The 113,440-nt window shown below is 38.6% G+C and overlaps 3 protein-coding genes and 1 pseudogene across 16 annotated transcripts; all 4 read right to left on the reverse strand.

Moving 5' to 3' along the window:
- Window positions 1–6,901: 6,901 nt before the first annotated feature.
- Gprasp2 (G protein-coupled receptor associated sorting protein 2) lies at window positions 6,902–69,195 on the reverse strand. 12 transcript variants are annotated; one of them, XM_074063295.1, is made up of 6 exons: window positions 11,964–12,104; window positions 11,839–11,894; window positions 11,321–11,410; window positions 10,714–10,784; window positions 10,294–10,370; window positions 6,902–10,056 (listed from the first exon to the last, which is right to left on the reverse strand). In XM_074063295.1, exon 6 carries the CDS (start codon window positions 9,727–9,729, stop codon window positions 7,240–7,242), a length of 2,490 nt encoding a protein of 829 aa, XP_073919396.1. In that variant the 5' UTR covers window positions 9,730–10,056; window positions 10,294–10,370; window positions 10,714–10,784; window positions 11,321–11,410; window positions 11,839–11,894; window positions 11,964–12,104; the 3' UTR covers window positions 6,902–7,239. The 12 variants fall into 12 exon arrangements, with proteins under 12 accessions (XP_073919396.1, XP_073919394.1, XP_020041148.1 ...); XM_074063293.1 differs by having other exon boundaries at window positions 11,321–11,446; XM_020185559.2 differs by lacking the exons at window positions 11,321–11,410; window positions 11,839–11,894; window positions 11,964–12,104 and adding exons at window positions 68,737–68,813; window positions 69,157–69,195.
- Window positions 63,630–69,217, reverse strand: Gprasp1 (G protein-coupled receptor associated sorting protein 1). The gene is made up of 3 exons (XM_020185556.2): window positions 69,157–69,217; window positions 68,737–68,813; window positions 63,630–68,456 (listed from the first exon to the last, which is right to left on the reverse strand). The coding sequence occupies exon 3, from the start codon at window positions 68,131–68,133 to the stop codon at window positions 63,979–63,981; it is 4,155 nt and encodes a 1,384-aa protein (XP_020041145.1). The 5' UTR covers window positions 68,134–68,456; window positions 68,737–68,813; window positions 69,157–69,217; the 3' UTR covers window positions 63,630–63,978.
- An 8,306-nt stretch (window positions 69,218–77,523) lies between these two features.
- Armcx5 (armadillo repeat containing X-linked 5) lies at window positions 77,524–96,754 on the reverse strand. 3 transcript variants are annotated; one of them, XM_074063301.1, is made up of 5 exons: window positions 96,636–96,754; window positions 96,372–96,506; window positions 92,568–94,500; window positions 90,414–90,580; window positions 77,524–78,756 (listed from the first exon to the last, which is right to left on the reverse strand). In XM_074063301.1, the coding sequence occupies exons 3-4, from the start codon at window positions 94,236–94,238 to the stop codon at window positions 90,422–90,424; spliced, it is 1,830 nt and encodes a 609-aa protein (XP_073919402.1). In that variant the 5' UTR covers window positions 94,239–94,500; window positions 96,372–96,506; window positions 96,636–96,754; the 3' UTR covers window positions 77,524–78,756; window positions 90,414–90,421. The 3 variants fall into 3 exon arrangements, with proteins under 3 accessions (XP_073919402.1, XP_073919403.1, XP_073919404.1); XM_074063302.1 differs by lacking the exon at window positions 77,524–78,756 and adding an exon at window positions 86,777–87,863; XM_074063303.1 differs by lacking the exons at window positions 77,524–78,756; window positions 90,414–90,580 and having other exon boundaries at window positions 92,188–94,500.
- Window positions 96,755–102,160: 5,406 nt separating this feature from the next.
- LOC109681003 (THAP domain-containing protein 6 pseudogene) lies at window positions 102,161–107,899 on the reverse strand (annotated as a pseudogene).
- Between the last annotated feature and the right edge of the window lie 5,541 nt (window positions 107,900–113,440).

Consider the following 113,440-nt stretch of genomic DNA (forward strand, 5'->3'; position numbering starts at 1 on the left):
GAGGATCATGGTTCGAAGCCAGCCCGGAGAAATAGTTCCATGAGACCCTATCTCAAAAAAATCTTCACAAAAAGGGCTGGTGGAGTGGCTCAAGGTGAAGGTTCTGAATTCAAGACCCAGTACCTCAAACAAAACAAAAAAATTACCATTCAGGTGTTTTTACCTTAACAATGAAAAATGAAGTCTCCAGCAACTTCTGTTGTATGTAAAAAGAGATAGTATGTGACTCCCTGGACTTGCTCTTTCTCTAGAGTTTGGGGTGTTTATTTGCAATATGACTTCAGTTGTCTGATGGGTCTAAGAAAAGCTGTTAATTCTTAGTTTACTTTGATTTTTGTTGATTGTAGGTATATGAGCAATGACTTCCAAGATCTTTACATGTCAGAGCTGACACTGGGAATCTGGCTATGGGTCTTAACAGGGCAGCTAAAGACCAGTGGGTAGAGCTGTTGCCTTTGTCTTTTGAGCTGAATGTCAGATTTAGATATAAAGTTGCCCTTGAAAATACAGCTGCTCCAAAAATTTTAGCTTTTTTCCATCCCAGGTACAGGAAAATATACAGGAGCATCATGGTTCAAAGCCAGCCCAGGGAAATAGTTCCTCGAAAAACCCTTCACAAAAATAGGGCTGATATCTCCCTGAACCTGACATCTTGACTGAATTCTTAACTTGGAATACAAATTAGAATTTAGACCTCCAAAATAAAAAATCCTGATGATTAGATCTGAGCAACTATGACTTAATCCTAGGAGAAAAAATCATCTCTGTCACCACCAACACCAGTTGGTAGTACATATTAAGTCATCTATATTAGTTCCCTAATGATTTCTAAGCACTTATTTAGACTAGAATGAATGACCAGTTTCTGATAAGTTCCTTGTTATATAAAAATAGAACAATCCTAAATGGCATGTGTGCTCAGGTGCAAAATAGCTCTCCAGTGAGTAATAATTGTGGATTTACCTGTCAATGAGCACCTACTTCTACAGTAGCAGAACTTATGTTTCCACAAAAAGGAAAACTGCAGATTTGAACACTTTGCCTAATAATTGTTAGAGATCTGACAACTTCTGTTCCAGGTTGAAAAGGAAAGCTTCACGTAGAACTCAAATTCTTACAATATAAAAGGGGCAGAGGTTCAGAGGTACATTAAATACGTGAGTTCATAGATATGCTCAGTTTCAATTCAGAGAATCACTGTACACCATCGTGAAACATCCAGAATGTAAATATCGTAGAGGTTATCTGATTCTGACTCAGGGGACTGGACTGAGATTGAGAATGATAGATTCATAGTGTAAACAGTCGTAAAGGCTTGATTAACTTTCCCTGGGAGTGCTAAACATCACAGACATAGAAAGAGGTGAATAACTTGGATTTATTGAAAATTGGGTTTTTGACATGACAATGGAGACAGGTCTAGAGGATGAGGTAGGATATTAGTAAAAATGATGTACTGTGATGGGTCATTATGTTCAGAAGGAAGGAAAGATTGGAGTAGCTGATACATAGTAAAAAAAAAAGGAAAAAGGCATGGGAGACCTAACATTACTCAAATTTAAGGATTTTTAATGAAGAATAAAGTGCTTCACTATAAATTCTAAGGAACAGGAAATCTGATGAATAAGATAGTGACAATGAAGCTTTCAGTGATAACTATCAGGAGAGGAATACAGACATAACATAGTGATAATGCACAAGATATTCAGATTAGACTGTCAAAAAAGACTGAATATCAGATCCTCTGCTAACCAACTCACTGAGCTTGACTATGCTACTTAATCAACCTGCACCTCAGCTCCCTCATATATAGAATGTGGGCAACAACAGCACCTACCCCATAACTTTGTTTTGAATATTAAATTAGTATATTTACAGCCCTTAGAAGAGTTCCAGGCACATAGAAAGCACTCAATAACAACAAAAGAGAAAATTACACACTAATATCCTTTCATCCATTGTTGGAACTTGCATTGCTTCCATATCTTGGCTATTGTAAATAATGCTTATAAATAAACATGGGAGTGTAGTTACCACTTTGACATACTGATTTCATTTCTTTTGGATGCATATCTAGGAACTGGAATCCTGGATCATATGATACTTCTCTAATTTTTTTGAGGAATACTGTGGAAAATACTGTTTTCCATAATGTCTGTCTAATTTACATTTCCACCAATAGCATGCAAAGATTCCATTTTCCCTACATCCTCCTGACACTTGTTATCTTCCGTCTTTTTGGTAATAGCCATTCTGAGTAGAGTGAGGTGGTATCTCATTGTGATTTTGTTTTGTACTTCCTTGGTGATTAATGGTATCAGACATTTTTTTCATATACGTGTAAGCCATTTGTCTTTGTTGGGGGGAGATTGCTGGGGATCAAACCCAGGGCCTTGCACATGCTAGGCCAGTGCTGTACCACTGAAATACATCCTCAGCTCCATATGTCTTCTTTTCATGACTATTGCCCAATTTAAATCATTGGTTTGCTGTTGTATTGCTTATGTTCCTTACATATTTTGGATATTAACTTTTTCTCAGATATATAGTTTGCAAATATTTTCTCCCATGTTGTAGGTTGTCTTCATCCTGTTGTTTCCCTTGCTATGCTGAAGCCATTTAACTTAATATACTCTGTTCATCTATTTTTGCTTTTGTTGCCTCTGCTTTTATGGGAATTATCCAAAAAATTGCCTGTATTAATTTATTGAAGTGTTTCCTTTATGCTTTCTTCTGGCAGTTCCATGTATTACACTTAGGTCTTCAATTGATTTTGAATCAATTTTTTTTATATGGAGAGAAATGGGGGGCTCTAGATTCAATTTTCTGTCCTCTTTTTAAAAAATTGACAGATAAGTTGTGTGCATTTATCATGTACAATGTTTTGAAGTGTATATACATGGTGGAATGGCTTGATCTAGCTAATTAACAAATGTATTACCTCCTCATATAGTTGTTATTTTTGTGATGAGGACATTTAATATTCACTCCACTTTGTGTTTTTCAAGAATAAAATATATTAGGGCTGGTGGAGTGGCTCAAGTGGCAGAGTGCTTCCTAGCAAGTGCAAGGCTCTGAGTTCAAACCAGTACTGCCAACAAAAAGAATACAATATACTATACTATAGTAACTGTAATCACCAAGCTGTACAATAAATGTCTTGGACTTATTTCTACTATATCCTTTATAATAAACCATCAAGTAAAGCATTTCCTTGACTTCTGTGAGCCTTTGTAGCAAACTATTGAACATGAGGAGGGTTGAGGGAACTTTGATTAGAAGGCAAATCAGATCTATGTCAGTCATCTGAATATTCCCTACTTGTGATTGTCATCTAAAGTGCATGTGTGTGTGTGCGGGGGAGGGGGGCCTATCATGGGAAACTGAGTCCCTTACCTGTAGGGTCTGCACTAACTCTAGGTAGTGTCAAAATTGAATTAAATTGTAGGGAGAATTTCTTGGTGTGAAAAAAAAACCTCACACATTTTGTGTCAGAAGTTTTGTTAACAGAAAAGCAGTTTTCTTTTATTTGGTACCCAGTGGATGCATAAGGGCGAATATTCAGAAAGAGGACAAGGTAGCAGCTGATACCTAGGATGGGACCAGAGGAACAAGTCCTAAGAAGTGAGAAGAAAACAAAACATAGGAAGGGAACAAAGGATAAGTATACAGGAACCCATGAGATTATCCATGAAGTAGTTTCTATAGATGGATCCAGAAAGACCACCCTTTCAGACCCAGGAGAGCAGGGAAAGGAAGCCTCAGATGAATCAGCAATTTTGTGTTCCTAAATGGGAGAGTTGCTGCATGGGACTGATATTCAAGCAATTTCTTGAATATCAAGAGGAGGTGAAAAACTTGGAACATGCCAATAAGAAATCCTATATGAAAAGCCCAAAGCATCCAGATTTCTTCCTTTTGAGTCTATGTCACCTATCCTCTTCCCTAGATACTGCTGGTTGAGATTCATTCCCTCCTTGCTTCCCTAGTCTGCTGAAACCCTGGAGCAAAAGGCAGATGTGTACCCCGACCCTCTTCCAATTGAGCTGATCTCAGCCATCTCCACTGCCTGGATACTGTCATTAAGGAAGACAGACAGACAGTAGAAAGTAAGTGCTGACATGGTGGGAGGAAGAGTGGTAGCTTAGCCCATGGTTCACATTCTCACCCCTGGCCTTTCCTGATCCAGCTCCACAGGTGTTCACAAATTGTCACTTCACTGTTTCCTTTCTCTAGGCTCCTGAGAACCAACTCAGTTCATATGCTCACATTTCCCACCCACACAGGGAAACAGCATTGGGTGGAAGCCTAGGGATGGAGACAGAGGGTGTTCAGAGGCAGGAGGGAGAAGTGTCTGAGGCACTGTCAAGCACCAGTATCTAGTCTCAGCCACCACCTCTCATGGATGCCATTTCCAGGCACCCACCTCCTTCAATAGCAACTTTTGCTTCTCTGCAAGAATGCTTCTTTCGGGAAGACTCCCAGCTTTTTGAGCTCCTGGACAAAACACAGACCTGGCTAAGATGGTTATCATTGGCTGAGGGATTGTTTCCTCTACCAACCAATGCTGTAACTATGGTTACCTGAAAAACTGAATTTTAAGCAAATGCAGCATGCAGAGATACCCCCACCCATCTACCCACTTTAATGTTCAGGCACTTGTCCCACCTGTCTCAATTACCAGGGCTTATCTTTCCTGTCTCTTTTCCATGCAAGTAAATGTGCCTTTCTGCCAGCCCAAGACAGTCTGGTCACATGACCCACCATCAGCAGCCCAACATGATCCCACAGTGAGCTTGTCTGTGGCAACTCTGCAGCTGCTTGCTAGAACCTGACACTCCCAACCCTGGTGAAGACAGAGAGCTGGAAGGCAAGCTAGATTAGGAATCAAAGCTTCCAGCCCTAGGCTTGGGCCTTGTTCTGTAGGAGCACTCAGCTGCCAAGGAACTGACCTGAGGATTTTGGACATGAACTGATTTTTAGTATTTTGTATAATGTTTGGGATACATATGAAAACACACAGACACATGCATTCCCCCCTCAGAGTTCTATCTTGGAAAGTATCAATAAACAAAACCAACATTCAAACTCCATTTTCTACCAGGATGATGATCCCTGTTAACATCTGTGGCTTGTAAAGAGAAGTTAAACTGCCACCTCATCCTACTTTCATTAACCTTTACATAGTAGAATCGAGAGGGAAAAATCATGCTGTATTATTGGATATTATTTTTGTGCAGCACCTAACTTAACTTTATGTTGATTGAGCTATTTTTCAGTTTTTGAAGAGGCTACTAGATATTTTGTTAAATATACAAAAGGCTTACCGTTTAGCTATATAAAAGGTTTGTCCAGTGGTAGATATTAGATGCTATGACTTACTGCACTCTAAGTTATTACTAGCTTTTATTTAAGTCATCAATGTTATTCTAATACTTATGAATTTCCAATGTGTATATGAAATTTGACATATATTGTTTATATTTTTATATTATGCATATTTTATACACACATTTCCTTCACAAGAAAATGAACCATTTTCTTCATCTCAGCAGTTCTTGAAATCCTTCAGGTTCATTTTAATGAACAAGTCATAATTTTATCTTTTTGAAAATTTATAGTAATCTCAGATCAAAAAAACATTTCAGCATGTCTAAAAACAAAACATTCGATGTTTCCCACAAGTATGGATTACACTTCAAACCAACTATAGTCCTGACTTTTAAAATTCACCCACCTGAAGGTAAAATGTGATGTTTGTTTTTTATTGTGGCAAAAAACACATAAAACGTACCATTTCAACCATTTTAAAGTGCACAATTTAGTGACATTGAGTACATTCTCAATGTTGTACAACCACCATCACTGCCTAGTTCCAGAACTTTGTTGTCACCTAAAAAGGAAATGTTGTGATTGTTTAAACGTAATAATCATGTGAAAGTTGACATTTTTATACCTCAACAGCCTGATAAAGAATTAGCATTTTTTTCTTTAAAAATTGGTCATTTTTTTCCTTAAAACATTTTAAGCTAGCTAAAATCTTATCTACTTACTTTCTGAATGATTTCTAAAAATCATTTTTAACTATATATATTTTTAGCATAGCTACATATAATTCACACTAGATGTAAGTATATTAATTTGTTTTATTAACTTTTCTATTTCCCCAATGCTTAAGATTTAACATGGTATATTTTATTCCAAACTGTGAAATATATGAAATTGCTTAGGTCAAATTGAAGTTGCATAGAAATTTTATTTGTACACACATTTTAAAAATAGGACCTACTTTTCCATAGATGACTCCATTCTTTTCTATTTCACAGAAAATCATTGTCATTTCTTATCAATAAATCAATCCACACATAATTATTTCAATGGTTCCATAATTCCCTAACACTTCTCTGGACTAGGATCATAAAGGAAATACTATCCCTGAGCCCATTTCATTGGAGTCTTTTGCTTTTACCTTTTAGATGGTATTGAAGCAACAACTGTACTTTGAATTGTAAATGTGCGGATTTGGCTTACTTAATTTCCCCAAACTGACTTCATCCCATTTTTCTAAATGCATCACTCACTAAACTCCTCTCATCTACTTCAGGCATGCTGAGTATATTCAAGCTGCTGGAACATATTTTCCATTTACACACTTTTCTTCATACAACCATGGCTCACTCTCAAAAGTGACTTGTCTTACCCTATCCTTCCAATTTAAGTGAGTTCCTCTTCTCTGAAGCACTTATTAAGTACTGTGACCCACAATAATCTCCCCCTTCTTAAAATCCAAGAATGGGATTTTTCTAATAAGCATGTGTTTGTACTACTAAATTACCTATGCTTATAAGTGTGCACAATGTATTTGCACCTGGTTTTTAAAGTGAAGAAGGGTCGTTTATGCTAATTTTAACATAGAACTTTATTGAAAACACAGATTCAAGTAGAGAACCACATGTTTGAACAACAAATAGCAGGGTAGCTTACTCATGTGACTCAATTCATTAGAAGCTCAACACTAAAAAATATTGCAATCTGGACAGCAAGACAAATATTAACAAACGTGTTTTCAGTTCTAATATTCATTTGGCATCCACAAAATGATCCAGCCCAAAACAAGAGTTTTACAAGTTAACATCAGCATTAAAAATGTTATGACATAAAACCAGACTGTGAACACCAAAGCACAACTTGGGGCTCTTTGGGAACATAAGGCTGATCAGCGGCAGGTGGTTAACCATACTAACTTTGTTCTCCCACCTGAGGATCATTCTGATTGTCTATTTGGATTTGCAGTTGCTTAGCTAACTCCTCAAATTCATGGAATGCAGAAATAAGCGGCTCAAGGCTGAAATCTTCATCAATTAAAGATATTGTTCCACTTTTTACAATATTACTGATATTTTGAAACATTTTAATAATAATCTGAATGTTATCATTTGTCTCTTCTATGTTAAAGAGACCCACAAATATTGACAGAGCTTTGGCACTGAATAGTTTTTTTGCCACCATAGGATTTTCAGACAAATTCAACAGCATTTTCAGTACATGGAACTTTGTTCTTGCGTTGCCCGTGGTTAACAAGGAGAGAAACCCAGACATGTAATTGGCAATCAGTATGTGATAGTCAGTAGTCATGGTGAGATGTCGAAGCATCCTTATTCCAGTCAGCTGCTCAAGGGAATCCACACCATGAGCAAGGGTTTCCTCACACACTTGGCATATGAATGTTTCAATCATGTTTAGATTTGGATAAGGTGGAGCTATGTGAATCATATTTTCCAAAAAACTTGTCCTAACTCGGGAGGATGGATAATTCAACAGGGTTTCAATAAGTGAGACAACACCAGAATCACGAATGAAATCTCGGGTAAATTGAGAAGCACTTCTCATACCCATTGCAATTTTAGATATTTCATGAATAAAGGGATCCCGAATTTTGTCCATTAATAAAAGGAGTTCTTCGAACTCTTCAGAACCAATTTTAAGCTCACACTGAATGCAGCTGCAAGACCAGTTCTCAGGCTCTGCACTCTCTCTGGCCCTAAGATGCTCTCGAATTTCCCGGACTGACCGGTAGGAGGGATCATACTGAAATGGGAACTCAGGTTCAGGCTGATCAGGCTGCAGCAAAGACTCCTGCTCTTCCCCTTCTGGGTTAAGCTCCACATTCTTGGGCTTTGCCACAATATTTTCAGAAGACCCTTCAGGAATTCTAAAGGGGTTTGTGGATGGAAAGCCAACCCCATGACAAGGACCAGGTTTGAATTCAACAGTGACCTCTTCCCATGTTTGGGGCCTGGATGATTCATTAACTTCCTCCTCAGCTGAATCTCTGAACCTGCAATTTGCCTTGTACACAGGACTAGGATTTAGGTCAAAGCAGGCCTCATCTCTATCCCAGAACCAGGAACCAAATATGGCCTCTTCTTCAGATTCAGGCCTGGCTTCTTCTCTGGCCACAGCCCCCAAACTGGACTTATCCTCAGTCCAGAACAAGGATCCACCAATGGCCCCCTCCTCAGCCCCTGGCTCAGATTCACAGATTGCTGAAGCCCCAGCCTCCAAACCGGCTTCTTTTTCTGCCCAGAACCAGGACCCAATAATGACTTCTTCCTCAAACCTGGGCTCTTGTTTGGCCCTGTCACCATTTTTAACATCTTTCCGGGCCCTGGGTTTCAAGATGTTATTAGACTCTTCCTTGTTTTTGCACCTGAATCTACTATTGGCCTCTTCTCCAGGCAAAAACCATGACTCCTTATAAAACTCGTCTTCAGACTCAGATTCAAAATAGTCATCTCTCTTTGTCCTGAGTTTAGATCTAATATTTGTCTCTTCTCTAACTCTGGGCCTGAACAAGTTATTGGTATTTTCTCCAGTCCAAAAGCAGAATGGGTTGCCAGCCTCATCCTCAGACCCAGACCAGGAATCAATATAGGGCTCTTGTTTGGATCTGGGCCTGGACCTGGTATTAGTCTGATGTTTAGCCCTGTGCCTGGACCTAGTATTGGCCTCTTCCCTAGGCCATGATCTGATACTGGTCTCCTCTCCAGTCCAGAAAGAAGACACAGTAGAGGTCTCATCTGCTGACCAAAATCCAGACTCATTAGAGGCCTCCTCTCTAGCTCTGGGTCTGGGATAGCACCAAGACCCTGTATTTGTCTCCTCCCCTGGTCCAAACCAAGGTTGGATTACAGTTTGGCTCTGCGTGCTAGGAAAGGTTTCAGTGTCCACACTGACCAATTCTCTATCCACACAGAGGCCCTTAGATTTTGTAACTGACCCAGACTCACCACTGACCAGAGGCCAGGTGACAGCATTAGTCTGGGATGCTCCCTCAGCTGATATTGCCTCAGCTCCAAACTCACTCTGGGCCCATGCTTGGGCATCATCCTTAGGCCGTGCCCCAGGGATTGGCTTGGCCTCAGTCTTAGGACGTGCACCACCTACAGCCCTGGCATCAGTTTTGGGCCTTGCCCCAGTCACTGCCTGGGCCTCAGTTTTGGGCCTTGCCCCAGCCATTGCCTGGGTCTCAGATTTGAGCCTTGTCCCAGACACAGACTTGGTCTCAGTTTTGGGCCTTGCCCCCGTTGTTACCTGAGCCTGGGTCCTAACCTTGGGTCTGACCACCAGAGGGACTTCATGTTCTCGCTCAGCCCCACCCACAATCTCTTCTCTAGGCTTCTTTTCAGGCTTAGCCTGCGCACCTGGTTCAATCTCAGCCCCAGTCATGGTACAAGTTAGAAAAAGATTCAATTAAGTACGCCTACCACAGTTTCTTCCTCAACAAAAGCTATGGCACAGATTAGTATCTTCACACTTTGATCTTTCGATGATCCAGGAGATAAAGTAGGAAATAAAGCATTAGAGTAAATCACCAATCCAGCAATCAATGATGCTTCACCCCAAGCACAGTCTCAGTCAATAATACAGATAAAGTGCAGAAGAAGCACAACCAGGCTGGGGAAGGATGGATGGTTCCTGGGTGGGTGCAGACCAGATGAGAGTGGTTATTTAGCAGCAACTCCAATACCACAGGACCTGACACTGCACGTGGATCTAAGGAGAGATAATTAAATGAGGAATTCAGGCTCATCAAATTGTGTTGCCTTTTGTCATGCAGAAACATACACAGAGACTAGTATTGAATGAAAGGTAGGGCAGCTGGGCTGTGAGAAAACATAGGCAATGGAGAAGCAGAGGAATACCCAGCCTGGACCCTAATCACCCCTGGACTCCTACAGCAGTGATTGGTCTCTACCACCCCCACAAAAGTGAAACCACAACCATACAAACCTTCACTGATGCGCTGCAATTTCTTCCTCCTCTCTGTGTTCAAGTGATGTTAAGCCCCACAGCAGACTTCAGGGGTCCTACAGACACACATACAGGAGAGAATGCAGTCCAAGTGCTTGGTAGATAGGCACACACACAGGTCCTAAAGGCAAGTATAGCAGCTATCTCACACATAAAGGGTGCAATCTGTTTAGTTTCCTGTCACCTGGTCCTTGCTCTTGGATCTTTTCCTGATCACAGCACAACCTATACCTATCTCAATAGTCCTAGTATCTCTGACAGGAAACAGACAAGGAATGCTGTGGCAGTGAGCAAATTACTGGAGAGGAGGAGAAGTGGTCCTGTACTCCAATAGATCAAAACCACTTGCCATGCTTTTCCTCAGTAGTTGTGCCCTACATTGCCCCCTTTCTCACTAACCTCCAGAGATTTGAGACAGTCTCCTCCTCGGCTTTTCCTTTCATGCAGAACTGACGAGCCTTAAAGCAGACCTATGGACAGATGAAAACATGAGGCAGTCAGGAAATGATGGTAGCAGCTAAGCTTGGAGGACAGACCGACACCAATATGGAGATAAGAGTCCCCATGCTATCTGTCTCTCAATATTTTGGCTCCTGCTGGTGGGATATGCTTGTTTTCTTCAGGCCCTGTTGCAGGGATCCAGAAGTAACAACACCTCTTGACGTCACACTCTTCCCATTGCTTCCTTCTCCAATTCTGAGGATTCACCACTAGGTGCGCCACATCCCCTTGTCCTTCCCAGCATAAAATGGGGGAAGGGCACCGTATATTCTAGAAAACAGGTTATGAAGTGGTCCCTGTACTTAACACTCCGTCATCACCCCCTCCCCACAACTCATCTTTTCAGCTCCTAGATTTGGGAAGACGGGGAAGGAAGGTACGGAAAGTACCTAGAATGCAGTTAGATTAGAAGGCACTACCAGAAGCCTGACCTGGTCTGATCAGTCACTCCATCCCTTTCGTGTCTCCAGACATTGCCTGATGCCCACCCTCCATCTCCACACACCTCCAGAAATCCAGGACACTTTCCTGCTCCTTTTTCCCAAGCCTCTGCTCTAGAGATGGCCCACTCTGGGCTGTCAGAATACGTCAGATACTGCGCAGACAGAAGACTTAGACATCAAGCAGGAGCCTGTGGGAAAGGACAGCACCCAGGACACCGGGCCCCAACAGACCCCTTTTCAGAACTAGGGCCCGAGTAGGGAAGGCGACCACTCTTCACCAGTTGAGCTCAGATGCCCGCCTCTGTCCCAGACCTAGCGGCCTCCCACAGCGCCCCCCTACCCGCTCCAGCTCCCGTGCCGCCATTTCTTCCGCAGCAGCCTCCCCCACAACCCTCTCAGGGCACAGACACGATCGAGGGCGGGGCGCGGGCAGCTGGGAAGCGGGCTGGAAGGCGGTCGGCGCGGCTGGCCTCCATACCATCTGAAGGAGCCGCTCTGCCCACCCCGCTCCGCCCTTGGCCCGGCCAGACCCGCGCCGCTCACAGCCTCCTCGTCGCCAGGGGTCCCCGGCACTGCGCACCTCTCTGGCGGATCCGTTCCGACCCGCTCGCCTCCTCCGCGTGGAGCTGTTGGAGTCTGGGGGACAGGCGGTCAGCCGGCCGGCAGTGGGAGACCACCCCGCGCCCCCCGCACGCCCCCACTTGCCTTTTCAGGCTCAAGGCCCAGGGAGACGGGCTCCCCCTGCTCTCCTGCGCTCTCCTCTCCTCCCGCCGCTCCTTGCTCAGACTCCCACCGCTTTCCGCGCGATCGGAATGGCAACGAGGCGCCCCGCCCCCACGCCTCTGCACCAAAGCCGGCAGGGGCTGCGCAGGATGCGGCAAGAACCGCTCGCCTCGAGGGTGTCGGGAAGGGGGGCGGAGGGATACGGCGCGAATGGGCTCGACGCCCCCTCCCATGCCCACCATAGTTCCGACCCGGAGTGGGCGGGGCCGGGACGAGCCCCAGTCTGAGGGGCGGGCTCCTGCCGGTTTGCCTCAGTAAGACCCCCGACCGCCTGCCCTAACTTGGCGACCACCCCCACCTTTCTGCCACCGCTATGGTGCGTGGCCAGGAGGGGACTCAGGGCCAGCGGCTGAGCTGTGGGGGAGGGGAGGGGGGAACCGATATCGGGAGGTCTGGAATTGCTGCGCTGGAGGGAGCAGCGGATGGATACCTACTCGCCCCTTGATGCGGTGCACCCCACACTGCGCACTGCCTGTCCCCTCCCCTCTATTACCCCGCCTGCTCCCGCTCCTTCCCGGATGCTACCGGGAGAAACGGTGTCAGCACTGCAGGCTGAGAGGGCCAGGTGACCTCACAACACAGCAACAAGGGGTCTCTAGGGGCTTCTCCCATGTTTTTCTTCCATTGCTTCATGGAGCCATGAAGGGGAGGAAGGCACTTAAGGGGACTGAGGTGGGGGCCCCCATTACAGGCCTCACCTCTGCTCCTCTTCCAAAGGAAGGCTGGCCTGCACCTGTAGTCTCAGGAAACCAACCATTGGTCTGTGCCAAGTGTCATTCCTTCTGCCATGCTGAGCTTTTCTCATTCCCAGTGGGAACTCATTTGGTCATTGCGCTGTCCCCACTCTTGCCCAGAAAAGAGGGCTTTTCTCTGTCAGGACACACAGGGGCTCATACAGTCATCTATCTCTGCTGATACATAGCCTAGTGTCAGGTGTCAGGTAGGGCCTGTTCTGGCTTCCTGGCCACTGTCTTTCCTCGCCATCATGTCCAGGCCCCTAATGATATTTGCCAGTGTAGAAATGTGGCAGAGTGTGGAAATGTGGCAGGGTTTGGATCAGAGTGAATCTCAGTCCTAACCACCTGCCTACATTCACTTGTCATTCTCAAGGAAGGACCCACTTCATCAAGACAGAAACCAGGCTGTCTTTGAATCCTCTCCCATCAACTCTGCTTACACCCTTCCTCTGCTCTTGATTCCCTCCTTTCCATGTGTGGCACATGGGACAAACACAGCAATGGGGTTAAGCACAAACTTGATGCTGTTACTGCTGTCTATTTTAAAACTCATTTTAACACCTTTTCGTGTTTCAGATTATGCTCTCCAATATTATGTTAACTGGCTAAGTGGAACTGAGGTTGCAGATGGAATACTTTGCTAATCGTTTGGATTTAACGTAAAATCATGCTGATTTATCTTGGCCAATGTAATTGCAAGTGTAGTTTAGATGTGGCTGAGGGAAGCAGAAGAGCCATCAGTGTCCAAGGGAAGCACCATGACAAAGCCTAGACAGACCCTTAATTGCTTTGAAGATGTAGGAATGCTAGGAGTCAAGGAATGTATGCTTGTCTCCAGAAGCTGGAAAAGGCAAAGAAACAGCTTTACTCCCTAGCTACCCCAAAAGTAAAGCAGCTCTCACAACTCCTTGGTTTTTGTGTAGTGAGACCTTTTCTGAATTCACATCTTCCTTGACTGCAGGTAGGATAATAATTGTGTTATTTTAAGCCACTACATTTGAAATACAGTTGGCCTTGTATCCACAAGTTCCACATCTGTGAATTCAATGTAATTTGGATGAAAAGATTTGATTAAAATGCTTCTGTACTGAGAATACTTTTTCCTTATTATTAATCACTAAAATTACCGTGTAATGATTTGCAGAGCATCTACATTGTATTAGCTATTATAAGTAAGTTACACACGATTTAATATGTGTAGGTCAAATGGAAATTTTATGCTCTTTTGTATAAGGGACTTGAAGATCCATAGAGTGTCATCCAAGGAGTTTTTGGAACCAATCTCTTGTGGATATTGAGGGAAGATTGTGATTTGTTATAGTGTAGTAGGAAACAAATATGTTCATATCCTGGTAAGGTCTATTCCCTTACCTGTTTTTTACCTGTGCTTCGGGAGGATCTATTTTGGAACCATCTCTCACTTCTACAACCATTCCCTTTTGTAATCCTCTATCTTTTAGCTAAAGAAAGGCTCATCTTGGAGAATGTCCCTTTTGCCAAAAACCGCTTATATTTCCCTGGATGTAAGGGGAGCCTTATTCTCATCATGAATTTTTATATATTTCCACATTAACCTTTATCAGGTATTTACTTTTAACTGCACAGTATTTAGATGATAGGAAGAAAACATCTAAGAATGATTTTATATGATATCTAGAGATGTTGTCTATCAGAGGAAGACCACTTTTACTCAGCTGTTTCAATGGTTTTAACTGAATGGTGTTTTTTTTTTTCTTCTTTGTTCAACAGTATAGTCTCTTAAGTGAATATCTGGTTTGGGAAATGGAATCTGTGCTATGATGGGATCTGTGCAAGTGTGTGAATATTTTTGCCTTCCCTTAAGGTTCCTCATCTTTCGTAAAGTTGCTGGTGTCTTTCACTTATTCAAGAAGTGCATATTGAGTATCTACTTTGTCCAGGCAGGGGATATAGTAGAAGTGAAACAGAAAAAAATACTTATTCTCATGAAGTTTATATCCGCTTATAGTTTTTTAATTAAAAAACTGCAAAAATGTCTTTAGAGACATTTGAATGTTTAGAGATATTTGAAAATGATGCCTGCACAAGTTTCTCTGGTAATTCTGAAGTTGTTGGCACCTTGCTCTCATGATGTTTGCCTACACAGGAGTGATTCCCCCCAAAACTCACAGGTTTTACTGTGAGACTAAAATATCTGTTGGGCAATTTGTTTCTAAATTCATTTAGAAAACATGGACTATGTGTGATGAATATCTACTGAATTGAGAAAGGCCTTATTCTAAGTTCTTTCTGTATTTTAGCTCATGGTTACAAAGTATGGACTAATATCAGAATGTACTATTGCTTTTATGTAACGCATGAGAAAACCAGCTCAGATAAGTTTTGATCTCGGAATTTAAAGATGATATTTAACTCATCAGGATTCTAGGCGGGTGCTTTTGGCTTTAATACCTTAAATGCTTCACTCCACAATATTTTTGCTTGCATGGTTTCTGAAACTGAATCAGTATAATTCTTATCCCTTTTCCTCTGTACATAATGTGAATATTTTCTCTGGTATCTTTTAGCATTTTCTGTCTTTGATTTTTGCAATTGGAATGTAATATGCCTAGGTATAGATTTTCTAGTTTTTATCATGCTTCATGTTCTCTGTTTCCCAGATCAGTAGTTTGGTTTTGCCATTAATTTTCAAAAATACTCAGTCTTTATTACTTCAAATATATCATCTGTTCCTTTTCTTCTTTCTAGTATTTCCTTTAATGCATGTTATGTCTTTTGTAATTTCCTCACAGATCTTGGATATTCTATTTAATCTTGCTCTTTTGTTTACCTTTTTGCATTGTTTTGGAAGTTTTTATTGACATTTCTTCAAGATTATTGATTCTATATTCTGCTGTGTCCAGTCTACTGAGGAACCCATCAAAGGAATTCTTCATTTCTATTGCAGTATTTTTTTATTTCTAGCATTTCATTTTGATTCTTAGAATTTCCCATCTCTATGCTTATATTACTTATCTGTTCTTGCATGTTGTTCACTTTTTCCATGAGATCACTTAGTATATTAAGTATAGTTGTTTTAAATTACCAATCAGATAATTCCAAAATCTCTGTCATCTATGTTGACCTTTGCCTATCTCTTGATACTGTTTTCTTGTCTCTTAGTATGCCTTATGTACATTTTTTTGGTGAAAGACCAGTCTGATGTAGTGATTAAAGAAACTGAGTTATATAAATATTTATTCTGATTAGTTGTTAAACTGTGTTTATTGTTTGCTATAGCTAAATTTTCTTCTTATGTCCTTGTTTTTGTCTACTCTGTTATCATCAGGTTTTTAAATAAGGTCTGATATTTGCAGTTCTTTCAGTTTAAATATCATGCTGTTGACACAGGAGTCTTATTGCTGTGGTAGAAAGGGAGAGGGGGAAGAAAAAGCATTCCATGGTCCTATTTTAGGTGTTAATGTTTTAGTGAGTGTTTGTCCTGGTTTGTGACACCCACAAGTGCTTCTCAGTTATTGGTGTTTACCCTCTTAGGTGAGGTAGGAAGAATAGATTACTGTACACTTGGATATTTCCTAGAATTGGATATTTTCCTCTGGTCTGTGACCTCACAAGTATTTCTTATTTTATTCCCTCCCAAGGTGAATCGGGAATGCTAGATGGGATTGAATTGAAGAAATGCCACGCCCCAGGTGGAATAAGACTCTGGTAGTCTGTCTCCATTAAAAGTAGTCAGTTGTTATGGAGGATTCTCTGGGTGTACATAAAAATGGTTGCACTTTCCTTTCTTCTGCCACATCCAGAAGGGATACTTCTTCGCTCTTCACCTTGAAAACTGAGTGGGTTTCCTAAAGGACAAAAGTTCTTGTAGGACTTTGACTCCCTGAATTTCTTACTGTCCTGCTGGTTCTCACTCAGCTTCAAACAATTAATCAAAATTAATCGTAAGTGTCCTTGCCTGTTCATTACTGCAATGATTGTGTTCCAAGTAAGTAGCTACCAACTTTAACTCTGAATTTAACCATTTCTCCAGATTTTGTGGTAGAAGTTTGTCCTATGGCCTTAATGTCCAAGAAAAGCTATTTATTCATCTTGTTCTTATTATAAGTTTGAGAATGTTGATTTCCATGTTCTTTATATATTGCAGCTAAAACTAAAGTTTCTCACTTTTTAAAATCTATGCTAAGGAGGGATAAAGGAGAATGATGGAGGGTATGAATTTAACTAAGATATATTTTAAGCACTTTTGTAAATGTCACAATGTAGCACCAGTACAACAATAATATAATAAATATATAAAAATAAAAATAAAATCTATACTATATGAAGATGTTTGGACAGCTGTTTTTCTCAAGTCTTTGAAGGTCCCTTTAATTATTCTTCTTCAATATTTATGTACTTGAATTAATCACTAGGTATTACTGTGCCACCATAAAGAAAGTGAGAGGTGAGTAGAATTTTTTTTTTTTACAACTACGAGTTGTTTAAAACATATCATATGAACCAGGAGTTCTACTTCTAAACATTTACCCAAAGGAAATAGCTAAGGATGTACACATGTACAAATGAATTTAGCTTCAAGGATATTATTGCTCTGATTTTCTTTCATCTGTGGGCTGAGTTTAGAGAAGAAAACACCAATGGATGGAATGCCATGAAAGTGTAAATGGAAATGGCATCAAGAGAACTGATCTAGGCCACAGCAAAAATCAACACCCACACAATTCACAGATTTTCAAGGTCTGTTCTCAATTTTCTGGCATTCACTCAGGTGATTTTGTCAGGGGAAAGAAGACAGAAACTCTAAAACTGGGCTGACACAAAGAAAACTAAACAGACGAAATGTACCATTTAGTTCCAGAAATGTCCTACAGCAATGTTCATCACAGAATTGTTTATAATAGGAAAAAAATCGATATAACCTAAATCTATGAGGACAGGGGATTTGTTAATTCATGATAAACTCATGGCATGGAATGGATGTTAATTACCTGGATTTAGATATTCCACAGTGATACATATATAAAAACATCATGTTGTGCACTGTAAAAACAATTTCTACTTTCCATTAAAAAAGAATACAACAGTTAAAAAGTGAAAGTATCTGCTTCCGGAACATCTTGTCAGCACTGGGAATTATCCAAGATTTTTTTTGTCAATATGACATGTAAAAATGCATTAGTATAATTTTAATTTTTTCTGCAATTTTGAATGAGCTTATCAGTCAGGATAAGCTCATTACATTGCATTGATTCCCAAAATCTCAGAAGCTTAAAATAATAAAATATATATCTTGTCCACATTACATATCCATCACATGTCCACTGAAAGCGTTGGTGGCTAGTATTAAAATGATGGAATACTAACTATCTAGATTATTGCTGGCTACTATGTAATAAGAAAATATAGTGACTTTTAAATTTTTCCTCCCAGAGCTGACAAAAACCTCTCTACTCCATTTCATTAACTGTAGCAAGTTACATGGACGTGAATATATTCAAAAAGTGAGAGGAAGTATATGCCTAAAGTGCCTGAAAATTGAACAGCAGGAATTCTAGGTGAACCACACTAACAAAGGTGCCAGATCTTTTCTTCAGTAACATAAACTATTTCATTTCCTGTAAACTGACTGTTATCTTTCCATTGGATTATTCACTCCATTAATTTAAACTATTTGTAAATTCAGAAAACTAACTCATAGTTGCCATATGTTGTTATAATAGTGCTTCCAGTACATGTGTTTTATCTTTTTTTTTATAAAAATAGCTTTCTTATGATACAGTTCACCAATTTAATGTATACAACTAATGGCTTGAAATGTATTCACAGAGTTGTGCATTCATCAATTAAAATCAATTTTGGAACATTTTCACTAGTCCAAGGAGATGCTTTACTATACTGCCCCCAACTCCAAACCAGAGGCAGCAAGTGATCTACTTTCTTTCTCTATAAATTGGCCTATTCTTTACATTTCATATAAATGGAATCATTAAATATGCAGTTTTTGTGATTTTTATTATTTGGTCTTGAGATCTCTCTCTGGAGAATGGCTATTCTCCCCCAGCTGGGCTTAAGGGGAGGTGGTCATAGATGTTTATAGTATGGTTTTCATGAGATACTTCTTTATCCTGGTGGGAAGTCTGACGCCTAAGTGTCTAATCTGTGATTAGATGTCTCTCTCACAGGGAACTGGTTTATACTATCAGATGTCTCATGACTCTTGTCTGACTTGTATAAGTTTATCTGTACCAAGATAGTTACTTTTAAGGGCAGCTCTGTTCAAGAGAAACATTAGGTTTGGGTATGTTGTTCAAGTGAAACATAGAGAAGGACACAACAAAATACATAAAACAAAAGAAGCATTTTATCACTCGCATCCAAAAGAAAAGAACGGTGCCTATGAGGATCCATAGAACAATAGGATACTCAACCATAGGGTGCAGAGTGAGAGAGATAGACCTGTGGGCTTAGGTCTTTCTTGGAATCAAGGCTACTATCCTTGAAGTTTCCCATGGGGAGTTCTAATTAAGGAACTTAAAGTAAGTAGGCATGAGTTTCGGGAATTTGGGGGTGATCACTGTGGCAGACTGGGAAGTCTACACAGGGTATGGAGGTCAGTGGGACAAGTCAGAAGGTGAAGGTTACCAGGGGGTGTTTGTGTAAGGCAGATATCTGGTCCAACTATATTGAGGAACTGGAAGAAAGCAGAGAACTCAGTGACTAAGGCCCTGCTTCTGGTATCAGAAAATTAACGTTTATCTAAAATGGATGCCAGGTCAATATACATTTATAGGAATTTACTACACTGGTTCTATGTAAATTTCTTCTTTCACTTAGAACAATGTTTTCAAGGTCCATCCATGTTGCAAGATTTATTAGTACTTCATTGTTTTTTATTGCTGAAAATTATTCTATTATATGAATATACCACATTTTATTTATTCATTTATCAGTTGATGGATAACTGGATTGTTTTTACTTATTGTCTATCATGAATAATCCTGCTATGAAAATGTGCATACCACATTTTGTATAGACATATGTTTTCATTTCTTTTGGCTATATGCCTAGGAGTAGAGTTGCTGGGACATATGGTTACCTTTTTAAGAACTGCCAGACTGTTTGCCAAAAGATGGCACCATTTTATATTCCTATCAGCAGTGTATAAGGATTGCAATATCTCCATATACTTACCAATACATTTTATTATCTGTCTCCTCTGTTTTAGTCATGCTAGTGGGTGTGAAGAGGTATTTAATTGTGGCTTTGAATTGCATTTCCTTGCTAGCTAATTATGCTGACCATCTTTTCTTCTGCTTATTCATAATTTTTACATTTTCTTTGGGGAAATATCTTTCGAGGCCCTTAGAATATTTTATAATCAAGTTGTTTGCTCTTTTATTACTGAATGGTAATTTTATTAATAAGTTGAAATAATTTTCATACATTTTAGATGCAAATCTTTACCAAATATATGATTTGCAAAAATGTTCTCTCATTTTCTGTGTTGGCTTTTCATTTACTTGTTTTCGCTGAAGCACATGTTTTCAGTTTCAATGAGGTCCAGTTTGTCTATTTCCCCTTTGTTCCCATTTGTTGCTTGTATTTTGTAAGAAACTATTGCCTTGCCCAATGCTACAAAATTTATACCTATGCTTCCTTTTAAGAGTTTTACAGACTTAGGTCCTATATTTAGGACTTTTGATCAATTTCAAATTAATTTTTACCTGTGGTATAAGGTAAGGATTCAAATTTATTCTTTTGCATGTGTCTGTACATTTATCCCAACACTATTTGGCCCTTACCTCCTTATCAAAATGCAGTAAGGGTGAGGGTTTATTTCTAGACTCTCAATTACATTTCATTCATATTGATGCGTCCCTTATGTCAAAACTTATGTCCCTTATGTCAACACAGTCTGGGTTACTGTAGTGTCATAGTAAGTATTGAATCTAAAATGGATACCATCCATTTTAATGGATCCAATTGAACTGGATAATGTGAGTACTCTGACTTTTGTATTATTATTTTGGATAATGTGAATCTCTTGAATTTCCATAAAAATTTAAGAGCATCTTGTGAATTTCTGTAAAAATGCAGCTGAAATTTGGTAAGAATTGTACTGAATCAGTGAATTAATTTGGTTGGTATTAATAGTTTGATAATATTAATTCTTCTAATTCATGAACACAGGATGTATTTCCATTTATTTAAGTGTTCTTTTTTTGGCATTGCTGGGATTTGAACTCAAGGGCCTCATGCTTAGTAGGCAGGCACTCTACCACTTGAGCCACTCCGCCAGCTTAAGTGTTCTTAAATATCTTTCAACAATGTTTTGTAGCTTTTGGTTTACAAATATTACACTTTTTTTGGTAAAACATATTCCTCAATTTTCAGAACTCTCTTTGATGCTACTGTAGTTACTTTAAAATTTTCATTATTGGTGATCATTACTACTGTATAGAATTAAACTGCTTTTCTATACTAATATTTTATATAATTTTACTGAACTTATTTATTAGTTTTAATACTTTTTGTGGATATCTTAGAATCCTCTATATAAGATCAATTCATCTGAAAATATTTATAGTATTATGAACTAACTTTATTATTTTAAAAAATGTATCATTGCCTTCTATCTAACCTAGAATGTCATTTTCTCTCAGGAAGAATATAAATAAAAATGAATCTCTAGGACTGGATGCATAGCTCAAATGGCAGAGTGCTTGCATAGCAAGTGTGAGATCCACAGTTCAAACCCCAGTACTGCAAAAACAAAATATTTTCTTAGTGTTTTTTATTTCAAGATTGATATATATGTATTTGAGCCAAATGGAGTTTATTATGGTGGAATATATGCTAAGATTTTTTTTTTTTGGTACTAGAGATTGAACTCAGGGCCTCACGTGTGCTAGGCAAATGCTCAATCACTGAGTTTCATCCCCAGTACTTGGGTGTTTTTATCTTCAAGGCCATTTTAAAACCTGTGGTAATATGTACATGATATAATTTTTTTTATCTTACCCATTTGTAAATGTATAATTCAGTGGCTTGGATAAATTCACAATGCTATATAATTATCACTGCTATTTATATTCAAAACATTTAAAGCATTCTGTGAAAAAAATTATGTACCCATTAAACAATAACTCCCTTATCCCTTGTCCTCCAGCTCCTGATAACTACTAGTCTACCTTATGACTATAAATTAAAATATTCTAGGTGTCTCATAAGTGGAATCATAATATTTATTCTTCTGCATCTTCCTTATTTCACTAAACATAATGTCTTCTAGATATAACCCATGTTGTAGCATACATCAAAATTTCATTCACTTTTTGGCTAAATAATATTCCATTGTATGTATTACCAAGTTTTGTTTACCCGTTTATCCACCAGTGGATCCTCTTTAGGTGATTGTGAACATTAAATAATGGCGTTATGAACAGTGGTGTAAAAATATCTGTTCAAGTTCCTACTTTGATTCCTTTGGTGTGGAATTTCTGAGTCAATGAGTAGCTGCCAAACTGTTTTCCATGGTGGTTACATCATTACATTCCTACCAGCAATGCACAAGGGTTCCAATTTTTCCACATCTATACTTTAAAGTTTTTAAAACTATAGCTATTCTAGTAGGTGTGAACTGGTATTTCTTTTAGAAAAATGTCTATTCAAGTACTTTATTCATTGTTAAATTGCTTTTATGTTGTTGCATTTTAAGAACTGTTAGTATATTCTGAATATTAATCACTTATCAGATATATCATTTCCAAATATTTTATCCCGTTTAGTGCATTGCCTGTTTGCATTCATGGTAGTATTCTTAAGTGCACAAAAGTTCTTAATTTTAATGAGATCTAATTTATCTATGTATTTTGTTGTAGCCTATGCTTTCTGGAGTCATATCCATGAAATCATTGCCAAACCCGATGTCCGTAATGTATTCATCAGTGTTTTATAGTTTATCTTTTAAGTTTAGGTCATTGATCTGTTTGAGTTATTTTTTGAACATGATGTAAGACAAGAGACCAACCTCATTTTTTGCGTATTAATAGCCAGTTTCTCCAATATCATTTGTTGAAAGAAGTGCCATTTTCCATTATGTTTCTTAGCATCCTTCTTGAAATCAGTTGACCACTAAATATTATGTTATTTCTGGACTATCTATTCTATTCTATTACTCTAAGCAACTAATTATTCTTTCCTTTTTTAGGTGGCACTGAGGTTTGAACTCAAGGCCTCATGTTTGCTAGGCAGGCACTTTGCCATTTTTTTTTTTGTGAAGGGTTTTTTTTGAGATAGGCTCTCACGAAATATTTGCTGGGGCTGGTTTCTAATGGCTCACTATCCTCCTGATTTCTACCCCCTGAGTAGCTAGAATTACAGGCATGAGCCACCAGCGCCTAGCTAAAGCAACTATTCTTAAGCAAGTACCACATTTTCCTCTACTGTAGGTTTTAGTAAGTTTAAAAGTTTGGAAGTGTTAGTCTTCCAAAGTTATTCTTTTTGAAGATTGTACTAGCTATTCAGGACCCTTCTAATTATATATAAATTTGACAATTTACTTTCTCTTATCTGTAATATGAGAAATTTTGGAATATTGGTATGGATTCAATGAGTCTGTAGATAACTTTGGATAACATTGTCATCTTAATAATGTTAAGTCTTGCTATTCATAAACACAGGATGCATTTCCATTTATTTAGGGCTTTAAAATATATTTTTAAAAGAAAACATTAAATCATTTTGGTTGACCCAATGGAGAATAGTTTCTATTTTTTTGCAACAAATCATAAAAGAGCATTTTGACTGGTATTATTGGCTGTAGCTTTGAGAAACTTACTTTATTAATGAGGTTGATTAGTATACTCTTCATCTAGTTTTCATTTGGTAAATTTTAATTAAATCTAAGAGTTACTGTAAGAAGAAGAGCTATAGTAAAATAGAGAAACATTAAAAATAAAATTTTAGGAATGTTTTATAGCGTTCAGCCTTAAAGCCTTTCACCTCCTTGGTTATACTTATTCTTGTACATTTAATAGTTTTAGATGTTGTAGTGGAGTTGCTTACTTAGTTTCTGTTAAAGGTAGTTTAAACTGCTGTGTAAAAACACAAGTGATCTTGAGTGCTATTTCATGCCATACCATTCTAGAATTCATTAGCTCTAGTAGCTTTCTTGTGGATTATGGTTTTCTGCATATAGGATTTATCAATAGCAAATAGAGATCATTTTACATTTTTCTGTTCTAATAGGCACACTTTTTCTTTTTCTTGTATAAAAGTTCTGGATAGAATTTCCACTGGAATGTTAGATAGCAGTAATGAAAATGCTTGTTTTATTCTCAATCTTAGGGGTAAAGGTTTGAGTGTTTTATCACTGAAAGTGGTATCACCTTTGAATTTTAATAAATAACAGTTAACATATTGGGTATTTCTTCTGCATTCCTAGTTTTATTAAGGTGTTTATAATGGAAGAGTGTTTTTCCAAATAATTTTTCTCTCAGTTGAGAAATCACAACAGATGATTTCTTTCTGTGAATCAATTACATTGATTTCCTTATGTTGAACCATGCTTATGTTCCTGTGATAAATCTCACTTTGTCATGCTGAATAATATTTTTACTATTTCATTGAATTAAATTTAATAAATATTTTATTAAGGATATTTGCATCAATATTTATAAAGGGTGCTGGTTTGTAATATTATTTTCTAGTGAAGTCTTTTTGAATATATTATTTATTTTTAATTGACAATTGTATTTTATTATGGGGTACAATGTGATGTTTTGATATATGTATGCTGCTATAGTTTGGATCTTAGGTGCCTCCCAAAAGTACAAGTGTTAAAGTCTTTGTCCTAAGCTTGGCACTGTTGGCGGGGAGGTGGAATTGTTTAGGTCACGGTGGGGCCTAAAGGTGGGGCAGGAGGTCTTCAAGTCATTGAAAGTGTTGCCTTGAAAGGCATATGAGACCCCAGCCCCTTCCTCTTCTCTCTTTCATTTCTTGGCCTTGGAAGTAAGCAGTGTGCTTCACTACACACTTCCTGCCTTGAAGTGTTGCCTTGGCAAAGACCAAAGGGAATGGGGACTATTCAGTCATAGACCGGAACCTCCAAAACTGTGACCTGAAATAAAACTTTTCTGTATATATGTTGAATGTTACATTAACAGAACCTAATATACATATAAGTTGTGGAGTACCAAGCTAATTAATGCTCAAACTAATTAACATAACCATCAACTCACGTATTTGTTAATCTTTTAATGGGAATAGTTGAGATTTATTCTTTTAGCAAATTGAATAGGGTCGAAATATTATGTACACATGTATGTAAATGAAAAACAGAGACCCATTGAAACTATTCCAGGAATGGGGGAAGGGCATATAAAGGAGAATGATGGAGGGGATGAATTCAATTATGATATATTCTAAGAACTTTTGTAAATGTCACAGTGTACCCCCAGTACAATAATAAAAAATGTACAATACGTAATTTCTAACTACAGTAACCATGCTATACAATGAATCTCAAAAAAAGTTATTTACCCTGTATAACTGAAACTTTAATATCCTTTGAGTAACATCTCTTCATTCCCCTCCCCATGCATAGCCTCTAATAATGACCATTCTACTCTACTTCCATGAGTCACCTCTTTTCACTGAGCATAGTGTTCTCCAGGATCAACCATGTTGTCACAAATAATAGAATTTCTTTTTTTTCTTTAAAGTCTTAGCATTCATAGTATTCCATCGTGTACATCAACTATGATTTCACTGTTTATTCATTCCTTGATTGACACTTAGATTGGCTACATATTTTGACTATTGTGAAAAATTCTGCAATGGACATATGAAGTGCAGATATTTCTTTGACATTCTGATTTCAATTTCTTTGACTATACACCCAAAAGTGAGATTGCTGGATCACATGGTAACTCTATATTTAGTTTTTTGTGGAATACCCTTTCAGTTTTCCATAATGACTGTACCAATTTACATATTTACCAACAATGTTGGAAGATGTCTTTTCTCCACATTCTCACTAACACTTGTTATCTCTTATCTTTTAGATAATGGGCATTCTAACAGGTGTGGTCATAACTCATTGTGTCTTTAATTGCATTCTACGAATGATTAAGGATATTGAGCATTTTCCATATGCCTAATGACAAATGACTAATCATTTGTATGTCTTTTTTGACAAAAATATATTTAGATCCTTTGCTCATTTTAAAAATCAAGTTATCGGTTTTCTTGCTATTGAGTTGTTTGAATTTTTTACATATTTGGGATGTTAACCTCTCATCACATGTACAGTTTGCAAATATTTTCTCCCAATTTGTACGTTGCCTCTTCATTCTGTTGTTTCCTTTGCAGTGCAGATTTTTAGTTTGATGCAATCCCATTTGCCTATTTTTGCTTTTGTTCTCTGTGCTTTGGGGGTCAAATCAAAAAAAGAAAACAGTGCCCAGACTGACATAATGGAGATTTTCCCATTATGTTTTCTTCTAGTAGCTTTATAGTCTCAGCCTTTATGTTCACATCAACTTAATATCTTCTTCCTCAAGATTGTTTTGGCTATTTGGAGTATTTTGTGATTTAATAAAAAATTTAGGATTTTTTTTCTATTTCTGTGAAAAATTACCTTGGAATTTTGATAGAACTACATTGAATCTGTAGATCACTTTAGATAGTATGTTTTTTTACTATATTAATTATTCTAATCATAAACATGGAATATATTTCCATTTATTTGTGCATTGTTAAGTTTATTTTGTCAGGGTTTTATACTTTTTTATTGTACATATCTTTTACCTCCTTGGCTAAATTTATTCCTGAGCATTTTATTATTTTTTGTGGCTATTAAGAATAAGATTATTTCCTTGATTTTTTTCAGCTATTTAATTTTTAGTATATAGAAATACAACTAATTTCATATGTTAATTTTGTGTCTTGCAATAATACAGAATTTGTCTATTCAATTTTTTGTGTGTGAAATCTTTAGGATTTATTAAGTATAGGATTATGTCATCAACAACCAGGGACGTTTTCACTATTTTCTTTCCTATTTGGTTGCCATTTATTAGTTTTATTACCTTAATGCTCTAGGTAGGACTTGCAGTACTATGTTGAGTAAAAACGGTGAGAGTAGGCTTTCTTTTATTCCTGATCTTAGAGAAAAAGCTTTCAAGTTTTGCACTATTGGGCATGATGTTAGCTGTAGGATTTTCATTTATGACCTTTATTGTGTTGAGGTACTTTCTTCATATGCCTAATTTGTTAAGAGTTTTTAATCATGAGAAGATGACATTTTCTTCTTTTTTAGTACTGGGGATTGACTTCAGGACCTTGTGCTTGCTAAGCAGGTGCTCTACCACTAAAGCCACACTTCCAGTCCTTTTATGCCTTCATTATTTTCAGGTAGGGACTCCTATTTTTCCCTAGGCTCAGCCTCATACTAGATCCTCCTACATATGACCTCCCATAGCCCAGATTGCAGATGCATGCCACCATGCCCAGCTTATTGATTGAGATGGTGCCTCGATAACTTTTTGCCTGTGCTGGCTTTCAACCTCCATCCTCCTGATCTCTGCCTCCAGAGTAGCTGGAATTACAGGCATGAGCCACCTTTCCCAGCAGATGTTGAATTTTGTCAAATGATTTTTGAGTATCTAATGAGATGATCATATGATTTTTATCCTTCATTATTTTAATGTGATATGCCACTTGTTGATTTGCATAAATTGAACTGTCCTTGAATCCTAGGATAAATCCCACTTGATCTTGGTGAATAATCCTTTTAATTTGCTGTTGAATTCAGTATGCTAGTGTTTTGTTAAGGATTTCTGCATGTATGCTCATCAGGGATAATGGCCCCTAATTTTCTTTTACTGTGTATCTTTGCCTAACTTTCGTATTATGATAGTGCTGGTATTATAAAATGAATTTGTAAATGCTCCCTCCCCTTTAATTTCTTAGAAGAGTTTGACAAGGATTGGCATTACTTCTTTAAATGTTTGTTAGAATTTACTAGTAAAAAGTCAGTGGGTTCTGAGCTTTTCTTTGATGAGAGAATTCTTATTATTAACTAAATCTTCTTTTTATTATTCTGTTCAAATTTCCTATTTTTAATGATTCAATCATTAAAGATTGTATAATTCTTGGAATTTATCCATATCTTCTAGGTTACCAATTTGTTGGCATATAATCTCTCCATATTACTCTATTATGATCTTTTGTATTTCTGTGGCTTAAGTTAAAGTGCTTCCTTTTCATTTTTATTTTACTTATCTGAGTCTTCTTTTCTTCACAGCCTAGCTAGTAGTCACTAAACAACTCTTAGTTTTATTGATCTTTTCTATTGTTTTTGTAATCTTTTTCATTTATTTCTGCTCTTATTTTTATTATTTTTTGTTATTTTTACTAACATTGGGCTTTGTTCTTCTCTTCCTAGTTTCTTGAGGTGTGATGGGTAGGTTGTTTTTTTGAGATCTTCTTTCTTGCTGCAGGTGTTTGTTGCTATAAAATTTCTCTTAGAAATGCTTTTAGCTGGGGCAGTGGCTCATGCTTGCAATCCCAGCTACTCCAGTGGGAGAGATCGGGAGGATCAGAGTTCAAAGCCAGTCCAAGTGAAAGTTAGTGAGATTCCATCTCAACAAAACAAGCTGAGTATGGTAGCACCTGCCTTCATCCCAGCTAGGTGAGAGGTCATAGGTAAGAGGATGACAATCCAAGGCTGGCCTGGACAAAAACCAAGACCCTATCTGAAAAATACCCTGAAAGCAAAAACGGGTTGAAGGTGTGGCTGAAGTGATAGAGTGCTTGTCTAGCAAGCAGCAAGCCCAAGCCCCAGTACTGCCAAAAAAAACCCCCAAAAAACAAAAAACCTCCTGTATGTTGTGGTATGCTGTGTTTCCGCTTTTGTCTCGAGATACTTTTAAATTTCCCTTTTCATTCTTTTTTTCCTATTATTTGCTAAATGGTGTTTTGTTTAATTTCCACATGTGTGATTTTCCCAAGGTTTCTCTGTTTATTGACTTCTAGTTTCATGCCACTGTGGATAGAAAAATTACTTCATATGATTTCAATTTACTTAAATTTGTTTTGTGCCCCAACACTTGATGTATCCTGAAGAATGTTTCATATATGCTTGAGAAAAAAAAAATATATTCTACTACTGTTGGGTGGAATATTCTATATATGTATGTGAGGTCAATTTTGTCTAAGGTATAATTCAAGGCCAATGTTTCCTTACTCATTTTCTGTGTGCAAAATCTGTCCACTGTTGAAAGGGGGATATAGAAGTCCTCTACTAATATTATGCTGTCTCTCCCTCCTGATCTATTAACATTTGCCTTATATATTTAGGTGTTCTGATGTTGGATGCATATAGATAAACATACATATCTATCTACCTATCTTTCTAACTTTATATCCTCTTTATAACTTGATCATTTTATCATCATAAAATGATACTCTTTGTTATTGTTGTAGGTTTTGTCTTAAACTGTTTCATATAAGTATAGCTATCCCTGCTGTCTTTGGTTTTCATTTTCATGGAATATCTTTTTCTTTTTGTTCAGTTTAAGTGTATGTATATCTTTAAAGGTAAAGTCTTTCATAAGAGGCATTTAGTTGGATCTTGGCTTTTAATTCATTCAGCCACTCTGTCTTTTCATTGGAGTATTTAATCAATTTATATTCAAGACAATCATTGATAGGTAAGGACTCATTATTGCCATTTTGGTAACTGTCTTCTGGTTGTTTTGTAGATATTTTGTTCTTGTCTTGTTCTCTTTTGTGGTTTTTTAATATGTTTTGATTCTTTTTTATCTTTTGTGTAAATACTATGGTTTTATATTTGCAATTAATACAAGGCTTATGTAAAACACCTTATAATCAGACCCAAAACCTTGCAGTTAGTACACAAACGAGCAGGGAATACCCTGGAAACAATAAGTATAGTCAAGGACTTCCTCAATAGAACTCCAGCAGCTCAGCAACTGCTGGAGAAAGGATGGACAAATGGGACTACATGAAATTAAAAAGCTTCTGCACAACAAAAGAAGTGGTCTCTAAATTGAAGAGACCACCCACAGAGTGGGAGAAAATATTTGCTAGCTATACATCAGACAAAGGACTGATAACCAGAATATACAGAGAGCTCAAAAAACTAAACTCCCCCCAAATCAATGAACCAATGAAGAAAGAGGCAACTGAACTAAACAGAACTTTTTCTAAGGAGGAAATCCAAATGGCCAAAAACCACATGGAAAAATGCTCACCATCCCTGGCTATAAAGGAAATACAAATCAAAACCACACTAAGATTCCACCTCACCACTGTTAGAATGACCATCATCCCTTATCTCAATTAGCAAAAACGCTCTTTCTTACTATTGCTTATGTCTTCTCTTCAACAAAATTAGAGATAAGGGCAGAACAGGTTCTGCCTGGAAGCGAAGGGGGGGTGGGAGGGAGAGGGAGGGGGCGGGGAACAGGGGGGAGAAATAGCCCAAACAATGTATGCAAATGTGAATAAATGAATAAAAAATAAATAAAAAAAAGAACACCACCAACAAATGCTGGTGGGGATGTGGGGGGAAAAGGAATGCTCATATATTGCTGGTGGGAATGTAAGCTAGTACAACCACTTTGGAAAACAATATGGAGGCTCCTTAAAAACTAAACATAGATCTGCCATAAACATAGATCATCCATTCTGATGCCTGGTATCTGCTTCATTGGCATCTGCATGGTACTCGGTGGCAAAAGTTGTAGAAGGTTTGCAGAAGCTCTGAGGGCTGTTGGGTTTCTCTGTGTCTAGCAACTAGGGCTCATGACTGGCATTGCTGGATGCTAGAGCCAACAGTAGAGCCAGCTCTGCTATGGAGACTGGCTGCAGGCATTTCCATGGCTGTAGAGGCTAACTGTGTGCCTACTAACAGTGGCAAGGGCTCAGTTCACAGTCAGGGTATGGGTTGACTATGACCCTGACTATGACAGTCAGGATATGGACACACATTTGGTGGTTGGGGCTGGCACCTTGCATGTTCATAATTTTAGGGGCCAGCTGTGGACTACAAGCAGAGACTAGGCTGTTCTCATGTGTGTGGGAAGAACTGGGGACAAACTGGACATGTGTATGCATGTGCAGCTGCAGGGGCCAGGTGTGGGTGCAACCTTAGGTGGTGAGGAAAGGGCCAGATACTTATGAATGTGCAGCTGTGAGAGCCAAGGCTGGCAGTGAATAGTAGGTTGGCTGAAGAGGTCAGCATCAGGTACATGTGGCAGTAGAGTCAGTCTGTTGGAGGGGGTCTTGGAGCTGTAGTCAGGTGTCCAGTAGCTTCACTGGATCCCTGGGTCAAAATACCCATGGAGGAAGCAGCGGGTGAGACTGGAGAGTTGGGGTATTGGCTTAGGTACCTGGGCTGGGGCAACTACAAAAGGAGCAGTTCATGCAGCAACAGAAAGGAATGGAGAGGATTAGTACGTTGAGTACCTAGAAGCTTCCAAAGCTCCTGGGCTGGATATCCTGGATGGGGATGCATGTAGTAGCAGCAGTCTTATAGCTCCATGTGGCTCTTAGGAGCAGGGAAGTAGGTGGATTTGCTTAGGCATCTGGAGACTGGGAAGGTGAAGAAAACTTGCAGGACCCATGGAGATAAAAGTTGCAGAGTATGCAGCGGCTACCCTGGCAGTTGGTTTGCTCAGTGGCAAAAGCTGGTGATTTCTCTGCAGAACAAGTTTCTAGGGTTCATGACCAATCACCACCAGTGAGAGGTCCTTGGCATTGGAGGTTTCAGGTTGTCCATCTGCCTGAAGGGTTGTTGAGATCCTCAGCAGAGAAGCCTACTTGGAGTCCTGTGCTGAGCAGGCCACTCCTGTATTTCTTCATCACTGATACTGAGAGTCCATCCGTCCTCTTTATTCTTCAACATCTCCAGACATCTTCACTATGCTCCCTCCAGAGATTTAAGTAGAGAGAAATTGAAGCTGCTCATTTAAGCAGTTTTCTGAAATGGAGAGAAAGCTTGTTGTACACTCTGCTCTCCTTTTCTCTGCAAGGAGGATGTGTGAGCCAGGGAGCTTCCTCTGTAGGCTGAGTAGCCTGCTTGGGTGATAAGGTGATGTAGGTAAAATGAAACTGTTCTTCCTGCCCTAATTTGTATGGTTCTTCTTGAGTGTTTTTCTTCTTGCTTTTCTGTAGTTCCTGAAGTGGATACTTTTATTTTCCTGAGTTTTTTTTTCTCATGGGTAGATGGAAATTTGTCTTTCTTCATGCGCGAGAGAAAGGCTAACTACTCTGTTATGCTGATGTCACTTCTCTTCATGGCTTTTAGCATTGTCTGGCTTCAGTATCAGGGTAACATTGGCCTCATCACATGAGTTAGAAAGTCTTCATCCTCTTCATTTTTAGAATATTTTGAGAATGATTAATATTAATTCTCCTTTAAATGATAGAATACACCAGTGAAGTTGTATGGCCCAGGACTTTTCTTTTTTAGGCAGTGGTGATGAAAAAAGGCACAACACAAAATTTACCATCTCAACCATTTTAAAGCATACAGTTCAGTAGTGTTAAATATAGTCACAATGTTTTGAAATACATCTCAGGAAATACCTCTTTTGACAAATTTGAAAATCTGTACCTATTAAAAAACTTTCCCTTTCCTGCTCTCCCTAGTCTCTGACATCCACCATTCAACTTTGGAACTGAGTACTTTATAAAATTGGAATAATTCAGTAGTATTTATCTTCATGTGACTAGTTTATTTCACTTAATATCCTCAATATTACTTCCATGTGAAAGCAGCAAGTCACAGAATTTCCTACATTTTTAAGGCTCAATAATATCACCTTGGTATGAATATACCCCATTTTGTTTTCCCATTCATCCATCAATAGACATTTTGGTTGCTTCCATGTCTTGGCTACTGTAAACAGAGCTACTTTGAACATGGTTGTACACATTTTTCAAGATCATGCTTTCAATTCACTTAGATATATACTCAGAAGCAGGATAGCTAGTTATATAGTATTTCTATATTTAGTATTCTTTAGGAAAATCAATACTGTTTTCCATAGAGGTTGAACCACTTTACAGTCCCACTGACAATGTACAAGGGTTCCAATTTCTACATGTCCTTAGCAAAACTTATTTTCTGAGTGTTTTTTTTCTTGGTATCATTTTGATAGCCATCCAAATGGGTGTGAGGTGATTTTGACTTGCATTTCTAAAAATGCACATTTTTATATGCTTTTAGCTATTTATATATTATCTTTTGAGAAATGTTTATTCAAGTCATTTGCCTATTTTGAAATTAGGCTATTTGGTTTTTTTGTTATTGTTGTTGAGTTGTAGGAGTCCTTTTGATATTCTGAATATTAACTTTTGGTGTCACATCCAAGAACTCATTGCCAATCCCAATGCCATGAATCTTTCATTCTATGTTTGTTTTCTAGAGGTTTTATAATTTTGGTTCTCATGCTTATATCACTAATCCATTTTAAGATACATTTTTCTCTTTTTCAAAATTGTTTTGGTTATTTGAGTCTCTTAATATTCCATATGGATTTTAGGAAGAATTTTTCCATTTATGTAAAAAATGTAAGGGCAAAATAGTTTCTGTGGGGTATTGAGGGGGGGAGCGGGAGGGGGTGGAGTGGGTGGTAAGGGAGGGGGTGGGGGCAAGGGGGAGAAATGAACCAAGCCTTGTATGCACATATGAATAATAAAAGAAAAATGAAAAAAAAAAATAAAACAATATGGGCAAACATGCCAAATATATAAAAAAAAATGTTGGGATTTTGATGGAGATTATATAGAATCTTTAGATCACTTGGAGTTAGTATGGTCATCATAACAATAACAAGCCTTCAAATCAATCTCACCATTTATGTCTTCTATACTTGCATTCAGCAATGTTTTGTCATTTTCAGTTCAGAAGTCTTTACTTCCTTGCTTAGGTTTATGGTTTATTCCTATGTACTGTATTAATTTTGATGCTATTGTAAACAGAATTATTTTTTCCTATTTGCCCTTTTGGATTGTTCATTGTCACTGTCTAGAAATGAACCAATTTTGAGTGTTGATTTTGTATCCTGCAAGTTTGATGAATTTGCTTAATAATTATAAAAGATTTTGGTCTTGGTATGGAATCTTTAGGGTTTTAAACATATAAGCTTTTATAACTACATACATGATCATGTCATCTGTGAACAAAGACAATTTTACTTTTTCTCTTTTCAATTTGGATGTCTTTCCATCCATCCCCCCTGCCCCTGCATTTTTTTTTTGGACTAACTGTCTGGCTAGGACTTTCAATACTATGTTGAATAGAAATGGCAAGAAAAAATGCTTGTTCCTGATCTTGAAGAAAGCTTTACATCTTTACCACTGATTTATGATTATAAACTATAGGATTTCATATGGCCTTTATTACACTGAGGAAGTTTCTTTTTATTCCTAACTTGTTTTAGGCAACAAGAGGCGTTGAATCTTGTAAAATTCTTTTTCTGCATCAATTGAGATAACACATAGTTTTTTTAATCCTTGATTGTATTAATGTGGTATAATGCATAGACTGATTTTTAGATGTTGAAATATTCTTGAATTCCAGGAAAAACTCCACTTGATAATGATACATAATCCTTTTAGCACACTAGTATTTTGCTGAGAATTTTTGTTTATTTTATAGATATTGTTTTTGCTGGTGGAGTGGCTCAAGTAGCACCTATCTAGCAAGCACGAGGTTCTGAGTTCAAACTCAAGTTTCACCAAAATAAAATGTTTTCACTATAGATTTTATTCTTTGGTTCCGATCATAATCCTAAAAGACACAATCCTGAATGCCATAATCTTGAATGCTGAAATCTCAAAAGATCAAAATCCCTCACGTCTAAAATCCCCCAAATCACAAACCTGAAAGATTGAAATCCTCAATGTTGAAATCCAAATCATAATTCCAACTGGGAAAAAAAGATTACATAGAAAGGTATATGCTTGGCATGGTGGGATGTGCTTGTATTCCTAGCACTTGGGAGACAGAGGCAGGAGGGTCCACAGATCTAGAGCAGGCTGAGCTACATAGCAAGGCCCTGTCTCAAAAAACCAAAAAGAAAAAAAAAAGAGGTAGAAAACTGAATTCTAAGGAAAAGATTAGTGCATTTTTGGTTGTATGGAGGATAGTTTCACCATGTTAGTCATAACTAGAAAGCTATTAAGTTCTATTTGGGGTGTGTCTGTGAAGTTATTTCCAGAGAAGATTGGTGTGTGAATCTGAGTGGGCCTGGTGGGGAAGATCCACCTTCAAGGTTGGTGGACACAATCCAATCAGCCTGGGGCCCAGAAGGAACAAATACAGAAAGCAAACAGAGTTTTCTTTTGCAGCATTGAACATCAGAACTCCAGGATTTACACCAATAGCTCCCTGGTTCCTTAGGGTTTGGGCTAGGACTGAGAGTTATACCATCTGCTTTCCTGGTTCTGAGGCTTTTGGAATTGGACTATGTAAGCCACACTACTGATATCCAAGGGTCTAAAGCTTGGCTTCTCAAGGATCTAATGCATCGGCATTCCTTCTATCTAATGAAAATTCCAGGAGTTTTTAATGATATAAAGTTTCATTTTTCTGAAGAAGACAGTGAAGTTACTGATTTGAAAATAATATGTGCATGGTAGGATAAGAAAACATGCAATGGTGTAACTGTTCTATCACTAGTATTATTTCTACCATATTTGTGGTCTGTATTATGAGGGCATGTGGAATGGATTTCCACGTACTGAAAACAACATAGCAGCATGGCACAGAAAATTTTAATAGGTTTCTCACATTGGTATATATCAAATCATAGAAGAATTTCAAAAATAGTAACCCCACATAGAAAATGAATGGCAATGTATTCTCTGAGGAGAGCCATAAAAGGGGAAAAAAGCACCTAGGTAATGATCGTGAAAGTTGGCTAGCTCTTCTAGATTATCTTTTTGCAACTGCCCATAATCTATTCCTGTAATCCTTTTCTTTATGTTGAATTTTCATTTGGTTCTTTTCTTTTTAAAAAGGTTTTCTCCCATTTTAAATTGCCAGCATACTATTTTTACAATTTATTATACTGTGTATTTCATCTTCCTATAATTTCCCAAACTGGAAGTATAAATTGTGTAAAGACATTTAGAGAGTTCTAAATTTTATGCATTATTTGCAAATTTGACCCCACAGAAATGCATTACCACAACATTGACTTTTTGTATAAGCATTCTGCATGGACATAAAATGTTGAAACTTCCTTTTAAATGAAGAGATGTCTTTTTCTAAATCTTCATTTGTGAAAGATAAAGTTTTCATGATCTCATTTGTTTGGGCAATCTGTGATGGTGAAACATTGATTTTTGGTTGATCTTATCAAAGGACTTAGATTGTCATAGTATTTGGGGACAGGGCCTGGAAAGGTCAGTGGCCCTCCTGCAGAGCAGCTGGGAGTTCCATTGCCATCTGTGCAATGGCACTAGCTTCCCAACTTCAGCCTCTCCAAGATTCAGTTCTTCCTCCTCACTGCCGCCAGAGTAATCTCTCTTGAGTTTCCAGGCTGTTTTCTCCACTTGGACCTCAGGTGACTGGTTTTGGAGCTACAGGGTATTTTGCAAACTTTTTAATTGAATTCTTTGTATATTTCAGATAATAGTCCTTGATCAGATGTCTTTTGCAAATAGTTTCTTCTAGTCTTTGGCTTGACTTCTCAGTTCATTGACATTGTCTTTTCTATAAGAGAAGCTCTTAATTTTAATGAAGTTCTGTTAATCAATTTTTTTTCATCATGGATCATGTTTGGTATTGTACCTATAATTTATGGCCATATCCAAGGCCATCTAGGTTTTTTTGTATTATCTTTTCGGAGTTTCATTATTTTGTTTTTACAACTATGTTTATGATAAATTTTAAGTTCATTTTTGTTAAGAGCCTGTGTGTAGACTCATTATGCATGTGTGTGTCCTGTTGTGCCAGCACCATTTGTTGAATAGATTATCTTTGTTTCATTATTCTACTTTCATTCCTTTGTCTAAGATGAGCTGATGATATTTATGTGGATATGTTTCATTATTTCATCAAATGAGCAACCTATTTCTCTTTCTCCTCCTTTGTAAGATCCCCATGATGCATATATCTATTTGCTTGATAGTGCCCCATAAATCCCTAATGTTTTTTTCATTTTCTTTTCACCTGACTTCATGCTCTCAAATGGCCTGTCTTCAAATTTGCAGATTCTGTTTTCTGCCTGTTAAACTTCCTATTGAATTCCACTAGTAAAAGTTTCAGTTCAAGAATTGTATTTATTAGCTCCAGAATATCTGGTTCTTTTCTTTTTGAAAATATTTGTTAATGTATTTAGTGGCAGCAGTGTGGTATCAATTTAGTACCTCTAGGTAGGCACTCTAGCACTTGGGACATACCCTGAGCCCTGGTTCTTTTATATATTTTCTAGGTCTTTGCTGATATTCTCATATTGTTCATGCTTCATTTTTGTGACTTAGTTTACTTCTGTGTTCTCTCTTAGCTCACTGAATTGCTTTATGACAGTTATTTAAAATTCTTCACTAGATAGTGTAGATTATTTTGGCAGTCCTGAGGTTTGAGCTCAGGGCCTTGTGCTTGCTAGCTGGATGCTGTACAATTTGAGTCATGCTTACAGCCTCATGTTGCTTTAGTAAATTTTCAGATAGGTCTTGCAATTTTTCCTGGGGCTGGCACCTAACTGTGCCTCCTCTGTAGGTGGAACATAAGCATGGGTCACCACACCTGGCTCATTGGTTGAGATGGGATCTTGCTAACTTTTTGCCCAGGCTGACCTTGAATATGATCCTCCTGATGTTCACCTCTTGAGTAGCTTGTATTACAGGTATGTATCAACACACTCAGCCCTAAATCCATTTTTTTTTATGGCTGGTTTCTGAAGTTTTATTTTGCCCTTTGATTGGGCTTCCCCACCAACACCATTTCATCATATGCCTTATAATCTTTTCCTGGGTTTGGGGGATTTATTAAAAAAAAAAAACAGCTTCCTCAGTCTTTGTGTTATGGCTTTGTGTAACAAATCAGCCTTGTTAGATGTTTTAGGGCCTCCCAAACATTTTCTATCTTTTGCTTCCCACTGGTGTCTGTCTGCAGAACTGCAGCTTTAATATGCAGTGGTACTTTTTCTGTTTTCTGCAGCTTTCAAATTTTGCCTCCTATCTACTCAGTGCTTCAAGTCAGATAAGAGAGAAACCATTCCCCAGGCAGCCCCCAGATTTTCTACTTTTTTCTTTTTATCCTGAGAGTGGAGCCTCTTATGGTAGTTGTGCTATGGTATGCTGTACAGGGAGAGGGCCACAATGGACATGAAAAACACCATGAATTTTCCTACTTCTTTTGCTGAAACACTTTTTCTTTTATTCAGCAGTTGATGCCAATTTTTATTAGCATAAATTAATTGTAAAAAGGCATTTTATTGTAATATTTCCATATATACATATAATACATTTTTATCAAATTCACCCCCTCTATTACTCTCTCTTATCCCCTTTCCCTTCTCCCCTGCATTTTAAACAGTTTTCATTGGGTTTAATTATGCTATTTTATATATATATATATATAATATGTATATTTTATATATATATATAAAATGTACTTTATTTTAAATTCTGCTAAATTATTTAGAAAATAAGCTCATTTATGTTTTTTAAATTATTATTATTATTCTTTGTTAGTCATTCAGGAGTGTTTCCTTGTGACATTTCTGTATATGCTTACGTTGTACCTTGGTTAGGTTTGCCCCCACCTCTCTCTCTCTCACCCCCCTTGCTTAAAATCATTGCAAAAGGTTTCATTGTTCTATTTCATATAAGTATATAAAGTAGATCAATCATATTGACCCTCCTTTATCCCCTCCATTCACTCTCCCCCTACCTACCCTCTCACAGGACCTATTTTACAAACATGTCTTTCATTTTAAATTTCATATTCAACAAATACCAGCAATATTATATATACATAGAAAAATATACAGAGCATGTATCCAAAAGTGGGACTGGTAGAGGAGACCAAGGAAGGAGGAAAAGAAGGAAAAGAAAAATAGTGAATAATAATGAAATACATCATATCTGTGTAGGAATAAGAGAAATGAAACACACTAAAAATGGTTAAACAATGCAGGAGAGGGGGAAACAGATGAGGAAGTGCAGTGGAGGGATTAGATTGACTTAAGCACAGGGATGTACAGGGATAATTCCAAAGCAAAAATCCCATTGACCAATGAACAGATACGTAAACAATGAAGGTCACACTGAGGGGAGGCACTAACAGGAGGAGAAGGGTAAAAGAAGGAAGTAAAGAAGGTCTGTACTTTCTAGAAAAGAATGAATATACAATTTTTAAACCTGTTGAAATCACGAAAAGAAGAGGACTAAGGTAGAAAGGAGAAAAATGGAGGGGATTAAGCAATTTAGGATATAATACATACATACATGGAAATGTCATAATGAAGCCCTCTGTATAGATATCTTAAACAGAAAAAAATGTCTTTTTTTCTCAAAAAACAGAGGACGGGAAAGTAAAACAGGTCCTGTCTGGGTGGTTGGTACCAGTGAGAGGGGAAAGGATATAAGGAAAGGGTGTAGGGCAGTGAATATGGTAGAAATATTATGTACTAATGTATGAAAACGGAGCATGAGACTTGTTGAAACTATTCCATGAATGGGGGAAGGGGGGTAAAGGAGAATGATGGAGGGGGTGAACTGAACCCCCTTGTATAAGCACTGTTATAAATGTCATAATGTACTCCCAGAACAACAATACTATGATATAAATAATTTAAAGAAAAATTCCATATTCATTGATCAATGGGGTTTCTCATAGTATCTCAGCTGTGAATATACTGTACTTTGATCAAATTAACCCCCTTTATTACTCTCCTTACCCTTTCCCTCTACCCTCTATTATTCAACAGCTTTCAGTACTTTTTGTTATGTCATCTACCTACAAAGATGCAATGTATTTCGATATTGTTGACTATTATTCTCTTTTCCTCCTTCTTCCCCAAAGTCCCATCACATTGGTCAACTATTAAAAACATGTTCTATATAAAAATGTGTATATGATCATGTTTGGTTTCGTGTATACATTTATCTTTTGGCTCTATCGTCCATATATGAAGAAAACATGTGACCTTTGTCTTTCTGAACCTGGCTTAACCAGAATCTACAGGGAGCACAAAAAAATAAACTCCCAAAGAATCAACAGCCTAATGAAGAAATGGGCACATGAATTGAATAGACAATTTTCAAAGGAAGAGGTACAAATAACCAACAAATACATGAAGTGCTCAAATTCCCTGGCTATAAAAAAATGCAAATCAAAACTACATTAAGATTTCAAATCACCCCAGTTAGAGTGGCTATCTTCAAGAACACAAACAACAAATGTTGGTGAGGATGCGGCAAAACAGAAACACTTATACACAATTGGTGGTAATTGTTGAATAATATACATGTGTGCCCCAAAGTTTAGGTTGATTGCCTTTTCATGCTTTTCATGATCATGTAACAGTAAAAAGTGGAGTTACAATACTAAACTCCAATAATAATAACTTTTATCATTACTCCTGCATTTACTTTTTTTTTTAGTGGGACCGGGGTTTTGTACTTAAGGTTTTGTGCTTGCAAAGCAGGTTCACAATTTGAGCCACATCTCCAGTCCATTTTGCTCTTGTTATTTTGGAGATGGGGTCTTGTGAATTATTATTTGCTAGTACTGTCCTTGAACTGAGATTCTCATGATATCAATCTCCCAGGTAGGTAGGATTACAGGCATATTTCCCCTCACAACTTTAGTTTCTTTTCATTTCAGTCTAATGACTCCTTTTTTTTTTTGGCAGTACTAGGGTTTGAACTCAGGGCCTCATGCTTGCTAGGCAGGCACTCTACCACTTGAGCCACTCTGCTAGCCCTTTTTTGGTTGGGTATTTTTCGAGATCTCAGCCTCCTGAGTGGCTAGGATTACAACCAGTACTCAGTTACATGGCCCCTTTTAAATATTTCTTGCATGGCATATGTAGTGAAAATAAACTCCCTCAGTTTTTATCAGGGAATAACTTAATTCTTCCTGATTTTTGAAAGACAGTTTTGCCACATATAGAATTCTTACTTGACATTTTTTTTCTTTCATTTTGATTCTATATTCTGATCTCCAGGTTCCTGATGAGAAATTGGTCAATTTGGTCAATCCTATTGAGGATCCCTTATATGAATCACTTCTTTTTGCTTTTAAGATTTTCTATTTGTCTTTCAATAATTTAACTATAATGCTTGTTGGTTTATATTACTCTGTTTTTTCTCTTTGGAGTTCATTGAACTTCTTGGAGTTTTACATTCATAGCTTCAAGTCTGGGATGTTTTCAGCCACCATTTCTTTAAAATAATCTGTCTGTATCTTTCTCTTTTCTCCTTCTAAGGTTCCCATAATGAATCTGTTTATCTCTTGATTGGCTTGATGGTGTCCCACAGGTCCCTTCTGTTCACTTTTCTTCATTTTTTCTCTTTCTGTTCCTCAGACTTAATAATTTCAATGGTCCTATCTGTAAGTTCCCTAACTTTCTTCTCCTTTCTCAAATATGTTTTTGGAGACCTCTAGTGTATTTTTCCTTTAAGGTACTAGATTTCTCAGCTTTAGAATTTCTTCTTGGTTTCTTTTTATATTTTCTATGTGTTTACTGATATTTTCATTTTGTACATACATCATTTTCCTGTCTTTAATCCATGTCTTCCTTTGGCTTTTAAAAATATATTTAAAAGCACCTTTTAAACATCTTTATCTAGTAAATCTGACATCTGTGCTATTACTGAGAGATATCGTCTATTGATTTATTTTGTTCCTTTTAATAGGATAATTATTTTTTGTTTCTTTGCATGCCTTATGATCTTTTATTGAAAAGCAAACCTTTGAACTTTATAGTGTGGTAATTCTTGGAAATCAAATTCCAGACCCCTTTCTCTAAAGTTTGCCATATCTATTGTTGCAACATATCTCTATGCTAGAAATCAACTTTAGACAAAGCCTTAGGCCTTCTCAGATTATGCACATCGTTCTTTTCTTGGCATGCACAGTGCCTTTCTAAATTGTCCTGTGTATGCAACTGTTTTTGAATATGTGTCCTCCTCCCACACACTGAGGAATGAAAAATAAGCACATTTGACTCCATTAAATCCTTTGGAAGTCATTTAACTGGTGAAGGTTCAACAATGGTGGGCAGCTTTTGTGCCTGCACATCAATGATCAAAAGTAGCCGTCACCAATCAGAAGAAAAATCCCTGATATTTGGAAAACAGTGTCCTTAACATCACCCTGACTACAGCAAGCCATGCCAGAAACACAGGTTGTTGAACTCACACTATGGCCCTAGGAGTAGGGGTGGGAGATGAGTAGTTCCTTCTGCATGGAAGACTAAAATGAACTGATATCAACCAAAATTTACCAATTTTCCTCTTAAAAGATGAGTTTAAATAGAATCTAAATTTCCAAAATAATCACCAGACAATTTCTAGATGTACAATTGTTGTCTAGATGGATACATGGATTCCTGAGACTTCCTATTCTATTTACTCCTGACATCACTCACCAAGTAACATATTTCAACCAATCTATCTTTTGCCCACAGAGCTGCCATGCCATCATTGCCCCACATATTTGATCTCTTTGTTTTGGTCAGTTTCTATATCCTAGTATAATCTATTGTTAATTCATAACCAAATTATGTAATTATTGTAGCTTTGTGATAAACAATTGTGACTTAAAATCCAATGTCATATTTTGGTCTCTTTAATATAGTGCTATCCTAAAAGGATGCAATAATAAGACACTAGCGAAATCCTAAGTATCTTTTAGTTTTCATGGTGATTATCATATTATGTGTATTTCACCACTTTAACCCAGTGTGTAGCACTATGCTGATCACATAGTTAGTACTCAATAAACCATAATGATTTATGGCCGTTGTCTTTTAGTAGCAGCTAGCTTCATGCAAACAGTAGAAGTCCTGGCCTCAGTGACTGGAAGGCTATAGGCTCTGAGAAATCTTCCTTGTTGATTTCTTTGTCCTCCTCTTCAGATTCAAGAGCCAAAATCCTATGGGAAAACTAATCTCTTGCCTTCTTGGTGTGATGCAATCCTAGGTTTAGAGAATGTGAGGCGGTTTTTGTGATGCCTGTAAAATTACTTGCCGAGGAGAAAAGCCACTGATTATTCAATATTTGAGTATGAGCCTCATTAGGTGGACACACTGTTCTTTTCATTGATATGTGGATTCTCTTTAGGCACTTTTAGAGGTTCAGATCACCAGTGGTTATGATGCTATCTATAATACTTATGAGTACTACCAAATAGATAAACTTTCCCTCATTTTTTGCTATTAATATAAAAAACAAAGGCTCTCTAAATGTCATAAGCTGTGAAAAACATCCTCATGTGCACATTTTGCTTTGTTCTACTTTTCTGCTTAATTTTCTAATGAGGTATTTCTAAAGGTGAAAGTATATACCCAATTGTATGGACATGTTATGTTCAATTATAATTGCCTTAAAATTATTCATGCATAAAATTCATACTACATTATTTATAATCCTTACAGAAGTTATTGGCACACATGTTTACTAAATTCTACTAATTTCTGCAAATAGTTAAAATGAGAAACCTCACCAATATCATTTTTTAAAATTTTCTGTACAGTTTTTTTTATTCATATGTGCATACAAGGCTTGGTTCATTTCTCCCCCCTGCCCCCACCCCCTCCCTTACCACCCACTCCGCCCCCTCCCTCTCCCCCCCACCCCCTCAATACCCAGCAGAAACTATTTTGCCCTTATTTCTAATTTTGTTGTAGAGAGAGTATAAGCAATAATAGGAAGGAACAAGGGTTTTTGCTGGTTGAGATAAGGATAGCTATACAGGGCATTGACTCACATTGATTTCCCGTGCGTGGGTGTTACCTTCTAGGTTAATTCTTTTTGATCTAACTTTTTCTCTAGTTCCTGTTCCCCTTTTCCTATTGGCCTCAGTTGCTTTTAAGGTATCTGCTTTAGTTTCTCTGCGTTAAGGGCAACAAATGCTAGCTAACTTTTTAGGTGTCTTACCTATCCTCACCCCTCCCTTGTGTGCTCTTGCTTTTATCATGTGCTCAAAGTCCAATCCCATTGTTGTGTTTGCCCTTGATCTAATGTCCACATATGAAGGAGAACATACGATTTTTGTTCTTTTGGGCCAGGCTAACCTCACTCAGAATGATGTTCTCCAATTCCATCCATTTACCAGCGAATGATAACATTTCGTTCTTCTTCATGGCTGCATAAAATTCCATTGTGTATAGATACCACATTTTCTTAATCCATTCGTCAGTGGTGGGGCATCTTGGCTGTTTCCATAACTTGGCTATTGTGAATAGTGCTGCAATAAACATGGGTGTGCAGGTGCCTCTGGAGTAACCTGTGTCACAGTCTTTTGGGTATATCCCCAAGAGCCTCACCAATATCATAGATGAAAACCAGATAGCTTTTTTCAATGTCTTATTACATAAGACATTTTAATATTTTAGTTCATCAGTTCTTATTTCTTATTTTATTACAAATATCTCCATAGCCTCTATTCAGTTAGCTTTGTCCTCATATGTTCATTAAAATTTGTGTTTCTCCCACCATGAATACAGATGTACACACCCAGTCCTGTGCATACTCTTATTATAAATAGTAATTTTGAAGGGGGCAAGAAGACAAATGCACTCCTTGTCAGAATGAGTCAAATGGTACAAATGAAACATAAACTTTAATAAGTGAAAATAGGTGTTTATATTAATTTCCTATTGATGATGTAACAACTGCTGCACATCAGAAGCCTTAAAGCAACAGAAATTTATTTTCTCACAGTTTTGGGTGCAGGAAACCCAAAACCAGTATTTGCTCAGCCAAAATGAAGATGTTGGCAGGGCTGCACTATTTTCACACGTTGTTAGGAAACATACCTTTGTCACCTCTTCCAGCCTCTGGTAGCTGCCAGCATTAATTGGCTTGTGGCATTCCCCTCCCCTGCCTTTTATAAGGGCACTTGTGATTCTATTTAAAGCCCTCTCTAATAATCCAGGATAATCTCCCCATCTCAAGCACCTTAATTTAATCATATTTGCAAAGACCCTTTTTTAACATAAAAGGTAACATTCATAGGTTCCAAGAATTAGGTAGACAACTTTTCAGTGTACCACAATGTTCATCATTGTACTGTTTATCATAAGGAAAAATGATACTCTTCTTAAATGACGAATGATAAGAGTTGGTTCAATCATGTGGCAGTCAGGATGGAATGCTATGCCACCATAGAAGTGATTTTTAAAAATAAATTATATAAAATTAAGAATATAAAGGATAGCTACTGTTTCAAAAGGTGTAGGGAACTAGACAATGCAATAAATTTTTGCAGGAGTATTAATTAGTACCAACATTTGAAAGAATAATTTGAAATATATATTAAAATATACAATGTTCAGATCTGGTAAAATTGTTATGTCTATGATTTTTCATGTAGACATAATATATGAGAAGATTTTCATAAGCACAAGTTGCATAGAGAGAAGGGTTACTACTGTATCTAGTTTGCAGCAGTGAAAATAGGAAAGAAGTACAATGTCCGTTATTTTGGAATGGTCCAATAAACGTCCCATAAAAATGGAAAAATAGTCCTTAAAAAGATTTTATATTTGTACAAGAAATAATAGGCAAGATGCATTGTAAAATGAAAAAGCATGGAGAGAGAGAATAGACATAGGGTTAACATAAAAATCAAGGCACACAATATTTTCTATACAATAGAAAAGGAGAAGGACATAGAGGAAATACATGTTTGTGTTGTTGGATTTAACTTACAACCATTTATTGTTTCTGTAGCCAGAAAACAACTGAGTTGCTGAAAAACATGAAAAATACTGTGAGGCATACAGATAAGTTTCATTCTCATCCACCTAAAAACACAGTTTCTTTGTCTATAAAATGGGAAACTTTGTAAGCATTGCCTTGAATATATAAAGACATAGTATTTTTTTTTAAAACAAAGCCTAATATGTATTTAGCTAAAGATAGTGATGAAGTTGTGGGATCCAAGAGCAGATGTGAGCAGCAAGAAGAAAAGCATCAGCACAGACGATGATAGGTCAATTGTGGTTACCCATTCTGAGGGGTAGAAAGAAAAAAAAGAATGAAGAAAAATGTATATAGCCTATAGCATCTGTGTGACACCATCAAACACACTAACATATACATAATGGGAATTCAAGGGAGAAGATAAAAAGACTGGAATAGAGCTGAGCACTGGTGGCTTGTGCCTGTGATACTAGCTACTTGAGAGGCTAAGATGGGGAGGATGGAGGGACAAATAGTTTGCAAGACCCCATCTCCAAATAACCAAAGCAAAATGGACTGGAGGTGTGGCTCAAGCAGTAGAGTGCCTGCTTTGCAAGCATGAAGCCATGTGTTCAAACCCCAGTTCCATAGATAGATAGATAAGACTGGAATAGAAATCATATATAAAGGAGTAATGTCCCTAAACTTCCCAAATTTGATGAATGATATGAATCTACACACTCAAGAAGCTCAATGAAATCCAAGTAGAAAAAACTAAAAATAATCCACAGCTAGATACATTTTAGCTGAACTGTCAAAAACAAAGGGAACAAAGGGAATCTTGAAATATTTAAAGTAGCAGGACAAAGGCAACTCATCAAAGAAAGGGATTCTCAATGTTCTAAATAACCAACTTCTCATATGAAAGAGGAGGGCCAGAGGTAGTTGAGAGATATATACAAAGTGCTGAATGCAAAAAAACAAAAACAAACAAACAAAAAACCCCCAAAAACCTGTCATATAAGAATTCTGTATCTGGCAAAATTTTACTTTAATGGTGGAGAAAATAAGATATTCTCTGATAAACAAAAACTTTGACTTTGTCATGAGTAGATCTGCCCTACAAAAGGGCAAAAGATAATACTTAAAGGCTGATGAAATGATATTAGAGAGTAACTTAAAGCCATGTGGGGAAATAAAGAACAATACAAGTCAATAGAAAGACCTGTAAAAGACAGATTGCCAAGATGGCCAAATGGAAGTACCTAGCATTTACCTACTCCTCTGAAAAAAAAAAAAGAACCAGAACAACAAATAATTAGTTGCATTTTGAGGTGAGTGGCACTGGAACCCAGAAAGGGAGCAATGGGGAACTTGTAAGATAAGGAGATGTGGGATGGAACATAGAGAGTGGAGTAAAGTACACTGATAACTGTGACAACAGTACCTCAGCCAAATAAGACAAGCCATTGCAGGGGAAAAGATAACAGGGGAGTCCCCATGGTTCCCATTACATGGAGGCTGGCAAGCTTAGCTAAAGGAGAGTCCCATAGTCATCACAGGATGGTAGCTGATTTAAGGGAGCTGGCTAGAGTTTTCCCCAGAGCTTTGCTTCAGAGAAAGAACTCCCCTCCAATCCCCAAAGCTGAGGTTCTCTGCAGCAGGGTACAATATTGGGGGTGGAGCCATTCTACCAGATTGCTATGCACCTCTGTGCTGTCAATAGTCTTGAGATCATGTGTTTTATACTAAAATGACCCTACCTAGGATAGCTTAAGCCACAGCTGGGCCCAATGGTGTGTATACCACACTTGACCCCTCCTCACCTCCACCACCCCTGGCCTTCCCACAGCACATGCCTCCATTCTGCTCAAGCATACGTGCATCTTGCCCCACACTGCCATTCCAACTGCACTCCACATCTCAAGTGCCACCACTCATTGATGGAGAGGTTACAGAGTGGGTATCCTACAAACCTATCTAGGCCACTAAAATACCCTTTTCTTCTCATGGATCCCAGAAACAGAAGGACACTCCAACTCTGCAGGCACATGCACCATACCCAAAGCCATTAATTAAGCTGAAGAAGCTACAGAAGGATTACACTACAGCACCAAGCTGGAAGAAAAGCCAATGTAGCCTTCCCTAAGACATATCTTCAGAAGGAATCCATTTACTATGAAAGTCATCTTATAAAAGTGGTAGAAACAACTGATCTACAAGATGTGCAAATCTCAATAAAGGCACAAAAGAAATACAAAAAAGGTAATATGCCTCCAAAGTAACAATAATTCTCTAAAAACAGACCCAAAAGAAAAGGATGCTGATAAAATACCTGAAAAGAATTCAAAAGATTTCTTCTAAGGAAAGAGAGTAAGATTCCAGGAAACAAAGACAACGAAAATAATTCAGGATATCAATGATAAATTCGTTAAGGAGAAAGATATAATGAAAAAGAAACCAAATAAGCCTTTGACAAAAATCAACATTTCTTCAATGCTAAAAGCCCTAAAGAATGTAGGAATAAAAGGAACATACTTCAATATAATAAAGCCTATATATGACAAACCTATAGCCAACATCATACTTAATGGGTAAAATCTGAAACCATTTCCTATAAAATCAGGAATGATACAAGGGTGCCCACTCTCTCCACTCCTATTCAATATAGTGCTAGAATTCTGAGCCAGACCAATAAGACAAGAGAAAGAAATAAAAGGGATACAAGTAGGAAAGGAATAAGCCAAATTATTCCTATTTCCAAAGGATATGATCCTATATTTAAAAGACCTTAATGACCCCACCAAAAAATCTCTTAGATCTGATAACACTTTTCATAAAGCAGCAGGATACAAAATCAACATACAAAAATCAGTAGCTACTCTATATACCAATAATGTAAAGGTAGAGAAAGAAAGTAGGAAAACTATCTCAATAGCCTCAATAAAATAAAATACCTAGGAATAAACATAACTAAGGATGTAAAAGACCTCTACAATGAAACTATACAATATTAAAGAAGGAAATGGAAGATGTTAGAAGAGGGAAAGATAGTCCACATTCATGGAATGGCAGAATTAATATTGTGAAAATGGTTCTACTACTGATAACAATCTACAGATTCAATGTAATTCTCATTAAAACCCCAATGTCATACTTCCCAGATATAGGAAAATAAATCCACAAATTCATATGGAAGCATAAAAGACCCTAAATAGCCAAAGCAATCCTGAACAAAAAGAGCAATGTATCACAATACTTGACCTCAAATTATACTACAGAACCATAGTAACAAAAAGAGCATGCTACTGGCACAAAAACAGACATGTAGACCAATGGAATAGAATAGAATATCCAGAAATAACCCTACATAGCTGATTTTTGACAAAAGAGTCAAAAACATATGTTGGAAAAAGACAGTCTCTTCAACAAATGGTGTTGGGAAAACTGGTTATCTACATATAAAAGATTGAAAATATATCTCTCTCTTTCACCCTGTACAAAAATCTTTTCACCTTGTAAGAAGTGGTTCAAGGATCTTAATGTGAGACTTGAAACTTTGAAACTACTTCAGGAAATGTAGGGAAAATATTTGACGATATAGGTATAGAAAATAATTTCTAAATAAGACTCTGATTACTCGGGGTATAAGAGCAAGAACTGATAAATGGGATTGTATCAAATTACAAAGCTTCTACACATCAAAGAAAACAATTTCCAAAAACAAGAGACAACGACCAAATGAAAGAAATGCTCTGCAAGCTATTCATCAGACCAAGGATTAATAACCAGAATGTATAAAGAGTTCAAAAAATGAAACACGAAAAAACCCAAACAATTTGATTAAGAAATGGGAAAAATGAATTTTTTTCTTCTTAAACGAAGTACAAATGCCTAATTCATATATGAAGAAATGTTCAGCCTCCTTGGTCATAAGGGAAATGTAAATCAAAATGACACAGACTCCATCTCATCCCAGTCAGAATGGCTGTCATCAAGAAAACAAACAACAGATGCTGGTGAGGATGCGGAGTGCCAGGGGAAGGGAACCCTTATATGTTGTTCCTGGGAATGTAAATTATTCCAGCCAACTATGGAAATCAGTATGGAGGTACCTCAAAATCTGAAAATAGAACTGCCATATGATTCTGCTATACCATTTTGGGCATATATAAGAAGGAATGTAAATCATTATACAACATAGATGTGTACTCATGTTTACAGCAGCATGATTTACAATAGCCAAGCTATGTAACCAGTGTATATGTCCAACAAACAATGTTTGGTACATATACAATAGAGTATTCTTTAGTTATAAAGAAGAATAAAATTATATCATTTGCAGGAAAATGGATGGAACTTTTTGATGTGCTGTTGAATTTGGTTTGCTAGTATTTTGTTGAGAATTTTTGTATAAATGTTCACTGGGGATATGTATATATACTTTTTTTCTGTGTGTGTGTCCTTGATAGAGTTTGGTACCAAGATAATTAACACTGGCCTTGTAGAATAAGTTAGGAAAAGTTCCCTCCATTTCAGTATTTTGCAATAGTTTGTGAAGAATTTTTGTTAATTCTTCTGTAAAAGTTTGGTAGAATTCAGCAGTGAAGCCATCTAGTCCTGGGCTTTTACTGATTCACTTTCGTTTCTCATTATTGCTTTGTTCAGGTTTTCTATGTATTCATGGATCAATTTTGGTAAGTGTCCAGGAATTTACCCATTCTGTCTACATTTTCCAATTTGATGGCACTCAGTCATTCATAATGGCCTCTAATAATTCTTTGTATTTGTGTCTTATCAGTTGTAGTGTCTTCTGTCTCTGATTTTATTTATTTGGATCTTCCAAACAACAAAAGAGAAGGAATATTTTAAAACTCATTTTGTGAGACCAGTATTACCATGTCGCCAGATATGATAGATATGTACAATATAAGAAAATTACAGACCAATATCCCTGATGAACACATATATGCAAAAATTCTCAACAAAATACTAGCAAATCAAGTTCAACTGGACACTAAAAGGATCATTTATCATGATCAAGTGAGATTTATCCCAAGGATATAAGGATGGTTCAACATAGAAAAATCAAAAAATGTGATGTGCCACATTAACCAAATGGAATATAAAAATCATATGCTGTCTAAATAGATGGAGAAAAAGCATGACACAGTTCATCATCCTTTCATAATTAAAACCCTCATCAAATTAGGTATAGATGGAAACTATCCCAATCCATTAGAAGCCATATATGACAAGCCCACAGATAATATCACACCTAGTGCCTCTTGTAAGATTTAGAATGAGGATGCCCACTCTCACTACCACTATTCAACATAGTACTAGAAGTTCTACCAAGAGAAATTAGGCCAGAAAAATAAATAAAAGTCTTCCAAATAGGAAAGGAAACAGTAAAATTGTCTTTTTTCACTTATGAAATGATCTTATATAAAGAAAATCTTAAAAATTATACCAAAAACTGTTAGAACCAGTAAGTTAAGTCAATATGGTTACAGAACACAAAATCAACATAAAATAAATTGCATGTATATACACTAATGATGATTATCTTAAAAAGAAATTAATATAGCAATAACAATAATCTGAAGAAAAATAAAATATTAGGAACAAATTTGATCATGGAAGTGAAAGATCTACATGTTAAAGTATAATGCATTATACAAAATATTAAAGATGACACAACTAAATGGTAAGATATCCCATGCTCATGGATTGGGAGAATTAATACTGTTAAAATACCCTTATTACCAAAGTGAAATATCAATTCAAAACAATCCCTATCAAAATCCCACTGTTATTTTTCACAGGAACAGAAAAAACAATCCTAAAATTCATATGGAACAACAAAAGACCTTAAATAGCAAAATAATCAAGAAAGAGAAAAGCTAGGGGAATCATACAACCTGACCTCAGAATATACTACACAGCTAAAGTAACCAAAACAGCACAATACAGACAGACACAAAGACCAATGGAATAGATTAAAGAGAACAGAAATCAACTCAAGTATATTCAGTCAACTAATCTCTGACTAAGGTGCCAAGACATAATGGAAAGATCATGTCTCTTTGGAAAATAATGTTGGGAAAAATGGGAATTCACATGCAAAAGAATTAATTTGGACCCATATGATGTACTATACACAAAAGTAAACTCAAAATAGGCTAGGGACAAAAGTAAGAGCTGAAACTATGAAACTCATTGACAAAAACATGAAAAAATGCCTGACATTAGTCTTGGCCATAATTGTTTTGGAATTGACACCAAATGTACAGCAACAAAAACAAAAATAAACAAGTGGAATTACATCAAACCAAAAAGCTTCTGCATAGCAAAGGACACAATAAAAAAATGAAAAAAAAAACTATGGGATGAGAAAAATATCTGCAAACTATATATCTGATAAAATATATAAGGAACTCCTACAACTCAAAGGCAAAACACAAACAAAACATCAAATAACCTAGTTAAACATATGCAAAGTACTTGAGTAGGTATTTCTCCAAAGAACATATACAAAAGCAAAAAGATATATGAAAATGTACTCAATAGCAGTAATCACCAGTGAAGTACAAACTAAAACCACAATGAGATACAGCCTCACAACTGTTAGAATGGCTATTATTTAAAAAAAAGATAAGAATGATTTGTCAGGAAGCGGAGAAAAGGGAACCCTGTATACTATTGATGGTAATGTACATTGACATATCAGTTATAGAAAACAGTACGGATATTCCTCAAAAAATTAAAAATAGAACTACAATATGATCCAGCAATCCCACATCTGGATATTTTCCCAAGGGAATTGAAATCAGGATCTTGAAGCAATTCCTCCCCTCCCATGTTCACCATAGCACTATTCACGATAACCAAGATACAGAAACAACTTAATTGTCCATTGATGGATGGATAAATGCATAAGAAAATGTGGCATGCATATATATATCTATATGTAATTAATTATATATATAACATAATATATAATTATATATATATAGACATATATATCAGTCAGTTTTTAAAAAAAGAAGAAAATCTTTTCATTTGTAACAACATGGATTGACCTGTAGGACATTACACTAAGTGAAACAAATCAGACATAGAAAGAGAAATACTGCATGATCTCACTTATATGTGGAATCTAAAATAGTCAAACTCATGGAAGTGGAGAGTACAGTGGTGGTTGTCAGGGTCTTGTGGGAGACCAATAACTAAATAGACTGAGAAAGAACTTTGACATTGCAAGGCCGTGTCAAAGACCTTTGTGCTGAGAATGCAAAGCCCTGGCACAAAGGAGGTGAGCAAGGTTCAGCAAGGCTGCCTTGCAAGTAGGGAGACTGAGGCAGTGGAGACAGACCTTGGCATGAACATGGCTCTGTCAAAGGGCCCCTTGGCTGATAGGCAAGAACTCAGCCAAGGGGAGACAAGGTTCAGCAAGGCTGTCTTGCAGGGAAAACAGGGCATGTTGATGTAGTCAGGATAGTCTGCAGTAAATAACAACATACCACAGCTGCAGTTTCTGCCGCCTAGGCGACTAGACCCATGAGAACTCGACCTGCACTTCACCCAGCTTTCCCACACCTGCTGTATGAATAAATACACTTGTAGGTGGAGGGGGTCGCTGGCATCTCATCAGGAGTGCTGGACCCACCCGGTCCTAAGTTTTTCTATATGTCTTTGTGTCTTTTTTCTCTATCCCTAGTCACTCCCAGTCAGGTCAAGGGACCTGCTCACACTGGCCGTGAGAGGTCTGAGAGAGGGGGAAATGAGGGGGTGATGTTCAAAGGGTACAAGTTTCAGTTATGCAGTATAAATATGTCCAGATACCTATTAATAACATTGATATATACTACGTACTATGTATTTGGACTTTGCCCAAAAATCCTGGGACAGAGCTCTCAGGGTTATAATTTATTATTATAATTGCTGTTATAATTTCCTGAACAGTAGGAATGCTTTTATTCCTTTAATATTTGGTGTTTGTCCTTAGTTCTTGACATGGATCTCCTAATCCCTTGGAATTTTCTGGGTGACAAGTATATTATTTGTTCTAATGTTTCTTGTTGGACTCCTGTATTGAGGCCAAGAAAGACTAGTCTATGAATAGAAGCTTAGAACTTTCAGGTCTACTCTTCATCCTCCAGGAAGGAAAGTGGGGCCTATGTGGTAGGCCCTCCATAAGAAATCTCTGAACTCCAGGCTTTGGAGAGTTTCCAGGTTAGTGAATACTGGAATGTGTCACATCCAATTTCACATGGGACAGAAGCTCCTGTACTTGGGACCCTTCCAGACCTTACCTTATATCTCATCATCTGACTGTTTGTACATTATCATTTATCATTTTATTAATATAATAAACCAGTAAATATAGATGAGTATTTCCTTGAGTTTTGTGAGTCACTCTAGCAAATTAATCTCAGGAAAGGGTCATAGGATCCCTATTTGATATTTAGTGGGTCAGAAGCACAAGTAAAACAATCTGAGGCTTGTGACTAGCATCAAAACAAGGGAGAAGTATTAAGGGACTGAACCTTTAACCTGTGGGATATGACTCCTAATCTATGGAGAGAATGTCAGAATTGAATTATAGAGTACCCTGCTGATGTCCTCTGGAGAAATGCTTGATGTGTAGGGGGAAATTCCAAACATTTTACCCACAAAATTTCAGTGTTGTGTTGAGTGGAGTATCTAAGAAAGGAAAAAGACTTTGATATTTTCCTATCTAACTGGGCTACTGTACAACAGAATACCTAAAATTTGCTAAGATGGTAAATCTTATGTTAAGTACTCTTTACAAAAAATAGTAAGATATGGGAGAAAACTTTGGGAGGTGATAGATATGTTTATGACCTTAATGCATAGTATATAGATTAAATATGTAGAGCTTTTTACACATAAATCACCTCAGTAAGGTAGCTCACAAAATTGAATGAAATTTGGGGTGTGACCCAAATTAGCAACTTTACATAAACAGAAAGCAGTATAAAAGAATACTATGGGCAATTGTACAACACAAGTAAGATGACCTAGATGAAACACATAACTTCCTAGAAACACATAAATTAACTACACTGACTCAAGAAGAAACAAAATCTAATGAGATACATAACAGGTAAAGAGAATCAATCAGTAACCAAAAGTCTTCCAAGGGAAAAAATCCAAGGTCAGATGGCTTTACTGCTTTTACTAAACATCTAAAAAAGAATTAATACAAAGACATATGAAAGCATTACAAAAATTAGAAGAGGATGGAACACTTCCTAATCAATTCCCTGACAGCAGCTGTAGTCTGATACTGGTGCCAAACAAAAGTCAAAGGGGCTAAAGTGGTAGAGTGCCTTGCCTAACAAGTGTGAGGTCCTAAGTATCAAACCCTAAGTATCACAAAACAAACAAACAAAAACATCACAAGAAAACTAAATATCAGTATTAATTAGATGCAAAAATTCTCAAAAAAACCTGTCAAATTGAATCCAATAGGATATTAAAATATGTTAAATATGCTAAGTTAAAATCCCATAACCAATTGAGATTTATCTCAGAAATACAAATCGAGTTCAATATATGAAAAACAATCGATGTAATATATCACATTAACAGAATGCAAGAAAAAAATCACATGATCTTATGTGACACAGAAAATAAAACTTAGAAAAATCCCAATACTCTACTATAATAAAAACACTCAACAAACTAGCAACAGAAGAGATATAATGCATTATTAAACATGATATAATACATTATTAAAAACCTATAGCTAACATCAACTAAAGCATGAAAGATTTCCCCATTAGATCAGAAACGAGACAAGCATGTCACTCTCATCACATCAATTCAAAATTGAACAGATAATTAAGCAAGATAATTTGGAAAGAAGTGAAACTATCTCTATTCATGGATAACATGATCCTATATTTTAAAAAATCCCCAAAATTCACAAGAAAGTTACTAGAGCTAATAAACTCAGCCAAATTACAGGACATTAAGAAAGAAATCCTAATTATAATAGCATCTAAACAACAACAAAGCATTTAGAAATTGATTCCAGCAAAGAGATGCAAGACTTATGGTAGAAACTATTGCAAAAAGAAATCTAAGACCTAAATAAATGGAGATATCCTGTGTTTATGATTGGAAGAGTTAATATTTTTAATATGGCAATTTCTCCCAGATTCAATGCTAGCCCTATGAAAGTCACAGTGGGTTTTTTTGTTTATTTGTTTTTTAAGACAGGGCTTCGCTGTGTAGCCAAGGCTGGCCTTGAATTTGTGATCCTCCTTCCTCAGCTTCCAGAGTGATGGGATTATAGACGTGTTCCACCAGGCCCTTTAAAAGAGTCATTTGTGATATGGAAAAGTTAGTACTCAAATTTATACAAAACTTTTTGAGACAGAGTCTCCCTATATAGCCCAGGCTGGCTTTAAAATTGTGAACTTCCTGCCTTAGCATCCCAAATGCTGGGATTAAAGGTGTGTATCAACAAGCCTGCTTTATATGCAACTCTAAGTGTCCCAAATAGCCAAAACAACATTGGAGGCCTTAGACTTCTCAAAACTTATTACAAAGCTATAGCAATCAAAACATAGTGTTACTGGCATATAGACATACAGACTAATGGAAAAGAATTGAGAGTCCATAAACAAACCCACATTATAGAAAATTCATTTTCAAAAATGGTGCCAAAACCATTCAACAGGAAAACAATAGTCTTCAAAAATGTCTCTGGTTGGTATAATAAATATACATATGCAAAAGGTTAAATTTAGACTCTCACCTTATATAATACACAAAATTAACTCAAAAGGCATCAGTGATCTAACTACAGAACTAAAACTAAAACTTATAGAAGAAACCACAGAGATAAAGCTTCATGATCTTGGATTTGACTTGGATTCTTAGATATGATATGAAAAGCACACAGTTCAGAGAAACAAACTGGACTTAATCAAAATTTAATACTCATTCATCATGAAATGGAAATGACAATCCATGGAAGGGGAGAAAATATTTGCAAGTCCTTTGATAAAGATTCAGTATTTAAATATATAATGAAAATTTACAACTCAAAGGAAAAAGCCTAATGAAAATGAGCAAAACATTTGAAAAGACACTTAACCACAAAACATATATTTCTCAAAAAGTACAAATGGAAAAACAAGCACATAAAAAGATGTTCAACACCATTAGTCGCTACGAAAATGAGAATCAAAATCACAATGAGGTATCACTTCCCATCCACTATGGTGCCAATAGTAATAATAACAATAACAATAACAGAATATAACAGAGCTCAAACCCCAGTCCTACCAAGAAACGGTATCAAAGGATGTAACAAATCTTGGTGAGAATTTGGAGAAACTGTAACACTGCTGGTGGGAATGTAAAATGGTGCAGCCTCTGTATAAAGTAGTTTGGCTGTTCCTCGATGAGTTAATATAGAATTACTGTATGACCTAACCTCAACGTACCTTAGACATTAACATTTTATGGGGGGAGCTGTTGATTAAAGAAAAATGTCTGAAAAGCTTTAGAAGGGTGAGAAATACCAGGTGTAATTTCAACATGTCATTCTCAATTGAACCAGTAAACAATGAATGATGTTTTCCCATAAATTCAGATATTCATTGGTCATTACTATCTTTTTGCATGGTGTGACATATATGGCTTTTCTTTTGGTGGCACAGGATTTGAACTCAAGGCTTGGTGCTTGCAAAGCAGGCGCTCTACCACTTGAGCGCCTTTTTATATGGCTTTTAAAACATCTTATAAAAATTTTAAAGGTACTGGTGTTGATTTACAAGAGATATTTTATAATATGTTAAGTGTATTAACAATTTTATTATACATATTATGCAGCCAAATCTCTTAATCTTGCTTGTTTGCCTTTTATTGGAGGGAGGGCTTTACTATGCTAATATTATGTAACTTTTTAATATAAGAAATACAATATTACTTTTTTGACAAAGGAAAAGGGGAATTTTTAAAAAAGTTTATCCCATGGGATTTTACTAGGGGTATGTTTTGGGAAATCTGAGTTTATTTTCTCTAAATAGTTATCCTGTTGTCACAGTATTTCTGGACTGCTTCATCCCATTCTCCTCTAATTTAAAATGTCACCTTCTTTACTGTTTCTGCAATAAGCTTGTATTTCCATAACTTTCGCATTAAAAATTTTCACTTTATTCCAAATATGTGTAAAATTTTCTCTAATTAATTGAGAATGTCATCAGAACGGTGTATTTATTTTTGTTTTTCTTTCAATTTTTTTAAGAGCTGGTGGGTTTCTAAATGAAGTTTCTTGCTTTCCTCTGAAGGGTTCATATTTTTGTCTAAATACCTCATTAAGCAATGCCCCTTCTCAAGTGATTGTACGGACTCTTTTGTCACAAGTGGCAAACTATTACCAGTCAATTAAGACATATAAGAAGCTTGCTTCATCATCTAAATGTGTTCAATACTACTTTCATCAAGAAAAACCTGCCATGAAAATGTGCAATTTGATGCAGATGATTTAGGTTTGGGCATAAATTCCTTTTTCAAAATTTCAGATTAGTACTTTTTTTTTTTGGCAGTACTGGGGTTTGAACTCAGGGCTTCATGCTTGCTAGGCAGGCACTCCACCACTTGAGCCAAACTTCTAGCCTCAGACTAGTACCTTGAGCAGCATCATTCAAGAGTGATCATATATTCCAGTGTTGTAACTAAATTTTACACACTCAAATTAGTATAAAAATTATGTATTAATCCAAATTAATTATTTGGCCTTCTGACTTTAATTTTAACTTCCTCCAAGTTTGTATGCAGTAAGACAATCTACTGGATGCTAGTATATTAGTTCCTTTGATGTTATTATTTCTCTTTACAAATCAATAAACTGACATTCTGGATTCTGTAAGTCTTGTGACCTTATTAAATATGAACCTCTCACGATACAACTGTGGATACTATTTTATGAGGAATCAGAGCTTGTGAACCAGTATGACTAATAGCTGGATATTGTGTACTTTTCTAAAGCCATCAAAGTTTTGAGTACTTATGGAAATCTTCTTGAGAACATCCAGCAGACCTGGCAACACAGATACATATTTTGGCCAAGTCAATAGCCTTTTCCATTTTGAAACTCCAAGAGAGTTTCAAGGGAGTTATGTAGTGATATTGTTGTTTCACACCATCAATCGATCTGATGGGTGGAATATTAAGGATAAGGTAAAGTGATAAAATTAAATAGAGAGCCCAGCCATACTTATCAATTACTGATAGAACATCTCAGAAAACCCATAATGCTATTATAAACTGCAATAAGCAAAATGGTCTGTATCTAACACTAGGCAGCAATTATCTCAGAAATGCATATGAAGATGACATCATACATTACAAAGGACACATGGAAAATTGATGGAGGGCCAGATTATTTAATATGATACTTGTATATTGTAGAAAGATCCATTTCCATTTTTCCTACATGCCACAAGCCTAAACTCATTCTAGACAAATGAGTGTTTCTTTCTCTTTCTTCTATCCTTTAAAAATATTTCTTAAGACACCTACTCTTCCAGGAATTTGTTCATGTGTACTGTGATCTAACTTGTTTTCTCAAATGACTAGTTAAGTATCCCAACACCATTAACTGAATGTGCAAGAATAAGTTAACATAGCAAGTCTGAGATTATTTTCCTTACTACTTGCTAGATTGGTTGTTGGATTAAAGGAGAATTCCCATCATTTCTACAATGGATCGTTGAACTTAAATTTTTTGTGATAGCTATGCTGAATACTTTCATTCTTTCTGAGATTCTGGAATTTGGGTCTGTGCTAGGCAGGAGGTGCCTACCTGAAAAGCTCCCAGTAAAAATCTTGGGCAGTGTAGTCTACAGTAATGTTCCTTAGTAGACCACATTTCATACGTTGTTACAATTTCTTGTTGGAAGAATTAAGTTTGTCCGGTGGGACTTTACATTGAAAAAGGACTCTTGGAAGCTTGGGCCTAGTTTCTTCTGGAATTGATGTGTTTCTCACTTTACTAACTTGGCGTCCATTATAATAAATCACAGCTTTGAGTATAAAACGTGCTGAGTCCTGTAAATCCTGTTACTGAACCAATACCCATGACCCTGTGGGTGGTCTTAGGGACAACTGACACACTATTTCACTTTTCTTAAGGAATCTGAATTATCATAATGTAAATGTGTACGTATGGGTTTCCTATTTGCTTTTTATTTATCTCTTTCTGAGTTGATTATACAGATGTTGTTGTTTGAGACATGGTCTTGTTATGTAGCCCAAACTGACCTTGAGCTCCTAGCTCACCTTCCCAAGTACTAGAATGATGGTCACACTTAGCCTCTTTCCTTCTGTTTTAATAAACATAGGATCACAAAAAAATTAAAATTCTGTTCAACCTGTAAATTATTTTTCTTTCAAAAAAATTTGATTATTTATAGGCTCATGTGCACACAGAAATTCATGAGGATTTCCTTCCTTCCTTCCTTCTTCCTCCCCTTCTCACCCCTCTTCTCTCTCTTGGCAAATTTCTTTTTTCTTGGGGAGGGGTACTGGGGTTTGAACTCAGGGCCTACACTTTGAGCCACTCCACCAGCCTTTTTTGTGATGGATATTTTTGAGATAGAGTCTCTCAACCTATTTGCCCAGGCTGGCTTCGAACTGTGATCCTTCTGATCTCTGCCTCCTAAGTAGCTAGGATTACAGGCGTGAGCCATTGGCATCCACCTCTTGGCAAATTTCTTGAACCTCTAATAACTTATAAACCAAGAACCTCTACAAGGTAAACAGAAAGAACATACAAATACTCCATTCATAAGAAAGAAACTTCAGGCTGGCGGAGTGGCTCAAGTTATAAGAGCACCTGCCTAGCAAGTGTGAGCCCCTGAGTTCAAACCCCAGTTCTGCCAAAAAAGAAGAAAGGAAATTCAACTAGCTATAAGTACCAATACCTAAAACATATTTAACATCATCAAATATAAAAGTAATATCACATTTGGTAACTGAGTAAATCACTTAAGAATATGTGTTGATATGTCACAGACACATTCAAAACAGTACCTATACCAAGCTCACTATCCTTTCTAAGACAAACTTTCCAGCCCACAGCACCATCTGAAGAAAAAATGAACCCAATGAACCGAACTAGCATTAGACACCTGGCTCAAGTATACACAAAAATAAATCCAAAAGAATAAAGATTGGGGGTGTAATGACAGAATATGAAGTTTTCTATATGACTTTCTAATGATATATCACAGTTCATCCAGTGGTCAGGAGGTGGGGTCAAAAGGTGAGGATTCATGAAGTTGGTGAGAGGGATCAGGAGTGTCACCATGAAGGGAGTGCATGGTCTTCTAGAAACTATGTGAAGGATGATGTTATAATTGGAATGGGAAGTGTCCTCCAAAATCTCACATGAGTGTTAAAAACGTGGTCATCATCTTGTGGTACTATTAGTAGGCAGTGGAACTTTCAGGATTCAAGGCCTGGTGGAAAGAATTCAGGTAAAGGGGGGGAGGGGAGGTCCCTGGGAGGGGATATTGGAACCCTGGCTTTTCTTTCTGTCATTCTCAGCCACCATAAGGTGAGCAGCTTTGCTCCACCATGATATTCTGCCTCATCACAGGCCCAAAAGGAATGAGACAAAGCAACCAAGGACAAACAGACAGTAGAGAGCAGAAAGTAAGTGCTGACATGGTGGGAGGAAGAGTGGTAGCTTAGCCCATGGTTCACATTCTCACCCCTGGCCTTTCCTGATCCAGCTCCACAGGTGTTCACAAATTGTCACTTCACTGTTTCCTTTCTCTAGGCTCCTGAGAACCAACTCAGTTCATATGCTCACATTTCCCACCCACACAGGGAAACAGCATTGGGTGGAAGCCTAGGGATGGAGACAGAGGGTGTTCAGAGGCAGGAGGGAGAAGTGTCTGAGGCACTGTCAAGCACCAGTATCTAGTCTCAGCCACCACCTCTCATGGATGCCATTTCCAGGCACCCACCTCCTTCAATAGCAACTTTTGCTTCCCTGCAGGAATCCTTCTCTCAGGATGAGGTCTAGCTTCTTGAGCTTCTGGACAAAAGATGGACCTGGCTATGATGCTGGTGAATGGCTGAGGGATTGTTTCTTCTATCAAACAATGCTGTAATTATAGTCACTTGAGAAATTGATTTTCAAGCTAATACAGCATGCAGACACCTGCCCACCCACCTACCCACCTTAACATCCAGCCAGTTGTCCCATTTCAGTCTCAATTGTCAGGTGTCATGTCCTTCTTGTTCCTCTTCCATGCAAGTAAACAGCTTTCTGCCAGCCCAAGCCAGAGTCTGTTCACATGACCCACCATCAGCCCACATGAACATGCAATCAGCTTGTGGGAGCCCTACAGCCTGGATGGCAGAATCTTCTGTCTCTGGGATTGAGCTGCTTGCTACAAGAACCTAAAGCTTCTGACCTTGATGAAGACAGCAATTTGAAGAAAAGGTGGATTAGGAGCCAAAATGTCCAGTCCTAGGTCTGGGTCTTGCTCTGTAGGAGCACTCAGCTGGTAAGCAATGCTCCCTGAGGACTGAGTTTTAGTATTTTGTATAATGTTCAGGATATACACATGAAAACACACACACAGACACAGAGGATCTATCTTGAAAAATATTGATATTCAAATTCCAATTTCCACCATGAGGATGATCTCTGTTAACATCTGTGGTTTGTATAAGGAGGCCAAAATGCTAGTTTGTCTTGTATCTATTAACCTTCATGTACTAGAATCAGGTGGAAAAATCACTTTGTGCCCTGAAACAAAACAAAATAACAAGGTGAATGTGTTTGGTTCATATTTCCCATTTCTTGGACTCTAAAGCAAATCTGTTTCACTTTTACATCTGTCCAAACATGTTTCACTTTTCAAGACTGTAAAAAACATTGTATGGAGTGAAATAATAAACTTTGGTAATTTTACATTTTATTCTTTCTAGATAATTTTGTATCTGTTTGCAAGCCAGTTCTGAAATTGTAGCTTTTCATAACTCGTCATTCCTTTTACGTTTTATTTTGTAGAATTTTCCATGATCAAATAACATATGCTGGCTGGGCACCAATGGCTCATGCCTGTAATCCTAGCTACTGAGGAGGCAAGAAATCAAGTGGATCACAGTTTGCAAACAGCCCAGGCAAATAGTTCTCGGGACCCTATCTCAAAAAAACCCTGGTAGTTTTTCAGAAAAGGGCTAGTGGAGTGGTCCAAGATGCAGACCCTGAGTTCACACCCCAGTACTGCCAAATTTTTTTTAAACGAGAAGGCAAATAACATATGCTCGCCTAAATTTATCACACCTACATTTTACTTTTTAAAATGGGATCTTTTTTTCCATGTATGATAGCATAGCAGTGTCTTCTACAAATTATGGAAAGCATCAGGGCTTATCCTAGTTCATTTGAAAACACATGTGTATACATATATATATATCATCACTTGTAATGGCTGTATGACAGTGCCTTAGCATTTACCAAAGGCACTGTAGTAACAATCATCTTCCTGAGTGAATTAAATTTATGTGCTTTTCTCTTTCATTCTTAAGACAGCACTGAAGAAACAGCTGTACTCTGAACAGCAAAATCCAGCTTCTCAGCCATGTGTAACTTACCTCATCTTTCATATATTCCTCAATATACGGTTCCCACCCAATCTAGGAAGATGTACGTATCATGCATACAAGGACATTTTTCCTAACTACATGGTTTTCTTTACATCATGCTTTCCTACACTCAGTGTCCAACTTAAGCAGTTCCTTTTTCTTTGAAGCATACCCTGTGTTGCAGGCCATTGTAACCTTTGAGATTAAAGCTGAGAAAAATCCTTTGTATTTAGCATATCACTAATATATTATCAGTATTCATGTGTCATTTTTGCACTTGTATTTTAAAGTTCAAGGAAAAGAGTGATTTCTGCTAACTTTACAATAGAAGTTTATTGAAACACAAACAAGACTCAAATAGATATCTTCACATTACAACATTCAAAAGGGTAGCTTATTTATGATGGCTCAGTTCACTATAAGCTCACTTACTAAATATCACAATTTGGACAAGACAAGTATCAACGAACATGTTTTCAGTACTAATAGTCATTTGGCATCTGAAAAATGATCCCCAGAGTTGGGTAAAGTTAGTATCAGCAATAAAGACATACACTGCAACACAGAACCAACAGTAAATACTGAAAAAGAAAGCATTACTCAAGGAGCACAACTGAGGGAACGTAAGGACAACCAGAGATAAGTGGTTAACCATACTAATTTTCTTGATCTGCTTCAGGTTGATTTTGATTGCCGGTTTTGCTTTTCAGTTCCTTAGCAAATTTCTCAACTTCATGGAATGTAGAAATAAGTGGCTCAAGCCCAAAGTCATCATCAGTGAACACTGCTTCTTTTTTTATATTGTTACCAATATTCTCAAATATTGCAAGAACAATTTGAATATTGTCATTTGTCTCTTCCTTGTTAAAGAGGCCCATAAATTCTGACATTGCTTCAGTACTGAGTAGCTCTTTTGTCACCACAAGATTTTCAGACAAATTCAGTAGCATTTTCAGAATATGAAACCTTGTTTTAGCATTCCCCGTGGCTAGTAAGGAGAGAAACCCAGACATATAATTGGTAACCAGTGTGTGATAGTCAGTAGTAGTAGTGAGATGTCTAATCATCATTAATCCAGACAGTTGCTCAGGGGAATCCAAGCTACAAGCAAGGGTTTCCTCACACACTTGACATACATATGTCTGAACCATGTTTAGATTTGGATAAGGTGGAGCCATGCGAATCATGTTCTCCAAAAAACTTGTCCTAACTCGGGAGGATGGATAATTGAGTAAGGTTTCAATAAGTGAGACAATGCCTGCATCTCGAATGAAATCTCGGATAAACTGAGAAGCACTTCTCATACCCATTGCAATTTTAGATATTTCATGAATAAAGGGATCCCGAATTTTGTCCATTAATAAAAGGAGTTCTTCGAACTCTTCAGAACCAATTTTAAGCTCACACTGAATGCAGCTGCAAGACCAGTTCTCAGGCTCTGCACTCTCCCTGGCCCTAAGATGCTCTCGAATTTCCCGGACTGACCGGTAGGAGGGATCATACTGAAATGGGAACTCAGGTTCAGACTCATGCAAAGATTCCTGCTCTTCCCCCTCTGGGAAAAGTTCCACATGCTTGGGCTTTCCCCCAAACATTTCAGAGAACAGAGATGCTGCTTCTTTTGGAAATCTGAATGGGCTTATAGATGGGAAGCCAACCCTACCCCATGGACCAGGCTTGAACTGAACAGTGACCTCTTCCCAGCTCTGGGGTCTGTGAGAAGGATCAGGTTCTTGCTCAAATGAACACCTAGAATCACATATGGCCCTGAACACAGGGCTAGGATTTGATTCAAAATGGGCCTCATCTCCTGCCCAGAACCAGGACCCCACTATGGCCTCATTTTCATCAGCTACTGTCCTGGGCTCATAGTTGGTTCCATTGCCAATCTTGTTAGTCACCTCATCTTTAGCTCTAGACCCAAACTCAACAACTGCCCCTTCCTCATTTTCTGGCTTAGACTCACAGGTAGCCATAGTTTCAGTTTCCTCAAGGGCAGACCAGAACCAAGACTCAACAATCATCTCTTTGTCATCCTCTGGCTCAGATACATAGCATATTCCTGCTTCTATACTGTCTTCTTTTCCAGCCCAGAACCAGGATCCAAAAATGGCCTCTTCTTCAGTCTTTGACCTTGTTTCCTCTACTATTTGAGACCCATCCTCTGTATTGGCCTCTTCAGTCCAGAACCAGGACCCAACAATGATTTCGTCTTCCTCAGCCCTAGGCTTGGACTCAAAGCTGTCCCCTATCACTGCCTTCAGACTGGTCTCTTCTTCCCAGAACCAGGGCCCAACAATGACTTCCTCTTCATCAGTTTTGGGACTATATTTTCTGTAAAATCCAGCCTCTCTAATGGCTTCTTCATTGGCCCAGAACCAGGACCCAACAGTAGCTTTCTTCTCAGCTGCTACCCTGTTTTCTTCTCCAGCCTTGTCTGGCTCCTGAAGCCTGTCCTCTTCCCCAGCCCAGAACCAAGAACCAATGATGCCCTCCTCCTCAGCTTCTGGCCTTAACTCTTCTCTGTCAGTTGCTTCTATAATGGCTTCCTCATCTTCTTTCCAGAACCAGGACTTAATTATGTTCTCCTCTTCAGTTGGTAGCTTGACCTCTTCTCCAGTCTCATCATCTATACTGCCCTCTTTTGCAGACCATAACCAGCACCCTACAATGGTCTCTGGCCTTGTGTATTTTTTTGACCAGAACCATGAATCAACAGTGTTCTCTTCCTCCTCTGGTCGAGACTTCCAGCTTCCTCTACTGGTAGGATACATACAAGGTTCTTCTTCTGCCCAAAAGCAAGACCTATTATCAGTATCCTCAGCCTCTGCTGTAAGTTTGCATCTGGCACCAGCTCCATACTTTATACTGGCCTCTTCTCTAGCCCCAAACCACGGTGATATGGCTTCTTCCTCAGCTTTCAGTCCACACTTACTATTAACTTCAGCCTCCACACATGCATCTACTCTGGCCCAGAACCAGGACCCAATTATGGGCTCCTCCTCATCAGCTTCTGTCATAATGTCACAGCTTGCTTCAGCTCCTGAATCCATATGGGTCTGCTTGTCAGACCAAAACCAAGACACACACATTTTCTCTTCTTCAGATCCTGGCTTGGACTCTTCTTCAACCCCAGTCTCTAAATTGACTCCTCCAGCCCAGAACCATGGATCAATTATTTCTTTTTCCTCAGATCTTGGCATGGACTCACAGCTGACTCCAACAGCAGATTCTTCCCTGGTCTCATCAATGCCCCAGAACCAAGACCCAAAAATGGGCTCTTCTTCAGCCTCTGGGTTGACTTCTTCACCAGCCCAGAACCAAGATCCAACAATGAGCTCTTCATCATTAGTTGCTAGCATAGATTCAGAGGTGGCCTCGGTCCCAATTTCCATACTAGTCTTTCTCCCAGTCCCAAAACAAGAATCACCAATAGGCTTCTCCTCAGCCCTTGGTCTAGATTTACTGCTTGCCCTAGTCCCCATACTGGTCTCTTCTTCAGTCCAGAACCAACTACCAACAATGGGCTCATCCTCCACGTGTGGACTAGACTTCATTCTGGCCCCATCTACTATACTGGACTCTTCTGTGACCCAGAACCAGGTCCCAATGAAGACCTCCTCTTCTGACCTGGCTTCTTGCTTGGCCCTGGCTCTGTACTTGGTTTTGGATTCTTCCTTTGTCATTGCTTTTTTCTTCGACTTGGACCTTGAAAACATATTTGTCTTTTCTCTAGGTGAGAACCAGGACTCTTTTTTAGTATCTATAGACTCAGGAATGACATCACCACAATCTTCTCGCTTGGCCCTGTGCCTGGCCCTAGTATTGAACTCTTTTCTAGTTCTGGGTTTAGATCTGGATTTGGCCTCTTCTCCAGCCCAGAACCAGGACTTCATATGGTTTTCACATTCAGACCCAGAACTGGATTCAACACAGACTTCATTCTTCGACATAAACCAGGACTTACTATTGGCCTCTTCCCTGCACCTAGACCAGCAGCTAGTTTTTCCTTTGTCCCAGAACCAAGATGTCTTAAGAGACTCATCCTCAGAACCAGAACTAGATACAAGATAGAGCTCCTGTTTGTTTCTGTGCCTAGACATGGAATATACCTCTTGTTTAGCCATGTGCCTGGACCTGATACTGGCCTTTACCCTGTTCCGAGAACGAAATCTTGTGCTGACTTCATCTCCACTCCAGAACCAGGAACTCCCAAAGGATTTGTCTACCCATTTAAAATCAGAATTCTGATAGGCCTCTTCTTTGGGTGTAGGCCTGGGACAGCACCAGGACCCAGCATTGGTTACCTCTTTGGACTCAAATGAAGTCTGGAATCCTGTTTGAGAATGGGCCTTCTTTCTAGGAAAGCTCTCAGTGTTCATATTAACCAGTTTTCTATCTGTAGATAGGCAGTTAGCTTTAGCAACCAACCCAGAATCAGTACTGCCTAATGGAGAGTTTATGGGATTGGTTTGTGATTCTTCCCCTGTCTTTGACATTGACTCTGCCCCAAACTTACTCTGAGCCCAGGCCTGGGCATCATTCTTACATCTTGACCTACGAACTGACTTGGATTTACTCTTAGTACGTGTCCCACCACCTATATTGGCTTCAGTTTTGGGCCTTACTCCAGACATAACCTTGGTCTTCATTTTGGGCCTTGCTCCAGTCATTATCTGGGCCTGGGTCCTAACCTTGGGTCTGACCACCATGGGGACTTCATTCTCTATCTCAGCCACACTCACAACCTCTTCTCCAGCCTTCTTCACAGGCCCCACCTCAGCACCAGGTTCAATCTCTGCCCCGGTCATGGTACAAGTTAGAGAAAACCCAGTTTATACCCCTCTCCAAGAGTAAGTCTTAACCACAGATATGTCACAGAATTGTATCTTCACACTCTGATCTCTGATGACTTAGAATATAAAGCTGGAAACAAGAATTACAGTGGGTTCTTACTCCAGGAATCAGGGATGGTTCTACCCAAGCACAGTCTCAGTCAATAATACAGATAAAGTGCAGAAGAGGCACAACCAGGCTGGGGAAGGATGGATGGTTCCTGGGTGGGTGCAGACCAGATGAGAGTGGTTATTTAGCAGCAACTCCAACACCACAGGACCTGCCACTGCAGGTGGATCTAGGGAGAAAGAATTAAGTAAGGATTGCAGGGTCATCAAATTGTGTAGACTCAGGCAGAGATTTAAAAGAGAGACTGGTGCTGGATGGCAGGTGAGTCAGCTGGGCTACTAAGAATGTCTGTCCCTCTTGCCTGCTAGAGAATCAATATGGAGATGTTGAGAAAGTGTTGGGAATCAAGAGGCAAAAGTTCCCAGCCTGGACCCTAATCACCCCTGGACTCCTACAGCAGTGATTAGTCTCTACCACCCCCACAAAAGTGAAACCACAACCATACAAACCTTCACTGATGCGCTGCAATTTCTTCCTCCTGTCTGTGTTCAAGTGATGTTAAGCCCCACAGCAGACTTCAGGGGTCCTACAGATACACATACAGGAGAGAATGCAGTCCAAGTGCTTGGTAGATAGGCACACACACAGGTCCTAAAGGCAAGTATAGCAGCTATCTCACACATAAAGGGTGCAATCTGTTTAGTTTCCTGTCACCTGGTCCTTGCTCTCAGATCTTTTCCTGATCACAGCACAACCTATACCTACCTCAATAGTCCTAGTATCTCTGACAGGAAACAGACAAGGAATGCTGTGGCAGTGAGCAAATTACTGGAGAGGAGGAGAAGTGGTCCTGTACTCCAATAGATCAAAACCACTTGCCATGCTTTTCCTCAGTAGTTGTGCCCTACATTGCCCCCTTTCTCACTAACCTCCAGAGATTTGAGACAGTCTCCTCCTCGGCTTTTCCTTTCATGCAGAACTGACGAGCCTTAAAGCAGACCTATGGACAGATGAAAACATGAGGCAGTCAGGAAATGATAGTAGCAGCTAAGCTTGGAGGACAGACCGACACCAATATGGAGATAAGAGTCCCCATGCTATCTGTCTCTCAATATTTTGGCTCCTGCTGGTGGGATATGCTTGTTTTCTTCAGGCCCTATTGCAGGGATCCAGAAGTAAGAACACCTCTTGACGTCACACTCTTCCCATTGCTTCCTTCTCCAATTCTGAGGATTCACCACTAGGTGCGCCACATCCCCTTGTCCTTCGCAGCATAAAATGGGGGAAGGGCACCGTATATTCTAGAAAACAGGCTGTGAAGTGGTCCCTGTACTTAACACTCCGTCATCACCCCCTCCCCACAACTCATCTTTTCAGCTCCTAGATTTGGGAAGACGGGGAAGGAAGGTATGGAAAGTACCTAGAATGCAGTTAGATTAGAAGGCACTACCAGAAGCCTGACCTGGTCTGATCAGTCACTCCATCCCTTTCGTGTCTCCAGACATTGCCTGATGCCCACCCTCCATCTCCACACACCTCCAGAAATCCAGGACACTTTCCTGCTCCTTTTTCCCAAGCCTCTGGTCTACATCTGTAGATATGGGCTGTCAGAACACGCCAGGCCTATTGTGCACAGGAGACTTAGACATCAAGCAGGAGCCTGTGGGAAAGGACAGCACCCAGGACAAACAGGCCTCTTTTAGGTACTAGGGCCCGAGTGTCTAAGGCTAAGCTGGATTCAGAGATCAGAGGCCTGCCTAAGTCCTCATCCAGGCAGCCTCAAGGGGCACACCCCTGTTTATTCCCCCACAACCCTCTCAGGGCACAGACACGATCGAGGGCGGGGCGCGGGCAGCTGGGAAGCGGGCTGGAAGGCGGTCGGCGCGGCTGGCCTCCATACCATCTGAAGGAGCCGCTCTGCCCACCCCGCTCCGCCCTTGGCCCGGCCAGACCCGCGCCGCTCACAGCCTCCTCGTCGCCAGGGGTCCCCGGCACTGCGCACCTCTCTGGCGGATCCGTTCCGACCCGCTCGCCTCCTCCGCGTGGAGCTGTTGGAGTCTGGGGGACAGGCGGTCAGCCGGCCGGCAGTGGGAGACCACCCCGCGCCCCCCGCACGCCCCCACTTGCCTTTTCAGGCTCAAGGCCCAGGGAGACGGGCTCCCCCTGCTCTCCTGCGCTCTCCTCTCCTCCCGCCGCTCCTTGCTCAGACTCCCACCGCTTTCCGCGCGATCGGAATGGCAACGAGGCGCCCCGCCCCCACGCCTCTGCACCAAAGCCGGCAGGGGCTGCGCAGGATGCGGCAAGAACCGCTCGCCTCGAGGGTGTCGGGAAGGGGGGCGGAGGGATACGGCGCGAATGGGCTCGACGCCCCCTCCCATGCCCACCATAGTTCCGACCCGGAGTGGGCGGGGCCGGGACGAGCCCCAGTCTGAGGGGCGGGCTCCTGCCGGTTTGCCTCAGTAAGACCCCCGACCGCCTGCCCTAACTTGGCGACCACCCCCACCTTTCTGCCACCGCTATGGTGCGTGGCCAGGAGGGGACTCAGGGCCAGCGGCTGAGCTGTGGGGGAGGGGAGGGGGGAACCGATATCGGGAGGTCTGGAATTGCTGCGCTGGAGGGAGCAGCGGATGGATACCTACTCGCCCCTTGATGCGGTGCACCCCACACTGCGCACTGCCTGTCCCCTCCCCTCTATTACCCCGCCTGCTCCCGCTCCTTCCCGGATGCTACCGGGAGAAACGGTGTCAGCACTGCAGGCTGAGAGGGCCAGGTGACCTCACAACACAGCAACAAGGGGTCTCTAGGGGCTTCTCCCATGTTTTTCTTCCATTGCTTCATGGAGCCATGAAGGGGAGGAAGGCACTTAAGGGGACTGAGGTGGGGGCCCCCATTACAGGCCTCACCTCTGCTCCTCTTCCAAAGGAAGGCTGGCCTGCACCTGTAGTCTCAGGAAACCAACCATTGGTCTGTGCCAAGTGTCATTCCTTCTGCCATGCTGAGCTTTTCTCATTCCCAGTGGGAACTCATTTGGTCATTGCGCTGTCCCCACTCTTGCCCAGAAAAGAGGGCTTTTCTCTGTCAGGACACACAGGGGCTCATACAGTCATCTATCTCTGCTGATACATAGCCTAGTGTCAGGTGTCAGGTAGGGCCTGTTCTGGCTTCCTGGCCACTGTCTTTCCTCGCCATCATGTCCAGGCCCCTAATGATATTTGCCAGTGTAGAAATGTGGCAGAGTGTGGAAATGTGGCAGGGTTTGGATCAGAGTGAATCTCAGTCCTAACCACCTGCCTACATTCACTTGTCATTCTCAAGGAAGGACCCACTTCATCAAGACAGAAACCAGGCTGTCTTTGAATCCTCTCCCATCAACTCTGCTTACACCCTTCCTCTGCTCTTGATTCCCTCCTTTCCATGTGTGGCACATGGGACAAACACAGCAATGGGGTTAAGCACAAACTTGATGCTGTTACTGCTGTCTATTTTAAAACTCATTTTAACACCTTTTCGTGTTTCAGATTATGCTCTCCAATATTATGTTAACTGGCTAAGTGGAACTGAGGTTGCAGATGGAATACTTTGCTAATCGTTTGGATTTAACGTAAAATCATGCTGATTTATCTTGGCCAATGTAATTGCAAGTGTAGTTTAGATGTGGCTGAGGGAAGCAGAAGAGCCATCAGTGTCCAAGGGAAGCACCATGACAAAGCCTAGACAGACCCTTAATTGCTTTGAAGATGTAGGAATGCTAGGAGTCAAGGAATGTATGCTTGTCTCCAGAAGCCGGAAAAGGCAAAGAAACAGCTTTACTCCCTAGCTACCCCAAAAGTAAAGCAGCTCTCACAACTCCTTGGTTTTTGTGTGGTGAAACCTTTTTGGATTTCCAATCTCCAGGACCATATAATAACAATTCTGTGTTATTTGAAGCCATCAAGTTTGTAATAATTTGTTATACTAATAGTAAAAATAAAATATACTCATTATCCTCAGAAAGTCTATTCCCCTTGAGTCTCTGTTCCTGTATGTCAGTGTCTGGGAGGATTTTTGGGGTCTCATCACTCACCAGTGTAGACATCAATTCCTTTTTTCTGTTTTACAGGTAATACCACCATAAACTTTGCTAATAATTGTGAAGGTGCTAGTACAATTTTTCTTTGTTTTTGCAGTACTGAGGGCTGCAAACAGGGTTTCAAGTATGCTAGGCAAGAATTCTACCACTAAGCTACATTCCCAGCCCCCTTTTAAAGATTTTATTTTATGAAAGGGTTTGACTACTTTCCTCAGGCTGGCCTAAACTTGCTATGTAGCCCAGGCTGTCCTAGAACTTGGGATCTTCCTGCCTTGGTCTACGCAGTAGCAAGGATTACCATACCCAGCAGTGTTAGTGTCTTTATACCAAGGAATTTACTGACAGAGGAGCAATTCTACCAACAGATGGCAGTTTTTTTTTGGTATAAGACTTTGAAATAGCTATTGGATAATGTTTTCAATTCATTTAGAAAACATGATTTTTTAAGTAGCTAAAATTTATTGAACTGACATAGGGCCTGTTTTAAGCTTTTTGTGCACTTTATTTGTATTGGTCAGTTAGAATAAGTTTAAATAAGAACAAATACAAGACTGAAGGTATTGGCTAACCTTTATCCTGACTGCTAAGCACCATTTACTTCCTGGTAAAATGCACTCCAGTCCAGAAGCCTGTAGTGACCATGGTTCTACTCCCCAGTGTTTTCTCTACCGCCTGTGAAAGCCTGTATTGCCCTGAAATCTAAATTTCAGAAACAGCCCACAAGCATTAAGCCTGGGATACAGAGGCAGCTGTGCTCATTCACTCATTGTACCCTACCTACCTTTCTCTTCCTAATCCCACCCCACATCCAATATCTACTCATGAACTTGCACAGTAGCATATCATTTGTCTGTAAAGATCATATAATCTCCTCTAATCCTTCTCAGTCACCACATTCAAGGACCTGTTTTGGTCCATTGTGCTTAACTTGCCTTATCTATGGTTCTTTATGTACCTCAGGCAAAACTGCCTTCTAAGACCTCTCTCTACTCTAGGTTGAGCCAAACCTTTTGCATTCTTAATAGGTATCTCTTCTCCTCTACCTAAATTTCAGGAGCTGTATGCTATTGTTTAGATCTTCACTGTCCCCCAAAGGCCCATGTTGCTCTTCCCCTTGCTCTCTTTTGCTATGTGGCCATGAGGTGAGCAGTTTTCCTCCACCAAGTATTTGCCATGATCTGCTGCCTTGTCACAGGCTCAAAAGCAGTGGTCTGGAACCTCCAACACTGTAAGCCAAAAGAATCCTTTCTTCTTTAGAAGTTGATTGTCTCAGATATTTTGTTATCGTGATGAAACGCTAACACACTGTACATAGGGATTAAAATCACCTACAGCCAGGACCAACTAAGCTGGGGTAGGTCTTGTGAACTAAATGGTGAGACATGCCCAATAAATATATACTTTTAGTGCAGGTTGGAGATGCTCTGAGAAATACCTCAGCCTGTGTTTACTATTTGAGACAGGGGACATTTGCAGAACTGGTAGAGAGGCTTGACCCAAGAATATTTTCAGGTCATATCAAGAGATATGCTTCAAGATAATTCATATTGAGGGAAAAAAGTCAGCCCAATAACCTTAATCCATGAATAATGCCTTGTCTTTAGGGAAGTACAGCTGTTTTAATGACAGTGCTGCAATTTAGAATGTTGTGTATGCCATTTCCAACACAAATCCTCAAGTATAAGTCTGTCATAGTATAGTCACATTTATAAGTGTTCCCAGAAAGAAATATTTCTTTAAAAATCCTCTCTAACACTCTAAGTGCAGATCCTGTTAATAAAGTGTAACCTAAAGACAGGAAAATATCCTTTTCAACATGGTGTTAATGTTTTGACTTTTACTTATCTCTGATATCATAAGCACTCTGTGTATATGTGGTAGTTGGAAAAATAAGAGGGAACAGACAGAGGGGCTGTCATTAAGTACCTGGTAATAAAGTTCAGAACAGAAGCAGCAACTGCAAAAACCATGGGAAATTCACTGAAATTCAGGACATAGGAAATATTACTTGAACATTCTTAGAATTATGGGAACTTGGGAGGGGATTAGCTTGGCAGGGAGAAGAAATTCTAAGTTTCCACAATTCCAGAAAATAATGCAAATTAATGGAATGTCAAATTACTTTTCAAAGTAGAAAAAATAATGAAACTTTTGTTAGTGCTTCCTATTACTCAACCATCACATTCTGCTGCTTCATGAGATGGCCTCTATGTGGCCAGCAACCAGCTAGCAAAATGGGAAAATGGAGAGTAGAGGTAGATCCCCTCCTTAAAGTCCTTGGTCAGGAAATGCTCACATCATTTCCATTCACATTTCACTGACTGGATTTGTTCCCCATTTGTTGAAAATCCTGTCCTTTTTCTTCAAGTGGTATTGAGACAATGGGATATATACATGCAAAATAATAAAGTTATTGCAATAAACTAAGAATACAGGGGAAAATCTTCAATTTGATAAAGGACATCTGCAAAATCCCTACAGCTAACATCATACTGAATGTTGAGAAACTGGAATCTTTCCACTAAGGAACAAAGCAGGGATGTCACCTCTCACTACTGCTTTTTAACATTGCACTGGAAGTCCTAGCTAATGCAATAAGTTAAGAAAATAAAATAAAAGGTATACTGATGAAGAAGAAGAAATAAAACTGTTTTTACTTGTGGATGGCATAATTATCTATAAAGAAAATCTGAAAGAATTGACAAAAGAATTCCTAGAACTTATAATAGCAAGGTTGCAAGATACAAAGTTAATATACAAACAAATGACTTCTCTAAATACCGGCAATGAACACGTGGAATTTTTAATTCTAAAAAAGTAACATTAATACTAACATCTAAAAATGAAATACTTAGGTATAAAGCCAAAAACTATGTACATGTCTGAATGAGGAAAACTACAAAACACTTAGGAAAAAAATAATAGCTAAATAAATGGAGAAATATTTCATATGCATGGATAGGAAGACTCAATATTGACAAGATGTCAGGTTTTCCAACCTTATCTATACATTTAATGCAACTCTAATAAAAATACTAGCAAGTTATTTTCTGAATACCAACATACTAATTATAAAGTTTATATGGAGAGGCAAAAGACCCAGAATAGCCAACACAATATTGAAGAAGAACAAAGTTGATGTGCTAATACAACCTAACTTAAAGACATTGTAGTATAGCAAAAAGGCAAGTAGGCAAATGTAACTGAATAGAGAATGCAGAAATATAACCAACTTATCTTTGATAAAGGCACAAAGGCAATATAATGAAGAAAAATGTATATCTAAACAACTGGATATTCCCACATGCAAAAAATTAATCTAGATTCAGGTATTACACATTTTAAAAAAATTAACTGAAAATGGATCATAAATCTAACTCTATAATGCAAAATTATAACTCCTAGATGATAACATAAAAGAAAACCTGGAAATTTTGGCAACAATTTTCTAAATATAACACCAAGGGATGTTCCATGAAAGTAAGTATTAAAAATTAGATTTCATTATTATTTTGAAAAACCTATACTCTGTGAAAGACACTGTCAAGATAATGAGAAGACAAGCCATGAGTAAGAGCAAGTATTTGCAGAATGTATATTTGATAAAGTACCAAAACATACAAAGAACTCTCAAAACTCAGCAATAAGAAAACAATATGATTAAAAACATGAACCAAAGATCTTAACAGACACCTCACTGAAGAAGATGAATAGATGGAAAGAATATGAACAGATACTCCACATCATATACCATCAGGGAAATGCAAATTAAAATAATGATGGCTTTTTACTGGAGATGTGGCTCAAGTGGTAAAACACCTGCCTAGCAAGCATGAAGCCCTGAGTTCAAACCCCAATACCACCAAAAAAAAAGTTTACATGAGAGGCTGAGATCAGGAGGACCATGGCTCTAGGCCAGACCAGGCCAAAAGTTTGCAAGAACCCATCTTAATGGAAAAAAGCTGGGCATGGTGGCATACAATGATCATCCCAGTGATGGTGGGAATCCTAAAATAGAGAATCATGATCCAGGCTGGCCTGGGCTCTTAAAAAAGTGAGACTTTGTCTCCAAAATAACCAGAACAAAAAGGGCTGTAGGTGTGGCTCAAGCAGTAGAGTACTAGCCTAGCAAGCACAGAGCTCTGAGTTCAAACCCCAGTACTGCCAAAACAAACAAAAAGACAATGATGAGATATCTATTAAACAATGGTCAAAATCCAGAACACTGACAACACTAAATACTTGCAAGCATGTGGAGTGAAAGCAACTCTCATTTACTGTTGGTAAAAATGCAAAATGCTGCAACTACATTGTAAAGCAGTTTGGCTGACTTTTAGCACAAAATCCTGCAAGAGTACTCCCTGGTAATCTCCCAAACAAGTTGAAAACTTACATCTGCCCCAAAACCTGTACATGGATGTGTCTAGCAGTTTTATTTATAATCAACAAATTCTTGGAAGGAACCCAGATGTCCTTCAGTAGGTGAATGGATAAATAAACTGTGACATATCCAGGCAACGGAATAGTATTCAACACTAAAACTAAATGAACTATAGAGCCATGAACAGCTTCTGGAGGAAGCTTAAATGTATAGTACTAAGTGAAAGAATCCAATTTGAAAAGACTGCATACTACTTGATTCTAATTATATGATAGTGTAGTTCTATTTTATTTATTTGAGGAGTCTCCATACTGTTTTCCATAATGGCCATACTAATCTACGTTCCCACCAACAGTGTGCAAGGGCTCCCTTTCCTCCAGATCCTCACCAGTACTTGTTATGAATGAACAGGCATAGTTTGGAGGTTTTGTATGATAGTGAGGAACTTAGGAACAAAGTCCTTACAGAGGAATAAGCATAAGAACAGAAGCCCAAAAAATATGCAATCAAGAAGAGGAAACAGAGTAAAAAAAAAATGAGCGTTAAAGGAAGAAAACACATCAACACCAATAATAGAAACACGTGTAAAAAATCCCCAAATATTTGGAAGCTAAAAAATATACTTCTAAATAATAAATGGATCAAAGAACAACTTTCAAGGTAAATTTAAAATATATTTTAGATAAATGAAAATAAAAATAAAACTTATCAAAATTTGTGGTGTGTAAATAAAACTGTATCTAAAGGAAATTTACACAAATGAATATGTATATTAAAAGAGAAGAAAGATCTAACATTGCTACTGAGCTAACATTCTATCTTAGAAAATTAGAAAAAGAAGAGCACGTTAAATATAAATTGAACAGACCAAAATAATAAAATTAAAGCAGAATTTAGTGAACTTGAAGAAGATGTTAGTTTAAAAAGATTTCAAATCAATAAATAAACTACAAACCTTAGAGAATCAAGAAAAGAACCAGAAACAGGCTAGGCTTGGGAGCCTGTAATCCAAGCTACTTGAGGCAGAGATCAAGAGGATGGCAATTCAAGGTCAGCATGGGCAAAAAGTAAGTACGATCCCATCTCAACAAACAAGCTCGGTGTGGTGGGGCATGTCTGTACTGTAATCCTAGCTGTATGGGAGGCTACATCACTGTTCAAGGCTGGCCCTGGAGCGAAAACATAAGACCCTAATCTAAAGCCAAAAAAGGCTTGGGGTATGGCTCATGTGTTAAGAACACCTGCCTAGCAAGTACAAGGCCTTGAGTTCTAACCTTATTACCACCACCAAAAAAAAAAAAAAGAACTGGGCAGGTGTGGCAGTTCATGCCTGTAATCCCAGCTACTCAGGAGGTCCATAAAAGGATCTTAAGTTCCAGGCCAGCTGGGAGGTGAGGGAAGGTGACAAGACTTTATCTCAAAAACAAAAATAAATGAACAAAGGGTGGGAGGAATAGCTCAAATGGTAGAGTGTTTGCTTAGCATGCACAAGGCACTGGCTTCAGTCCCCAGCACCACCACAAAATAACAATAGTAATAATAACAACAAACAACTCACAGTTAGCAGAAGTAAGAAGATAATAAATGTTACAGTGGAAACAGCAGAAAACCCATAGAACAACAAAGTCAATGAAAAGTAGGTTCTTGAAAAGAAAATGACAAATCTTTAGCTAGATTGACTAAAAAATATAAAAAGGACTTAAATTAACAAAGTCGTATATAAAATTAAAAACTACCTCTTTCACATAAGTAAAAATGATTACAAGAGAGTACTATATGCAACTTTACACCAATAAATTAGCTAACCTAGATGAAATTGACACATTCTTATAAACATACTACCAACCAAGACTAAATAATAAAGTAACAGAAAATCTGAATAGACCTGTACCTAGCAAGGATATCAAATTAGTAACGACAAAACCCTCAAGAAAAGTAAACACTGGGGCAGACAGCTTCATTGGTAAACTACATTAAACTTTTAGAGAATAGCAATCCTTCTCAAACTCTTCAAAAGATGCAAGAGGGGGAAATACTTAACTCACCTCATAAGCATGATATCAAAGTCAGACAAAGGCACTACAAGAAAAGAAAACTACAGATCATTATCTCTTATGAATACTAAAGAAAAGCTCTTCAATAAAATAGTAGCAAGCTTAAATTCAGCAGCATGAAGAATTATACTCCATATCCAATTGGAATTTATTCCTGGAATGTAAAAGTGATTCAAAATACAAAAATCAAACAATGTAACATGTATCCCATTAACAAAATGAAGAAGCCTGGTGCTAGTGGCTCACACCTATAACCCTACTCATTTTGGGGGCTATGATAGGGAGGATTGCTGTTCAAGGCCAGTTGGGACAGGGAGTTCATGAGACCCCATGTCAACCAAAAGCTGGGTGTGGTGGCATGTGCCTGTCTTCCCAGCTTCCTGAGAGGCTGAGATCAGGAGGATCACTGTTCCAGGCTATATAGGGCAAAGAAATTTCCCAGATCCTATCTTAATGGAAAAGAAACCTGGATGTGGTGGCATGTGCCTGTTAACCCAGTTATGGCACAAAACATAAAACAGGAGGATTGTGGTCTAGGACAGCCTGAACAAGAAAGGAGACTATCTCAAAAATAACCAAAGAAGGAAAGTGGTGGAGGTGTAGCTCAAGCTGTAGAGCACCTGCCTCACAGTGTGAAGCCTTGAGTTCAAACTCCAGTACCAGTAAAAAAATGTTTTTGAAGGAACAAAACCACATATCACCTCAATTCATGTAGAAATTGTATTGTACAAAATTCAACAGTTTCTTAAAGGAAAAAAAAGACTCAACAATCTAGGAATAGAAGGAAATTTCCTCAATGTAATAAAGATCACAGGTGAAGTGCCCACAGCAAACATCAGACATGATGATGAAAGACTAAAAATGTTTCCTTAAGTAAAATCAGGAACGACATAAAGATGCCACCTTTTCCCACTTCTTTTCAACATAGTATTCCAAAGCTAAGACACAGCAATTAGGCAAGAAAAAGAAATAAAAGCCATCTGATCGGAATGGAAGAAATAAAATAATCTGTTTGCAGATGACATGATTTACAAATGTAAAAAAACTCAGATTCCACAGAAAGTCTGCTGGGGCTAATAAACAATTTTGCCAAAGTTGCAGCATACAAAATCAGCATACAAAAATGTGTTGTGCACATTCTGATGAGGAAAATTTAAAATTAATTTGCAATAATATCAAAAGAATAAAATCCTTACAGATATGCTTAAGAAAGGAGGCAAAAGGAGTTGTACACTGAAAAGTAGGAAGTACTGCTAAAAAATGAAAGAAGACATAAATAAGTGGAAACTTATAATTAATTGGAAACGTAATACTGTTAAGGTGTCAATACTATCCAAGGCAATCTACAAAATTCAGTATAATCCCTATTGAATCCCGATTATATTTTTTTACAGAAATAGAAAAACCTAAGCTAAAATTCATTTGGAATCTCAAAGGATCCCAAATAAACAAAGCACTCTTGGAAAAGAACAATAGGAGGATTTACATTTCCTAATTTCAAGGCTAAGTACAATAATCTAAACAGTATGGTATCAGCATAAAAACAGACATATAAACCAATGACATTTTTGATAAAAGTTTCAAGATCATTTAATGGGGGAAGGGCAGTCTTGTCTTTTTTTTTGTGTTATGAATACTGGATACCCACATGCAAAGAAATAAATTTGGACCTTTACCTTATTCCATACATAAAAATTAATTCAAAATAAATCAAAGACTTAAAATCTGTGAAAACATGGGGAAAACTTCATGACATTGGATTTGGCAATGCTTCCTAAAATATGACACAAAAAACCATAGAAATCATAGGAAAAATAGATAAACTGGACTTCATCAAAATATATAGCTTTTGCTTCCTGGCTGCCAAGGAGGTGAGAGGCTGCCTCCTCCACCACACTTTTCCGCTATGATGTGCTGTGCTGTCATTGGCCCAAAGCAACAGGAAACTGAGAGCCCAGAGAAACCATCCTTCCTTGAAGTTGTTCATCAGGCCAAACTGTCATGTGGCTTTCCCAGTTCCTGCCTGCCAACATGGGCAGTTTTGCTAGCCAGTCTCCAGAGTACTTTGACTTCTTTGAGTCCAATGAATCAGAAATAACAGGACCTCAAGAGGCAGCCATCACAGGGTGGTGGCGGGGGCAGTCTGCCCATCCCTTGATCCCCATAGGTTCCCTTCTTAAAATTCAAATCATGGCACTAAGCAAGCTTGGCCCACAAGGGGCATGGAGAGCAGCTTCATGCTTGTAGCCAACTGCCTTGTCACAAGGCTGCATTTGATATTTCTTCCCCAACTTCAGTGATATCTCAAGCAGGTGTCACAGCCTTTCTGATGCCCTCCCCTCAACAAAAAAGAATAGTCTAATACTTTCCTACAGCCAAACTCTAGACTCTTATGTAATTTGAAACCTTTTCCTTCTGCTCTTGTCTGTAGGAGGCCTTAGGTGAGGGAAAGGAAAGGTAGATACTTTATCCCCTTCCTCTCCCCTCCTGTGCATGGTCAGTCCTGGGGCTCCAAAGGCCACCTTAGTTGAGAATGGTGTCAGGCAGGAGGTGGGACCTTCCATGTTCACGAAGTTGCCAAGGCAGCCTGTATGCCCCATGACCATGTCTCCTGTGGACTGAATGCTTGTGTGTCCCCCCTCCCAAATTCATATGCTGAAACTCTGGCCCCCAGTATGATGGTATTAGGTGGGGCTTTAGGGGGCGTTTTAAGATCACAAAGGTAGAGCCCCTAGGAATGGCATTAGTGCTCTTACAAAACAGGCCCCAGAGACTCCTCCAGCCCCTTTTCTGCCATGTGAGGACACAGGGAGGGCAAGAAGTGTGGAAGGGGGCAATGTGCAATCCAAAGGTGGAACTCAGCAGAATCTGGCCATGATGGACCCCCAACTCAGACTTCTAAGCCTCCAAGAGCTGTGAGAAATACATTCCTGCTGTTGAGAAGCTCCTAGACTCTAGAGTTCTGTGATAGCGGCCAGGATGCCCTAAGACACTGGCTCTTCTGCAGCTGCTTCAAGCTCAGCAGGCAGCTTCCTGGCACCAGTAAGTCTGTCTGTGGTGCTGCTGCCTCCCTGGGCTTCTTCCTGTGCTAGCCATCCACCTCTTCTGCAGGGGTCCCCTGGGCAGAATCTCTCTCACAGCTGCCCAGTCCATTATCTTCCTACAAAATTGTCGCTGGGCCTACAAGACACCTGATGGTGAGGGGGAAATGGCCCATCCCTAATTGCTGAGAAGCCACACTCTGCCTCAGGAGACAGTTGGCCCACCCTGGCTCTCTCCTGGAGAAAGCTAGGTGTCAGTCAGGTCAGTCTTGGTGTCTCCTGAAGTTTGGGAAGGGAAGTTTGCCAATCCCTGAGTTAGGGATGGGGGGTGCATCCCAACAGCCCTCCCCTCTCCAACCTCCCATTCCACCATCAGGCCTCAGCCCAGCTGTCAGTTCAGCATGGAGTTCACATTTCTAAGGAATCCTGCTCAGCTGAATTTGTAGAGTCCCCAAACAGTGGCATGAGAACAGTATAAGGGATTTTCTTCTTACCTACATGGAACCTGAACTTGGGACTTCTGGGCTGGCATGGTGCCCAGAGGTGCCCATGCTGACTTTTGAGGGTCCCACATACATCCCAGGTCCCCAGGATGGTAGCCAGGACTCTGGCTTTTGCAGGAAAAGGGGAAGAGCAGACAATGAATCAGTCCTCCTTTCTCTCCTGGTGTGTGGTAGTGTATCACATGAGCATGCCAAAAAAGATGGGGCGTGTGGCCTTAGAGCTGGTCACAGTGCCCTGCACATGAGAGGGAAGAACAAAGAAGCAGCCTTTGCCACAGAGGAGTTGGCACCAGGCCTTGGGAGGTAGTCACAGGTACTGTTGTCCCTGGCTCCTCAGGGCAGTCACTATATCACGCCCTGTTTGACTACCATGCTGGATATTGCAGGGACTAATCCTAGACCACTCTCTGAAAGGGGGATTCTTCAAAGACTTGAGCTCATCACCTCACCTGGGCAAGAAGGAGGCATCTGTGGCTCATTGCAGAACTGTGGCCAAGGCTTCGTACAGTCCCCCAGGGGCCGAAGTGGTCATGGACATCCTCCATGCAGGAGGTGGTATTAGTGGCCCTCTCTTTTTATTTGGCTTCTCTCCAGATACAAAAGACGGACCCATGCTAACATGTAATCAAAATACTTTTCCACCTTAGTCAGGATACCAATAAACAAAATTTCCCATAACTTATGTGTGCATCAAAAGACAAAGAAAGTAATGTGAGATAAAGACTATTCAGAGCTGGGCATGGAAGCTCAAGTCCAGCTACTCATGAAGCAGAGATAGGGATGCTCGTGGGTTGAGGCCAGCTAGGGCAAAAAAAAAGTCTGTGAGACTCCAACTCAACTATTAAAAAACTGGGCTGGGAAGCACACCCCTGTCACTCCAGCTATATGGGAAGCTTACATAGGAGGTTTACAGTCCAGGCCAGTCAGGACATAAATACCACACCCTATTCAAAAAAATAACCAAAGCTAAAAGAGCAGGGGGCATGGCTCAGGTGATAGAGCTCCTCCCTAGCAAGCACAAGGCCCTGAGCTCAAACCCCAGTACCAATCAACAAACAAACAAAATAGACTGTTTAGATACAGCATAGTTTAAAACAAAGAAATAAATTCTGACCAAAGGGCCATTGGTCTCTGCAGAAGCCAGTGGTTCCAGACCGATCCTGGAGAAATTCAGCCCCAACCCCTTACTCTACCCTCTTCCTAGGAGAGGGAGGCACCTGGGGTGAGGAAGACTATACCAGGACTTTCTTTTCCTTATTCCCTTTTCTTTAAAAAAAATCAGGCTTTATTTTTGTTTCTACACAAGTACCTTTATTTCCTAGAAGTAAAAACATTTTTCCCCCAAAAATAGTTATTTCCTCAAGTGCTAAAAAAAAATACCAACTTTTAGGGCTGGGGATGTAGCTCAGTGATTGAGTATTCGCCTAGCATACACAAGGCTCTGGGTTCAACCCCAGTACTACAAAAAAAAAAAAAAACCCACAGAAAAACAAAATATACAGACTTTTGTACATCAGAGCATACTATCAAAAGAGAAAAGACAATCCACAGAATGTGATAAAGTAATTGCAAATCATAAATATGACAAGGGACTAATATCAAGAATATGTAAATAACAAAAACTCAACAACAAAAACCCTATTTTAAAAGGGCAAAAGATTTGAGCATTTTTCTAAAAAAGACATGCAAGTGGATAATAAGCCCAGGAAAAGTTACTCAGCATCACTAACGATTAGAGAAATGCAAATTAAAACCAGAAAGGGATACTACTTCTTATGCATTAGGATGGCAATTGTGAAAACCACAGAAAATAACAAGTGCTGGTGAGGATGTGGATAAATTAGAAGATCTTGTGAATTATTGATGTGAATGTAAAATAGTACGGCTGCTATGAAAAAAGTATTATGGTTCCTAAATTAAACAAAGAATTACACTGGGATGCAGCAACTCCACTTCTAAGTATACTTAAAATGACTGAAAGCAGAGACTCAAACAGATATTTATGCAACCAATGTTCTTAGCTGCATGATTCACAACTACTAAAAGGTTGAAACCAAAATGTCCATTCATGGAGGAATAAATAAGATGTAGTATAAACACACAATGTAGCATTACTTGGACTTAAAAAGAAATTGTGAGACATTCTGCAAGAATGAACCTTGAAAATGTGCTATGTGGAAACAAGCAAGACACTGACATGAAACATCCAAAATAGTCAAATCCATACAGATAGAAAGTAGAGTGGTGCTTAGCAGGGGCTAATGGAAGACAGTAGTAGGGATTTATTTTTATAATGAGTCTAGAGTTTCAATTTGGGATAATAAAAAGTTCTCAAGATAGATAGTGGTAATAGTTGCATAATGATGTGAATGTACTTAAAGCCACTGGAAGGTACAGTTAAAAGTGGTTAAAATGGCACATGTAATGTCATGTGAATTTTGCCACAATTTAAAGAAAAATATTGAAATGGGCAACACAAAGGGCAAACCCCAAAGCAGACTAGAAACTTTAGTTAGTAATAAAGTATCAATACTTATTCATTGATTGTAAAAAATGTACCACAATAAAAGAAAAGCTGAGTAATGTTGGAACCTGTATGCAGAGGATAAGGTAATGGAGAAATAACTCAGTGATACATTCTGAGAAATTCATGATTAGGTGATTTTATCACTGTGCAATCATCATAGAGAGTACTTACAAAAACTAAGATTGCGATGTGACTAGGCAATATAATCTTTTTGGTCCCACTACTGTATATGCCATTGGTCTTGGACTACAACATTGCTACATGACACATAGATGGAGTATATAAGAGCTCTCTGTATGTATTTTCTGTTCAATGTTTTTGTAAATCTAAAACTGCTCCAAAACATACAGTCAATTTTTTAAAAGTCAGTATTATACTGTCTTTGCTACGTTACTCCTGTTTCTTCCCTGTATGTTTTAAAAACCAAATGCATTAAACTCTAATGCTAAATCTACCTTAATAGATGCACAGTACATACAGATTAATTTTGTTACAATAACAACATAAAGAAGAGGGTTGGGCTGAAAAGGACCAGAATCCTATATAAACATTGAATGTAAGTTGGTATTCATTCAAACTTGAATGCTACGTAGTTAATATATTAACTATAATCCTTAGGATAGATGCCATTAAGAAAATTAAAAACCAGAAAAAGAAATATGAAAGTGAATGGAAACAGCACACTAGAGGAACTGTCAAATTGTTTTGCACATTGGATGTACCATTTTATATTCCAATTTCTCTACATCCTTGCCAACACTTGTTATTTTCCATTACAAATATATAGATATTAAGAATGGGTATGAATTGGTCTCATGATTTTTATTTCATTTGCCTACAGACTAATGTTATTGAGCATATTTTATCATTTGTCAGTATTTTCTCTTATTCTTGAGTTGTCTTTTCACTTTCATTATGAAATAATTTGCATAAAAATGTTGCTATTTTTAAAGCCAAATCAAATATGCCTAATATTTTTGTTCTCATAAGTACTAAAGTAAAATACAAATTACTGATTATATTAATCATCAAGCTGTTATTGATTTAATGGTCTTCAATTTCTCAGGATATCCATGTCATTGGTTTACTGAACCCTTGCAATTCTAGGACATTCCAGGAGATTAAGCTTTTGGGATAAAGATACCACAACAAAACTATAAACTTCAGAGTATACTTATCAATGAAAATTACAGTGTTACTTCAATCACAATAGAATCTACCTGTATATGCTTCTATTTATGACTGGGAAATTAGGCAAGTATTTTATAGTAGTTGTGACAACGAGGATGAATCCATCTTTTGATGTTTGGCTACTGCTAGCTTTTTCCCACAATGTCCCACATATGGAAAGCTGATAATGTCTTCTTCCACACATGGGCACATTGATAAGAAAACCAGAGTGCTCTCTCCTTAGGCATCAGTGGGAAGTTTGAAACACATGCAAACACCCTCATCTTTGATCCATCTCCTAGCTACCATAAACCCCCAAGAAAGCCACCCTGCTGATTCCTTCAAGCCATTTTTTTAATCTTCTCAGAAGCTACACTGAATTATCCAGAAAGCCTTACTATATGAGGGACAAAAACTTTTCATTCCCTCTTGGAATGTGTGTGATGTCACCCACCTTGGTGTCTCAAGCAAATTTTGGGTGAGAGTTTATTCTGTCTCTGATAGGGTGATCACAACAGTCCTAAAAAGAAAAGGCTTTTTTTTTTGCAGAATGGAGCTGCATGAATAGAAGAGGAGAAGAAATAATTGTAAGGGTTTTCATAAAAGTGAGTTATCCACCTAGGCTAGCTTTAGAAATTCTAATGTTTTATTTTAAAACTTTACCATATGTATATATGTATATGTATATATATATATATATATATATATATATATATATATATATATGTATATATATGTGTGTGTACACACATATGTACACCGAAATAACATCTATGGGCTTATGTAAATTATAAAGCCTAAACCATTATTTTTGGTATGCCAGAAAAATAATATAACTTTAACAAGAGTCTCAAATGAAAAAGGCACAATCTTTGAGCCATTTTGTCTTACTTCTTATTCACTTGGGATTTACACACCAAGGAATGACATTCACTTAAGTTTTTGTTTTTTTATATTAGATCTGATTAGCAGATATAAACAGGCAACAAGAACTGTTGATGAATGAATTGGAAAGGGACTGTGATACACTGAAAGAGCACAAGATGGTATAATTCCTTTGGAAGGATCTTTATGTCTATTAAAATGAAAAGTACCTGTGACCGAGGAGTCTATTTATGAGAAGCACTTAGAAAAACAAACATGATATTATAATACTATGAAATGCTACACAGAACTAATAAAGTGATAAGCATGTTACTTTGTGGGAAAAATTTCTAAGACCTAGTATTAGAAAAAATGGACTCCCCACTGCATTCCTACCCTAACCCCAGGCAGAACAACATGGAAAGAATAATTGTCCACTGAGGAAAAGAAAAGGGAATGGAGTGCCAAATCATTGTATAGGGGTCTGGGATTGATCTTTGCATGTTGATTGTGCCTACAGCCAGTCAGGATCCTGTGATGCCTGAACACAGGCCAATGAGGCCAATGATAAGCCATCTGGGCCTACCCTGGCCCCAAATGGATACTTGTGGAAATAGATCACTTTTTTTAGGCAATCCCCCAGTTCATCCAGAACACACCAACTTCAGATTTGGAACAAACCTGAACTAGGTTCACCCTCTAGTGCTAAAAGAATGATACCACACAACCAGCCCATTCCTGGCAAACCTGGGCCTGGGCACTATCCAGTGCTGAAATAGTGGAAGTGACTACAGGCTCAGAGAAGAAAAGACAGCATAAATAAAAATAGATTACTAATGCTAGAATAAATACCTAATCTTCAGTGAGCAGATGTTATCACATATCAACAATCATCAAGAACTTTCAGAAAACCATGACTTCACCGAGTGGTAATTATTAGGTTCCAGAAACCAACCATACAGCAACCAATATCTGTGACTTCTCAGATGGACAATTCAAAACAACTGTCTCAAAGGAACTCAACAAACTGGAAGAAAACACAGAGAAACATGTCAATAAAAGTGAGAAACTTAACAAAGAAATGGAAGTGATTCAAAACTATCAAATAGAAATTCTTGCATTGAAAAATACACTCAGCAAAATTAAAAATGAGAAATAAGGCATCAATTGTAGGATAGATGAAAACAAAGAAGGAATTAGTGAGATAGAACACAGGTTATTTCAAAGCACGTAACTGGAGGGAGAAAAAAGAAAAAAAGAAGGAAGAAACATACAGGAACTTTTGGATATTAAAAGATATTTGGAGTTACTGGGGTTTGAAAAGGTCTAGAGAATGACAAAGGTGTAGAAAGCTTATTCAATATGATTGGGTACTATGACGTACGTTTATAATCCTAGCTACTTGAGAGGCAGAGATTGGGAGGATGGCAGTTTGAGACCAGCCAGGACAAAAATTTAGTGAGACCCTACTTCAACAAACAAACCAGCATGGTGGATCACAGCTATAGAATCCCAACTACACAGGAGGCATAGGTAGGAGGATCACAGTCAGAGGTCAGCCCAGGCAAAAAATGTGTTAGACCCTGAAAAATAACTAAAGCAAAAAGAGCTAGAGATATGGCTCAAGTGGTAGAGTGATTGTTGAGCAAGCACAGGCCCTGCGTTCAATAATAATAGTAATAATTAATAATAATAGAAAATTTCCCAAACTTAGAGAAGCATACAAATATCCAAGTACAGGAATATCACACAGAACAATAGAACACAATAAACTGGAAGTAAATCCATGAATCTACAGTTAACTGATTTTCAACTAAGTTATTAAGAATACACATCAGAGAAGGGACAGTCTTTTGAATAAATGGTGCTGGGAAAATGGATATCCACATGCAAAAGAATATCTCCCCAATTACAAAAATCAACTCTCGCCAGTTATGAACGTATTAAAATACTGAAATGTAAAGCCTGAAACTATTAGACTACTAAGAGCAAAACATAGGTAAAATGCTTCAGGATACTAGAACAGGCAAGGATTTTTTGGACAACATCCTAAAAGTATAGAAAATAAAAGCAAAAATAGACAAATGTAATTACATGAGACTAAAAAACCTCTGTACAGCAAAGGAAACAATCAACAGCGTGCATAGACAACCTACAGAATAGGAGAGAATATTTTCAATGCATACATTTGACAACAGGTTTATAGCCAGAATATATTAGAAACTCCAAAAACTCAACAGAAAAAAATCCATATAACCCAATTAAAAAATGGACGATAAACCTAAACAGACATGTACCAAAAGACAGACATACAAATGGACAACAGGTACATGGGAAAATGTTCAACATCCCTCATCATCAGGAAAATGCAAATCAAAGCATAATGAGATGTCCTCACTCAAGTGATAATGGCTGTTATCGAGATTCAAAGTGCTGCTGAGAATGTAGATAAAAGGAAATCCCTGCACTCTGTTCATGGGAATGCAAATTAGTACAGTCAACATAAAAAACCATCAATGGAGATTCCTCAAAACATTAAAAATAGAACTACCATATGATCCAGCAATACCACTCCTGGGCATATATCCAAAGGTAATGAAATCAATATGCTGACGAGACATCTGCACTCCTATGTACACTATAGCATTACTCACAATAGCCAAGAAATGAAAACAACAAAAGTGTTCAAAAACTGATGAATATAGAAAGAAAATGTGATTCATAAACACAATGGAAAAATAATAAAACTCTTATTTGTGACTACATGGACGGAACTGAAAATGAGCCAGGCACAGAGAGACAAGTAACATATACTCTCATTCATATATGGAATCTAAAAAAGCTGATCTCACAGAGGTTGAGAACAGAATGGTTGTTACTAGAGGCTAGGAAGAGTATGGGCAGAGGTTGATCAATGGGTACTAAGTTGTAGTTAGATAGGAGTAAGAAGTTCTAGTATAGTACTTCACAGTGGGGTAACTATAGATCATAATAATGTACTATACATTTCAAAAAGCTGAGAAAAGGATTTTAAAAGTTTTTTGAATAAAGATACGGTAAATATTTGGAGATATGGACATGTTTAACTTGATCTAAATAGTATAAAATATATACATATATCAAAACACTGCATGGTATCCCATTAAAATGTATATTTTTATGTTTTTATGTATCAATTAAAAAAGAAATTTAAAAACTAATGGAAAGTAAAAAGTATTGCCAAAGATATAGAAAAACTGGAATAATTGTATGTTGTTGGTGGGGGTGTAAAATGGTGCAGCCACTACAGAAAATAGTTTGGCAATTCCTTAAAAAGCTAAAATTATCATATAGCCCAGCAATTTCACTTCTAAGCATTTACTCCAAAAATTGAAATTAGAGATTCCAATAAATACTTGTACTCCAGTGTTCATTTCAGCATTAGCCCAAAGACTATTAAGGTAAAAATAACAAGTGCATAGCAACAGCTGATATGTCTGAAACAATGGGAGATGATTCTGCCTCTCACAACTACCACACAAAGAGGAACTATCATTTTTTTGCTTTTGACACAAATGTATACACATCTCACACTCACCCTTCTCTTTAGCTGATATTGGAAAATTCCATAGCCATCAACTGTTTAACTGTGTGCTCCACAGGACATTTGAGACCCAGAATATTTCCAAAGGGTTTGGTCCAATAGTATTGTGAAGATCTCCAAAACTGACAGAAGTACTCACAGCTGGTATTACGGGCTAGAGTCTGTGAATTAAAAAAGAAGTTTCAAATATCATCTAAATTGAAGCTTCACATTGCAAAAAAAGGCTACTCTTCTTCCTCCCTTTAATATGCAAAAGTGACCAAATGCCCTTCATTTTAATTCCTAGATGTGCAAAAGACAGGTTTACACTGGACCTTAATAGAAATTAAATTAGGAAAAGCTGTTAAAACTAGGATTATATTCCACCACGTTGACATTTTTTCATTTGAGGCCTTCCCCCAAATGAACAAAAAGTTCAAAGAGAGGAAAATCAACAATAAAAATTCCAGCATTTTGACCCAGATCCTAATATCTACTGTTCCCAATTCTGGGAACTAAATTGAAGAGAATAATAGCAAATAAGTTTAGAGGTAGGAGAGGCAGAGATAATCCCATAGCCCATTCAATATTATAAACCTCTGCCCAGAAATTAGCTTTTGTTAAGTATATACAAGACAGTCTCAGGTAGAGTAGACAACAGGGCTTCAACTCTGTAAACTATGAAAAGAGATAGGGTAGGGAAATTAACTTCTTCCCAATTACACAATTCTAAAGAACTCTGGTATCCTGTGACTGTGTGCTTTAACCAAGGATCAGCACAAACAAAGGAATGCCACTAAGAGTAGGTACAAATCAGTCAGGCTTGGTGGGTGGCTCACACCTGTAATCCTAGCCACTAGGAAGGCAGAGATCAGAAGGATCATAGTTCTAGACCAGCATGGGCAAAAAGTTAATGAGACCCCATGTAAGCAAGAAACTGGGTGTGGTGGTACACATCTATCATCTCAGCTAAGCAGGCCGCATAAATAGTAGGATCATGGTCCAAGCCACCCCAGGCAAAAACATGAGAGCCTATTCAAAAAACAACTAAAGCAAAAATGGCTAGGGGCATGGATCAAGCACAAGGCCCTGAGTTCAACCCCTCCCCCCCAAAAAAAACCACATATGTACAAATCACCAAGTCCAGAGCATTGCCTAGAAAACAAAAGGAAGGACGATACTCAATAGTCACCAAGGAAAGATGGATAACACTATCTATGAAGTAGTTCCTGCAGGTGGTCCCTAGACACTCCAGAGGCCTAGGAAGCTTGGAGGAAAAGGTAAATCTGGTATCCCAGGATGGGGAGGAAGTTGATAAAGGCACAGTGGGGCTGCGTCCCACCAGAGCCACACTTCCCACACAGTTGTCCATGGCTTTACTGAATAGGAGTGAGAACCAGGAATCCTCTTGGGGGTTAAAAAGCTTCTGGGCATCTTGATGAGACATCCTAGGTGAAGGGCTAAGCAAAATTTCTTGGACTTAGACTAGAATGAAAGCATCTGTGTTCCCTCCTTCCAAAGTCTGTTCTCATCCACTTCCCCAGATGTGTCTAGATAGGCCTCCATTCCCCAGTTGAACCTACAGACAGCTTGTAGCAGTCATGTCTTCTTTCTTACAGAATGAATCTATGCTTTGAACATGTTGAAACTAAAAGACCTCCCAATGCAAACCCATTTTGTTTGTATCGCCACCCACAGGTAAACCCAGACAGTGCTTTTCAACATCTTTTTGTTGATTGCGTTTTATCTCTCTGACTGACTGCATTTCAACTGAAAAACTAGGACAATGTTTTCACCAGTTTTAGCATGCAACTTTATTAAAATCATGTAAATGAAATCTCAAAAGAATACAGTTATATCACTGTAAAGCACAGAAGTATAGCTTACTTGGGATAATTAAATGGGTTCATTGCCAGGTCACATTGCAGAAATACTAAAAATATCTCAATTTATATTATATAGCACAATAAAGCCAATAAATTTTCAAGCTCTCAAGATTCTTATCCATAAAATTCCATCTTTCAATTAACACAGAGAACATAATTATGGAATTTATCATTATAATATACATTAGATTCACAATGCAACAGTTAAAAGATTTTTCAAGGCTTTGTGAGAACATACGGCTATTCAAAGTTTGAGTATTAATCGTATAACTTTATCTCTCACCTCAGGATCACTGTGCTCTGCTAAGTCTCGGAGTTTCTGACCAAACACTTTTGCTTCCTGGAATATGGAAATAAGTTCAGATTTAGTGAACTTTTCCTTGGTAAATAGCTTGGCCCTTTTTTTGAAATGGAAATTTATATTCTCAAAGATTTCAATAACATTAAGAATATTGGCCTTTGACTCATTCTTATTAAAGAGTGCAACCAATGTTGACAGTACTTCAGCACTGATCAGTTCTCTTGTATTGACTTGATTTTTTGACAAGCACAAAAACACTTTTAAGACATAAAATTTGATTTTCACACTTCCCTTGCTTAATAATGTGAGGAAATCTGGAATGTAACTGGCTATAATGTGGTGATTCTCAAAGTTCACATTCAGGTTCACCAATAATTTTAGTCCAGTCATTTGCACAGGGGAGTTCAAAGGATAAGAGATTATGTCCTTACAAATTTGATGTATATATGACTCATCCAGTTTTGGTTCTTCCAAAGACCCGGAGCTGTTATCTACTGTATTTAAAGTTCTAGTGTGTTCTTTAGCATGAGGATTATTGACCAACTTTTCAATCATAACAGTAATACCAACATCATGAATTATATCTTGAGTAAATGGATAAGCAGGACTGATACCCATTATCATCGTAGCTATTTCATGAATGAAAGGATCCCTGGTTAACTTAAGTAGGGCAACAAGTTTATCAAACTCTTTAGGTTCTAAACTAAAGGTACGTGATTTACATCGGCAGGCCTTTGGATTAGGTCCATACTTTTCCCTTTGCCTAATTTGATTTTTTATCTCAGCTAAGGTCTGGAAGTAAGGCCCATTATAAGGTGGGATCTTGGTCAGGGGCCGAATACCCAAAGGGGTTTCAATCAAGGTTGCAACCAGAGTCCAGTTCCCTTCTGGAGGCAAGGATCGTTCCCCTCCTTCAATTGGGACGAGGACAATATACCTGGCCCTGGCCCATGCTGTTGCTTTTTGTTTTATAGTAAATTGGGGTTTGTGTGTAGGCTTGGGCTCTTCTTCAATCATAGGTGGGAGCTTATAAACAGGAGGGGGCTTATAAGATTGAGGAGCAGTCTCTTCTTTAGGCCAGAACCAGGACCCTACACTAGGCTCTTCTCCAGTCCAGAACCAAGAGCAGACATTTTCTTCATCCTCATCAGTGAACCTGATAACAATGCTAGCTTTGTCTCCAGTTTTGGACTTAATGTTAGCTTCGTCCTTCATCTCAGATCTATACCCAATATTGGTCCTATTACTAGCTTTGGCAAAGGAACTGCCAGCACAAATCTTGACTTCACACTTGGTTCCAGCACTAACCCTAGACACAAGCATGGCCGTTGACTTGGTTTGAGGCGCTATAACATGCTCTTCCAGGAGTTGTGTCTTAGTATCAACAGTGACTCTAGTATTAGTCATATCTTCCACTTTGCTCACTTCCCTTGTCACAGCCACAGGCTCAGTGTAGGTCACAGTTTGTTTCTTGGCCATTGCTCTATTCCGAGCCTTAACCTGGGTAACTAACTCTGCTTTTGGTTCTGTCTCAACCACTGCCTTGGCCTGAGTCTTAGCCTTTACTCTAGCATTGGCAGGGCCACTGATTCCAGGTTTGAGGCCAGCCTCTGCCTCTTCTCCAGCCTTTGCCCTAGCTGTAGAGCCAATCATGGTCCAAGTTAAAGGCAAGACCAAGTAATGTGCCCCTACCCCTATCAGCCTTCACTGAATGTCTGTCCCAAGTTGGTGTTTTCACACAAAGTCCAGTAGTCACTCAGCTCCCTTTCCAACTAGAGGTTCTGCCAACGATATAGACAACATGCTGAGGAAGCTCAGTCAAGGTAAGATGGATGGCTGTGCCTGGGCGCAACCCTGTGGAGGATGGTGGTCTTCAGCCACTCCAAGGTCACCACATCTGCCACTGAAGTTGGACCTATGGGTGGAGGAAGGAAATGGGGCTTTAAGTTTCTTCTATTTTTTTCTCCTGAGGCTGATTAGCACAGAGAGACAGGAAAGTATGGAAATTCACTACTATGCAAGAGAAGCCATACTTAGTAAACTCTGTCTCTCTCATTTCAACCATTCTTTATACCTCCAAGTGCTACCCATCTCCTTTCTAGGCACCAAACAAGATCATGGCGAGTAGGGAAGCTACACGGAAGTGAAAGAAGCTAAGAAATTCCTAGGCTGGCTTCTGACTCCTGCAGGAATATCTCTACTACTCCATGCTACAGGTCTACCCAAGCAGTCCCTACAGTCATCCCAATCTGCACTGATCCCAGAGTAATTTTCTCCTCCCGTCCTTGTTTCCAATGTGACAAGACCTACAGCATACTTTCAGGCAGACATAAGGACAAATAAACAAAGGAGAGGATATGGAAACTGATCTCCTAGTGATAGACCTCGGTACTGGCCATATTCTTGCCTTTCCAGATACAACTCATCTAGTGTTTTCCTCCTCCTGGTCCCCGCCCTGCATTGCCCAGCTTCAAAACTGCTCTTCTTCTCTTATAACCCACTATTTTCTTCTTCAGTGATTGCTCTGGCACTTCTGTAGTTCAGAATCTAATTACAATGAAACATGAGAGCAGGGCATGCAAGAGGAGATGGGAAAGAGAAGTCTTTGCATTTTGTTCCTCCAAAGCATACAGACTCCCAACTAAATCAACAGGAGGAGGGCAGAAAGGAGTCACTGATAAATGGACAAAGCAGAACAGATAGAATTCTCTAGTCTCAGCCACCCCTGTTCCTGTACCCTCATGCCAACCTTAACAGATACAGGGCCAAATTTTCTCTTCTTCATTAATTCCAGCTTTAAGATGGGTTATTTTTGCAAAGCTTTCCAACAACTCATAGTTCTACAGATTTAGGGGCAGATCTACCCATAGAGATTCACAAACACAGACACAAATAAAGGGAGATGAAGGAGACCATGGACACTAAGTCCTTCGTAGAGAACAGCACTTAAGGCATGCTTTCTGGATCCAGATACCTGTTTGCCAAAAATTTTCTACTCTCCTTTCTTTCCCCACTCCCAAATATCCAAGCCTCTACTGGACTTTCAAAGTCTGACGATTTACATGCAGAGGTAACTCAAATGTCCCTGCAAGTAGTGTTGGTAGGGACAAAATACCCAGACAAACCACAGGAAGCTGAGAAAACAATGAAAAGAATAATTTTCCATAGTTCTTATAGGTTCTTATGTCTTCTCCCTCTCTCTTCCTCAAAGCCTATCTTTCGCTGCAACGTACTGGGGGTAAGGGAGTACATGTCTGGAAAGGTGATAAAGAGGAGATCTGGAGATGACCATCAAATCCCTAGGTGCTCTAGTCTTGGCTATCTACTACAGGCTCTCTCTAAAGAAACCAGGCCAATTTACCTTTTCTTCTCCCCTCTCCTAGAGGTCTGCTGCCCCCTACAGATCGTTACAGAAACTTGGAGTACTGCAAACTTAAGAACAGATCTACACTGTTAAATGCATAATACACACCCAAAGATCAAATGAAATGACAGCGCGAGAGGTGAAGTTATTAATAGACTAGTAGCAAAGACATGAACCCTCTTCAAATCTAGGGCCTTGATTATCACACGTTGCAATCTTTTTACGTTTTCTCCCTTTCAGAGCTCCAAAGACAACTGTCCTTACCTCTTACATAGCATGCCATTTCCCCCTTATAACCCCCTTCAGTCCCTCCCTCCCTTTCACCGCCCGCCTCCCAAGGCTGCATATGCCAGGTTGCATACGCTGCACTCGTCTCCGAACGCACATTCACACCCCAAAGCAATGCCCATCTTCTCACTGACCTGCTGTGCTTGGATCAAAGGCCGTTTTCTTTGTTTCAAGAGGTGTCGTGCCATACAGGAGGGACCGACGGCCAGGCACAAGGACCCGAGACAATGGCGGCGACTGTGTTTAGGGGATGGCCCGGCACCTGGAACCTATAACGAGATACTTGCTTTATCAGACAAAGGACTGAGACTGGCAAACTGCTATCACTTTTTGGTACTCTTTTTCCCGTTCCCAGGGTTCCTGGGTGAACCATCACGTAGTGACTAATTAACATCTACCTTGTCCGCCTCAGACTAAGCTCCGCCACGTCCCCATTATCGAAAACCAGTAGCGGGAGGAGCTAGAGTGTAGTTTAAGGGGATCCGGCTTAGGGAAGCGGAGTGATACCAAGCTTTGCTTAGCTCCACTTCCTGGTGTCAGAGGACTTCGTCCCGCCCACTCTGACTGTTTTTGGCACTTACTGGCTGGCATACTGGCCGATTAGGACCTAAACAGCGCTGAACGGAGTTGCAAACCAATACCAAAGTGTCGCAGGTATTAGTTCAACTGTTTTAGGAAATAACTCAACCAAGCCTATTTATTTTCCGAACTGAAATTCATACGAGTTTCCGGCTGTGACTCGACAAAGCGGACGAATATCAGAATTCTAAACGTTTACTGATTCATCTTCCCAAATTCCATAGCCCCCAGAATGGGCGGGTTGTGGGAGGGGCTGAGCCAGAAAAGTTGGGGGCGAGCCTGAAAACTGGGATAGGAGAGGAAATTCTAATCTATCCCAACAGATTCTAATATGTTCCCACTACCAGAGAAGTCCACTCCGCTCTTGGAAGCACTTAATTTCTACATGAAATGCTTGGGTCATGGCGGGGCCTCCGAAAATCAGCTCTGGCCTGACTTAGCAATATCAGTTTCCTCCTCTTGTTCTTTTCCTATTCTTTTTGCCTGAGTTTTTCGCCCTATTGCCCAGCATATTGCTTGTAATGAAGTAGACCTAGCTAACGTGGGATAAGGATGTAGGAAACAGCAGAGATGAATGGAGAGAAACAACGCTAATACAGAACTGCCTGTTTTTGAATGTTTCCCATCTCCATGATATTGTCCCCACCTAAACACGCTGGAGCCAAATAGGCAAATATGTGAATGAACTTTCACAAAAAACACACACCAGTGTTTCTTAAATATATGAGAAATGTTTAATCTTATTGATGATAATAAATGCAAATTGTAATTACAATGAAATTTCTCATAAGATTAGCAATGAACAAAGTGATAATAAATTGTATAGTACAGGGGTTTGGAAAACAAGCACTCTTGCACACTCTTAGGCGGAGTGTACATTGGTATACACCCGTGAAGGTTATTTGCAAATATTTACCAAGATACAAATAGATAACCATTGACCAGCAATTGCACATTAAGAATCTATCCCAAGCATAATATTCGCACATTGCACAAAACTGCGCATATTTGAATATTCATTGTAGATTTTCTTCTAATAGAAAATTATTGAAAAATGTAAATATGGAGCTGATTATATAAATTTTTATGTATATTTATGCAATGGCATATTAAGCAGCTTTTATAAAGAAAGAACAGCTCTATATACACTGATATGGAATGATCTCCAAAACACATTTTTAAGTGAAGAAAGCAAGATGCAGAGTGAAGTTTTAGGGTGCTATAACTTGTTTAAAAATTTTATTATGTATAAAAATATTAATATATGTATATGTAGAATATCTCTGTTAATATCAACAAGTAACAGGGCTTGTCCTTTTTTGGAAGGTAACCTACTGGCAGGCACATAAGGATGGTAAGGAAACTTGGAGACTTACTTTTATTGTATTAACTCTCGTGTTTTTTGAATTTTGGACCCCATGTATTACCTATTCAAAAACAAACATTAATTAAACTAAGTCTTAGGATCAGAGAGTATTTAAAACGTTTATCTTGTGTTCTTAGAAATGCTCCAATTCATCAGTCCTACACACCTTGACTCTAAGCTGGGCCACCATGTTAGTAGAAGATGGTGAGAGAAGCCCTTTTGTTGATTTAGGAATTATTCCAATTCTGAAATTGTATTAATGAGGGTAGATGGCTTACTCTCCATATTTGAAGGACAGATTTCTGACAGTCTCTTAAACTTGTTTTTCCTGTGCAATTCAAAGTCTAGTAAACTGATAAGCATGATTGTTACTATTGTTAAAGATAATTTTTCTTTCCATTCAGTAAAGTGTATTTGAATAAGTACAGAATTGTTATGTGAAACATCCCTTTTAATGCTCATAAAACAGCCAATGAGGAAAGAAGGGTAGCAACTGAAAATAAGGATTATGGCAAACACAATTTCTATTTCTCTGGCATCTTTATTCATTTGGGGGAGGTCCCAGATTTTGGCCCTTCTATTGGTGAAAACAGAGAGCAGGGAGATGGTTAATCTGTGACCAGACTTTTAATTGAGTTTGTATGTTGTTTTATGAATGTTCCTTCTCAAAATGATACCACTTCTTTCCTATTGAATTATGTTTCTTTTGAAATTGCTGAGAATGTCTGTATTTTCATCATTCTACAAAAACTGGTAATTATAAGAAAAAAATTTAAAAGGTACCACATATCCTAACACTGATAAATACTTCCACCATTTGGTTATGTATCCTTCTAGACTTTTATCAATGACAATATGTGTGCATACATATGCACACAGGTATCTGCACACATATGTCTTCATAAAATAAGATCTCAAAATACTTATTTCTTTATAAACAGATATCTTTCAACTAGCATAAAACATGCTGTTATTTCTGCAATTTTAACAACACACTCTCCTGAACCCTCATCCTCCAAAATGTTCTGTTCCTGACATTTCATGCTTTATTTATTTATACTATTTTCCAATTTGCTTTTAGAATGTTTAGAAATATTTTAATGACATAGGAAAATTTCTCATGAAATGATGTCAGAAAAAATAGTATATCCCTAAAACAGTTCTATCTAGAATGTAAATTATATAAGGAAAGTGTATATTCTAAGTTGGGACTTATTTCTTTTTACCACTTTAAAATGTTATTCTATTCTCTTTTTACTTCTATTATTTTTTGCTGAAGACATTGTTAACAGTTTTGTTGGGTTTTCTCTTATTTTTTTTTTCAGTGCTGGGGACTGAATGCAGGTAGGCAAGTGCCATACTACTGACCTACATCTCCAGCCCCCTCTGATTTCTTTTAAACAGATGAGTAAAATTCTTTTTTTTGTTATGTTTTAAGAGACAGTCTTGTTATGTAGCTCAGGTTGGCCTTTTTTTGCTTCTGCCTCCCAAATGTTGTGACTGCAGGTGTGTACCATCACACTGGGCTTCTCTGACTGATTTTAGAATTTATTTTTATTTATGCTTTTACTAGTTTTATTAAAATGAGCCAAGTATATGTGTGTGTGTTTGCATGTATATGCTTATTCTAAATGGATTTCGCAGAGCTTCTTGAATGTGGTTTGATTTTTTTGGATAATAGGTTTTATTCTAATCGACAATATTTATGATTCTTAATTTCAGTTGTTTTAATAAGAAATTAAGAGATAAACTAAGCTTCTGACACTTGGATCTATCAGAAAATAGCTAAGATTTATTCCTTCGTGTATTCGGTAAGAAGTTATTTTAAAACTGATGTCTTATATGTCCATTTCTCTAAATAATTCTTTAGACAATAAATTCTCTCCTAGTTCTTATTTCAACTGGAAGACATACAATTATTAATTTAAAATGGTTTCTTCTATATTTTATATTTTTGAATGAAGGCAATGTTACTTTCTATAAAATATAAAACTGCATTACAAGTATTCAGCTAGTTCTGGCATTCAGAATTTGAAGTTATACCTTAATGATGAAATAGCAGTCACGATGCAAAGTTTTCAGAGCTATTAGGGCAACTATTTAAAAACCAAATTTATGACCCTTTATTGTTTTGTTTTTTACACTCTTAACGTTTACATCAAGTTGGCTCATGCCTGTAATCCCAGCTTCTTGGGTATCAGAGATCAGGAGGATCAGAGTTCAAGAAGGATCAAGGTTCGAGGCCAGCCTGTGCAAAAAGTTAGTGAAACCCTCCTGCCAACAAACAAGCTGGTGCAATGGCACACATCTATAATCCCATCTCTGGGAGGTGAAGAATTTCAGTCTGAGGCCAGCTAGCAAAAGGCATAAGAACTATCTGAAAAAATAAAGTGAAAAGGGCTGAGGGTGTGACTCAAGTGGTAGAGTACTTGCAAAGTCCTAAATTCTAATCCCAATACTACCCAAAAATATATTTTAGTATTATTGATAACTAAAGCATCTTGGGATGGATCCAAAATGGATGGGTCTATAGCATATGCTATAAATGCTATATAGTAAAAAATATTTAAAATTAAATTCAGGATTGGTGGAGTGGCTCAAGTGGTAGAGTGTCTGCCTAGGAAGCTTGAGGCCCTGAGTTCAAATCCCAGTTTTATCCCCCCAAAAATATGCATTCCAAATCTAATAAAACTTGTTCTTTAATAAAATTAAACTCAATGAACTTACTATAAAACATATACAAGTAAAGGCATTTGAAGCCAAAATTCTGATGCTGTAGAAGTATTCACCTCCTACTACTATAGCTTAACAGTTCATTTGATAAAATTTCCTTATTTCTGTGGAATTTTCTTAAGGTTTTAATGTCTTAGCAATAATGACCTGGCACTGATTTAGGTATATAAAAACATAACTGCCACAAGTCACACAAAATCATGATAACTACCACATATTTCTGCAGATCTTCAAAAATAGTCTTTGGACATCAGCTATAATACTTAATGCTCTAGAAGATCCAAAGAAATGCTTTGCCTCATCCAGTGGGACGCAAAGGATGGGTGGGCTTAGCAGCTAGTTCATTGAAACATTTTGAACCCCATGTTCAAAGGGGGACCTCCTGGTTTTATGAAACTTGTAGAAACAAAGCCTGCTGATGATTTCATTTTTCTTATTTTTTTAGCTTTGAAAGTTTTAATTCTTTAAAAGGAAGACTCTTTGAAATGACATGTTCCTTTAAGATACTGAAGCTTTATTTGCATATTTATTTTAAATCTTGATTTTTTCAACTAAACTTGAAAAGTGTAGGTGGGAAGCTATCACTTCTGCCTGTCACCTCCAAGTCCCCGTGGAGGCTCTGTAATTTTGAGAAACTGTGTTGAGTGTACAGATTTTATTTATGCATAATTTAATGGGGTCTGTAAATATTGGTGCAATTTTGGAGACATGGGATTCAATTTTAATATTAACTTTTAATGATGATGGGGTAATCTATATCTTTTAATGTTATTCCTATGTACACAGGGTATTCAGAATTAAGAAGACACTTGGCTTTGTTCTTGGTTTGTCAGGTTCTATTTAATTGGAGCTCTGCTCAGAAATCAAAAGCCTGTCTCATTCCTTTGGGGCTCAACCCTGAGATGAGCATGCTGTGTAGTTCATGTAGGTGAAATGGAGATTCATAATTGAACTCCATGCCTGTAAATGTTCCCTAAATAATTGTTGTGTATATGATATCTGTATAATAAAAGTATTCTCAATAGAAAAAAGCAAAGAAGTGGTTTGGATGATAGATATTATTTCATGATGATACACGAAAATTAGTTTTAAAAAAGCTGTTATCAGTTCCAATTTTAGGCAGAACATAGCATGAAATTATTTCATGAAATATAGTCTCATTCCATGCTCTCCTAATAATTCTCCTAACAGAAACTGCCCAATCAATTTGCTGTTTCTTGGTTGATCAGACAAGACATTCAACCTTTAATTCTTTGTCTTCTTCAAACATTTTTGGAAATATTTTCCTTGGTCTAAAATGTTCTAAAGGCTTTCCTTGGTATCCTTAATCTATCTGATCACATGATCTAATTTATGCTTAAATTTCTTTGAACTGTCCATTACACTGTAGCTATGTTCAAAATGAACTTGGATTGGAATTCTTTAATCCATGAGGAAGCTCTAACCAACTGGTTGTGGTTTTTGACTGGAAGGCTTTTGAGAGTGAAGTTTTTCCTGTAAGTCATATGGAGAATCAAAGATAGAAGGAATGATTCTGTGTTTCATTGTAATATTTGGAGCACTTCTGTCAAAATGTGTTTTTAAGTGCCTTGAAAGCAATACATGTCCTTTTTAAGGCTCTCACAAGCCTGTAGCATTCATATGAAGTCTTTTCATTCCTAATACCCATTTTCTTTTGATGTTTGCATCTGTGGTAAATACATGAAATGTTAATCCTTTTTATCTTGGAATTTGTCAAACAGTGAGAAGCACAAATAACTTAACAGAATATTAGCATTGAAGGCAATGAATAACCTCAATGAGGGAGATTGTGTCTCTCTTCTTTTCAGCCCCATAGCTTCTTTTTTTGTTGTTTTGTGACAGGGGCTTGCTATATAGCCCAGGCTGGCCTGAAACTTGGGAGCCTGCTGCCTCAGTCTCCCTAGAATTGGAATTATAGGTACAAACTACCAAGCCCAGTTATATGGTTTGATTTTTTAAAATCAGTATTGGAAAATCCTCATCAGCTATGTTTTCAAATGTTGCTTTTGCCCCTTCAATTCCTTTGTCCACCACCTCCCTGGTCTTCTGTGACTCACCTTGGTCTTTATGTTCCTGTCTGTATTATCTATCTCTTTTTTTCTCCTTGTGTTTCTGTATGGATCATTTTTCGGGTCTGTCTTCATATCAATTAACCATTTCTTCTGATACCCCTATGCTATTGCTAATCCAGTGAGATACTAATTTCAATTATTATATTTTTCAGTTTTTATTAATATTCAATGGGATGCTTGGACATGTATAAATATTCCATAATAGCCACTATTTGACCTTCTTGTTAAAATAATAAGTAGTAAAGAACGTTTTAGAAATAACTGAAAATTATCTGTCATGATTTGCCATCCTAACAACAAAATTTCAGAGATTTTCATTATCTCCATACTAGATTCTTTTTTATTCACATATTTTAAATTATTTAAATCTTTATTACTTTAAAATTTTATTGTGAGACAGTTACAGATTCTTGTGCTATTATTAGAAATAACACAAAGAGACCTTGTGTATTCTACCCTGTTTCCCCTAGTTATGACATCTTGCAAAATATTTCAGTGTCACAACCAGGATATTGGCAATAAGAAAATTCGCTGATCTTACTTAGACTTTTCTACTTTTACTTGTACTCATATGTGTGTGCATTTATTTCAATGTAATTTTATCACTTACATAAGTTCAAGTACCTACAAAAAAGTCATAATGAAACCTCCTGTATAGCTATCACATACTAATAACTTTTTTTTAAAGCAATGGCTGGGCACAGTGGTATATGCCTGTCATCCCAGCTGTGCTGGGAAGCACAAATAGGAGGATCATGGTCCAGGTCAGCCTGGGCATAAAGCAAGACCCTATTTCAAAAACAGGACTGAGGAGTGTTTCAAATGGTAGAGCACCTTCCTAGCAAGTGTAGGCCCTGAATTCAAACCCACAGTACCTCCAAAAAATTGTGCACATGGTTTTATGTGAACAGATTTAGATTTAGAGAAATGAGTCTAGATAGCTATGCCCATAATTGCCTGGAGAGGTAATAGTAAGGATGGAGTTAGAAGGTGTAGGAAGCCTTTAGAGTGATGAGATCCTGCAGTCTTGAACTGCCTCCTTTAAGACGTCCTTTCCACAGTGTGGACATGTTTAGCAGACACTGATGAGGAGATGGAAGGGAGAGGAAGAGAAAAGATAGTAGTCAATGAATGAAATAGAGATTTAAGGTAAACAGTTTATGGTTCAGGGTACATTGACTTTTTAATATTCAATCTTTTAATATACATAGTTTTTACTTGTTCTTCAGCTTTTAGCCATCATGTCCAATAGAGGTTTCATTTGACTTTTTTTGGTGGTACTGGTGTTTAAATTCAGGGCTTCATGCTTGCTAAGCATGTGCTCTGTCACTTGAGCCATCCACCATCTCAAGTTGATTTTTATTGTTAAATAAAACCTCACACTTCTCTCACATTCTACCTTAATATTTTAGTAGTCTCTAAGAACAACTTTAAACACTTATTTCACTATTAATTATTTGGTACATATTCTGCAGATTATCTCTTTTTCAGTAATATATTTTCTTGTGAAGCATATCAAAACATTCAAATATATGCATACATGAAACAGCATGTTTAAAATTGTGATTATCTTATGTTATAATTTAGATCTGGAATGTCCCTCAAAGGCTCATGTGTTGAAGGCTTGGCCCTTAGCTTATGGACTTTTGGAAATGGATTAATTCATTGATGGGTGTATAATTTTATGGGCTATTGGGAGGTGATAATAGATATATGAGGTGGGATCTTGTTGAAGGGAGTGGTTCCTTGAAGACATGCTCTTAGGGACTATATCTTGTCCCTGGGCCTTTCCTCTCTTGCTGTCTCTGCTTCCTGGCCACCATTAGACCAACGGCTTTGCCCACTGTGCTCTGCCTGCCATGATGTTCTGTCTCACCACAAGCACACAATGAGGCCAAGTGAACATGGACTGACACCTCTGAAACCATGGACCAAAATACATTTTTGGTTTATTCTCAGATATTTTGTCACAAACATGAAAATGTGACATACCCTCTACATAATCTATTACCTTATCACTTTCAATTATTGTGCTATTTGTGAATTTTCATTTGTGATTTCATTTAGACAGTACCTTTTCAAATGTTTATTGGATATTCATATGGTTCGCTGTGTGTATTCTGTTGCTGTTGTAAATTTATTGTTGATACCTTTATATGTCAAGGACATTAATGCCATGTCTGCAGTGTAAGTCACAAATATTTCTAGAAATATGCTATTTTTCCTTGTGTAATTTATATATGGGATGTAGAGAAAGCTAGAGTGAAGACATTCATATATTGTTATTGTGTGTATAACATGTATATATGTATATAAGCTATACATAAGACATTTCAAATTTTATAATTGCTTCTGTTTAAAAATATGGTGTAATTCATCATTTAAGAGAAAAAACAATATATTTTGGGACTTTGAATATCTATCTACATGATGGGGTAGAACAGTATGGGTATGTTGAGTGTTTCCAGGGTTTAAGTTCCTGAAAACTAGTTCACATGAGTTTTTCTGTAAGGAAAATCACTTCTAACACTTGAGTGAATCACAGCGATAATGAAATGTAGGATCAAAGGAGATAAAATGTATAATGCCAGGAATATAGTGATTCTACAAGTTTCAGTACCTATCCCTTAGGTCAGTTTTCCCATATAAGCAGCCTGTGCTTCTGCCTGAATGACACAACTCCTCAAGGACCATCCAATGCTTGTGACCTCTGTACCCTAGCCTCTTGGTCCAAGAGGCAGGATTTTATCTCTACTACCATCATCATAATTCCAAAAGAATTATTGAGTTAGTGAGGGCCACAACTTTGATTTGAACTTGATATGGTATGAGTCAAAACTCTTAGCCACTATACTCCAGAGCCTCTCTCCCCAAAAGATCTTTATCATCACCAGATTCAATGAGCATCTATGCAGTCACTCTCAACACCCTCTGCTTCCTATGTTCTGTGAAACATCAAGCTAATCATAATTCCTTGCAGGAATTAAGATCTATGCAAAAACAACAATATTAATATAGACAGAAAAAGGAAGTGTCACTAGAGTTGTCAGAGACTCTTTGAAGAGGAATTGGACTTGGTACAATGAGTATAGTTATAAAAGCAGGATAAAGGGAAGGAAGGAGACATGGAGTCAAGCCTAGCTGAAGTGAAGAGGGGTCTCTCAGGTGAATAGACATGGCTCTGAGATAAATAAATAAAACCTCCAGTTGTCTTTGATGATCAGAATTTGGGATCAATTAAGGAAGGAACACATTTGCTTTTAGGGGATAGCTTTCTTTCCACACTAAATTGGCACAAAAACCAGTATAAGCAATGTGCCTTCATATCCATTACTAATCCATGGATTCAGAGAGGAACCAGGAACACTGAGTTTAGTAAAGGTAATTTGATATTTGGTTCTCTAAGCATTCATTAATAATAAAAAGATTTCGAAAGAAAATCTTTATAATTAATTGAACCTTCTCCTCTGGAAATTAAATACTCCCTTTAAGTTTTCTCTGTCCCCAGGCTTCATCTTCCTGAGAGTTCTGCCTTCCTCTTACAGTCATATTCCTTTTTGTCCCTGGGCAGGAGTGATCCTCCTGCTCAGTCTCCCAAGTTTCTGGAACCACAGGAGTGTGCCATCACACCCAGCTCTGAGTCACATTCTTAACCAGAGCACTCTCATCTTGGGGTAGCACACTCTCCATGCTTTTGTTTTCTCTCTGTATCCTTCTAGAGATTATTCACTGATCCTCTTCCTTTGTGGCCTCAACTCTTTTCAGGAGCCCAGTGAGTTGTATCACAACACAACACTGCTCTGACAAGTTTAGGGACAATTTAACACTTACTTTCAATGTCTTTTACGTATTGCTTTTTTATTGTTGAGCTGGGTGGGGGTACATTTTGACATTTACAAAGGTTATTATAATGTATCAAATACATCATACTTGAATTCACCCCCTTACATATTGCTTTTATGAGTTTGTCATTTCTGCAGAGTTAAGATCTGACTACCAGGTAGAACTGTGATTGCTATCCAAATACTTCATTGCAGAGAGAACCCTCTGATGTTTTAGACACATGAACAAGAATGAGGGTTTTGCTACCTTCTCAGGGTCTACTGAAGAGATGATTACACAAAAGAGGTGAGAAGAAGTTTTATATAGCCACTACAGGTGTGGGACACTGGGAAATGTCTTCTTTGAGAGGTCTTCTATGTGTATGGCTTGGATATTGATGAGCAGAGAAAAGAAGTAGGCTGCCCATATTGGTGTTTACTCATGAGGATGGTATCCTAGGAAGGACATATTGGTGGCTGGAAAGAATTCTCATCATGACTCTTTAAATGTGATACAGAAAATTATTTGCTGGCTGAGCGGGAACTAAGAGACATTAACATACTCCCTGGCACATCCTTGCCACTCAGCATGTGCTATGAATGTGTGAAAGTGACTTCTGGATTAAGTCTGTGCATGAGTACCCACATCTTCATGGGAGATTGTCAGTCTAAGCACATCTGCTCTGTGGGCATAGGAGGCTAGCCACTCATGAGTTAAAAGGAAACAATCGTCAAGGGACCTCAACCATTCCTTCTCCTTTCAGACCCATAGACAGGGCCATAGGGTAATCCAAACTATTAGAACAAGCAAGTACAGTAGGGTTTTAATAAGATAAATATATAAACATCACTTTCATTTCTATACACTTGCAATACACATTCTGAAAATAAAATTAAGAAAATAATTCATTTACAATACTATTAAAATAATCTAAATAAATAGAAGGAAATACCCTGCTCATGAATCTAATGATAGAATGTCATCAAATGGTATTTTGCTCCAATTTTATGTACAGAATCAACACAATCCCTATTAAAATTCCACTTCACTTACTTTCTGAAATTGCCATGCTCATCTTAAAATTCAAATGAAATCCATGGACTCAGAGTAAAGCTACATTAATCAGGATTATATTGCTAAAGGATACACATAAAACTGAAAAATACTGAAACAAACCTGCATATTTATGGTTATTTATGAATAAATTGGTGTTTTTTTCAAATGGTGGAGGAATTGCCTGGCACCTGTGGCTCACACCTGTAATCCTAGCTACTCAGGAGGCAGAGATCAGGAGGATTGAGGTTTGAAGCCAGCACTGGCAAATAGTTCGCAAGACCCTATCTTGAAAAACCCTTCACAAAAATAGGACTGGTGGAGTGTCCCTGAGTTCAAGCCCCAGTACCACAAAAAAAAAAAATGATGGAGGAACAACTGGTTATTCACATGCAAAAGAGTGAAGTTGAACCTGTAACTCATGTCACACACAAAAGAGAGAGGGAAGATAGAAGGGAGGGAGAGAGGGAGGGAGGGAGGAAGGGAGGAAGGAAGGAAGGAAAGAAGGAAGGAAAGAAAAAACCTAAACATATGTCTGCAAAAAAAATCTTATACGTGAATTTCAATAGCAACATTATTCATAGCAGCCAAAGTTTAAAATGTTACGGTTGTTGACAATAATAGCGCCGATAGGTTTCGATTCTTACTGCACCCTTAAGCTTCTGTTTCTCAGGGTCACGGTCCTGCCTCAAGTCTAGCTTGAATTCTCCTTCTGCCCTGTTGGGGTCTGAGGTCGACCACCCCTCAGAGGAACAAAAGACACTCATGATAATGTAAACCACAAAGCGAGGTTTATTTCCAGCCAGCTGGGGTCCGGGTATCTGCCCGAAGCAGCGGGTTTCAATGAGGACCCCGAATGCAAAGTTCAGGCTGCTTTTATATTTTTTAAACATTAGTCATGGTCACACAGCAATTTTTATGGCCCCTGGGGTCACATATTTCTGATATCACCCACATCCTGGTGGTGGGGCAAGATTACTTGAAGATTACTTATCAGGAACTTGATAAATACCAGGTGTCTTAACTCATTGACTCACATACCATTTAGCAAGATTAACCAGAAACAGTCCCTGTTCCCAGAAACCATCCCACCTCCCTTAGTTCCAGTGAGCGGCCACTTGGGTCCTGTTAGTCATGGCCGGTTTCAGGCTGAGTAGGCTGCAAACCTCAAAGGTACCCTAACAGCCCCAACCTCCAATCAGCATGAACCATAAGATCCTAACCAATCAGATCATGCTGAGTCTCACTGAGGGGTATTTAAGCCCCCCCAGCCCCCCCCAGCCCCCCCCAATAAAGAATCTCTTGGCCAGATCACTCCTCTCGGCATGGTCACTTTGGGCGGGCCTACATTTGCCTTACAACGGTGCCAGTGTCAAAGTGTTGCAGGACGGTGTAGAGGGTCCTTGCCTTCACAGTCCAGAGAACTGGCTCGTGAGGCAGCTGAATGATGAGCCAAAGCTGGTATATAAAGTAGGATTTATTAGAGAGAAAGGAAAAGCTACAGCTAGAGGAATGCAGTGGAGTCCCACAGCCGGTAACTCCCTGCTCAGGTGAAGGCTGGGGTTTTTATGGACATTTTAACTCTGGGTTGGGGGATTTTCTCATTGGCCTTGCATTTGAAGGGTTTTCTTAGGTGAACTTATTTGGTTAGCACACTTATTGGGGAAAGGAAACAATCTTGAGAGCATTTTGCCCAACAGCCTTGTGGCAGATCTATATCTCTGTATCTCTCCTTTAGGATGCAGGAATGCAGGCCTCCATTTCCTCAGGATGCAGGAACACTATTGCTCTCTGGGGGGGATGGAATACTAACTCATCTGTCTTAGGTATCCAGACCCAACAAAAACAACCTGAATGTCCACCATCTTATTAATGGATAAAAGGTAGTGCATTCATACAATGGAATATTATCTAGCAATAAAATAAATGAAGAACTGAAACATGCTCCAACAAGGATGATGTTTGAAATATTATACTAAATTTCAAAAGTCCTGTCATGAATGACAACATATTTTCATATATGTAATTCATTTATGAAATAAATTACACATGAAGTTTCACTTATGCAAAATGTCCATAATAGGCAGAGCTAGAGAGATAAAATGTTGATTGGTGATTGCCTAGAGCTTGGGGATTTTTGGAAATTGGGGTGAGTTCTAAAGGGAGTATTGACTCTGCCCATACTTATGCTAATTCCAGGTATCCTAACTTCATGTATGAGGTCAGAATTTTCCAAGATTTTTCTGGCTTCCCTGAAGCTTGCAGAGGATTTACAATTGAAAAGGGCCATGACTGCTGAAATTTTATAATTGAAAAGAAGTTTAGAGACAGAGAAAGAGGGTGTCTAATTTGCAATGCATTAGGTTAATTTACATGGATCCTAAGAGTCCCAATAATTTAATCTACCTCAATTGTATGCACTAAATGGATGAGTTGTGTGATATGCAACTTTTTATCTAAATATATCTGGTAAAATACACTTGAAGAAATGAGGTCCCCAAATATTCCAAATTGGGATAAAAAAAAAGTAATCTACATATTTAAGAATCTCAATTAACTCCATGTAGGATAAACAGAGACATATAAACAAAACATGGTCAAATTGTTGAAAACCAAGACAGTAGATCTAGAAGGCAGCAAGAAAAAAATGGAATCAGAAATACAAGAAAAATACTGATGCACAGATGATACGTGCAGGAATTTCAGGTGCTCGGGTTTCTTGAGCCTGCTCTGAGAATGAAGCACAGACAGATTCCAGAAACAGAGGTCAGAAAGATTTTATTTGTAGATAAGAGAAGAGAAAGACTGCATACTGAGGAATGCAGGAGGACCCGGAAAACAGTGGTCCCATGGTTGGTCTGGTGGGTCGGGTTGGGGATTGGGTTTTATAGCCTTTCTGAGTATTGCCTGAGAGCAGAGATGTTTCTCAGTCACAGACAGAAGTTTCCTGGGAAGGAGAGGTATCTCCTTGACCACTTATCACCTTTTGGGACCTCCTGCAGTCTGTCCTTCAATCCCCCCTCTCAGTGGTTCCCCTAACTGCTGTCAGGGATAGGGATGATGAAGTCTGTTCAGTAACTATTTCCTGCTGACAGGGGGCGATGAAGGGGCATGCAGGATCAGGGCCGACCACAAGAGGGGTTGTCAAGGGGACCATGATAGTAGGTCATTTTCATCTTCATCAGAGGTGTTTGTAGTTTGATGGATTCTAGGCGAGAAGAAACAAACTTAAAAGTGCAGGGCCTAAACACAAGCAAGAGAATAATGGCAACTATAGGCCCCAGAAAGGGTAGGAACCAAGTCCTGGAGGGAAGCCAGGATTTTATTTGGTCCCATACCTGAGTAGAAACCTGAGTTTCAAGAGATTGCTCCTGGAGCCACTTAGCCTGTTGGAGAATGTAATCTTCATGTTCCTCTACAATGCCTGAAGTGTTTATATATTTATGACAGGAAGTATTGGCCATAGCACATACCCCTCCTTGTTCAGCCAAAAGAAAATCTAGGGCCAGGCGGTGGCCCATAACCATACAGGCAAGGGATGACAAAGACCTTTGTATGTCTTTAATGGCAAGGCCTACCTGGTCTGAGGTGTGTTAGGTCCCTGGCATTCTTGGGGCGGGCGGAAGGACCCAAGACAGTACCTTACATCTGGTTCTGAGACCCGGGAGAGGTTAACAGGACGCTCCTGCCTGGGGCTGCTCCCTTGGCCTTCGTGTCCTGTCCTCTCCCAAACCCAGACTGCTGAACTGACCCCACAGGCCTCTGGACTGTGGATTTTGGACCTTACTGCCTTGCCGGCTTTTCCATCCATCATTAGCTTTTTTCTTCCTCTGCTCTCCACCTGACCTATTCCTATCCTCAGACTTGGTAAGTGTTACCCTCCCTGTGGGCAGCCTGTTCCCTCTCTCTCTCTGGTCTCAGAAGTCGCAGGTGCCACACCAGGCACGCCTCCTACCCCCATTTGGGGCACCCACCGCTTAGCACAGGGATGCCTGGCTAACCGGTTGGGCATTCTCTGTCAGACAGCAACCCAGGCCAGGGATGCCCACCCTTGGGAACCCATTCAGGTGACACTCACACTCTCCTTCTCTCTCTCTCTCTCTTGCTCTCCTTCTCTGTTTTCCTTTCCTCTGCCCAAGGTGAGAGCTTGACAGCCCCTCCAGCTTAATATGAACAAACGGCAACTGGACAATTCTGCTCTCCTTGCCTGAGTCACATAAGGGAGGCTAGATCTTGACCTAGCTCTATATTGGCCTGAAGAGTAAACTCACCAAGGCACCTGCCTCTCTCTCTCTCTCTCTCTCTCTCTCTCTCTCTCTCTCTCTGTCTCTCTGTCTCTCTCTCTGTCTCTCTGTCTCTCTCTCTCCTTCTACATTATGGAGACCTCACACTCTACATTAGACGTCTCCACACCCTCCCCCTTGGTCTCCAAGATGATACTTAACCTAAGCGACTGATTTATTATTGCAACACCATTTGGCCTCACTACAAGCTAGACAATCATTCACAAAGGCCTGAAAATGGTACTTCTGATTTTCACGCACTTCTAGGTCTTGACAGTTTCTACCATCGCAATGGCAAGTGATCCGAAATTCCATTCATCCAAGCTTTCCTTTCTCTCTGCTCTCAACCCTCCCTGCTCCAATCTTGTAACGCTGTTCAAATCCTCCTTGCCAACAACAAACCCCTCTCAAAGTCTGTCTCTCCCTCCCACTGAACTCTCATACTTGTGACCTCACAGGCTCTGTCTGCCTACCTCCCAACTCCCCCTGCCAGTCTTTTTAAAAACCTTTTTAAAACTTTCTGGCCTCTGGGGATAAAAAGTCTCTAAGAAGAGACTCAATTATGTCTCCTACAGGTCACCTACCTAGGTGTGGTCTTAAAGGAACAGGCTCCCTAAAGCCCTTCCTTCTTGAGCCCCTTTTAAATAATGTATGGCCACCCATTTTTCTTAGAAAACTTGCCTCCAACAGACTCTGCTCCTCTGGCTGACTACCTACCTTATCTTAACCTCCTCTGGGAACTTCTCAGACAGCGGGCAGATCAGCTCCTGACTGACCCCTCAGAGGGCCCTATAACAATTTCAACTAAACCTGGGGGTTTTGCTCTCCTCAAGGATCTTCAACCCTCTATGCTGGGACCTCAGTGGACCGGTCCTCATCTTGTCATCCTCACAATGACCAGATGAGCCCACCACTGTCAAGCTCAATGGGATCCCCCAGTGACAGCACCTCTCAAGGATAAAACATTGCCCACCAACTTCAGACTCTTCCACTACAAGAAAGGATGAGTATTCTTGCATACCGCTAGGCCCCACGTGGCTATGCCTCCCCTGCAAATTCTCTCCCTCTTCCACTCCTACATAACCTCTTATTCCTCATCTGGATCTTGATCTGCTTTCCCTTCGCACCCCTGGAATCCTCCTCCTGTGACCCATGCATGCGCATTGCAAGGGCAGGAAGTATTGTTACTAAGACTTTACTGTTCCACACTTACTATTCCTGTGCAGGCTCTGTTATTGGGTCATGTACTCACAATCACACCATCCAGCAAGTGT

This window comes from Castor canadensis, chromosome X, assembly GCF_047511655.1.
Source record: "Castor canadensis chromosome X, mCasCan1.hap1v2, whole genome shotgun sequence".
NCBI classification, from domain to species: Eukaryota; Metazoa; Chordata; class Mammalia; order Rodentia; family Castoridae; genus Castor; species Castor canadensis.

Bases quoted from the DNA above. Each gene is read 5' to 3' on its own strand.
- Gprasp2 (XM_020185559.2), bottom strand. From the start codon at position 9,729: ATGACTGGGGCTGAGATTGAACCAGGTGCGCAGGCTAAGCCTGAAAAG.
- Gprasp1 (XM_020185556.2), bottom strand. From the start codon at position 68,133: ATGACCGGGGCAGAGATTGAACCTGGTGCTGAGGTGGGGCCTGTGAAG.
- Armcx5 (XM_074063301.1), bottom strand. From the start codon at position 94,238: ATGATTGGCTCTACAGCTAGGGCAAAGGCTGGAGAAGAGGCAGAGGCT. The intron at 90,581-92,567 runs GTGAGAGATAAA...TTTAATTCACAG, and splicing joins CAGAGCACAGTGATCCTGAG to ACTCTAGCCCGTAATACCAG.